The sequence below is a fragment of the Zootoca vivipara genome, chromosome 2 (genome assembly GCF_963506605.1).
Source record: "Zootoca vivipara chromosome 2, rZooViv1.1, whole genome shotgun sequence".
Classification (NCBI taxonomy): Eukaryota; Metazoa; Chordata; class Lepidosauria; order Squamata; family Lacertidae; genus Zootoca; species Zootoca vivipara.
In genome coordinates, this window is record NC_083277.1 from 4,097,955 (window position 1) to 4,233,017 (window position 135,063).

Below are 135,063 nucleotides of genomic sequence, written 5' to 3' on the forward strand. Positions count from 1 at the left end.
ATAAACAAAATCCTTCCAGTAGCACCTTAGAGACCAACTAAGTTTGTCATAGTATGAGCTTTTGTGTGCCTGCACACTTCTTCAGATACACTGAAACAGAAGTCACCAGACCCTTATGTATAGTCAGGGGGTGGGGGTATTGGGTGATTGGCTGATAGGAATGGTAAACCTGTTGATGAATTGGTCCTGCAGGAAAAAGCAAGGGGTGAGGTGCTAAAGAAAGCTTTATCATGTATAATGAGATAAGAATCCAGTGTCCTTATCCAGACCAGGTCTCCATGGTTTTAAGCCTGGTAATGAGTTGCAATTCAGCAACTTCTCTTTCCAGATGTTTCTGAAAATAAAACAGCTGCTTTGAGATCTTGTATAGAATGTCCTGGGAGACTGAAGTGTTCTCCTACTGGTTTCTCTGTCTTGTGATTCCTGATGTCAGATTTATGTCCATTTATCCTTTGGCATAGGGTTTGGCCTGTTTGTCCAATATAGAGAGCTGAAGGGCACCGTTGGCATTTGATGGCATACACAATGTTAGAAGATGAGCAATTGAATAGTCCTGAGATGGTATGTTTTATGTTGTTGGGGCCAGTAATGGTGTTGTCCGGGTGTATGTGGCAGCAAAGTTGGCATCTGGGTTTATTGCAGGCTCTGGTACCAGTGTCCATGTTAAGTCTGGTGGTGGTATTATTGTGGGTGAGGAGTTGTTTAAGATGGGGTGGCTGGCTGTATGCAATGAAAGGTCTTCCTCCCAGAGCTTGAGAAAGAGAGCTGTCATTGTCTAGGAGAGGTTGTAGATTTCTGATGATGCGCTGTACTGTTTTAGCTTGGGAGCTGTATGTGATAACTAGTGGTGTTCTGTTATTTTCTTTTTTGGGTCTGTCTTGCAGAAAGTTCTCTCTAGGTATCAGTCTGGCTCTGTTGATCTGTTGTTTAACTTCATCGGGTGGATATTTTAGTTCTTAAAAGGTTTGCTGTAGATGAGAGTCTTGCTGTAGATGAGAGTCTTAGGTGAGAGTCTCTGTCTGTAGAGTTGGAACAGATGCGTCCCTAACGTAGGGCCTGGCTGTATACAATGGATTTTTTGGTAGACTCCTAGATCCTTTTCACATGTACTGCTCTCAAGCCAGGTGTCTCCCATCCTGTATTTGTGCCTTTCATTTTTTTTGCCCAAGTGTAGGCTTGGATTGGGGGCTTTCTGCCTGCTGAGCAGATGCTCTGTCCCTTGAGCTACAGCCCCTTCCCCTAATGTGGGGTTGGGGGAGGAGGAGGAATGGAGAGAGGCAGCCCTGTCACAGCTCCAGGCTGGCAGAGAGGAAATGAAAGGGATGTTTTTAATGGTGGTGGGAAGAAGATCCTCTTTCCGGCTTGACTCCACTGTCCTCGCATGGTGGGGTTTAGGAGGGGGGCACTTCTCTTTAATGCAAGCGGGAGCTTCACACCTAGGCAGGCTTATCATTCACCAACAATATACCTTGGTCGGAAAATACCTGCAGGGCCTCTGAGGCTCCCTTTGCTTCTTCCTCCCTCCCCAGAACCTGCAGCTTCTGATCTCCTGGGTAGGTTGACAGAGGCTGGTCCTGCAAACCTAGAGAGGATAGAAGGAGGAAGATGGACGGTTAACCTGGTCAGGCTGTCTCCCGCCACCTCTGACTGTTCTCTCCCAGGACCCTCAGAGAGATCTGGTGAGTTCCAGGGAATGGTGATGGGGACCTGGGGAGATGTTGGGGGTGAGGAAACTCCCCTGGCAAGACAACGAGGAAGGCTGCAGGGCAAGAGCTCCGGGTTGGCAGAGATAAAAGGTAGACAGAAAAGGAAATGTTTTTAATGGTGATGTGAAGAAGATTCATTTTCAGGCAGGACTCCTTTCTTCTCTGGTGGGGTTCAGGAGGAAGACACCCCACTTTTACCATGGAAACTGTGAGTGGGAACTCTACACATAAGGAGGCTTCCACAGCCTCCGTATGATCCATTTTCGGGTCACTGCTATGCCTGCCATGCCCTGAAGGCTGGAAGGAAGACCTGCGCTCTGCTGCAAGGCCCATTTCCACCTGGCCTAGAGGGTGGAGCCCAGACTCCCCTTCAACAGCCAAAAGAGGCTCCTGGGAGGCCCCTGGGACATTGCTCGAGCATCTCTTAGGTTGGGGCAAATGGCAAAAATGCTTTATAATGTTTAAAACAGTTCTAGTTTTGGTTCCTCTGCTTTGTTTTCATCGAGTTGGTGTTGGTTAAATGTTTATTTGGCACAGGTAGGTAGCCGTGTTGGTCTGGCGTAAAAATAAACAAAATCCTTCCAGTAGCACCTTAGAGACCAACTAAGTTTGTCATTGGTATGAGCTTTCGTGTGCATGCACACTTCTTCTGATACATTGAAACAGAAGTCACCAGTCCCTTATGTATAGTCAGGGGGTGGGGGTATTGGGTGATTGGCTGATAGGAATGGTAAACCTGTTGATGAATTGGTCCTGCAGGAAAAAGCAAGGGGTGAGGTGCTAAAGAAAGCTTTATCATGTATAATGAGATAAGAATCCAGTGTCCTTATTCAGACCAGGTCTCTCCATGGTTTTAAGCTTGGTAATGAGTTGCAATTCAGCAACTTCTCTTTCCAGTCTGTTTCTGACATTTTTCTGTAATAAGACAGCTACTTTGAGATCTTGTATAGATTGTCCTGGGAGACTGAAGTGTTCTCCTACTGGTTTCTCTGTCTTGTGATTTCTGATGTCAGATTTATGTCCATTTATCCTTTGGCGTAGGGTTTGGCCTGTTTGTCCAATATAGAGAGCTGAAGGGCACCGTTGGCATTTGATGGCATACACAATGTTAGAAGATGAGCAATTGAATAGTCCTGAGATGGTATGTTTTATGTTGTTGGGGCCAGTAATGGTGTTGTCCGGGTGTATGTGGCAGCAAAGTTGGCATCTGGGTTTATTGCAGGCTCTGGTACCAGTGTCCATGTTAAGTCTGGTGGTGGTATTATTGTGGGTGAGGAGTTGTTTAAGATGGGGTGGCTGGCTGTATGCAGTGTTCTGTTATTTTTTGGGGGGGGTCTGTCTTGCAGCAAGTTCTCTCTGGGTATCAGTCTGGCTCTGTTGATCTGTTGTTTAACTTCATCAGGTGGATATTTTAGTTCTAAAAAGGTTTGCTGTAGATCTCTTAGGTGAGAGTCTCTGTAGAGTTGGAACAGATGCGGCCGTAACGTAGGGCCTGGCTGTATATGATGGATTGTTTGGTATGTTTGGGATGGTAGCTAGAAGCATGTAGATATGTTTGTTGGTCAGTTGGTTTTCCGTATAGGGTGGTGCCTATACGCCCATCCTGTATTTTTATAGTAGTGTCCAAAAAGTGTGTTTCTTGCATAGATTGGTTCATTGTTAGGTTGATGGTGGGGTGAAATTCATTGAATGTCTGGTGGAAGGTGTCCAGGGTCTGTTGACCATGTGTCCAGTTAATAAAAAATATTGTCAATGTATCGTAGGTACAAGAGAGGTTTGAGTGGGTAGGAGTTTAGGAAACTCCTAAATCTGTTCTAAATCTGCCATGAAGATGTTGGCATACTGTGGGGCCATGCGGGTGCCCATGGCTGTGCCGCTGATCTGGAGGAACAGGTCATCACCAAATTTGAAGTGGTTGTGGGTAAGGACAAATTGGCAGAGTTTGGTAGCAAAGTCCGCTGTGATTTGTTTATTTGGCGTTAGTGGTTAATTTAATTTGGTATAACTGTAAACCGTTTATTACTGCTGTTATTGTTATTCTAACTGTTATTGTTATTGTTGGTTCCTTTGTTGCCTGTATAGGATATTCTGTTGTTATGTTTGATGTTTTGTTGTGTTTTCATATATGCTGTTAGCCGCACAGGGTGGCTGTGGGAACCCAACCAGATTGTGGGATATAAATTTTATATATATGTCCCATTTGGGCTTCTGCAGGGGCAGGAGAATATCTAGGGCAGAGGAAGCCCTGCAGCTTCTCTGAGGCTCCAGCTTGTTTAGGCTTCTGAGCTCCTCCGGAAGGATGAAAGAGGCTGATCCTCTTTCACCCTCTTTCTGCTAACAACAACACCTTGAAGATCCTGGGCCCCAGGGAAATTAGACTGGCCTTGACTAGAGCCAGGGCCTTTTCGGCCATGGCCCCAGCCTGGTGGAACGCTCTCCCACCAGGATTTGACATGTTACCGCAGGGCCTGCAAGACGGAACTGTTCCGCAAGGCCTTTGTCCAGGATGCCGTTTGACTTACTTTCCTTTGTGTAAAACAAGCCCGAAGGAGGCCCCCAACCCGCTCACAGGTCCTTGTATGATCAGTGGAAACAGTTGGTCCTGGCAAGTATTAACCAATCTCACTTCCAACCTGATAATTGCCACCTGCTTAGATTTTAACTTGTCTGAATTAATTTTAAGATGTATTTTAATTTAGTGATGTCTGTTTTTATGCATCTTGTGTTTTCTTAATGATGTTAGCCACTCTGGGTCTGGCCTCGGCCGGAGAGGGCGGGCTACAAAAGTTGTTGTTGTTGTTCTTATTGTTATTATTATTATTCTCATTATTATTCTCCTGCAGACCTAGCGAGGATGGAAGGGGGAAGATGGACGGTTGACCTGGTCAGGCTGCCTCCCACAACCTTTGAATGTTCCCTCCCAGGATCCTCAGTGGGATCTGGTGAGTTGCAGGGAATGGAGATGGGGACCTGGGGAGATGTTGGGGGTGAGGAAGCCCCCCTGGCAAGAAAACGAGGAAGGTTGCAGGGCAAGAGTTCTGGGTTGTGAAAGATAAAAGGTAGAAAAGGAAAGGAATGTTTTTCACTGCTGGAATGGGTGCAGGATTTTTCTTGGGGGGGGGGGCAGGACTTCTGTTAGGGGGGCAGAACCGGCGTAATTGGACAGATAAGTATTTCTAATGTTTTACTTGGTCTGGGGGCTGCCCCCCCCCCGGCTACACCCATGAATGCAGTGACTTCCATAGTATAATGTCATGTTGGGTCCTGATTCTGACACTGGTTAGTAGTTGAAGTGATTGCCAGATGAGGGACTGAATGGGCAGGTTTTTTCGGTTTGCAGTAGCCAAGCTGCCAGGTCAGCAGTGAGAGACTTGTGGGTCATGGCAGCAGTCCCTCTCTAGCCCAGAAAACCATTTTCCTCAAACCGTGTCCTGCTACCCTATATATGTGGCCTCAGGGGTGGGACGGGTGAGGATGTGACTGCAAAGGATATTATCAGGAGCCTGAAAGTGCAGCGCTGATTGTTCCTTGGCACTTGAGACTGTCTGTCAGTGCAGGTCAGCTGATGGTGGCTAATGGATTGAGGTTGAATCCTGACAAGACAGAAGTACTGCTTTTGGGGGGTAGGGGGCATTTTGGTGTGGAGACTCCCTGGTGCTGAATGGGATAACTGTGCCCTTGAAGAACCAGGTGCACAGCCTGGGAGTCATTTTGGACCCACAGTTGTCCATGGAGGCGCTGGTCAATTCTGTGTCTTGGGCAGCTGTCTACCAGCTCCATCTTTCTTTCTTTCTTTCTTTCTTTCTTTCTTTCTTTCTTTCTTTCTTTCTTTCTTTCTTTCTTTCTTTCTTTCTTTCTTTCCTTCCTTCCTTCCTTCCTTCCTTCCTTCCTTCCTTCCTTCCTTCCACCCTGTGGAACGCCCTCCCATCAGATGTCAAAGAGAAAAACTGCTAGCAGATTTTTAGAAGACATCTGAAGGCAGCCCTGTTTAGAGAGGCTTTTAATGTTTAATCAATTATTTTATTTCATTTTTCTGTTGGAAGCCGCCATATAATATTCTTTCCTTCTTTCCTTCTTCCTTCAATTTCTGAATATATGTTTGTTTAGAGTCATATATTACTTGTTTTCTTTTTGCATATGTATATGATTGATAGACTTTTTTATGTGCCAATGTGAGTAGATAAATAGGTACCGCTATGGCGGGAAGGTAAACAGTGTCTCTGTGCGCTCTGGTATCTGTCACAGTGTTTTGCTGCGCAAGAAGTGGTTTAGTCCTGCTGGCCACATGACGCAGAAAGTTGTCTGCGCAAACACTGGTTCCCTCGGCCTGAAAGTGAGATGAGCACCACAACCCCATAGTCACCTTTGACTGGACTTAACCACCCAGGGGTCCTTGACCTTGACCTTTATATATGCTGTAAACTACCCCGTGTGGCTGGGCAAACCCAGCCAGATGGTTGGAGAATAAATAATAAAATCATCATCATCATATGTTACAGAAAGTCTCACTAGGATTGTGATTTACATTACATTTTTAATTGTGATTTTCCCTTAACTTTAGCAGGTGAAGAACACAACAGTCATCGTTCTTGGGACTCATCAGAAAGAACGAAACATAATGTCAAAGGAAAGACCGTTCAAGATCAACAAGAAACTGGACCACAAGAGAAAAACCAAGAAGAGATTGGGAGGAATAATGGTCTTCTTATGCAGACTGATAACGGCCATCGAATCCCATTCCAGAAGGGGAAGAGAACAAATGATAGCTCGTTATGTGCCAAAACATTGACAGTTAATCTAGCTTGAACTCACACTGCAGAATCCACGCAGAGGAGAAACCAAGTAAATGCTTGGTGTGTGGAAAAAACTTCAGTGACAGCTCAGGCCTAAGATCACATGAAAGAATTCACGCCGGACAGGAATCATACAAATGCTTACAATGTGGAAAGGGTTTCAATGGCCACTCAAACCTTAAAAGACATCACAAAGTCCACTCTGAGGAGAAACCGTATACCTGTTTTGAGTGTGGAAAGAGTTTCAATCACCACTCAAGCCTTAAATCGCATCAACGAATTCACACAGGGGAGAAACCGTATACCTGTTTTGACTGTGGAAAGAGTTTCCGTTGCAGCACAGGTCTTCTAATTCATCGCAGAATTCACACAGGGGAGAAACAGTATAAATGTTTGGAGTGCGGAATGAGCTTCGCTCACAGCTCGAGCCTTACATCTCATCAAAGAATTCACACAGGAGAGAAATCATATAAATGTTCGGAGTGCGGAAGGAGATTTGCTCACCGTGCTAACCTTACTTCACATAAGAGAACCCACACAGGGGAGAAACCATATAAATGCTTGGAATGTGGAAAGAGCTTCAGCCAGAGTCCACACCTTACTTCACATAAGAGAACTCACACTGGTGAGAAGCCGTATAAATGCTTTGAGTGTGGGAAGAGCTTCAGTCAGAGTTCACACCTTACTGTGCATGAGCGAATCCATACAGGAAAAAAACCATATAAATGTGTGACATGTGGAAAGAGCTTTAGTAACTGCACATACCTTGTTTGCCATCGCAGAATCCATACAGGAGAGAAGCCATATAAGTGCTTTGAGTGTGGAAAGAGTTTCAGCCAGGGTACAAGCCTTACATCTCATCAAAAAACTCACAGAGGGGACAAGCAGTATGCATGTCTTGAGTGTGGAAAGAGCTTCAATCACAACTCAAACCTTACATATCATCAAAGAATTCACACAGGGGAGAAACCATATACTTGTTTTGAGTGTGGAATGAACTTCACTAACAGCACAAGCCTTAATTCTCATCAAAGAATTCACACGGGTGAAACCGTATAAATGTTTGGAGTGTGGAAAGAGATTTGCACAGGGATTTAGCCTTATCATAAAAGAACTCACTTGGAATAAACCATATATATGTTTGGAATGTGGGAAAAGATTTGGTCAGATTTCACAACTCATTTTGTATAAGTGAATCAAGATGAAAGAAACATTTAGATGTTTTTAATGAGGATAGCACTTTAATTAGAAGGGCTCACCTTAAGAGCTAGTATGCGGTGTTTGGGCCCAATAGCAGTTCCTCTGTCCAAGATTCTCCTACACATCTGGAAAAAACCTCATTGTCTCTGTGCGATGAACTGCTCCTTCAGAGCAAGTGAGATTAATCCTGTTTAATCTAGCTTCAAAGAGAGAGTGTGATACTATCATAAATTACCGCATAATTATCTCTGTTGACAGAGTGCTGGCAACTGTTTGATAGTCAGCTATTCTCTTTTGTCTAGATTAGTTTTTTATTGTATTATGAAAAGCCTTAATAAAATCCTATTTATTAAAAAGTTATGTAAAAATTATGCTATTTTCTGCCTTTTTTTGACTTTTTTCTTCCTTTGGAATGTTCCTTTAAATTACAGAATTAATCTGATAATTGATCATGTTTGTTTTTGCCTTGGCTGACAGTGAGATAAGCAATGTAGGTTTAAGTGGAAGCCAAGCTGTAGAGGAACAGAGAAAGGCTCTAGTTACAATGAAAACAGGGCAGGATGGAAATTATCCTTCTCTCAGCCACCCTTTCACTGGCTGTCCCATTTACTCTTTCCACCTCCTGCTGGCTCTCCAACGGGACCCTATTTTGGACAGAGGTCACTTGGCAACTGCGCTCCAGGCTCTGGGAACTTCCAGGCTGCGTTACTGCAATGTCTTCTATTTGGAACTTCCCTGAAAGATGACTCAGAAACTTCCATGTGTCCAGATTACTGGCTGGGGTTCCATCTCCCTCTGATATAAATCCTGAGACCTTGTTAAACCACGTGGACCACAGTACAGGGTTGTTGTTGCAAAGGTAACAGGCGAGAAGAGAAACCAGCAAGAAGCGGGAGGTGCAAATGTATCATTTCAGCTTCACAGACCCTGCAGAGACACAAAACTGGTGCCAAGCCCACCCTACTCCATCACAATCGCTTAACTGCAAAATGGCACATTCCTGATATTCCTGCCACGAGTTTAAAGCGAATGGGGAGCAGTTATTTCAGTTGATAGAGTTGAGAGGGGTTTTCGGGAGCGTGAGCGTGTGGGTAGTATTAGTGGATCTTAGAGTGTTCTGAGGAGTTTACTAGAATTATATTATCTAGCCAGTCTTATATGAAACTAAGAATATGATCTAAGAGCTTATACACATGAAACCATTACGCATTTTACATGTCCTCTAGTTTAATAAAGCTTTCTTAAATGTTACGTTAAAAACGAATGTGCCTTGTTATTCCAGTGAAGTATCCTAACTCAAAAGGGTGGTGACTGTAGAGAGGAGGTTAGACTAAACCTGAGGAGCAGGAAAATAGTTTAAAACCTCAAGGTCAAGCCCAGGGAAGACAAGTGCCAGGAAGAAGGTGCCACAAAGTAGCAACAGGCAGCTGAGGTGAACCTTAGGTAAAAGGGAATCCTGACTGTGAGCACAAGGTGGTTCCTGATACACTTGCCGGGAGTTAAAAGGGATACTGAGCCACGTTATTGGGAGAACTGGAACTGTACTTCGATTATTAGCAGACCCCAAACCTAAACAGGCAGTTTATTTGGGAGGAAGAAGGATTAGTGGGTTCTTTGTGAAATAATCAATTTCCTTCAACACTCTGCTAGCTGGTAAAAAGGGAGGCACATTGCATTGGTGGGATCCGCACATGTTAGGTGGGATCATCGCAAGTTTAGTGACAACGCCGGGATTGTCGCAATAATTGGTGGCAACGCCCGGGTTCGTCGCAACAGGCATCCCCAAACTGCGGCCCTCCAGATGTTTTGGCCTACAACTCCCATGATCCCTAGCTAACAGGACCAGTGGTCAGGGATGTTGGGAATTGTAGTGCAAAACATCTGGAGTGCTGAAGTTTGGGGATGCCTGGCTTAGTCTGTGAAAGAAAATATGATGAAGATGATGTATAGATACCATCTTACACTGGTAAAGCTAGCTAAGATTTACCATAAACAAGACAACAAATGTTGGAAATGTAAGAATGTAGAAGGAGCCTTTTACCATATGTGGTGGACATGCCCCCAAGTAAAGAGCTTCTGGGATAAGATTTATAATGAATTGAAGAAAGTGTTGAAAAACATGTTTGTTAAGAAACCAGAAGCTTTTTTCACTTGGGATAATTAGAGAGGAAATACCCAAGAAAGATATTACGGTACATTTTTTCTGTATGCCACAACAGCAGCTAGAATTGTATTAGCAAGTAATTGGAAAACTGAAGATATACTCATGGTGGACGATTGGCAGATGAAGCTGATAGAATTAATGGAACTGTCCGAGCTGACTGGGAGACTCCGGGATCAGGGGGAAGAATCGGTGGAAGAAGATTGGAAGAAATTTAAAGTTTATTTAGAAAAGAATTGCAAGATCAGTAGTTTTTAGCAAAACGGTTGGAAGTAAAAGGAGGCTGTAGAAGAGTGATAGTTAATTTTTTGTGTATTAAGATTTAGTTAAGTGTTATTATTGCATTGAATGTTAAGATTTATTAGAATAGAATTGTATTTTGAGATAAGTACAAGAGATTTCTATTATTGATAAGTCATTAAGAATATTAAGAGTATTAATAGGTTAAGAAATTTTTTAAAAGAAAAAGATTGGAAGTAATATAAAGAAATGCAGTTGGGAGGGAATGGAGGAAGTCGATATAGATTTATGTTAAAAGATTGATTTGATATCTTTTGTTTCTCTGTAGTGTTTGTATTTTGTTGTGTGGTGTAAATTGTGTGTTTTTCTGTGTTGTATGTTTTGTTTTATAAAACCAATAAATATATATTATAAAAAATAAATAAATAAACAAAAACAAAAACAAACAAAATAGTAGCCCAGGTGGAGCAATGGTATGACTCTGTATAGGCAGCTCTCTGTATGCTTGGAACCCCCAGCTATGCTGCAGCAGTTGCTGGTGGTGAGAAATCAATGACATTTTACAGCCAATGGTTCTCCTCTAGCCACATTCAGTGCAAACGCCACCAGGAAATGGACCGTCTACGAGAAAATACCCACAATGGACCCCCAGCCCCCAAGCAGTACAACATTACCAATCTGCTTCGTATCAAAAACCAGGATGAGACTGTGATGTACTGAGAGCGCCCCACGGTTGCCATGCACGACCAACTCAAATCCTGACATTACTTCTGCTGGCTCCTTCCAGTTGTCGTTTCCTTGCTGTAGCAAGAGCTAGCTGAAGACGCTTCCGCAATGGCTTTGGAGGGCTAAAATAAGTTTTTTGAATGAGCCTAGAGGCAACTCAAATAGCGGTCTGAGTTTTGCTTCAGGCTGGGAGAGAGCTGCTGTAAAGATGGGTGCCACGATGAACTTCTTACTATTGTTTATTTCTATGGATCATAGCATTGGGACAGTTGGCATAATTTGATATAAAAAGAGATCCCTGTGATGACCTATTTTGACCCTGGTGCTAATTCTTAGCTTTATTATTATTATTATTATTATTATTATTATTATTATTATTACTACTACTACTACTAGCTGGCCCTGACACGCGTTGCTGTGGGTTAGTCTGTGAAATGGGCCCTCAGAGTCTCCCTTCAGACCCCCCTGTAGGCCCTAAATGGGCCCTCAGAGTCTCCCTTCAGACTCCCCTGTAGGCCCCACTTTGGCTTTGTCTGTGAAATGGGCCCTCAGAGTCCCCCTTCAGACTCCCCTGTAGGCCCCACTTTGGCTTAGTCTCTTAAATGGGCCCTCAAAGTCCCCATTCAGACTCCCCTCTAGGCCCCACTGTGGGTCAGTCTGTGAAATGGGCCCTCAGAGTCCCCCTTCAGACTCCCCTGTAGGCCCTACTTTGGCTTAGTCTGTGAAATGGGCCCTCAGAGTCCCCCTTCAGATTCCTCTGTAGGCCCCACTGGGCTGTTTCCTGTCGGTGGGGAAATCTGCGGAGGGCGGAGATCGTGGATCGGGCGAGATATGAGCGGAGGGCACGGATTGTGGATTGGGTAGTATGGTGAAGGCCAAGACCTATGGGAGGGCTCTCTGGGGAGTGGGGGAATCTCTGGTATATATAGATTATTATCCTTAAAAGTGTTCTGGAAGTTGAGTAAATATTCTCACATCCTCATGCTTAATGTAAAGATCGGCACAGTAATCTTCAAGCAAACTTTATTGCATAGAAGCTACCGCATATACACTCAGGAACCGAATAGCATAACGATTTTTACTAGGGTTACATTCTTTTAACTACCAACTATTTTACAAAAGGTAAACAAAAATGAGCAACAAAAGGTACTTAAAGGAAAAAAATGTTACAGAGGCATAAAGGTATTAGGGAAGTAATAATATCGGCTTACATTTATAAATATTAATAAAATATTAATAATTATTAATAATATATCAATAATTAATATCCTGTTGGGAGCCACCCAGAGTGGCTGGGGAAATCTAGCCAAATGGGTGGGGTATAAATAAATTATTATTATTATTAATCACTCAGCCCAAATACCCCTCCACTCTCCATTGGAATACACTGGCCCCAAACAGTATATAATGGCTTTCAGTGGTTGCCAGCTCGCCATGTCCTCAAATGACCCCCTCTATGGATCTCACCAGCTTTATGCTTCCCTGGACGATGGACCAAGGAATGGGTGGGAGAGGTGCTGTAGCCTTGGTGCCTCAGGTTATTGATGGGGAGATCTCAAGCAAAAGGCACAGCTCTCGGGATCTCGTTTCATTTAAGATTGGTATTCCCTTCTCCTCCCTTACTTGTAGTGTGGGTCTGTTGCCACTCGATCTTCGGGCTTTTTGGCATCAAAAGGGATCCTTTAACTCATTAGATTAAGGTGTCGGTATTTTTTCTTTATTACCCTTGGTGCATAGGATTAAGGGTAAACAAATACAGTACAGTAGTCAGAACAGACACACCTCCTAATTCCAGGAAAATACCCTAATAATGATAATGATGATGATAATAATAATAAAAAAATTATTATTTCCACATGTCAAACTCTTTCCACATGTCAAACAATTAACTGGTTGTTTCCTTTCTGAATAAGTTCATGCACAGTAAGAAGCTCTTTCCACATTTCAAGCATTTACGGCTTCTGTGTGTGGATTTTCTTATGTGAAGTAAGGTGATATCCATGAGCAAAGCTTTTTCCACACTCAGAACAGGTATATGGTTTCTCCCCTGTGTGAATTTTTAGATGCGATGTAAGGCCTGTGCTGTGAACAAAGCTCTTTCCACACTCAAAACATTTATATGGTTGCACCCCTGCGTGAGTTTTTTGATGTGCTGTAAGGCCTGTATCCTGTTTGAAGCTCTTTCCACACTCAAAGCACTTATATGGCTTCTCTCCTGTATGGATTCTGCGATGGCTAACAAGGTATGTGCGGTTACTAAAGCTCTTTCCACACGTCACACATTTATATGGTTTTTCCCCTGTATGGATTCGCTCATGCACAGTAAGGTGTGAACTCTGACTGAAGCTCTTCCCACACTCAAAGCACTTATACGGCTTCTCACCAGTGTGAGTTCTCTTATGTGAAGTAAGGTGTGGACTCTGGCTGAAGCTCTTTCCACATTCCAAGCATTTATATGGTTTCTCCCCTGTGTGGGTTCTCTTATGTGAAGTAAGGTTAGCACGGTGAGCAAATCTCCTTCCACACTCCGAACATTTATATGATTTCTCTCCTGTGTGAATTCTTTGATGAGATGTAAGGCTCGAGCTGTGAGCGAAGCTCATTCCGCACTCCAAACATTTATACGGCTTCTCCCCTGTGTGGATTTTTTGATGAACAAGAAGACCTTGGTTTTGATGGAAGCTCTTTCCACAGTCAAAACAGGTATACGGTTTCTCCCCTGTGTGACTTTTTTGATGATATACAAGGCCTGATCTGTAAGTGAAGCTTTTTCCACAGTCAAAACAGGTATACGGTTTCTCCCCTGTGTGACTTTTTTGATGATATACAAGGCCTGATCTGGAAATGAAGCTTTTTCCACACTCAAAACAAGTATATGGTTTCTCTCCTGTGTGACTTTTTTCATGATCTACAAGGCCTGATCTGTAAATGAAGCTTTTCCCACACTCAAGACAGGTATATGGTTTCTCCCCTCCGTGACTTTTTTGATGTGATTTAAGGCCTGATCTGGAAATGAAGCTTTTTCCACACTCAGAGCAGCTAAGTGATTTCTTCTCGCTGTGGACTTCCTGATGCTGACTAAGATTTGAGTAGTGGCTGAAACTCTTTCCACATTCTAGGCATTCGTAGGATTCCTGTCTTGCATGAATTCTTTTATGTGATTTTAGACCTGAGCTGTCACTGAAGTTCTCTCCACACACCAAGCATTTACACGGTTTCTCCTCTGTGTGGATTCTGCAGGGTGAGTTGAAGCTAGATTTGAATGGTTTGCCACATGAAGGGCTTTCATTTGTGCTCTTCCCCTTGTGATGCTTTTTCTGGATGGGGATTTGATGGCCATTATCAGTCTGCATCAAAAAGCCTTTATTCCTCCCATTTTCTTCCAGGCTTTTCACCTGTGATCTTGTTTCCTCTTGATCTTGGAAGGTCCTTCCTTTGACTTCATGCTTGGTTCTTTCTGATGAGCCCCAAGAACGAGGACTATCCTGTTCATCACCTGCCAAAAATAAGGGAAGATTACAATTAAAAGTGTAATCCAAATTACAATCCTAGTGATACTTTCTGTAACATGATGATGATGATTAATAATAATAATAATAATAATAATAATAATATTCATATCCCACACATCTGGCTGGGTTTCTGCAGTTACTCTGGGCAGCTTACAGCATATTTATAACATTGTAAAACATCAAAAATTACAAACGTCCTGGTACAGAGCTGCCTCCAGATGTCTTCTAAAGGTTATGTTGTTCTTTATCTCCTTGACACCTGAAGGGAGGGCGTTCCATAGGGACAGCGCCGCTCCTGAGAAGGCCTTTTGTCTGGTTCCCTGTAACTTCCCTTCTTGCAGTGAGGAAACCAGCAGAAGACCCTGGGAGCTGGACCTCAGTGTCTGGGGTTGAGCAATGGGGGTGGAGATGCTCCTTCGGGTCTACAGGGCCGAGGCCATTTACCGCTTTAAAGGTCAGCACCAACACTTTGAATTGTGCTCAGAAACGTACTAGGAGCCTTATATCCTATAAGGCCAGTGTTATATGGTCCTGGCAACTGCTCCCAGTCACCAGCTGAGCTGCCACATTCTGGATTAATTGTAGTTTCCGAGTCACCTTCAAAGGTAGCCCCAAGGAGAGCACAATGCAGTAGTCCAAGCAGGGCAGTCTTGAGCAGGTCGGGCGCCCTGGCGCTGAGGCGTGGAGATCGTTTAGGGCTTTAAAGGTCAGCACCAACAGTTTGAATTGCGCTTGGAAACATACTGGGAGTCAAAGCATTGCTGTAGTCCAAGCGGGAGATAAGCAGAGCATGTACCACAATCTGTGTGCAGGCAGGGTTTCAGCCTGTGTACCTGTCATGAATGAGTCAGCCCAGACAGCTCCTAGTGAAGGGAGTAGCCAGGGAGAGGGCTGACTGCCAGACAAGAAGGGCATAGCCCAGCGTCAATTCCCTCACCTTTAGGAATGCCAGCTGATAAGGAGCCAGAGCCCTGCCAACACTCTTGAGAACTGGCAAATACCATAATAAAAAATTCCTTCCAGTAGCACCTTAGAGACCAACTAAGTTTGTCATTAGTATGAGCTTTCGTGTGCATGCACACTTCTTCAGATACACTGAAACAGAAGTCACCAGACCCTTATGTATAGTCAGAGGGTGGGGAGGGGTATTACTCAGAAGGGTAGTGGGAATGGGTGATTGGCTGATAAGATAAGATAAGATATCTTTATTGTCATTGTCCCCTTGCGGGAACAACGAAATTATTCGGTTGCTACATCCACTCCGATAAAGCATTCCGCATAATCCAAAATTATAAAAACCTAATTAAAAACAGTAAATGTAATACAAAATAACAAGTAAAATAAGATGACTTCAAAGTCCAGGCTTTCCATTACCACTTCCATAGGAGTGGTAAACCTGTTGATGACTGTTAACGACTGTTAACAACTGCAATTGGTCTTGCAGGAAAAAGCAAGGGCTGAGGTGCTAAAGAAAGCTTGATCATGTGTAATAAGAATCCAGTGTTCTTATTCAGACCAGGTCTCTGCATGGTTTTAAGCTTGGTAATGAGTTGCAATTCAGCAACTTCTCTTTCCAGTCTGTTTCTGAATTTTTTTGTAATAAAACAGCTACTTTGAGATCTTGTATAGAATGTCCTGGGAGATTGAAGTGTTCTCCTCCTGGTTTCTCTGTCTTGTGATTCCTGATGTCAGATTTATGTCCATTTATCCTTTGGCATAGGGTTTGGCCTGTTTGTCCAATATAGAGAGCTGAAGGGCACCGGTGGCATTTGATGGCATACACAATATTAGAAGATGAGCAATTAAATAGTCCTGAGATGGTATGTTTTATGTTGTTGGGGCCAGTGATGGTGTTGTCCGGGTGTATGAGGCAGCAAAGTTGGCATCTGGGTTTATTGCAGGCTCTGGTACCAGTGTCCATGTTAAGTCTGGTGGTGGTATTATTGTGGGTGAGGAGTTGTTTAAGATTGGGTCAGGCCTCCGCCAGGACCAGTCATTCCAGGAATCACTGTGTGGGCCATGCTACGACTCCTGGGTGGGAACAGCGAGCAAGTGTGCGTGCTCATAGACTCTGGAGCATCGACTGACTTTATAGATGTGAACTTAATGTAGAGGTTGGGGTTAGCCATGCAGAAGCTAGAACCCCGCTTGAATTGAAAACCATAGATGAGTGGCCCTTGTTGTCCGGACGCATCGCAGGAGCCACGATGCCTGTAGGCTTAGAGTTACTGGGATACAGAGAGACAATTGCTTTCCACATCACGAGATTACCCATGTACCCGGTAGTGCTGGGCATGTCGTGGTTGTCCAAGTGCAACATTGTGATTGCTTGGGGAAAGAGATCGATGACATTTGCTGAAAACTGAACAGAGAGCCTGGAGATAGAGAACCTGTATAGACCACAGCAACTCCCCCTCCCCAACCCTTGAGTCTGGCCTGATGCTGCACTGAGTGGGCACAGCTGGGTGAGACCAACTCCACCCTCTTCACGCACCCAGGTTTCAGTGATACAGGCCAGATCAGCCTCCTCATCCATACTCAGATCATGGACGAGGGAGATTTTATTCTGGGCCGACCTGGTGTTCAACAGCCGCAGTTGCAGACCCGAAGGCTGGCTGATATATAACTGCCTGTGCCGTGTGCCTCTTACCCAGCCTGCCCCTCCTCCCACACCATACCTCCCCCTATCCATAACCACTGAAATGGGCCTCCCCCTGCTTCTCCCCTCCCAGGCACACCCCACAAAACGCCCTTATAACACTTAAAAACAGTTTAATCACTAAAAAACAAAAAACAAACAAACCCAATTTATAAGCATAAGCAAAACAGGCTCTCAGCAGTGTGGTATCTTTTATCTCTCACAGCCCAGAGCTCTGGCCCTTTTCTTGCCAGATTGCTTTCCCACTGCCAACATCCCTCCATGTCCCCATCTCCATTCCCTGGAACTCACCAGATCTCTCTGAGGGTCCTGGGAGAGAACGGTCAGAAGTTGTGGGAGGCAGCCTGACTAGGTCCACCGTCCATCTTCCTCCTTCCATCCTTGCTAGGTTTGCAGGATCAGCCTCTTCCATCCTTTCTGAAGAGCTCAGAAGCTGCAGGTTCCTGGGAGGGACGAAGAAGCAAAGGGAGCCTCAGAGCCCCTGCCGGCATTTTGCTGGTGAATGATAACCCAGCCTAGGTGTGGAGCTCCCACTTTCCATGAAAAAGAGGGGCACCTTCCTCCTGGACCCCACCATGCGAGGAAAGTGGAGTCGTGCCTGAAAGAGGATCTTCTTCCCACCACCATTAAAAACATCCCTTTCCCTTTTTGCCAGCCTGGAGCTGCGACTCGGCTGCCTCCCTCTGTTCCTCCTTGTCCTGCATCCCCACTTTAGGGGAAGGGGCTGTAGTTCGGGGGCAGAGCATCTCCTCAGCAGACAGAAATCCCAAGATTCAATCCTAAGGCAGGGATGAGACTCTGTGCCTGAAAACCCCTTGCTAAGGGGGAACAAGGCTATTTGTAGGCAGCTCACTGAGCTTGGAGCCCCCAGTTCTGCTGCATGCGTTCATTATACAGCTAATGGTTCTCCTCTTCCCATCCTTAAAGTCTACCCTCCTTCATCTCTCCCAACACCTTGATACAGAGAGACTGTGCCCTCTTGGGTGCCTTCATCCTGAACCCCAAAGGCATCGAAGAAGAAAAAATAACCCATGCCGTGTACTGTAGTGTTGAAACGAGTTTCCAGCTGATCCTGCCCTCTTTCCCCTTAATTTTTCCAAAACACCAATGCCTCCCTCCTCCTCTTCCGAGTCATCCTGCCCCCTTTCCTTTGGGGGGGGTTCATCCTGCCCCACCGTAAAACTGCCTCTTTCCCCGCCTTGTCTTCTTGCCTTGCTCTCCTCCTGCCCCCCCCTGAATTGGGGGGGGGGCAGCCGAACGCATGCTCCCTCCCGCCGCTGCCTCTTTGCAAAACTGCCTTCTCCAGTAGGGCTTCTCTCCTGCAAATCAGCTGCTCTGATCTGGCACCCCCCCTTTTTTTTACCCCTTTTCCCTACCTTGCAAAAGCACAGTTTTCTGCGCTGCAGAATCTCCTCCCTCGCAGCTTTTTAAATGCAGGAGGATGTGACCAACGGAGGAGGAAGTCCTCCGTCATAATATAATCGCTGCCTTTAACCCTTGAAGAGCCAGTGTCTCTCCCACCCCACCCCCCGAACTGTATGGTGCTGGGAACATTGCGGGTTCTGCCTACGGGACCCCACAAAGCGCCCCCCTCCTTGACAGAGTCCCTTGGAGGGAACACTCGTATAACGAGAGAGAGAGAGAGAGAGAGAGAGAGAGAGAGAGAGAGAGAGAGAGAGAGAGAGAGAGAGAGAGAGAGAATTCCGGGGGCGGGGCATCCGGTTAGGTTGCAACAGATTGTAATGGATTGCTTTGAAATAACTTCAGCAACAGATGGGGGGGGAGAAAACACTCCCAACCGCCCTGTAATTTTGCCAGAACAAAGGTATCAACCCTATTTAATGGGGTCCCCTGAAGCAGAATCCGCAGTGTCCCCAGCACCTTACAGTTTGGGTGGGTGGGGGTGGGGTGGGTGGGGGTTTGGGAGAAATACTGGCTCTTCGAGGGTTAAAGGCTGCGCTGATATTACGACAGAGGATTTCCTGGGGGAGGGAGAGAGTGTCACTTCCTCCTCCCTTTGTCACACGTGCGAGGGAGGAGATTCGGCAGAGCGAAAGACTACATTCTGCAAGGTAGGAAAATGGGGGTGTTTTTAAGGGGGTGGGGGGGCTCCCGTGTCAGAGCAGCTGCTTTGCAGGAGAGAAGCCCCCCGGGATAGGAGCATGCATGGGGTTGCACCCCACAGCTGAGCCCCGAAAGAGCAAAGGGCCCCGAGTCGTGCAAGGGCGGCCCAGGAGGAGAGAGAGCAAGGCAAGAAGGCAAGCCAGCGGGGGGGGGGGGAGAAGCAGTTGTGGGGTGCAGTAGGAAACCCCTCCCCAAAGGAAAGGAGGCAGGATGGCTCGGGGAAGAGGCATGGATGTTTTGGAGAAAGAGAAGTCAATGCTCGGTAAAGAGGGCAGAATTAGGCCAATGGGGGTGCCCTTGGGGCTTGGAGGAGGGGGGACTTTCTGCCTGCTGAGGAGATGCTCTGTCCCTTGAGCTACAGCCCCTTCCCCTAATGTGGGGTTGGGGGAGGAGGAGGAGGAATGGAGGGAGGCAGCCCTGTCACAGCTCCAGGCTGGCAGAGAGGAAAGGAAAGGGATGTTTTTAATGGTGGTGGGAGGAAGATCCTCTTTCAGATCCACTTTCCTGGCATGGTGGGGTTCAGGAGGGGGGCGCTTCTCTTTAATGCAAGTGGGAACTCCACACCTAGGCAGGCTTTTCATTCACCAACAAAATACCTTGGGCGGAAAAATACCTGCAGGGCCTCTGAGGCTCCCTTTGCTTCTTCCTCCCTCCCTCCCAGGAACCTGCAGCTTCTGAGCTCCTCGGGTAGATTGACAGAGGCTGGTCCTGCAAACCTAGCGAGGATGGAAGAAGGAAGATGGACGGTTGACCTGGTCAGGCTGTCTTCCGCCACCTCTGACTGTTCTCTCCCAGGACCCTCAGAGAGATCTGGTGAGTTCTGGGCAATGGAGATGGGGGCATGGAGGGATAGAGAGTGGAAACAAGGAAAATCCCTTCAGGCTCCCTTTGCTTCTGCCTCCCTCCGAGGAACCTGCAGCTTGTCTAAACTTCTGAGTTCTGCAAAATAGTTTCAAAGAGGTGGGATCTGTGATCCTAGAAATGACCTGAGCTGGGGCGCCCCACCTCCAGCACCACCTGAGGCTGGGGGAGGTCAGATGAGTTCCAGGGGGTGGAGGGCATTAATTAATTTATGTCTCTTTTTATGCATATTGTGTTTTTTTAATGATGTTAGCCACTCCGCGTCCGGCCTCGGCCAGAGAGGGTGGGATACAAAAAATATTGTTGTTGTTGTTGTTGTTGTTGTTGTTGTTGCTGTTGTTGTTTTTATTGTTATTATTACAGTGGTACCTCTACTTACGAATGTTTCTACTTACAAATGGAGCTCCGTCCGCCATCTTGGATGAGGTTTTCTACTTACAAATTTTTAGATAGGGTTGCTTCTACTTATGAATTTTTTCTCCCAATGCATTCCTATAGGATTTGACTTTTTTTTCTCCCAATGCATTCCTATAGGTAAGTCGATTTTTTTCGACTTACGAATGTGGGTTCGGAACGCATTAAATTCGTAAGTAGAGGTACCACTGTATTATTATTCTCCTGAGGATGTGACTGCAAAGGATATTATCAGGAGCCTGAAAGTGTAGTGCTGATTGCTCCTTGGCACCTGAGACTGTCTGTCAGTGCAGGTCAGCTGATGGTGGCTAATGGATTGAGGTTGAATCCTGACTCCCTGTGGTGACTCCCTGGTCCTGAACAGGATAAATAGGTACAGCTATGGCGGGAAGGTAAACAGTGTTTCTGTGCGCTCTGGTTTCTGTCACGGTGTTCTGTTGCGCCAGAAGCAATTCAGTCCTGCTGGCCACATGACCCAGAAAGCTGTCTGTGGGCAACGCCGGCTCCCTTGGCCTGAAAGTGAGACGAGCGCCACATCCCCATAGTCACCTTTCCTTGGACTTAACCATCCAGGGCACCTTTACCTTCATAAATGCTGTAAGCTGCCCCGTGTGGCTGGGGAAACGCAGCCAGATGGGTGAGGTATAAATAATAAAATCTTTATCATCATTTGTTACAGAATGTCTCACTAGGATTGTGATTTGCCTTACATTTTTAATTGTGATTTTCCCTTAACTTCAGCAGGTGATGAACAGGACAGTCATCGTACTCTGGTCTCATCAGAACGTAAATCTAGCTTGAACTCACACTGCAGAATCCACGCAGAGGAGAAACCGTGTAAATGCTTGGTGTGTGGAAAGAGCTTCAGTGACAGCTCAGACCTAAAATCACATGAAAGAATTCACGCCGGACAGGAATCATACAAATGCTTACAATGTGGAAAGGGTTTCAATCGCCACTCATACCTTAAAAGACATCACAAAGTCCACTCTGAGGAGAAACCGTATACCTGTTTTGAGTGTGGGAAGAGATTTAGTTGCAACAAATACCTTAGAAAACATCAAAAAATTCACACAGGGGGAAAACCGTATACCTGTTTTGAGTGTGGGAAGAGATTCAGTCGCAACAGAAACCTTACAGAACATCAAAATATTCACACAGGGGAGAAACCGTATACCTGTTTTGACTGTGGAAAGACCTTCCGTCTCAGCGCAAGCCTTACGTCGCATCAAAAAATACACACAGGGGAGAAGCTGTATAAATGTTGTGAGTGCGGAATGAGCTTCGCTCACAGCGCAAGCCTTACGTCTCATCAAAAAATCCACACAGGGGAGAAGCCGTATAAATGTTTGGAGTGCGGAATGAGCTTCCCTCACAGCTCGAGCCTTACATCTCATCAAAAAATTCACACCGGAGAGAAATCATATAGCTGTTTGGAGTGCGGAAGAAACTTTGCCCATCTAATTAGCCTTACTTTACACAAGAGAACCCACACAGGGGAGAAACCATATAAATGCTTGGAATGTGGAAAGAGTTTCCGTCAGAGTGCACACCTTAGTTCACATCGGAGAACTCATACCGGTGAGAAGCCATATAAATGCTCAGAGTGTGGAAAGAGCTTCAGTCAGAGTTCACACCTTACTGTGCATTTGCGATACCATACAGGGGAAAAACCATATAAGTGTGTGACGTGTGGAAAGGGTTTCTGTACTAACACAGAACTTATTTGCCATCGCAGGATCCATACAGGGGAGAAGCCATATAAGTGCTTTGAGTGTGGAAAGAGCTTCAGCCAGGGTATTAGCCTTCGTATACATCAAAAAATCCACAGAGGTGAAAAACCGTATGCATGTTTTGAGTGTGGAAAGAGCTTTGGCCAGAGTTCAAGCCTTAGCGCACATCTGAGAATTCACAGAGGGGAAAAGCCGTATTCTTGTTCTGAATGTGGAAAGACCTTTACTTGCAGCTCTAACCTTCGTTCTCATCATAAAATGCACGCGGGAAAGAAACCATAAAGATGCTTGCAATATAGTGGAAAATTTGGTTTATAACCATTCAAGAATTCATAGAAGCAAGAAGCCACAACAAACTCACACCAAGTTAAAAGTATTCACATTTTTTCTCTGAAAATATAAGAGGGTGTGTCCTAGCCAGCAGCAAAGCTCAAGAACTGTTTCTCTCGTTCTTGGGTGTCTGTAGTGCATCTCAGAAGCCTCCTCAGGCCATTGTGACAGCATTTCAAATCCTGTGAGTCGTTCTGTTCTTTTTTAAAAAGAGGAATTCAAGAAGCTGAGCGAGTCACAGAAATGAACTGGAGGATGTTGACTGTAAGGAACAGCTTTGAATATACAGTAGACGAAAGGAAGGACTAATATTTTCAAACTCTGTATGAAAGTATCTAATCTGGAAAAAGAACATGGACAGGCCCTAACATTCATGTGCTGCTTGTCAACTCCAGCAGGCTTTTGGCTGGTGCTCCAGGAGACAAGATGGCTCCTTCTCAAAGACCCTTAGTCGTTTCCAGTGAACTAGTTCATTAAGTAAAGAAGGTCAGGATTTATTGATTTGTTTTGTAATAGCCGGGTAGTTTAGAAATGTTTATAGTGATTGTGCATTCCCTTTCTTTGTTCCAGCGGTGTCCCACATTCTCCTTGCACTTTGTAGATGGATGACAAAGGAGTAGGAATTACTCTTGTATTATTAAGGGGATCACGGAATCCATAGAATTTCCCGCTTTGCAGATTCAACCAGTCTAACTCTGATCTTCTAAAACGTTAAGGGCTTCTCAAAACTTCAGTTGTTTTCTTTGCTCAACAGAGGGGTCCATAAATAAACTCTTAGAACCACTCCTTCCAACTTAGCCAGGGATATTTCAAGCATACAAATCTTCAGGATAAACTTTGGTAGGAGTAGGAGGCCGCATGCCTGGAGTTCATTACATGCACAGTTAGTGCCAACTAATGTAGATCAACTCAGTCGGCAGCTGTCTATGCAGAGCGTTAAAATATATCAAACACTAATGGATTATCACAGGAAGGAAGGCGGAAATCCAGTTTTCATTTTGGAAATTTTAACCTACTTCTGTTCATATAATCGGATGCCTCTGGTTTTTAGGCCAGGGAAGAATTAAAACAATGCATGGCTCCATTTTGAGAACTGGATTTGGTGTTCATCTCAGAGTGAAGAAAAGTTACTTAAAAGGGTGTGTGTGTGTTAAAATTTTGATTTTGAAATACAGTAGACACTAATAGCTAAAGAAATAAAGGAATTTCTACAATAAGCAATCATTGTGTGCCTGTGCATATTTGGGGACAGGGGGAGGAGGTTGAAGGAAGGACTGGGGGTTTCAAAGAAAATAGCTGCTCTCTTCAGAGCTCAGACAGAAGGATAAGCAACATGGAACGAGGACAACATGGAAAGAGGAGCTGCGTTGAAGTCAGCAGCTTTGCAGGGGTGGATTGGGACCACTGCTGTTTATTTTGGACATTTAATACTTCTCCATTCAGTCAAATGATTTCTACACCAGTCAGATGGTTGGTGCTTTAAGGGAGCCCCTTGATGGCTGTGCAAATCCGCGGTTGTCTTCGTAAGTCGAGGTTTTCGGTTGTCTAAGCGCTGCTATGGTGCATGCACGAAGCGAGATTTCACACTTCTGAGCATGCGCCGACTGCGCGCGCCGGGCGGACTTCCGGAGGCTTCGACTTCGGAAGTCGAATTCTTCGGAAGTCGAAGCCTTCGGATGTCGAGGTATGACTGTATCTCCTTCGCCAAGGAAGCAATTCTCTCTTGCTGTCTGCCAAAATATGGATACAGTATATACCAGGACAATCTGCACTGCCTCTTGGTCTGAGGAATTGTCTGTGGTGTTTTGGCCAGAGAGCAGAGATTGGGTTGAGATCACCAAGCTGCCCTTCAGCTTCCCTCACTGAGCTGAGGGATGTGGTGGTGGTGGAGAACCCTCTCGTGATGGTGTTTGGGGTGGCATCCATGCTGAGGCTGCCTCAAATAGGCCTGTCATTGTGGGACTTCATGGCCTTCTTGACAACCATGGGGCTGTCTCAGGGTCCCAGTGGCTCAACACATGTGGCTGAACCAGGGCTTTTTTTCCAGCTAGAATTCGTGGGAACTCAGTCACGGCTCCTGTCCTCTCAGGTAGGTGCCATTGACATTACTGTATAAGAGAACGCTGAACAAGTGCTCCATTTGTCTTCCTCCCACCAAAAGAGTGGATTGGGCGCCACCTAGAGTGGCTGGAGGAACCCAGGCAGATAGGCGGCATGTAAACAAAAAAATTATGTGTGTATGTATTTATTATTATTATTATTATTTAGATAATATAGGAATGTTTTGTATGCATCCTGAATAATTTCTCAAGAGTTCAGTACTAACCGGTACATCATCATACTGTAATTTTTTAAAAGAAGAATTGGTCAGGATCAGGCCAAAGATAGATGATCCCCTTGTTGCTCCTTCCACGTTCTGAGAAATGAAATTGTTGGAGAAGCGATGGAGGAAATTGTTGGAACGATGAGAGAGAGAGAGAGAGAGAGAGAGAGAGAGGGAGGGAGGAAATCGGGGGGCGGGGCGGCGTCCTGTTAGGCTGCACTAGATTGCAGTGGACTACTTTGAAATAACTTCAGTAACAATTTTTTTTTGGGGGGGTCACCCCCAACCGCCCTGTATTTTCCCAGAAACCACCACCTTATGAGTTTGGGTTGGGGGTGGGTGAGATACTGGCACTTCAAGGGTTAAAGGCAGCGATTATATTACTAGAGAGGACTTCATGGGGGAGAGGGAAATCGTCACTTCCTCCTCCGTTGGTCACATTTGAAAAGCTGTGAGGGAGGAGATTCGACAGAGCGGAAGACTGCGCCTTTGGTAAGGTAGGAGGGGGCTCCCGTGTCGGAGCAGCTGCTTTGCAGGAGAGAAGCCCCCTGGAGAGGGCAGTTTTGCAAAGGGGCAGCGGTGGAAGGGAGCATGCGTGGGGCTGCACCCCCCAATTCAGTCCCGAAAGAGCTGTGGGGAGAGCAAAGGGCCTCGAGCGGTGCAGGGGCGTCCCAGGAGGAGAGCAAGGCAAGAAGGCAAGGCGGGGGCGGGAGAGGCAGTTGTGGGGTGGAGTAGGAACCCCCCCCCCCCAAGGAAAGGAGGCAGGATGGCTCGGAGGAGGAGGAGGGAGGCATGGATGTTTTGGAGAAAGGGGTCAATTCTGGGTAGGGAGGGCAGGATTAGGCCAGTGTGGGTGTTCCCTGGAGCTTGGATCGGGCGCTGTCTGCCTGCTGAGGAGATGCTCTGTCCCTTGAGCTACAGCCCCTTCCCCTAATGTGGGGTTGGGGGAGGAGGAGGGATGGAGGGAGGCAGCCCTGTCACAGCTCCAGGATGGCAGAGAGGAAAGGAAGGGGATATTTTTAAGGGCGGTGGGAGGAAGATCCTCATTCCTGCTTGACTCCACTGTCCTCGCATGGTGGGGTTCAGGAGGGGGGAGGTTCTCTTTTACCAAGAAAATTGTAAGTGGGAGCTCCACACCAAGGCTGGGTTATCATTCACCAGCAAATTGTCTTTGGCAGGAAAATGCCAGCAGGGGCTCTGAGGCTCCCTATCCTTCTTCCTCCCTCCCAGGAACTTGCAGCTTCTGAGCTCCTTGGGGAGGTTGAAAGAGGCTGATCCTGCAAACCTAGCGAGGATGGAAGGAGGAAGATGGACAGTTGACCTGGTTAGGCTGTTTCCCACAACCTCTGACTGTTCTCTCCCAGGACCCTCAGAGAGATCTGGTGAGTTCCAGGCAGTGGAGATGGGGGCATGGAGGGACAGAGAGTGGAAACAAGGAAAATCCCTTCAGGCTCCCTTTGCTTCTGCCTCCTTCTGAGGAACCTTTAGCTTGTCTAAACTTCTGAGTTCTGCAAAATAGTTTCAAAGAGGCGGGATCTATGATCCTAGAAATGACCTGAGTTGGGGCTCCCCACCTCCAGCACCACCTGAGGCTGGGGGAGGTCAGATGAGTTCCAGGCGGTTGGGGGTGGGAAGGAGAAATGGATGGATTAGGGGGGAGGGAATCCCCCCACCCAAGTGCGCAGAAAAGACATGGGGAAGAAAAGGCAAGAAGGTTGCGATGAGCCCCCTCGCCGACGTTGCCAATAGATTATGAGACGAAAGGGTACAGGGGTAAAGCAATCCCCACTCAATTCCTTACGCCTTAAAATAAACCTCTCAATTCTGGGCTTCTCAGTAAAGAGAGTCTAATTCCAGCTTTCATGGCCTGATCTCACAAACACTCAGGGCTATTTGAATGAACAACCTCTTGCCTACAGAACAGGGACTCCCTCAACTCAGATCCCCACTGTATCAGTCTGCCATATCACCCTGGCAAACTTGTGGCACTCTAGGTTTTCACTTCCTGTGTGACTCTAGGACACAAACTATCCCCTTTTCCTTAGGGAGGTTTTGCCCTTTTCTGAGTCTCCACCTCTGTGAGTTTTAATATGCTGCTAGAATAACCAAGACGATACTCTTTGGCACAAAAAGAAGATGAATTTTATTTTCTTGAGAACATAGGTTTTTCTTTTCTTAACGATGCATAGGTTTACAAGCTTAGTTACAGATATACATGAACTCTGTCAAACTTTAACTTCAAGTTCTCCTAAACCTAACCTAAACCACCACAATCCTGGCCCCACAACCTTCTTCTTCCCACTTTGTCACCACACTCCCCCTCTTTCAACTGCCAAAATGGTTATTGCCTCCTTTTTAAACCGGCACCCGTCCTGCCTCCTAAAGATGCACTGTCAGTTAAGCTGGAAGTACATTAACTTTCTAATCCAGGGTGTAATAAATCTTCCATCCTGGGGCTAATCTGTTACAAAGGTCTTGACTGGAAGAAGGCAGGGGAAGAGGACCAATGGGTTTCTGGGTGTCAAAAAAGGGAGAACATGCACAGCAGTCCTTTGCAGATTTACTCATAAGTAAGCTCCACGGAGTTCAATGGGATCTACTTTCAGGTCACTCCTGAGCGTACCATGCAGGGCCGTCTTAAGCGCCCCTGGCACCGTGGTGCGCTGGATCTCTCCGGCGCCCTCCCGCCCCGTTTCCCAGCGCGGTGGGCGGGTGGGCGTAGTGCGCAGCGTGGCTGCCACAGGCGCGGCGGACTGGCCGGCCAGCGGGCGGGCGCAGCTCGCGCCGCCCTCCTGGTGGGCTGGTGCCGTGGTGCCCTGCGCCACCCAGCCTGGCTGTAGGGCCGGCCCTGGTACCATGCCCACCTTAAGAAAAGATAAAGAGACAGATTAATTTGGAATCACAAAAACATATTTAAAACCTGTTGGGGATTGTTGCAGAGGTGATGTTCCATGTGCGCTTCTCCAGGGGCAGGATAATCCCTGCAGGGCCTCTGACGCTCCCTTTGTGTCTTTTTTCTGTCTGAGCTCCTCAGGAAGGATGAAAGAGGCTGATCCTGCAAACCTGGCGAGGACGGAAGGAGGAAGGTGGACGGTTGACCTGGTCAGGCTGTCTCCCACAACCTCTGACTGTTCTCTCCCAGGACCCTCAGAGAGATCTGGTGAGTTCCAGGGAATGGAGATGGGGACCTGGGGAGATGTTGGGGGTGAGGAAACTCCCCTGGCAAGAAAAGGAGGAAGGCTGCAGGGCAAGAGCTCCGGGTTGGCAGAGATAAAAAGTTGAAAGAAAAGAAATGTTTTTAATGGTGATGTGAAGAAGATTCAGTTTCAGGCAGGACTTTCTTCTCTGGTGGGGTTCAGGAGGAAGACACCCCACTTTTACCATGGAAACTGTGAGTGGGAGCTCTTTCGGCCTTGGCCCCAGCCCGGTGGAACACTCTCCCACAAGAGACCAGAGCCCTGTGGGATTTGACATCTTCCCGCAGGGCCTGCAAGACAGAACTGTTCCGCCAGGCCTTTGGCCAGGATGCCGTTTGACTTACTTTCCTTTGTGTAAAACAAGCCCAAAGGAGGCCCCTAACACGCTCACAAGTCCTTGTATGATCAGTGGAAACTGTTGGTCCTGGCAATTATTCACCACTCTCAATTCCAACCTGATAATTGCCACCTGCTTAGATTTTAACTTGTCTGAATTAATTTTAAGATGTATTTTAATTAATTGATGTCTGTTTTTATGCATCTTGTGTTTTTTTTAATGATGTTAGCTACTCTGGGTCTGGCCTCGGCCAGAGACGGCGGGCTACAAAAGTTGTTGTTGTTGTTGTTGTTATTCTCCTGCAGAGCTAGTGAGGATGGAAGGGGGAAGATGGACGGTTGACCTGGTCAGGCTGTCTCCCACAACCTTTGAATGTTCCCTCCCAGGATCCTCAGTGGGATCTGGTGAGTTGCAGGGAATGGAGATGGGGACCTGGGGAGATGTTGGGGGGTGAGGAAGCCCCCCCCCCGGGCAAGGAAATGAGGAAGGTTGCAGGGCCAGAGTTCTGAGCCGTGAGAGATAAAAGGTAGAAAAGGAAAGGAATGTTTTTCAATGCTGGAATGGGTGCAGGATTTTTCGGGGGGGGGCAGGACATTTGTTACAGGGGAGAACCGGCGTAACTGGTCAGATACGTATTTCTAATGTTTTACTTGGTCTGGGGGCTGTCCCCACCCCTCCTTGGCTACACCCATGAATGCAGCGATTTCGATAGTATAACATCGTGTTGGGTCCTGATTCTGACAGTCACTGGTTGCTGCAGCGATTGCCAGATGAGGGACTGAATGGGCAGATTTTTTCGGTTTGCAGTAGCCAAGCTGCCAGGACAGCAGTGAGAGACTCGTGGGTCATGGCTGCAGTCCCTCTCTAGCCCACGAAAACATTTTCCTCAAACCGTGTCCTGAACGGGGTATCTGTGCCCTTGAAGAACCAGGTGCACAGCCTGGGAGTCATTTTGGACCCACAGTTGTCCATAGGGGCACAGGTCAATTGTGTGTCCAGGGCGGCTGTCTACCATCTCCATCTGGGACACAGGCTGAGACCGCACCTGCCCATAGACTGTCTCTCCAGAGTGGTGCATGCTCTAGTTATCTCCCGCTTGGACTACTGACATGCGCTTTACATGGAGCTAACTTTGAAGGTGACCCAGAAACTACAAATAATCCAGAATGCAGCTTTTAGACTGGTGACTGGGAGTGGCCACCAAGACCATATAACACCGGTCCTAAAGGATCTACATTGACCCCCAGTTTCCCCCCGAGCACAATTCAAAGCGTTGGTGCTGACCTTTGAAGCCCTAAATGGTCTTGGCCCAGTATACCTGAAGGGGCGTTTCCGCCCCCATTGCTCAACTCCAGACATTGAGATACAGCTGTGAGGGACTTCTGTACTGGTCCAGTAAAATTCTTGTGCTGTGCAGACCAGAAACAGTTCTCTTTGCAGAGCATTAATCAAGCACAGCGGCTGGATTCTTGTTGCGGTAAAACTTTGTAGCTTTGCAGCAGAAAGGACCCACAGAAGCCCAACTTTCGAAGACAGTTTTATTGCAGACAGATAACAGAAGCACCTTCAGAGCTTTCAGACATGACTGCTCCACACCCCACAGGCAAACAAAACCAACACTTTATATATACTGAGCATCTTAACAACTTAACGACTTAACAAATCACATGACCTTGCTAATTTGCCAGCGTCTTAGGTTTAAAGCCCTAACAAGATACAACTGTGAGGGACTTCTGCTGGTTCCATCATTGCCAGAAGCGAAGTTACAGGGAACCAGGCAGACGGCCTTCCCAGTGGTTGTGCCCTCCCTGTGGAACGCCCTCCCTTCAAAGGAGGTAAAGAACTATGTAACTGTTAGAAGACAGTTTTGGTTACAGATGCTTAAGGCTACAGACTCTGCTAACCCAGAAATAGTACCTCGGGTTAAGAACTTTGCTTCAGGATGAGAAGGGAAATTGTGTGGCGGCGGCAGTGGGAGGCCCTGTTAGCTAAAGTGGTGCCTCAAGTTAAGAACAGTTTTAGGTTAAGAACGGACCTCCGGAACAAATTAAGTTCTTAACCCGAGGTACCATTGTATGCTTTACCATGTTTTATATAAATACGGGACATGGGTGGTGCTGTGGTCTAAACCACTGAGCCTCTACGGCTTGCTGATTGGAAGGTCAGCAGTTCAAATCTCTCCCAGCTCCTGCCAACCTAGCAGTTCGAAAACGCACCAGTGCGAGTAGATAAATAGGTACCGCTGCGGCGGGAAGGTAAAGAGCGTTTCCATGGACTCTGGTTTCTGTCACGGTGTTCTGTTGCGCCAAAAGTGGTTTAATCATGTTGGCCACATGACCCAGAAAGCTGTCTATGGACAAACAGTGGTTCCCTCAGCCTGAAAGCGAGATGAGCACCGCAACCCCATAGTCACCTTTGACTGGACGTAACCATCCAGGGGTCCTTTACCTCTACCTTCATAAATGCTGTAAGCTGCCCCTTGTGGCTGGGGAAACCCAGCCAGATGGGTGGGGAATAACTAATAAAATCATCATCATCATTTGTTACAGAAAGTCTCACTAGGATTGTGATTTGCATTACATTTTTAATTGTGATTTTCCCTTAACTTCAGCAGGTGATGAACAGGACAGTCATCGTACTCTGGTCTCATCAGAAAGTAAATCTAGCTTCAACTCACACTGCATAATCCACACAGAGGAGAAACCATGTAAATGCTTGGTGTGTGGAAAGAGCTTCAGTGACAGCTCAGGCCTAAAATCACATGAAAGAATTCACGCCGGACAGGAATCATACAAATGCTTACAATGTGGAAAGGGTTTCAATCACCACTCAAACCTTAAAAGACATCACAAAGTCCACTCTGAGGAGAAACTGTATGCCTGTTTTGAGTGTGGGAAGAGATTCAGTCGCAACAGAAACCTTACACAACATCATAAAATTCACACAGAGGAGAAACCGTATACCTGTTTTGACTGTGGAAAGACCTTCCGTCACAGCTCAAGCCTTACATGCCATCAAAAAATCCACACAGGGGAGAAGCCATATAAATGTTTGGAGTGCGGAATGAGCTTTGCTCACAGCTTGAGCCTTACATCTCATCTAAGAATTCACACCGGAGAGAAATCATATAAATGTTCAGAGTGTGGAAGGAGCTTTGCTCACAGTGCTAGCCTTACTTCACATAAGAGAACCCACACAGGGGAGAAACCATATAAATGCTTGGATTGTGGAAAGAGCTTCAGCCAGAGTTCACACCTTAGTTCACATAAGAGAACTCACAGTGGTGAGAAGCCGTATAAATGCTTTGAGTGTGGGAAGAGCTTCACTCAGAGTTCACACCTAACTGTGCATGAGCGAATCCACACAGGAAAAAAACCATATAAATGTGTGACATGTGGAAAGAGCTTTAGTAACTGCACATACCTTGTTTGCCATCGCAGAATCCATACAGGAGAGAAGCCATATAAGTGCTTTGAATGTGGAAAGAGCTTCAGCCAGGGTACAAGCCTTAGTATACATCAAAAAATCCACAGAGGTGAAAAACCGTATGAATGTTTTGAGTGTGGAAAGAGCTTCACTCAAAGCGCAACCCTTGCATCTCATCAAAAAACTCACAGAGGGGACAAGCAGTATGCATGTTTTGAGTGTGGGAAGAGCTTCATTCACAGCTCAAGCCTTACATCTCATCAAAGAATTCACACAGGGGAGAAACCATATAAGTGCTTTGAGTGTGGAAAGAGATTTGCACATGGATCTACACTTACTTCTCATAAAAGAACTCACATGGGATAAACTGTATGTATACTTGGAATGTGGAATATATTTGGTCAGATTTCACAACTCATTTTGCATAAGTCAATCAAGAGGAGAAAAATATTTAGATGCTAGTAATGAGGAAAGCACTTTAATTAGGGCACCGATGTTGCTAAACGTCATGGAATTCATACAAGAATTCACATGGGAGAAATAATACACCTGCTGTCACGAGGGTGCAGAATAATAAAAAGTACAAAAATACAGATACTATAGACGTTAATGGATAAAGGAATAAATTCACAATAAACAATCCCTGTGTACCTGTGTGTGAATATGGGGAGAGAGGAAGGAGGGCAGGCAAGTGTATCTGAAGGAAGGCCTCGTGGTCTCAAGGAATCTGCTGATATGACATTCACCATTTACCCAGAAGTTGTTCTGTGGTCCACGTGGTTTAACAAGGTCTCAGGATTTATATCAGAGGGAGATGGAACCCCAGCCAGTAATCTGGACCCATGAACGTTCCTGAGTCGTCTTTCAGGGAAGTTCCAAATAGAAGACATTGCAGTAACTTAGCCTGGGAGTTACCAGAGCCTGGAGTGCAGTTGCCAAGTGACCTCTGTCCAAAATAGGGTCCCGTTGGAGACCCAGCAGCAGGAGGTGGAAAGAGTAAATGGGACAGCCAGTGAAAGGGTGGCTGAGAGAAGGAGAGGTTTTGGAAGGAAGATCTTGGGAGGGAGGCGGCTGAACTGGATTGGAAGGAAATAAGTATATAAATTGGAAATGTTTCTTCAAATCCAAGCACAGATGTGATGGATAATATGACTGACAGGATGTCTCTGAATGCCAGTAGCTGAAGAGGGCGAGGGGGAGCAGAAATGGCCCATTTCTGAGAGAAATCTAGTTTGTGAGGCTCCTGGTAGAGATCAACTGTGACCCTTAGAGAGAGAGATACAGCTTTCTTAGTGGTGTCCCCTCCTCATCTTCTGCGTCTGCTGGGCTGTGAAGTTGCCCATCAACAATGAGCAACTGGATCACAGTCTGATTCAAAGAGACGAGTCTCCTGTCCGCTGCATTATGATGAGACCTACTGTATATTCATCCATTTATTTATATTTCAACCTGAATAATATCACCACAGGGCAATTTACAATATGGTGAAACAAGATAACGTTTTTTTTAAAAAAAATAATGCAAAGCAGCCACATATGGTATAAAATAGAATAGGGAAAAAGAACATCTAAATTAGATAAATTTCCATCTGGCTTGAAAAGCTAGTTGAAAGAAAACTTTCTTCAACTGTTTACACAGGGGTCAGCAAACTTTTTCAGCAGGGGTCAGTCCACTGTCCCTAAGACCTTGTGGGGGGACGACTATATTTTGAGGAAAAAATGAACAAATTCCTATGCCCCACAAATAACCCAGAGATGCATTTTAAATAAAACACACATTCTACTCGTGTAAAAACATGCAGATTCCTGGACCATCCGCGGGCCGGATTTAGAAGGTGATTGGGCCAGATCCGGCCTCTGGGCCTTAGTTTGCCTACCCATGGTTTAACGGAAGCTAAATATATTTTTATTTAAATCATAGTAATGGCTTCTAAATTTGCATCTGTGCTCATAAATTTGCACTAGACAGTACAGAAATAATTATGCGGTAATTTATGGTAGTATCACACTCTCCCTTTGAAGATAGAGAGATTAAACAGGATTAACCTCACTTGCTCTGATTATACAAATTATTTCCAAATTGCTAAAATTTTGTTTAATTACAGTGGTACCTCGGAAGTCGAATGCAATCCGTTCCGGAAGGACATTTTACTTCCAAAACATTTGACTTCCAAGGTGCGGCTTCCAATTGGGTCTTGCAATCGGAAGCCGCTTGTCTTCCCGCTGGACGTTTGGCTTCCGAAAATTGTTTGAAAACTGCAACACTTAATTCTGCGTTTTCATCATTTGGGATCCAAAATGTTTGACTACGGAAGTGTTCAGCTTCATGAATGAATCTTTATTTGCATCAGCCACCGGCCATGGCAATAAAACCAACAGTACGATATACAAAGAATAAAGATAAAAAAGTCAATTATATAAAATACAGTTTGGGGTTTTGAATCAATAGTCAAATCGTGGATCTTATTCTAATTGCCCCAGCTAAAAACCTTGCAACCTTTGCTGTCACCAGCTCATCTTGGCCCCTTCATGGATCAATGCCTTGTCGTGGCGAAGGGGCTTGAATAACTCAGAGAAGCTATGAGCTATGCCATGCAGGGCCACCCAAGATGGACAGGTCATAGTGGAGAGTTTTGACTAAACGTGATCCACCTGGAGAAGGAACTGGCAAGCCACTCCAGTATCCCTGCCAAGAAAACTCCATGGACAAAGACAACAGGCATATAAAAGTTATGACGCTGGAAGATGAGCCCCTCAGGTCGGAAGGCGTCCAACATGCTACTGAGGAAGAGCGGAGGACAAGTACAAGTAGATTCAGAGCTGATGAAGCGGCTGGGCCAAAGCCGAAAGGACGCTCAGTTGCGGATATGCCTGGAAGCGAAAGGAAAGTCCGATGCTGTAAAGAAAAATATTGCATAGGAACCTGGAATGTAAGAACCATGAGTGGAGGTAAGCTGGATGTGGTCAAAAATGAGATGACAAGAATAAATATCGACATCCTGGGCATCAGTGAACTAAAATGGAAGGGAATGGGCGAATTCAGTTTGGGTGACTATCATATCTACTACTGTGGGCAAGAATCCCGTAGTAGAAATGGAGTGGCCCTCATAGTCAACAAAAGAGTGGCAAAAGCTGTAATGGGATGCAATCTCAAAAATGACAGAATGATCTCGATATGAATCCAAGGCAGACCTTTTAACATCACAGTAATCCAAGTTTATGCACCAACTACCGGAGCTGAAGAAAGTGAAATTGACCAATTCTATGAAGACCTACAACAACTTCTAGAAATGACACCAAAGAAGGATGTTCTTCTCATTACAGGGGATTGGAATGCTAAAGTAGGGAATCAAGAGATAAAAGGAACAACTGGCAAGTTTGGCCTTGGAGTTCAAAATGAAGCAGGGCAAAGGCTAATAGAGTTCTGTCAAGAGAACAAGCTGGTCATCACACTCTCTTCCAACAACACAAGAGACGACTCTACACATGGATATCACCAAATGGGCAGCATCGAAATCAGATTGATTATATTCTCTGCAGCCAAAGATGGAGAAGCTCTATACAGTCAGCAAAAACAAGACCTGGAGCTGACTGTAACTCAGATCATCAGCTTCTTATAGCAAAATTCCAGCTTAAACTGAAGAAAGTAGGAAAAACCACTGGGCCAGTAAGATACAATCTGAATCAAATCCCTTATGAATACACAGTGGAAGTGAGGAACAGGTTTAAGGATTTAGATTTGGTGGACAGAGTGCCTGAAGAACTATGGATGGAGGCTCGTAACATTATACAGGAGGCAGCAACGAAAACCATCCCAAGGAAAAGGAAATGCAAGAAAGCAAAATGGCTGTCCAACGAGGCCTTACAAATAGCGGAGGAGAGGAGGCAAGCAAAATGCAAGGGAGATAGGGAAAGATACAGGAAACTGAATGCAGATTTCCAAAAAACAGCAAGGAGAGACAAGAGAGTCTTCTTAAATGAGCAATGCAAAGAAATAGAGGAAAACAATAGAATGGGGAAAACCAGAGATCTGTTCAAGAAAATTGGAGACATGAAAGGAACATTTTGTACAAAGATTACCATAATCAAGGACAAAAGTGGTAAGGACCTAACAGAAGCAGAAGACATCAAGAAGAGGTGGCAAGAATACACAGAGGAATTATACCAGAAAGATATGGAGGTCTCGTACACCCCAGATAGTGTGGTTGCTGACCTTGAGCCAGACATCTTGGAGAGTGAAGTCAAATGGGCCTTAGAAAGCACTGCTAATAACAAGGCCAGTGGAAGTGATGATATTCCAGCTGAACTATTTAAAATTTTAAAAGATGATGCTGTTAAGGTGCTACACCCAATATGCCAGCAAGTTTGGAAAACTCAGCAATGGCCAGAGGATTGGAGAAGATCAGTCTACATCCCAATTCCAAAGAAGGGCAGTGCCAAAGAATGCTCCAACTACCGCACAATTGCACTCATTTCACACGCTAGCAAGGTTATGCTTAAAATTCTACAAGGCAGGCTTAAGCAGTATGTGGACCGAGAACTCCCAGAAGTGCAAGCTGGATTTCGAAAAGGCAGAGGAACCAGAGACCAAATAGCAAACATGCTCTGGATTATGGAGAAAGCTAGAGAGTTCCAGAAAAACGTCTACTTCTGCTTCATTGACTATGCAAAAGCCTTTGACTGTGTCGACCACAACAAACTATGGCAAGTTCTTAAAGAAATGGGAGTGCCTGATCACCTCATCTGTCTCCTGAGAAATCTCTATGTGGGACAAGAAGCTACAGTCAGAACTGGATATGGAACAACTGAGTGGTTCAAAATTGGGAAAGGAGTACGACAAGGTTGTATATTGTCTCCCTGCTTATTTAACTTATATGCAGAATTCATCATGCGAAAGGCTGGACTAGATGAATCCCAAGCCGGAATTAAGATTGCCGGAAGAAATATCAACAACCTCAGATATGCAGATGACACAACCTTGATGGCAGAAAGCGAGGAGGAATTAAAGAACCTTTTAATGAGGGTGAAAGAGGAGAGCGCAAAATATGGTCTGAAGCTCAACATCAAAAAAACCAAGATCATGGCCACTGGTCCCATCACCTCCTGGCAAATAGAAGGGGAAGAAATGGAGGCAGTGAGAGATTTCACCTTCTTGGGCTCCTTGATTACTGCAGATGGTGACAGCAGTCACGAAATTAAAAGACGCCTGCTTCTTGGGAGAAAAGCAATGACAAACCTAGACAGCATCTTAAAAAGCAGAGACATCACCTTGCCGACTAGTTAAAGCTATGGTTTTCCCAGTAGCAATGTATGGAAGTGAGAGCTGGACCATAAAGAAGGCTGATCGCCGAAGAATTGATGCTTTTGAATTATGGTGCTGGAGGAGACTCTTGAGAGTCCCGTGGACTGCAAGAAGATCAAACCTATCCATTCTTAAGGAAATCAGCCCTGAGTGCTCCCTGGAAGGACAGATCGTGAAGCTGAGGCTCCAATACTTTGGCCACCTCATGAGAAGAGAAGAATCCTTGGAAAAGACCCTGATGTTGGGAAAGATTGAGGGCACTAGGAGAAGGGGACGACAGAGGACGAGATGGTTGGACAGTGTTCTCGAAGCTACGAACATGAGTTTGACCAAACTGCGGGAGGCAGTGCAAGACAGGAGTGCCTGGCGTGCTATGGTCCATGGGGTCACGAAGAGTCGGACACGACTAAACGACTAAACAACAACAACAAGCTCATCTTGGTCTGCTGAGAGAAAGGACACTGTGACAGTGGCTGGGCAACCTGGAATGGACAATCAAATAGGAGTGATAACCTCACTCTTCAAATCTTTATAAAGAGTGCAAAGCAGGAGGACATTCGCCCATGGGCGTACCCAGGCTCAAAATGGGGGGGGGGAGCCATGGTTCAGGAGGATGGCTGCTCCAAGTCAGTTCCCCGTTGGCCCGATGCAGTGGTGAATTTTCCACCTAGGTGGCGATGGAGCCCCCTTCTTGCAGCGCCCTCCCCGCATTGGCACCCAGGGCCATCTTAAGCATATCCGATGATCCCTCCGGCGCCTGCCCTTTCCCAGACTTGTTGACCTTTTTTAAGGGGGGGGGGAAACCCCAAGGTTGTTGACCTTTTTATGAAAGGTTCCCCAGAGTTGTTGACCTTTTTTAAGGGAGCCGACACCACGCTTACACTCTTAATCTCAGGGTTGTGGTTCCAAGCCCCATGTTGTGCAAAAGATTCCTGCATTGGAGGGGGTTGGACTAGATGACCCTGGTGGTTCCCTTCCAACTCTGTGAATGGTTCTGTTATAATTACAAACACAAACGTTCTTCATCCACATATTTCTTTTACAGAAAAAAAAGAATGCAAGGGGGGGGGAAAGAACACACAAAACACACACACACAAAAACCAACACATGAAATATTGGACAAAAACAAAGAAAATCTTTAAATGCACATCAATTACACCTCTTTCATTTTGACTTCCAGTTTACCTGTCTGTAGTTTGTAAACTTTGACCTTATTATATCACACAATTCTTAACCTATTTACATCATCTATTCTTTAATTTGTATTGGGTTCAGTTGTATTCTGCTGATTAGATTTTGGATCTCTAGTTATTCACTATATAATCGTCAAAAATCATCCATTCCTTTTTTATTTTCTGTTTTGTCTGCCCTCTAATTCTTCCCGTAAATTTTGCTAGCTGTGCATATTCTTTCATTAAAAGTTGCCACTCAGGTATGCTGGGTGTGTTACAGCTTTTCCAGTTTCTCGCGACTAGTACTCTTGCTGATACTATTCCATACATTAGCAGTGTTCTGTTGGCACTTTTAATGTCCTCTGGAATTATGTTTAGGAGGAACACTTCTGGTTTCTTTTTAAATGTGGTTTTTATAATTTTCTTTAGTTCTTCATAAATCTCACGCCAATATTTACACATCTTTGGACATTTCCACCACATATGTATTTGTGTTCCTATTTCTGCACCACACCTCCAGCACCTATCTGATTGATTCTTGTGCATTTTGGCTAATTTGTCTGGTGTTTGGTACCACCTGTACATCATTTTTAAGATGTTTTCCTTCAGATGTTTTCCTTCATAAATAAGAAGGAAGGTAAAGTATTTAGGGGTTTGGATAACAGCAAAGAGCCTAAACCTATATGAAGATAACTACAAAAAAGCTTGGAACGAAATAAAAAAAGATATGGAGCAGTGGAGTAAATTACACCTATCACTATGGGGTAGAATATCAGTGGTAAAAATGAATATACTTCCAAAGCTAATGTACTTGTTTCAAGTATTACCAATATTGGGGGGAATGAAATGCTTTGCCGAATGGCGAAAAGATATAACTAAATTTATATGGAATAGTAAAAGACCATGTATTAAATACCAGCTTCTTACGGATAAAAAAGAAATAAGAGGTTTCACACTCCCTAACCTGGAGTTATACCACACAGCAGCTGGATTGGTGTGGGTAAAAGAATGGATAACTTTGGAGAATCCAGAACTTCTAAACCTGGAAGGAGTGGAAAACCGTTTTGGATGGCATTCCTATCTGCTACATGAGAAGGTTAAAGTCCATAGGGGTTTCTTAAACCATCTAATAAGAAAATATTTGTATACAATTTGGTCAAAATATAAAGGAATTTTAGAAACAAAGATCCCCCTATGGACATCACCGATAAATATAATAAGTTAAAAAACTAAATATGGATGAAAAGATAGCCACCTACCATGATTTATTGGAAATTAAGCAAAATGAATTAAAATTAAAAGAATATGATGAAATTAAAAAATACCTCTCGGATTGGCTTCAATTTTTCCAAATTAAACAGAGATTTAATGAAGATAAAAAATTGGGAATTGCTAAAGAAAAATCCAAATTTGAAAAAGCATTGCTAAATAAAGATGGAAAACACATTTCACGTGTATATGACCTGTTGCTGGAGTGGGATCTCATAGAAGAGCAAACCAAATCAGTAATGGTGAAATGGGCCCAAGATTTTGGATACAATGTCCTCATGGAGCAGTGGGAAAGGCTGTGGAGAGTGGATTTAAAGTTTACCGCCTGTTATAATCTGAAGGATACTATGATTAAAATACTCAGCAAAGGTGTGCAGAAGAGAGACAGATACATATTATTTCCATCTGAAAAGTTGGTATTGAGGGTTGTCTTCATGCATACAAATAACAAGGAAAGGCAAATGTGAAATAACCAACAGAAACAAAACCATGGTGTGTGCATTTTTATAACAAAATAAATCTACATTAGAGTTGTTTTAGTTGCAGGATACATCCCCCCCCTTTTGTGGTTTTGAGTGATCTATATCCATACCTTTGAATTGATAAACATGTCTTAAGTTTGCTTCAGAATTCACAGCTCCCCAAACCCATTTGGGAAATTTCTTGATACTGATGTTTATGTAGTCACGAGGCGCAGTTTAGATACATTCTGGGGGAGGGGGATTTGTTATCCAATTTCTCTATCTTCTTACTTCAGTTTCCCAGGGCTTTGTTTATTTATTCTTAAAGCGTTCAAAAACAACAACCCTTTTTGCTGTACAAATTTGATGAAATGATGATCTACATGCAGCACTCTGGTGCTCAGTGATGGAGGGGAGAAACACATGTTAACAAAGGGAGGGGGGACACTTCTCAGTTAGCTCATAATGTCCCGTGCTGTTCAATTGGGATTGTAAAGGGTATGGCTGGACCCTAAAGAAGGCTGATCTCCGAAGAATTTATGCTTTTGAATTCTGGTGCTGGAGGAGACTCTTGAAAGTCCCATGGACTGCAAGAAGATCAAACCTATCTGTCACAGTGGCCGGAGTGGACTACTTCAGAGTAACGACGCTACGCAGCTCTGCATTTTATTCTTTTATTGGTGCTGCGTATTTACAGTGCTCAAGTCATTGCTATTTACACGGAGCGATGTTGTCAGTCGGTTTCAGAACCTCCTAATGGCTTTTGGCGCGTCTTTCTCCAACACAAAAGCTTTGGCAGACCCATCCTCTTGCCCCTCCTCTTCCTGCGTAATTCTGGAGTTGGGGGGATGGGTCTTCCCCCCTTACTTGCCCCTTCCTGTCCCACCTGGGACCCTGGCTCCTCTACCTTGCCTGAGCCTCGGACACGACTTCCTGCTTCCCCACTGGAATCGGAACTCTCCCTGCTTTCCCCTTTGCTCGGGGACGGGCTTGAACTCAGGAGGGGAGGGACTTCGCGATATCCCCTGTCCCTCACATCCACCCCCCTCCCAAGCTCTCCTTCACCCCTCCCCAGGCCCCCCCCATGTGTCGGTGACGACTGGAAGCCTAAAAACTCGGTGCTCTCCGAGCCCGTTGGTGTGAACACCTCCCCCCAGTCCTGCGAGCCCCCCCCTTCCGCCTGGGAGGACGGGAATCCCAAAAAGTCCGTGGCGTCAGAGCTGGTGGGGGTAAAAATGTTTTGCCAATCTGCTCCTTCCTCTGACTGGGTGGATCTTGGCGACACCCATACCTCATCCTCTGGTTCCTCAAACTCCGCTTCCCAGCGCCATGGTGAGCTGTTCTCCCGTGCCTCCTCCTCCTCCCCCTCCCTTTCCATGTGCCAGGGCTTGGGTCTGTGGGGAAAGAGGGCGTGAAATTCTTCCACCAAGAATTCCTCCTGTATCTGAGTGGCGGGAACCCATTCATTCTGGGACGGTGGAGCATCCTCCCATGCCATGAGGTACTCCAGGCCCCCCACCCCCCACCTTGAATCCAGGATGGCCGTGGCCTCATTGAGTTGCTCCCTGCTTTCCCTCTCCCCCCCTCCCTCGGGGGTTTGTTCGCTGTCTCTGAGCCTGCTGCTTTCCCTGTACGGCGACAGCAGCGATCTATGAAACACTGGATGCACCCTCATGTCCTCTGGCAGTGCCAGCCTGTATGCCACCGGGTTGACCTGTTGCGTGACCGTGAAGGGGCCCAGCCATTTGGGTGCCAGCTTTTTGCACCTCCCTCTGGTGGGAAGGCCCTCCGAGGACAACCACACCTTGTCCCCCACCCTGATGACCTCCCCTTGTCGCCTGTGGCGATCTGCCCCCTTTTTGTACGCTTCCTTGGCCCTCTCCAAGTGTTCTCTGAGCTGCTGGTGCATCGTCTCCAGTTCCTCTGCCCAATCCTCAGCCTGTGGGCCCTCCTCCTCCTCCTCCCTCTCCCTCTCTGGGAAAGATCTGAGGTCGCGCCCGTAATTGGCCTTAAAGGGCGACACCCCTGTGGAGACGTGCACTGCATTGTTGTAGGCAAATTCTGCTAGTGGCAAGCGATCCACCCAGTCCGTTTGCCGCTGGCTGACGTAGCATCTCAGGTACTGCTGCAGAATGGCGTTGACCCTCTCCGCTTGTCCGTTGGTCTGCGGGTGTCTAGCCGTCGACAAGCTGACCTCCACCTGCAGGAGGTTCATGAGCCGCCGCCAGAACCTGGAAACAAATTGGCGGCCACGATCCGAAATAACCCTTAAAGGTAATCCATGCAGTCTGAAAATGTGATCAACAAACAGTTTGGCTGTCTCTTCTGCCGAGACTGCCCTGGCACACGGTATAAAGTGACACATTTTGGACATGAGGTCCACCACCACCAACACTGCAGTCTTACCCCTGGACGAAGGCAGATCTGTGATGAAGTCCATGGACACCACTTCCCACGGCCTGTGTGGTGTGGCTAAGGGCTCCAGCAACCCTGGTGGCGCTGCTCTGACCACCTTCGCCCGCTGGCAGGTGGTACAGCCCCTTACATAGTCTCGAACATCTTCCCTCACCCCTGGCCACCAGAAGTGTCTCATGACTAGGTGAGTGGTCTTGTCCCTTCCAAAATGCCCCGCTGTAGGGTTGTCGTGCATCTGCTTGAGGACCGTACGTCGAAGCTGGGTGGTGGGTAGGTACAGCGCACCCTTGTAGAAAAGCAGCCCTCTGCGTTCTGCAAAGTCTTTTGCCTGCTCCCTCCCCCCTCTCAGTTCTCTGAAGATGCGGTTGGCAAATTCATCCGCTGCCGTCAGTGCTGTGAGTTCTGCCTCGCTCACCACTGCTGCTCCGCAGGACCATGCCGACGGGGGGAAAATGTGCCTTGGGGCTGGTGGCGCCTCCTCCTCCATGTACTCTGGCTTGCGGGAGAGGGCATCCGCCCTGACATTCTGCTCTCCTGGGATGTAGTGTATGGAGAAGTTGAAGTTCGAGAAGAACTCCGCCCACCGTATCTGCCGCTGGTTGAGCACCCTGGCAGTTCTCCAGAACTCCAGGTTCTTGTGGTCTGTGCACACCTGGATGGGGTGCTTGGCGCCCACCAGGAAGTGTCTCCAGTGCTGGAACGCCGCGTGGATCGCAAGAAGTTCCCGATCAAAAACTGTGTAGTTTCGCTCGGGCTGGGTCAACTTCCTGGAGAAGAAGGCACAGGGTCTCCACTCTCTGTTGGCGTCCAGTTGCAACAAAATGGCGCCCACAGCCTTATCAGAAGCATCTGTTTCAATGCGTAGGGGCGCGTCCTGAACCACGTGGAACAGGTTCTGGTCTGAGGCGAACACCCTCTTGAGGCTTTCGAACGCTGCTTGCGCCTCTGGTGTCCACCTGAACTTCTGCTTGCCTCTCAGGCAGTCAGTGATGGGAGCCGTAACTCGAGAGAAGTTCTTGATGAACTTCCTGTAGAAGTTGGCAAAGCCTAGTAGGCGTTGGGCATCTTTGCGCGTCCTGGGGCTGTGCCAGTCCAGGATGGTCTGCACCTTGTCCTTGTCCATTGCCAGCCCCTTGTCTGACAGCTTGTAGCCCAGGAAGTCCACCTCCTTGGTGTGAAACTTGCACTTCTCCAGCTTCACATACAGGTGGTTCTCCTTCAGGCGCTGTAACACCTCCCTGACGTCCTTCACGTGCTGCACTGGGTCGTTGGAGTAAATAAGGATGTCATCCAGAAAGACCAAGCATTTCCTGAAGAGTAGGGACCCCAGGACGTGGTGCATGAAGGCCTGGAAGCATGCTGAGCCCCCTTGCAACCCGAAGGGCATCACCAGATATTCAAAAGAGCCCAGAGGCGTGAACATCGTGGTTTTCCACTCATCGCCTTCCCGGATCCTGATCAAGTTGTACGCCCCCCTCAGGTCTAGCTTGGTGAAAATCTTGCCTCTGCGTGCCGCTGTCAGGAGATCATCCACTCTGGGCATGGGGAAAGCCACTGGCTCTGTCACCGAATTCAGCCGTCTAAAATCCACCACAAGACGGCGCTGTTGCGTGTCTTTCTTGTCCACCCAGAAGACCGGGCTGCCCCCTGCTGCCTTGCTTTCTCTGATGAACCCCCGCTTGAGGTTCTTGTCGATAAAAGCGCGCAGATCCTCCAGTTCCTGGTCTGACATGGCGTACAGCTTGGCTGGGGGTATAGTTGCCCCAGGCACCAGGTTGATCTGGCAGTCAAAAGGCCTGTGTGGGGGCAGGTGGTCGGACTCCGCTTCACTGAAGACCTCCTGCAGGTCCCAGTATGGTTTGGGTATCGCCTCACCCCCTTTGACGTGCATGGTGGCCACCGTGGCTATCGGAGGCCCCTCCCCTGGTTGGTGCTGCATGCAATGTTCCAGGCAAAAGTCCGATCCAAAAGTGATGCATCTCTGATGCCAACTTATGGAGGGGTCGTGGCGCGCCAGCCAGCTCATGCCCAAAACGATTGGGGGGTCTGAGATGGTGGTGACGTTGAATGCCAGTGTCTCTGAGTGCCTTCCAACCGTCATTCTCATGGGGGGGGTTTGATGAGTGATGGCCCCTCCCAGCAGCTCTCTGCCGTCAATGGTTGCCACGTGCAGAGGAAAATCCAGCTGCAGAAGCTGGATCTGGTGCTCTTCTGCAAAGTTTCTCGAGAAGAAGTTGGCTGAGGCACCACTGTCAATTAGGGCGAGGACCGTCAATGGATAGCCATTTGGGAGCGTGAGCGTCACTTCTAGAACCACTCCTGCTCTGGGAGGGGTGGGCTGGCTCTGCTCCTCTCTGTGCGGGTGGGTGGGCTGGGGCTGTTGTCTGCTGACTGTGCCTGGCTGCCGCCCCTTGTCTCCTGCAGCCAGGCTTTCCCGTTTCCCTGCTGTGGTGCTGCGTCAGTGGGGGAGGGCACAACCGTTCCCGCCTTTCCTTGCCACTCCCTGCGATGTGGGCAGTCTCTGACGAGATGCTGGGGGGAGTTGCAGAGAAAGCAATTCCCACCCCTTCCCTCCTTGCGTCTTGGCGCCGCTGGGGTTTGAAAAGCCCGCGCGCGCGCGCTATCAATCTGCATGGGTTCCTGGTCCTGACTGGCCCCAGGCGTGGCTTGAAAGGGTTGTTGAGGGAGTGGCTTCTCCTGCGACCGTGGGAACCAAGCCCGCTTTGCGCGCGTTGCTTGCTTGTCGCTCCATCTGGATTCCTGCCTCACCCCCACCGCCAGAGCCGCTTTGCTCAGTTGATCCATATTACTGGGCTTTGGACCTCTCGAGAGCTCATCCTTCACCTCCTCATGCAACCCCAAGTAAAACGCCGCTTGCATTGGGGCAGACTCCAGATCCCACCCCAATCTGTGCACCAGCATGGTGAATTTCGCCCAATACGCGCGAACTGTCATATTTCCTTGGCGTAAATTATGAAGTTCCTCCTTAGTCTGGTCCATATGACTATCGGACGAATACATCGTTTTCAAACCTTCTAGAAATAGTTTGACATTCTTCATGCAAGGATTCCTTGTTGCAATTAACGGTCTTAGCCACTCCCTGGCCGCCCCTGTAAGGTGCTCCACAATAAACGCTACTCTGTGCTCATCATCAGGGAACTCATCGTGGTGCAGCTCAAGAGCATACACAATCTCAGTCTCAAAGCCCTGAAACTCCTTCGGGTCTCCATTGAACTTGCTTACTAGGGTCCCGGCTCTCCTTCCTGGCAGCACTTGGACTTGGGGTGCCCCTCCCGCCTTGTTTTTCTCTGCATCCAGCTTGTTTTGGAGGTCTACCGCCACCGCCCTTAAATGCTGCTCTTTTTCCTGGAGCTCTCTCACCTGTTCCGCAAGTTGTAGCCGGTCGTCCTGGACCTTCTTAGTCTCCTCTTTAGCTGCCTTCAATTCTCCCTGCGCCTGCAGCGACAGCTGTTGCAGTTCTAGCTGGGCTTGCTCAGCGATCTGCCGCCACTTCTCCGCCTCTGACACGCTCATCCCGGCAACTCCAAAGTAGCCCAAAAATGATTAGGAGGTTGCTGTCACAGTGGCCGGAGTGGACTACTTCAGAGTAACGACGCTACGCAGCTCTGCATTTTATTCTTTTATTGGTGCTGCGTATTTACAGTGCTCAAGTCATTGCTATTTACACGGAGCGATGTTGTCAGTCGGTTTCAGAACCTCCTAATGGCTTTTGGCGCGTCTTTCTCCAACACAAAAGCTTTGGCAGACCCATCCTCTTGCCCCTCCTCTTCCTGCGTAATTCTGGAGTTGGGGGGATGGGTCTTCCCCCCTTACTTGCCCCTTCCTGTCCCACCTGGGACCCTGGCTCCTCTACCTTGCCTGAGCCTCGGACACGACTTCCTGCTTCCCCACTGGAATCGGAACTCTCCCTGCTTTCCCCTTTGCTCGGGGACGGGCTTGAACTCAGGAGGGGAGGGACTTCGCGATATCCCCTGTCCCTCACACTATCCATTCTGAAGGAAATCAGCCCTGAGTGCTCACTGGAAGGACAGACCGTGAAGCTGAGGCTCCAATACTTGAGAAGAGAAGACTCCCTGGAAAAGACCCTGATGTTGGAAAAGATTGAGGGCACAAGGAGAAGGGGACGACAGAGGACGAGGTGGTTGGACAGTGTTCTCGAAGCTACGAACATGAGTTTGACCAAACTGCGGGAGGCAGTGGAGGACAGGAGTGCCTGGCGTGCTCTGGTCCATAGGGTCACGAAGAGTCGGACACGACTAAACGACAACAACAACAAAAAAGGGTATGTCTTAATGAAGGCAGGTGAGAAGGTGGAAAAAAACTGAGTGTGTTCCTTCTGCATTGAAAGATCACTTAGGAGCTGCAAGAACTTTTGTGTTAGCAGAATGCACAAATTAGGTCTGAAATCATCACACGCACACCAAGATCACAAAGGCCTGACTCTTGGTGCAGCCGAGTCCCTTTCTCTCCCTCATAACCAATTTTGCACCTTGTGTCTTTTTTCTTTTCTTTTTCCTCAAGGTTTGAATTTATGGTGATCTAGTGAAAAGGGACCTAATTTTATTGTCCCCCCCCCTTTTTTTTGCTTAGTGCATAAGGAATGTGGGAGAGAAAGTGTTCCCTACTGCATGCTCTGTTAAAGGAGTAGCTTTGACTAGCCAGTAGCCTGTGCAGTTTTTAAACTCCTGGAACAGTCCCCAGGGTGAGTCACACCATTTAAGATAGAACTTAAGATACGTTAAAAAGCAGTTTAATTGGCATTGGCTACAGTGCAGAACCCCTTCATGGATCAATGCCTTGTCGTGGCGAAGGGGCTTGAATAACTCAGAGAAGCTATGAGCTATGCCATGCAGGGCCACCCAAGATGGACAGGTCATAGTGGAGAGTTTTGACTAAACGTGATCCACCTGGAGAAGGAACTGGCAAGCCACTCCAGTATCCCTGCCAAGAAAACTCCATGGACAAAGACAACAGGCATATAAAAGTTATGACGCTGGAAGATGAGCCCCTCAGGTCGGAAGGCGTCCAACATGCTACTGAGGAAGAGCGGAGGACAAGTACAAGTAGATTCAGAGCTGATGAAGCGGCTGGGCCAAAGCCGAAAGGACACTCAGTTGCGGATATGCCTGGAAGCGAAAGGAAAGTCCGATGCTGTAAAGAAAAATATTGCATAGGAACCTGGAATGTAAGAACCATGAGTGGAGGTAAGCTGGATGTGGTCAAAAATGAGATGACAAGAATAAATATCGACATCCTGGGCATCAGTGAACTAAAATGGAAGGGAATGGGCGAATTCAGTTCGGGTGACTATCATATCTGCTACTGTGGGCAAGAATCCTGTAGCAGAAATGGAGTGGCCCTCATAGTCAACAAAAGAGTGGCAAAAGCTGTAATGGGATGCAATCTCAAAAATGACAGAATGATCTCGATACGAATCCAAGGCAGACCTTTTAACATCACAGTAATCCAAGTTTATGCACCAACTACCGGTGCTGAAGAAAGTGAAATTGACCAATTCTATGAAGACCTACAACAACTTCTAGAAATGACACCAAAGAAGGATGTTCTTCTCATTACAGGGGATTGGAATGCTAAAGTAGGGAATCAAGAGATAAAAGGAACAACTGGCAAGTTTGGCCTTGGAGTTCAAAATGAAGCAGGGCAAAGGCTAATAGAGTTCTGTCAAGAGAACAAGCTGGTCATCACAAACACTCTCTTCCAACAACACAAGAGACGACTCTACACATGGATATCACCAAATGGGCAGCATCGAAATCAGATTGATTATATTCTCTGCAGCCAAAGATGGAGAAGCTCTATACAGTCAGCAAAAACAAGACCTGGAGCTGACTGTAACTCAGATCATCAGCTTCTTATAGCAAAATTCCAGCTTAAACTGAAGAAAGTAGGAAAAACCACTGGGCCAGTAAGATATAATCTGAATCAAATCCCTTATGAATACACAGTGGAAGTGAGGAACAGGTTTAAGGATTTAGATTTGGTGGACAGAGTGCCTGAAGAACTATGGATGGAGGCTCGTAACATTATACAGGAGGCAGCAACGAAAACCATCCCAAGGAAAAGGAAATGCAAGAAAGCAAAATGGCTGTCCAACGAGGCCTTACAAATAGCGGAGGAGAGGAGGCAAGCAAAATGCAAGGGAGATAGGGAAAGATACAGGAAACTGAATGCAGATTTCCAAAAAGCAGCAAGGAGAGACAAGAGGGTCTTCTTAAATGATCAATGCAAAGAAATAGAGGAAAACAATAGAATGGGGAAAACCAGAGATCTGTTCAAGAAAATTGGAGATATGAAAGGAACATTTCGTACAAAGATTACCATAATCAAGGACAAAAGTGGTAAGGACCTAACAGAAGCAGAAGACATCAAGAAGAGGTGGCAAGAATACACAGAGGAATTATACCAGAAAGATATGGAGGTCTCATACACCCCAGGTAGTGTGGTTGCTGACCTTGAGCCAGACATCTTGGAGAGTGAAGTCAAATGGGCCTTAGAAAGCACTGCTAATAACAAGGCCAGTGGAAGTGATGATATTCCAGCTGAACTATTTAAAATTGTAAAAGATGATGCTGTTAAGGTGCTACACCCAATATGCCAGCAAGTTTGGAAAACTCAGCAATGGCCAGAGGATTGGAGAAGATCAGTCTACATCCCAATTCCAAAGAAGGGCAGTGCCAAAGAATGCTCCAACTACCGCACAATTGCGCTCATTTCACACGCTAGCAAGGTTATGCTTAAAATTCTACAAGGCAGGCTTAGGCAGTATGTGGACCGAGAACTCCCAGAAGTGCAAGCTGGATTTCGAAAGGGCAGAGGAACCAGAGACCAAATAGCAAACATGCGCTGGATTATGGAGAAAGCTAGAGAGTTCCAGAAAAACGTCTACTTCTGCTTCATTGACTATGCAAAAGCCTTTGACTGTGTCGACCACAGCAAACTATGGCAAGTTCTTAAAGAAATGGGAGTGCCTGATCACCTCATCTGTCTCCTGAGAAATCTCTATGTGGGACAAGAAGCTACAGTTAGAACTGGATATGGAACAACTGATTGGTTCAAAATTGGGAAAGGAGTACGACAAGGTTGTATATTGTATCCCTGCTTATTTAACTTATATGCAGAATTCATCATGCGAAAGGCTGGACTAGATGAATCCCAAGCCGGAATTAAGATTGCCGGAAGAAATATCAACAACCTCAGATATGCAGATGACACAACCTTGATGGCAGAAAGCGAGGAGGAATTAAAGAACCTTTTAATGAGGGTGAAAGAGGAGAGCGCAAAATATGGTCTGAAGCTCAACATCAAAAAAACCAAGATCATGGCCACTGGTCCCATCACCTCCTGGCAAATAGAAGGGGAAGAAATGGAGGCAGTGAGAGATTTTACTTTCTTGGGCTCCTTGATCACTGCAGATGGTGACAGCAGTCACGAAATTAAAAGACGCCTGCTTCTTGGGAGAAAAGCAATGACAAACCTAGACAGCATCTTAAAAAGCAGAGACATCACTTTGCCGACAAAGGTCCGTATAGTTAAAGCTATGGTTTTCCCAGTAGTGATGTATGGAAGTGAGAGCTGGACCATAAAGAAGGCTGATCGCCGAAGAATTGATGCTTTTGAATTATGGTGCTGGAGGAGACTCTTGAGAGTCCCATGGACTGCAAGAAGATCAAACCTATCCATTCTTAAGGAAATCAGCCCTGAGTGCTCCCTGGAAGGACAGATCGTGAAGCTGAGGCTCCAATACTTTGGCCACCTCATGAGAAGAGAAGAATCCTTGGAAAAGACCCTGATGTTGGGAAAGATTGAGGGCACTAGGAGAAGGGGACAACAGAGGACAAGATGGTTGGACAGTGTTCTCGAAGCTACGAACATGAGTTTGACCAAACTGCGGGAGGCAGTGCAAGACAGGAGTGCCTGGCGTGCTATGATCCATGGGGTCACGAAGAGTCGGACACGACTAAACGACTAAACAACAACAACAGTGCAGAAGTTTCTGGTCTTTAAAAGGCTCGTAAGAACTGTATAAGGGCTCTCCCAACCACACTCACAGATTCCATGAGAAATCCCTCTGAAACACTGGTTGCTAGGCGACGAGAACAATGGGCAATTGATGCTGCAGGCTCAGACAATGATAACTATTAAGAACAATTTAGGTGGTTTGGAAAACTCAGCAATGGCCAGAGGATTGGAGAAGATCAGTCTACATCCCAATTCCAAAGAAGGGCAGTGCCAAAGAATGCTCCAACTACCGCACAATTGCGCTCATTTCACACGCTAGCAAGGTTATGCTTAAAATTCTACAAGGCAGGCTTAGGCAGTATGTGGACCGAGAACTCCCAGAAGTGCAAGCTGGATTTCGAAAAGGCAGAGGAACCAGAGACCAAATAGCAAACATGCGCTGGATTATGGAGAAAGCTAGAGAGTTACAGAAAAACGTCTACTTCTGCTTCATTGACTATGCAAAAGCCTTTGACTGTGTCGACCACAGCAAACTATGGCAAGTTCTTAAAGAAATGGGAGTGCCTGATCACCTCATCTGTCTCCTGAGAAATCTCTATGTGGGACAAGAAGCTACAGTTAGAACTGGATATGGAACAACTGATTGGTTCAAAATTGGGAAAGGAGTACGACAAGGTTGTATATTGTCTCCCTGCTTATTTAACTTATATGCAGAATTCATCATGCGAAAGGCTGGACTAGATGAATCCCAAGAAGGAATTAAGATTGCCGGAAGAAATATCAACAACCTCAGATATGCAGATGACACAACCTTGATGGCAGAAAGCGAGGAGGAATTAAAGAACCTTTTAATGAGGGTGAAAGAGGAGAGCGCAAAATATGGTCTGAAGCTCAACATCAAAAAAACCAAGATCATGGCCACTGGTCCCATCACCTCCTGGCAAATAGAAGGGGAAGAAATGGAGGCAGTGAGAGATTTTACTTTCTTGGGCTCCTTGATCACTGCAGATGGTGACAGCAGTCACGAAATTAAAAGACGCCTGCTTCTTGGGAGAAAAGCAATGACAAACCTAGACAGTATCTTAAAAAGCAGAGACATCACCTTGCCGACAAAGGTCCGTATAGTTAAAGCTATGGTTTTCCCAGTAGTGATGTATGGAAGTGAGAGCTGGACCATAAAGAAGGCTGATCGCCGAAGAATTGATGCTTTTGAATTATGGTGCTGGAGGAGACTCTTGAGAGTCCCATGGACTGCTAGAAGATCAAACCTATCCATTCTTAAGGAAATCAGCCCTGAGTGCTCCCTGGAAGGACAGATCGTGAAGCTGAGGCTCCAATACTTTGGCCACCTCATGAGAAGAGAAGAATCCTTGGAAAAGACCCTGATGTTGGGAAAGATTGAGGGCACTAGGAGAAGGGGACGACAGAGGACAAGATGGTTGGACAGTGTTCTCGAAGCTACGAACATGAGTTTGACCAAACTACGGGAGGCAGTGCAAGACAGGAGTGCCTGGCGTGCTATGGTCCATGGGGTCACGAAGAGTCGGACACGACTAAACGACTAAACAACAACAACAGGTGGCTGGGCAAGAGGACAAGATAAAGTCACAATAAAGCTAACTACTTGCCTCAATGAGCTAGGCTGACCTTCACTGGCCGAAGATGGGGGGGGGGGAAGCCCCACTCCCACAAAGACAACTAGGAAGTAATCAGCAAAGAAAAAAACCTCCGAAACAAGACCCCCCCCACAGGTACAAGCCCTGATCCCCGAACGTTACCACTCCCAGGGAGAAGGAACCTATTCCGCTTCTGTGGACAAGCCAGGAACAGCCGAAAGGGGCAAAGCTCAAGGTAGTCAGCTGAGCGAAGGAGGACTGGAGGCAATAAGGAAGGATGACTCAGGGCTGCCGCAATAGGTGCAGTAGGCAGGGTGTGGCAGCTGGGACGGTTAGGCCAGGAGCCGATAGCCCCCTTGCCAATGTCCGGGCTCCCGGTCACAACTCCTCCCCTTTGAGAGGCTTTGCCAGAGAGACAGCCAGGGAGGGAGCGGGGAGGAGGACGGGGAGCCGCTTTTGCCACGCTTATTTTTAAGCTTATTTTTTGCTTCTAGGGGGGGTTTTCCCCCCACACAAGGCACTTATTTGGATCCTGTGATGGTAAGTAAGTTATGTGCTAGTACAGAAACTCTTTCCACATGTCAAACAATTAACTGGTTGTTTCCTTTATGAATAAGTTCATGCACAGTAAGAAGGTCTTTCCACATTCCAAGCATTTATGGCTTCTCCCGTGTGTGGATTCTCTTATGTGAAGTAAGGTGATGTCCATGAGCAAAGCTTTTTCCACACTCAGAACAGGTATACGGTTTCTCCCCTGTGTGAATTTTTAGATGCGATGTAAGGCTTGTGCTGCGAGTGAAGCTTTTTCCACACTCAAAACAGGTATACGGTTTCTCCCCTGTGTGAGTTTTTTGATGATTTAAAAGCTTGATGTTCGTAGTGAAGCTCTTCCCACACTCAAAACATGCATGTAGTTTCTCCCCACTGTGAATTTTTCGATGCGTACTAAGGCTTGAACTCTGGCTGAAGGTTTTACCACACTCAAAGCACTTATATGGCTTCTCCCCTGTATGGATCCTGCGATGGTAAGTAAGTTCTGTGTTAGTACAGAAACTCTTTCCACACGTCACACACTTATATGGTTTTTCTCCTGTATGGAATCGCACATGCACAGTAAGGTGTGAACTCTGACTGAATCTCTTTCCACACTCCAAACATTCATATGGCTTCTCACCAGTGTGAGTTTTCTTATGTGAACTAAGGTGAGAACTCTGACTGAAGCTCTTTCCACATTCCAAGCATTTATATGGTTTTTCCCCTGTGTGGGTTCTCTTATGTGAAGTAAGGCTAGCACTGTGAGCAAAGTTTCTTCCACACTCTGAACATTTATAAGGTTTTTCTCCTGTGTGAATTCTTTGATGAGATTTAAGTTTTGAGCCTTCAGAGAAGCTCATTCCGCACTCTAAACATTTATACGGCTTCTCCCCTGTGTGGATTTTTTGATGAACAAGAAGACCTTGGTTTTGATGGAAGCTCTTTCCACAGTCAAAACAGGTATATGGTTTCCCCCCTGTGTGACTTTTTTGATGATATACAAGGACTGATCTGTAAGTGAAGCTCTTTCCACAGTCAAAACAGGTATATGGTTTCTCCCCTGTGTGACTTTTTTGATGATATACAAGGCCTGATCTGGAAATGAAGCTTCTTCCACACTCAAAACAGGTATATGGGTCCACCCCGCTGTGGATTTCCTGATGCTGACTAAGGTATGAGTAGTCACTGAAACGCTTTCCACATTCTAGGCATTTGTAGGATTCCTGTCTTGCATGAATTCTTTTATGTGATTTTAGACCTGAGCTGTCACTGAAGTTCTCTCCACACACCAAGCATTTACACGGTGTTTCCTCTGTGTGGATTCTGCAGGGTGAGTTGAAGCTAGATTTGAATGGTTTACCACATGAAGGGCTATCATTTGTGCTCTTCCCCTTGTGATGTTTTTTCTGGATGGGGATTTGATGGCAATTATCAGTCTGCTTTAGAAGGCCTGTATTTCTCCCATTTTCTTCTAGGCTTTTCACCTGTGATCCTGATTCCTCTTGATCTTGAAAGGTCCTTCCTTTGACTTCATGCTTGGTTCTTTCTGATGAGCCCCAAGAACGAGGACTGTCCTGTTCATCACCTGCTAAAATTAAGGGAAGATTACAATTAAAAGTGTAATCCCAATTACAATCCTAGTGATACTTTCTGTAGCATATGATGATGATAATGATGATAAATAATATTCATATCCCGTACATCTGGCTGGTTTCTGCAGTCACTCTGGGCGGCTTACAGCATATTTATAACATCGTAAAACATCAAACATTACAAATGTCCTGGTACAGGGCTGCTGCGACGAAAGACCCTTGTTTCCGTCTTATTTATTCTTCCTCTCACTTATTGCAAGAACTAACAGGGATGGTCTGGGGTAAACCGAGCCTCCCCCCTATTGCTCCTCTTAACCTTTTCCCTCATGCACTCGAGGGTTTTATTCTATTTCCTCTTCTTTTATACAAAATGTTACTTTCTGTAACATGATGATGATTAATAATAATAATATTCATATCCCACACATCTGGCTGGGTTTCTGCAGTCACTCTGGGCGGCTTACAGCATATTTATAACATTGTAAAACATCAAAAATTACAAACGTCCTGGTACAGGGCTGCCTTCTGTCTTCTAAAGGTTATGTTGTTCTTTATCTCCTTGACACCTGAAGGGAGGGCGTTCCATAGGGACAGCGTCGCTCCTGAGAAGGCCTTTTGTCTGGTTCCCTGTAACTTCCCTTCTCGCAGTGAGGGAACCAGCAGAAGACCCTGGGAGCTGGACCTCAGTGTCTGGGGTTGAGCGATGGGGGTGGTGATGCTCCTTTGGGTCTACAGGGCCAAGCCGTTTAGGGCTTTAAAGGTCAGCACCAACCGTTTGAATTGCACTTGGAAACATACTGGGAGTCAAGGTAGTTCCTTTAAGACCCACAGGCCTTACGACTGCAAAATCGACTTGCTACCAGGGGCCCAGTTACCCACCCAGCCGTTTCATGTAGAAGAAGAAGAAGAAGAGTTTGGATTTGATATCCCGCTTTATCACTACCCAAAGGAGTCTCAAAGCAGCTACCATTCTCCTTCCCCCTCCTCCCCCACAACAAACACTCTGTGAGGTGGGTGGGGCTAAGAGACTTCAAAGAAGTGTGACTAGCCCAAGGTCCCCCAGCAGCTGCATGTGGAGGAGCGGAGACGCGAACCCGGTTCCCCAGATTACAAGTCTACCGCTCTTAACCACTACACCACGCTGGCTCTCAATCTACGTTGTAGATGTTAAACAATGTAGGGGATAGGACTGATCCCTGTGGAACCCCACACTGACGGTTCCACGGGGCTGAAAAGCATTCCCTAGGCAACATCCTCTGGGAATGACCATCCAAGTAGGACTGGAACCAGCTCTGTCAGTTCAGGCAGAGAGACTGCTGGGCAGCGAGGCGGGCGGTAAACCAGCAGAATCCCTGATCTGTCCCGATTGCCCAATGCCAGGAACACACTCTCTAGATGTGCCGCTCCTCCAACTGAACAGAGAGCCTGGAGATAGAGAACCTGTATAGACCACAGCAACTCCCCCTCCCCAACCCTTGAGCCTGGCCTGATGCTGCACTGAGTGGGCACAGCTGGGTGAGACCAACTCCACCCTCTTCACCCACCCAGGTTTCAGTGATACAGGCCAGATCAGCCTCCTCATCCATACTCAGATAATGGATGAGGGAGATTTATTCTGGGCCGACCTGGTGTTCAACAGCCGCAGTTGCAGACCCGAGGGCTGGCTGATATATAACCACCTGTGCCGTGTGCCTCTTACCCAGCCTGCCCCTCCTCCCACACCATACCTCCGCCTACCTAGAACCACTGAAATTGGGCCTTCCCCTGCTATTCCTCTCCCAGGCACATCCCACAAAACGCCCTTATAAAAACACTCTCACTTGTGGGGTGCCTCAGGGTTCTGTCCTCTCCCCCATGCTTTTTAACATCTACATGCAGCCGCTGGGAGAGATCATCAGGGAGTTTGGGCTGGGTGTTCATCAGTATGCGGATGATACCCAGCTCTACCTCTCTTTCAAATCAGAACTAGTGAAGGCGGTGAAGGTCCTGTGTGAGTGCCTGGAGGCGGTTGGAGGATGGATGGCGGCTAACAGATTGAGGTTGAATCCCAACAAGACAGAAGTACTGTTCTTGGGGGATAGGAGGCGGGCAGGCGTGGAGGACTCCCTAGTCCTGAATGGGGTAACTGTGACCCGGAAACTACAACTAACCCAGAATGCGGAAGCTAGACTGGTGACTGGGAGCGGCCGCCGAGACCACATAACACCGGTCCTGAAAACCTACATTGGCTCCCAGTACGTTTCCGAGCACAATTCAAAGTGTTGGTGTTGACCTTTAAAGTCCTAAACGGCCTTGGTCCAGTACACCTGAAGGAGCGTCTCCACCCCCATCGTTCTGCCCGGACACTGAGGTCCAGCACCGAGGGCCTTCTGGCGGTTGCCTCGCTACGAGAAGCCAAGTTACAGGGAACCAGGCTGAGGGCCTTCTCAGTAGTGGCACCCACCCTGTGGAATGCCCTCCCACCAGAGGTCAAAGAGAACAACAATTACCAGACCTTTAGAAGGCATCTCAAGGCAGCCCTGTTTAGGGAAGCTTTTAATGTTTGATTTCTGTATTTTAATGTTTTGTTGGAAGCCGCCCAGAGTGGCTGGGGGAACCCGGCCAGATGGCGGGGTATAAATAATAAATTATTATTATTATTATTATTAAAACAGTTAAAAGCTGTTTAATCACTAAAAAAACAAACAAACCCAATTTGAAAGCATAAGCAAAACAGGTTCTCAGCAGTGTGGTATCTTTTATCTCTCACAGCCCAGAGCTCTGGCCCTTTTCTTGCCAGATTGCTTTCCCACTGCCAACATCCCTCCATGTCCCCATCTCCATTTCCTGGAACTAACCAGATCTCTCTGAGGGTCCTGGAAGAGAACAGTCAGAAGTTGTGGGGAGGGATGCAGGAGGCAGCCTGACTAGGTCAACGGTCCATCTTCCTCCTTCCATGCTCGCTCGGTTTGCAGGATCAGCCTCTTCCATCCTTTCTGAAGAGCTCAGAAGCTGTAGGTTCCTGGGAGGGAGGAAGAAGCAAAGGGAACCTCAGAGCCCCTGCCGGGATTTTGCTGGTGAATGATAACCCAGCCTAGGTGTGGAGCTCCCACTTTCCTTGAAAAAGAGGGGCACCTTCCTCCTGGACCCCACCAGGCGAGGAAAGTAGAGTCATGCCTGAAAGAGGATCTTCTTCCCACCTCCGTTAAAAACATCCCTTTCCCTTTTTGCCAGCCTGGGGCTGTGACACGGCTGCCTCCCTCTGTTCCTCCTTGTCCTGCAACGCCACTTTAGGGGACGGGGCTGTAGTTCGAGGGCAGAGCATCTCCTCAGCAGCCAGAAATCCCAAGATTCAGTCCCCAGGCAGGGCTGAGACTCTGCGCCTGAAAACCCCTTGCTCAGGGGGAGCAAGGCTATTTGTAGGCAGCTCACTGCTCTTAGAGCCCCCAGTTCTGCTGCATAAGTTCATTTTACAGCTAATGGTTCTCCTCTTCCCATCCTTAAATTCTTCCCTCCTTCATATCTCCCAACAACATGATACCTTCCGAAGGCTGATTACTATACAGAGAGACTGTGCCCTCTTGGGTGCCTTCCTCCTGAACCCCAAAGGCATGAAGAAAAAAATGATCCATGCCGTGTACTGTAGTGTTGAAATGAGTTTCCAGCTGATCCTGCCCTCTTTACCCTTATTTTTCCAAAACACCAATGCCTCCCTCCTCCTCTTCCGAGTCATCCTGCCTCCTTTCCTTTGGGGGGTTTCATCCTGCCCCACCCTAAAACTGCCTCTTTCCCCGCCTTGTCTTCTTGCCTTGCTCTCTTCCTAGGGCGCCCCTGCACCCCTTAAAGCCTTTTGCACTCATCGCAGCTCTTTCGGGGCTGAATTGGCGGTGCAGCCCCACGGTGCTCCCTCCCTCCCTTTGCAAAACTGCCCTCTCCTGCAAAGGAGCTCCTCTGAGATGGGAGCACCCCCCCCGAAAAAAAAACTCCCTCTTTTCCCTCCCTCGCAGCTTTTCAAATGTGACCAACGGAGGAGGAAGTGACGCTTCCCCCCTCCCCCAGGAAGTCCTCTGTCGTAATATAATCTCTGCCTTTAACCCTTGAAGAGCCAGTGTCTCTCCCACCCCACCCCCCGAACTGTATGGTGCTGGGGACATTGCGGGTTCTGCCTACGGGACCCCACAAAGCGCCCCCCTCCTTGCCAGTGTCCCTGCGCTGATATTACTACAGAGGATTTCCTGGGGGAGGGAGAGAGTGTCACTTCCCTCCTCCCTTTGTCACACGTGCGAGGGAGGAGATTCGGGAGAGCGGAAGACTGCATTTTGCAAGGTAGGAAAAGGGGTTGTTTTGGGGGGGTGGGGGGCTTCCGTGTCAGAGCAGCTGCTTTGCAGGAGAGAAGCCCTCCGGGAGAGGAGCATGCATGGTGTTGCAACCCACAATTGAGCCCCGAAAGAGCAAAGGGCCCCGAGGGCTGCAGGGACGCTCCAGGAGGAGAGCAAGGCAAGAAGGGAGGGGCAGTTGTGGGGTGGAGTAGGAAACCCCCCCCCCCAAAGGAAAGGAGGCAGGATGGCTCGGAGGAGGAGGAGGGAGGCATGGATATTTTGGAGAAAGAGCGGTCGATGCTGGGTAGTGAGGGGGCTTTCTGCCTGCTGAGGAGATGCTCTGTCCCTTGAGCTACAGCCCCTTCCCCTAATGTGGGGTTGGGGGAGGAGGAGGAATAGAGGGAGGCAGCCCTGTCACAGCTCCAGGCTGGCAGAGAGGAAAGGAAAGGGATATTTTTAATGGTGGTGGGAGGAAGAGTCTCTTTCAGATCCACTTTCCTGGCATGGTGGGGGCACTTAGGAGGGGGGCACTTCTCTTTAATACAAGCGGGAGCTCCACACCTAGGCAGGCTTATCATTCGCCAACAACATACCTTGGGCGGAAAAATACCTGCAGGGCCTCTGAGGCCCCCTTTGCTTCTTCGTCCCTCCCACCCAGGAACCTGCAACTTCTGAGCTCCTCGGGTAGGTTGACTGAGGGTGGTCCTGCAAACCTAGAGAGGATGGAAGGAGGAAGATGGACGGTTGACCTAGTCAAGCTGTCTCCCGCTACCTCTGACTGTTCTCTCCCAGGACCCTCAGAGAGATCTGGTGAGTTCCAGGCAGTGGAGATGGGGGCATGGAGGGATAGAGAGTGGAAACAAGGAAAATCCCTTCAGGCTCCCTTTGCTTCTGCCTCCCTCTGAGGAACCTGCAGCTTGTCTAAACCTCTGAGTTCTGCAAAATAGTTTCAAAGAGGCGGGATCTGTGATCCTAGAAATGACCTGAGGCTGGCGCTCCCCACCTCCAGCACCACCTGCGGCTTGGGGAGGTCAGATGAGTTACAGGGGGTTTGGGGGAGGAAGGAGGAGAAATGGATGGATGTGGGGAGGGAACCCCTCCCCCAATTGAGCAGAAAAAACACAGGGGGAAGAAAAGGTAAGAAGGTATTGACTGGAGGAAGGGAGGGGAAGAGGACCAATGTGTTTCCGGGTGTCAGAAGAGGGAGAATATGCACAGCAGTCCATTGCAGATTTACTCATAAGTAAGCTCCACTGAGTTCAATGGGATCTACTTTCAGGTCTCTCCTGAGCGTACTATGCCCACCTTAAGAAAAGATAGAGAAAGAGACAGATTAATTTGGAATCACAAAAACATGTTTAAAACATGTTGGGGATCTTTGCAGAGGGGATGCCCCATTTGAGCTTCTCCAGGGGCAAGAGAATATCTAGGGCAGGAGAATCCCTGCAGGGCCTCTGAGACTCCCTTTGCTTCTTTTTCCGTCCCAGGAAAATGCTTTCTGAGCTCCTCAGCAAGGATAAAAGAGGCTGCTCCCGGAAACCGAGCGAGGATGGAAGGAGGAAGATGGACGGTTGACCTGGTCAGGCTGTCTCCCACAACCTCTGACTGTTCTCTCCCAGGACCCTCAGAGAGATCTGGTGAGTTCCAGGGAATGGAGATGGGGACGTGGGGAGATGTTGGTGGTGAGGAAACTCCCCTGGCAAGAAAAGGAGGAAGGTTACAGGGCAAGAGCTCCGGGTTGGCAGAGATAAAAGGTAGACAGAAAAGGAAATGTTTTATTTGGCTTTAGTGGTTATTTTAATTTGGGTATAACTAAATGGTTTATTACTGCTGCTGCTGTTATTGTTATTGTGTTGGTTTCTTTGTAGCCTGTATAGGATACGTATTCTGTTTTTTAAGTTTGATGTTTTGTTGTGTTTTCATATATGCTGTTAGCCGCACAGGGTGGCTGTGAGAAGCCAACCAGAATGTGGGATATAAATTTTATATATATGCCCCATTTGGGCTTCTGCAGGAGCAGGAGAATATCTAGGCCAGAGGAATCCCTGCAGCTTCTCTGAGGCTCCTTTTACTTCTCCCTCCATGACAAGGAAGCCACAGCTTGTTTAGGCTTCTGAGCTCCTCAGGAAGGATGACAGAAGCTGATCCTCTTTCACCCTCTTTCTGCTAACAACAACACCTTGAAGATCCCGGGCCCCAGGGAAATTAGACTGGCCTTGACTAGAGCCAGGGCCTTTTCGGCCATGGCCCCAGCCTGGTGGAATGCTCTCCCACAAGAGACCAGAGCCCTGCGGGATTTGACATCTTTCCGCAGGGCCTGCAAGACGGAGCTCTTCCGCCAGGCCTTTGGGCAGGATGCCGTTTGACTTACTTTCCTTTGTGTAAAACAAGCCCCAAGGAGGCCCCCAAGCCGCTCACAGGTCTTTGTATGGTTACAGGTAGGTAGCCGTGTTGGTCTAAGTCGGAAGTAAAATAAAAAAATTCCTTCAGTAGCACCTTAAAGACCAACTAAGTTTTTATTTTGGTATGAGCTTTCGTGTGCATGCACACTTCTTCAGATATCTGAAGATATATCTGAAGATGTGTGCATGCACACGAAAGCTCATACCAAAATAAAAACTTAGTTGGTCTTTAAGGTGCTACTGAAGGAATTTTTTTAATTTAGGTACTTGTATGATCAGTGGAAACAGTTGGTCCTGGCAAGTATTAACCACTCTCAATTCCAACCTGATAATTGCCCCCTGCTTAGATTTTAACTTGTCTGAATTAATTTTAAGATGTACGGTATTTTAATTAATTGATGTCTGTTTTTATGCAGGCGGGATACAAAAATTATTGTTGTTGTTGTTTTTATTGTTATTATTCTCCTGCAGACCTAGCGAGGATGGAAGGGGGAAGATGGACGGTTGACCTGGTCAGGCTGTCTCCCACAACCTTTGAATGTTCCCTCCCAGGATCCTCAGTGGGATCTGGTGAGTTGCAGGGAATGGAGATGGGGACCTGGGGAGATGTTGGGGGTGAGGAAGCCCCCCTGGCAAGAAAACAAGGAAGGTTGCAGGGCAAGAGTTCTGGGGTGTGAAAGATAAAAGGTAGAAAAGGAAAGGAATGTTTTTATGTTGGAATGGGTGTAGGATTTTTCTTGGGGGGGCAGGACTTTTGTTAGGGGGGCAGAACCGGCGTAATTGGTCAGTTAAGTATCTCTAATGTTTTACTTGGTCTGGGGGGCTGCCTCCCCCCTCGGCTACGCCCATGAATGGTAGTGTGAAGAAAATTCTTTTTCAGCGATTTCGATAGTATAACGTTGTGTTGGGTCCTGATTCTGACACTCGCTGGTAGCTACAGCGATTGGCAGATGAGGGACTGAATGGGCAGATTTTTTTGGTTTGCAGCAGCCAAGTTGCCAGGTCAGCAGTGAGAGACTTGTGGGTCATGGCAGCAGTCCCTCTCTAGCCCATGAAGCCTGCTGCCATACATATGGATTGAGGTTGAATCCTGACTCCCTGTGGTGACTCCCTGGTCCTGTGCCCTTGGAAGAACCAGGTGCACAGCCTGGGAGTCATTTTGGAGGCGCTGGTCAATTCTGTGTCCAGGGCAGCTGTCTACCAGCTCTATCTTTCTTTCTTTCTTTCTTTCTTTCTTTCTTTCTTTCTTTCTTTCTTTCTTTCTTTCTTCCTTCCTTCCTTCCTTCCTTCCTTCCTTCCTTCCTTCCTTCCTTCCTTCCTTCTTTCTTCCTTCAATTTCTGAATATATGTTTGTGTAGAGTCATATATTACTTGTTTTCTTTTTGTCTATGTATATGATTGTTAGACTTTTTCTTGTTTCTAAATGAAAATAAAATAAAATAAAATGTGCCAGTGCAAGTAGATAAATAGGTAGTGCTATGGTGGGAAGGTAAACAGTGTTTCTGTGCGCTCTGGTTTCTGTCACGGTGTTCTGCTGCGCCAGAAGCGGTTTAGTCCAGCTGGCCACATGACGCAGAAAGCTGTCTGTGGACAAACACTGGTTCCCTCGGCCTGAAAGTGAGACGAGCGCCACATCCCCATAGTCACCTTTGACTATCCAGGGGTCCTTTACCTTTACCTTTATATATGCTGTAAGCTACCCCGTGTGGCTGGGGAAACCCAGCCAGATGGGTGAGGTATAAATAATAAAATCTTCATCATCATTTGTTACAGAATGTCTCACTAAGATTGTGATTTGTATTACATTTTTAATTGTGATTTCCCCTTAACTTTAGCAGGTGATGAACAGGACAGTCATCGTACTCTGGTCTCATCAGAAAGTAAATCTAGCTTGGTGTGTGGAAAGAGCTTCAGTGACAGCTCAGGCCTAAAATCACATGAAAGAATTCATGCTGGACAGGAATCATACAAATGCTTACAATGTGGAAAGGGTTTCAATCACCACTCAAACCTTAAAAGACATCACAAAGTCCACTCTGAGGAGAAACCGTATACCTGTTTTGAGTGTGGAAAGAGATTCAGTTGCAACAGAAACCTTACACGACATCAAAAAATTCACACAGGGGAGAAACCGTATACCTGTTTTGACTGTGGAAAGAGTTTCCGTTACAGCTCAGGTCTTCAAACTCATCAAAAAATCCACACAGGGGAGAAACAGTATAAATGTTTGGAGTGTGGAATGAGCTTCGCGCACAGCTCAAGCCTTACATCTCATCAAAGAATTCACACTGGGGAGAAATCTTATAAATGTTCTGAGTGTGGAAGGAGATTTGCTCACCGTGCTAACCTTACTTCACATAAGAGAACCCACACAGGGGAGAAACCATATAAATGCTTGGAATGTGGAAAGAGCTTCAGCCAGAGTTCACACCTTAGTTCACATAAGAGAACTCACAGTGGTGAGAAGCCGTATAAATGCTTTGAGTGTGGGAAGAGCTTCAGTCAGAGTTCACACCTTACTGTGCATGAGCGAATCCATACAGGGGAAAAACCATATAAGTGTGTGACGTGTGGAAAGAGCTTTAGTAACTGCACATACCTTGTACTCCATCGCAGAATCCATACAGGGGAGAAGCCATACAAGTGCTTAGAGTGTGGAAAGAGCTTCAGCCAGGGTACAAGCCTTCGTATACATCAAAAAATCCACAGAGGTGAAAAACCATATGCATGTTTTGAGTGTGGAAAGAGCTTTGGCCAGAGTTCAAGCCTTAGTGTACATCTGAGAATTCACAGAGGGGAAAAGCCGTATTCTTGTTTTGAGTGTGGAAAGAACTTCACTAACAGCACAAGCCTTACATCTCATCAAAGAATTCACACAGGGGAGAAACCATATAAGTGCTTTGAGTGTGGAAAGAGATTTGCACATGGATCTAAACTTGCTTCTCATAAAAGAACTCACTTGGAATAAACCATATATATGTTTGGAATGTGGGAAAAGATTTGGTCAGATTTCACAACTCATTTTGCATAAGTGAATCAAGAGGAAAGAAATTTGATGTTTTTAATTAGGATAGCACTTTAATTAGAAGGGCTCACCTTAAGAGTTACCGGTAGTATGCGGTGTTTGGGCCCAATAGCAGTTCCTCTGTCAAGATTCTCCTACGCATCTGGAAGAAAGCTCCTTGTCTCTGTGCGATGAACTGCTCCTTCAGAGCAAGTGAGATTAATCCTGTTTAATCTATCTTCAAAGGGAGAGTGTGATACTATCATAAATTACCACATAATTATCTCTGTTGGCAGAGTGCTGGCAACTATTTGATAGCTATTCTCTTTTGTCTAGATTAGTTTTTTATTTTATTGTATTATGAAAAGCCTTAATAAAATCCTATTTATTAAAAAGTTATGTAAAAATTATGCTATTTTTGCCTTTTTTGACTTTTTTCCCTTTGGAATGTTCCTTTAAATTACAGAATTAATCTGATAATTGATCATGTTTGTTTTTGCCTTGGCTGACAGTGAGATAAGCAATGTAGGTTTAAGTGGAAGCCAAGCTGTAGAGCAGGGGTGTCAAACTCAAATTCATCGGGGGCCGCATCAGCAGTTTGGTCACCCTCAAAGGGCCGGTTGTATCTGTAGGACTATGTGTCCACTCTTTATTATCATAAATTATTGTCACTGCATTCAATTATTACTGTTTTTTGTAATAAATAATGTAAATAATAACTAGCTCTGAAAGCAGAAACAGTCAGAATAATGGCAAGTAGATATTCAAATGTACAATTGTACAATTTATTGAAAAATGATTTTTGGTAACTTCACTGGGTGGTGGAGGCTCGCTAGGGCAGTGTTTCTCAACCTTTTTTGGGCAAAGGCACACTTGTTTCATGAAAAAAATCACGAGGCACACCACCATTAGAAAATGTTTAAAAAATTAACTCTGTGCCTATATTGACTATATATAAAGTAATTCTCCCACGGCACACCAGGCAACATCTCGCGGCACACTAGTGTGCCGCGGAACAGTGGTTGAGAAACACTGCGCTAGGGTTTCATGCAGGACCTTTGCAGAGCTACTAGTACCTGGAGATGCTGGGGTCCTTCCGCATGCAGGACAGATGTTCTGCCAGTGAGCCACCACCCTTCACCAAAGGGACTGGCTGAGGTTGACTCACTGGAGCTGCTCTCCTGGTTCCAGGGTTTAAGGGCCAGAAGTATAAAGCAGCATCCTATGTTTCTGAGGAGAGGGAGAGGGAGGGAGGAAGGAAGAAAAGAGGGGAGAGAAAGAAGAATAGGAAATAAGGAAGGGAATAAAGAAGGAAAGAAAAAGAAAGAGGGAGAGAAGACAGAAAGGGAGAAATAAGGAAGGAAGTAGAGGGAAAGAAAGAATAAGAATGAGGGAGAGGAAGAAAGATGGGAAGGACAGAAGGAAGGAAGGAAGGAAGGAAGGAAGAAAAGGGAGCAGGAGAGAGAGGAAGGAAAGAGGTGAGAGAAAGAAGAGTAGGAAAGAAGGAATAAAGACGGAAAGAAAAAGAAAGAGGGAGAGAGGACACAGATGAAGAAGGAAGGAAGGAGAGGGAAAGAAAGAATAAGAACGAGAGAGAGGAAGGAAGGAAGGGAAGGGGGGGGTCGCTGCCTTGATTCAGCGCCAGAAAAGAGCGCGAAGGGACCCAGGGGCAAAAAGCATTTCCCGTGCAGCGTGAGGCAGTGGGTGTCCATTTTAGGAGAAGTGCGTAAAGCCTCAGAGTTGCACGTTCGTGAGGCTGAGCCGCGGCAGGAGGAGGAGGAGGTGAGGCAAGAGGAGGAGGAGGAGGAGGCTTGCCGGGTCGGTGCCTGGCAGCGCCTTGCGGAGAGTCCCGAGCCTCTGGGACGCAGCAGTGTTCTGTAGCACTTTGAATCCTCCTCCTCCACGCGGCGCTGCTGGGTGCTTTGTCTGTGCTTCAGCAGCAGCACCAGCACCAACAGCCGTTTCCAGGCGCCGAGCCGTGGCAGGAGGAGGATTCAAAATGCTACAGAGCACTGCTGCGTCGCAGAGGCTCGGGACTCTCCGTGCAGCGCTGCTCCGGCCGCCTTTCTACCCCCCCCCAGCCCCAGCTGTTTGTCGGCGCTTTGTCAGCGCGGCGCTTCAGCAGCAAGGTCCCGCTGCTGGGTCCCGCTGGCTGGGGCGCTCGGCGGGCCACATGACGAGGTCTGGCAGGCCGGATTTGGCCCCCGGGCCTTGTGTTTGACACCCGTGCTGTAGAGGAACAGAGAAAGGCTCTAGTTACAATGAAAACAGGGCAGGATGGAAATTATCATCTAGTACAAATTTATGAGCACTGATGCAAATTTAGAAGCTGTTACTATGATTTAAATGAAAATATATGTGCTTTAAACCATAGGTCGGCAACGTCCGGCCCACGAAGGCCGTTTATCTGGCCCACAGGCCACCCGTGAACCGAGCTGCCCGCTTGGTAAGTCCCCGCGCGCTGCGTGAAACTGGCCAGCACAGCACAGCGTGGAGACTCGCTGAGCGGCATGGAAATGGCGCCTGCGCAGACGCTGGACATTGCATCTGCGCATGTGCGGCACATGTCCGGCCCATGGTTGATAGTCCGTGTGAATGCCCATGGCCGGAAAATGTTGCAGATGCCTGCTTTAAACCATGGGTAGGCAAACTAAGGCCCAGGGGCCGGATCCGGCCCAATCGCCTTCTAAATCCAGCCTGCGGATGGTCCAGGAATCAGTGTGTTTTTACATGGGTAGAATGGATGAATATACAGTAGGTCTCATCATATATGGTCTGATTCAAAGAGACAAGTCTCCTGTCCGCTGCATTATGATGGGGCGAGAAATGAGCAGAGGGCACGGATTGTGGATTGGGTAGTATGGTGAAGACTATGGGGGGGGGCTCTCTGGGGAGTGGGGGAATCTCTGGGGTAGTTACTTCCGTGGCGGGTGGGGGTCATTGGGGAGCGGGCTACTGTTGGGGTGGGCTGGTCCCTGGCAGAGGTCTGTTCTCTGGGGTGGGCCGTGTCCCAGGCTGGTGGGGTGGGTGGAGAGTGGCCGTTATTTTGCCAGTGGGCGGAATTTGGGGTGTATGTTTGATTTTGTTTGGTGGGGTGGATGGGCAGTGGGCGGGATTTTGGCAGTATGTTGGATGTTGTTTGTTGGATGTCCACTGGAGGGGGCAATTTTTTTGTATACAAATCCAGGTTTCAACCTGTCCTAGGTGTGTGTATGGACAATGTAAGTGGATAGAGACACTCACATGCACTCCCGATCTTGTGGGCAAATTTAAGGACGATCGGTTAAGCGGCTGTGGAGAAAGGTTCGTTGGAACAAACATTATTAATTAATTATTAATTAATTATTATTAAAAGTGTTCTGGAAGTTGAGTAAATATTCTCACATCCTCATGCTTAATGTAAAGATCAGCACAGTAATCTTGTGTTTCAAGCAAACTTTATTGTATAGAAGCTACCGCATATACACTCAGGAACCGAATAACATAACGATTTTTACTAGGGTTACAGCCTTTTAACTACCAACTAGTTTACAAAAGGTAAACAAAAATGAGCAACAGAAGGTACTTAAAGGAAAAAAATGTTACAGAGGCATAAAGGTATTAGGGAAGTAATAATATTGGCTTACATTTATAATTATTAATATTAATAAAATATTAATAATTATTAATAATCTATCAATAATTATTAACATCCTGTTGGGAGCCACCCAGAGTGGCTGTGGAAATCTAGCCAAATGGGTGGGCTATAAATAAATTATTATTTTTATTAATCACTCAGCCCAAATACCCCTCCACTCTCCATTGGAATACACTGGCGCCAAACAGTATATAATGGCTTTCAGTGGTTGCCAGTTCGCCATGTCCTCAAAGGACCCCCTCTATGCTTTTCATGCATCTCAAGGACCAGCTTTATGCTTCCCTGGACGATGGACCAAGGAATGGGTGGGAGAGGTGCTGTAGCCTTGGTGCCGCAGGTTATTGATGGGGAGATCTCAAGCAAAAGGCACAGCTCTTGGGATCTCGTTTCATTTAATATAGGTATTCCCTTCCCCTCCCTTTCTTACTTGTAGTGTGGGTCTGTTGCCAAGTTGTCACGCCAACTCGATCTTCAGGCTTTTGGCATCAAAAGGGATCCTTTAACTCATTAGATTAAGGTGTCCGTATTTTTTCTTTATTACCCTTGGGGCATAGGATTAAGGGTAAACAAATACAGTAGTCAGAACAGACACACCTCCTAATTCCAGAAAAAGACCCTAATAATAATAATAATAATATTTATACCCAACAGGATTAAAAGTGCAAGAAAACATCAAACATTAAAAACTTCCCTGAACAGGGTTGCCTTCAGATGTCTTCTAAAAGTCAGGTACTGTATATTCCTGCGTATAAGACTACTTTTTAACCCAGGAAAATCTTCTCAAAAGTCGGGGGTCGTCTTATACACCGGGTCATATTTTATACGGCTAGTATATCCCAAACCCTCTATTTTAACTGGAAAAGTTGGGGTCGTCTTATACGCCGGAATATACGGTAGTTGTTTATTTCCTTGACATCTGATGGGAGGGCGTTCCACCTCTAAGTAGTGGGTGTTGGTCATGCATGTGGGTTAATCTTTTCTGAATTCCTTGAATACCAGCAAGAAATATAAGCACTTCTAACTTGATATTATTTCATTATGGTATCTCCATTATATACAAGTTTGATGGAATATAAAGTGTCTTTTCATACTCCCAATATTTATGTGATTTCCCCCCTGTATGTATGTGTATATATATATATATATATATATATATATATATATATATATATATATATGTTGAGAAGTAAAATGTGTCCGCCACTTAAACCTTTTCCCACACTCCAACCATTTGTATGGTTTTTCTCCTCTGTGGATTTTCTGATGAGTAAGAAGATGTGAGTTGCAAGTAAACCACCTTCCATATTCAAAACATGCATGCAGTTTCTCCCCGTGATTTTTTTGATGTGTACTAAGGCTGAAGGCTTCCCCACACACAAAGCACTTAAATGGATCCTGTATATTCCTGCGTATAAGACTAGTTTTTAACCCAGGAAAATCTTCTCAAAAGTTGGGGGTCGTATTTCTTATACAGTGAGTATATCCCGTATTTTAACTGGAAAAGTTGGGGGTCGTCTTATACGCCCAGTCGTCTTATACGCTGGAATATACGGTATAGTAAGTTATGTGCTAGTACAGAAACTCTTTCCACATGTCAAACAATTAACTGGTTGTTTCCTTTATGAATAAGTTCATGCACAGTAAGAAGCTCTTTCCACATTCCAAGCATTTATGGCTTCTCCCGTGTGTGGATTCTCTTATGTGAAGTAAGGTGAAGTCCATGAGCAAAGCTTTTTCCACACTCAGAACAGGTATATGGTTTCTCCCCTGTGTGAATTTTTAGATGCGCTGTAAGGTGTGTGCTGCAAGTGAAGCTTTTTCCACACTCAAAACAGGTATACGGTTTCTCCCCTGTGTGAGTTTTTTTGATGTGATGTAAGGCCTGTACCCTGGCTGAAGCTCTTTCCGCACTCAAAGCACTTATATGGCTTCTGCCCTGTATGGATTCTGCGATGGCTAACAAGGTATGTGCGGGTACTAAAGCTCTTTCCACACGTCACACATTTATATGGTTTTTCCCCTGTATGGATTCGCTCATGCACAGTAAGGTGTGATCTCTGAGTGAAGCTCTTCCCACACTCAAAACACTTATACGGCTTCTCACCAGTGTGAGTTCTCTTATGTGAAGTAAGGTGTGGACTCTGGCTGAAGCTCTTTCCACATTCCAAGCATTTATATGGTTTCTCCCCTGTGTGGGTTCTCTTATGTGAAGTAAGGTTAGCACGGTGAGCAAATCTCCTTCCACACTCCGAACATTTATATGATTTCTCTCCTGTGTGAATTCTTTGATGAGATGTAAGGCTCGAGCTGTGAGCGAAGCTCATTCCGCACTCCCAACATTTATACGGCTTCTCCCCTGTGTGGATTTTTTGATGAACAAGAAGACCTTGGTTTTGACGGAAGCTCTTTCCACAGTCAAAACAGGTATACGGTTTCTCCCCTGTGTGAATTTTTTGATGATATACAAGGTTTGAGCTCTTAGTATAGGCCTTTCCACAGTCAAAACAGGTATATGGTTTCTCCCCTGTGTGATTTTTTTGATGATGTACAAGGCCTGGTCTGGAAATGAAGCTTTTTCCACACTCAAAACAGGTATATGGTTTCCCCGTGCTGTGGATTTCCTTATGCTGACTAAGGTATGAGTAGTCACTGAAACTCTTTCCACATTCAAGGCATTCGTAGGATTCCTGTCTTGCATGAATTCTTTTATGTGATTTTAGGCCTGAGCTGTCACTGAAGTTCTCTCCACACACCAAGCATTTACACGGTGTTTCCTCTGTGTGGATTCTGCAGGGTGAGTTGAAGCTAGATTTGAATGGTTTGCCACATGAAGGGCTATCATTTGTGCCCTTCCCCTTGTGATGTTTTTTCTGGACAGGGATTTGATGGCCATTATCAGTCTGCTTTAGAAGGCCTGTATTTCTCCCGTTTTCTTCTAGGCTTTTCACCTGTGATCTTGTTTCCTCTTGATCTTGAAAGGTCCTTCCTTTGACTTCATGCTTGGTTCTTTCTGATGAGCCCCAAGAACGATGACTGTCCTGTTCATCACCTGCTAAAATTAAGGGAAGATTACAATTAAAAGTGTAATCCAAATTACAATCCTAGTGATACTTTCTGTAACATGAATAATAATAATAATAATAATAATAATAATAATAATATTCATATCCCACACACCTGGCTGGGTTTCTGCAGTCACTCTGGGCAGCTTACAGCATATTTATAACATTGTAAAACATCAAAAATTACAAACGTCCTGGTACAGAGCTGCCTTCAGATGTCTTCTAAAAGTTATATTGTTCTTTATCTCCTTGACACCTGAAGGGAGGGCGTTCCATAGGGACAGCGCCGCTCCTTAGAAGGCCTTAAAGCCTCTTGCACTCATCGCAGCTCTTTCGGGGCTGAATTAGGGGTGCAGCCCCACGCATGCTCCCTCCCACCGCTGCCCCTTTGCAAAACTGCCCTCTCCAGTAGGACTTCTCTCCTGCAAAGCAACTGCTCTGAGATGGGAGCCCGCTCCCCTCCCCCCAAAGTATCTCCCTCTTTTCCCTACCTTGCAAAAGGCACAGTCTTCTGCGCTGCAGAATCTCCTCCCTCGCAGCTTTTCAAATGTGACCAACGGAGGAGGAAGTGACACTTTCCCCCTCCCCCAGGAAGTCCTCTGTCATAATATAATCGCTGTCCTTAACCCTTGAAGAGCCAGTGTCTCTCCCACCCTCCCCCGAACTGTATGGTGCTGGGGACATTGCGGATTCTGCCTACGGGACCCCACAAAGCGCCAGAGTCCCTTGGAGGGAACACTCGAATGATAAGAGAGAGAGAGAGAAATTCCGGGGGGGGGGGATCCTGTTAGGCTGTAATATATTGTAATGAATTGCTTTGAAATAAGTACAGCAACAGATGGGGGGGGAGGAATAGCCCGCAACCTGAGTTTTGCCATAACAAAGGTAGCAACCCTATTTAATGGGCTCCCCTGAAGCAGAACCCGCAGTTTCCCCAGCACCTTACAGTCTGGGTGGGGGTGGTGGAGGGGGGGTTTGGGAGAAATACTGGCTCTTCGAGGGTTAAAGGCTGCGCTGATATTACGACAGAGGATTTCCTGGGGGAGGGAGAGAGTGTCACTTCCTCCTCCCTTTGTCACACGTGCGAGGGAGGAGATTCGGCAGAGCGGAAGACTGCATTCTGCAAGGTAGGAAAAAGGGGGGTGTTTTTTGGGGTGGGGTGGGGTCTCCCGTGTCAGAGCAGCTGCTTTGCAGGAGAGAAGCCCTCCGGGAGAGGAGCATGCATGGGGTTGCACCCCACAATTGAGCCCTGAAAGAGCAAAGGGCCCCGAGGGCTGCAGGGACGCACCAGGAGGAGAGCAAGGCAAGAAGGGGTGAGAGAGGCAGTTGTGGGGTGGAGTAGGAAACCCCCCCAAAGGAAAGGAGGCAGGATGGCTCGGAGGAGGAGGAGGAGGAGGGAGGCATGGATGTTTTGGAGAGAAAGGGGTCGATGCTAGGTAGAGAGGGCAGGATTAGGCCACGGGGGATGCCGCTGGGGCTTGAATCTGGGGCATTTCTGCCTGCTTAGGAGATGCTCTGTCCCTTGAGCTACAGCCCCTTCCCCTAATGTGGGATTTTTTTGGGGGGGGAGGAATGGAGGGAGGCAGCCCTGTCACAGCTCCAGGCTGGCAGAGAGGAAAGGAAAGGGATATTTTTAATGGTGGTGGGAGGAAGATCCTCTTTCCGGCTTGACTCCACTGTCCTCGCATGGTGGGGTTTAGGAGGGGGGCACTTCTCTTTAATGCAAGCGGGAGCTTCACACCTAGGCAGGCTTATCATTCACCAACAACATACATTGGGCGGAAAAATACCTGCAGGGCTTCTGAGGCCCCATTTGCTGCTTCTTCCCTCCCAAGAACCTGCAACTTCTGAGCTCCTAGGGGAGGTTGACAGAGGCTGGTCCTGCAAACCTAGAGAGGATGGAAGGAGGAAGATGGACAGTTGACCTGGTCAAGCTGTCTCCCGCCACCTCTGACTGTTCTCTCCCAGGACCCTCAGAGAGATCTGGTGAGTTCCAGGGAATGAAGATGGGGGCATGGAGGGATAGAGAGTGGAAACAAGGAAAATCCCTTCAGGCTCCCTTTGCTTCTGCCTCCCTCCGAGGAACCTGCAGCTTGTCTAAACCTCTGAGTTCTGCAAAATAGTTTCAAAGAGGTGGCATTGCAGCCTTTTTGGGGCTGTTTGCCGGGTCCCTAGTTGCGCCCAGGAAGAAATGGTTTCCAAACGTAGTTTTTATACCTTTTCTGACTCTTTCCCCCCTCCTCTGGAATTTCTTCTAAAACATAGATTCAAATGGAGGGTCAAGGGGCAACGTAAACAGGAATATAGGGACCTGGTGATCTGGACATCCTCATTCACACATCATCTATACATGTCAATTACTGTCGAACCCGTATCTCTGGCTGGTACCGGTGCTCTTGGGTGCCTCCGCCAGTCCCAACAGCTAATGAATCATTCCTTCTGATAAGAGGATCCATGTGCCAGGGATGTCTACCTTTTACACTTCCAGAGATGTTTACATTTGACAAGGCTCCTGTCAAGACTTTACATTCCGAGGCTATTTAGATACTAGGCAGATGGGCAAAGGGGTGATACAGGATGCAAGGGGTTCTTGAAACAATTGGGGCAAAGGTGGCTAGAAACAGTTTGGAATGTGAGTCTGCGCCCTGCTTTAGACTTCAACCTTTTGCCGGGTCCTTTTCTAAGTTTGCACAGGTACCATTTAGGCCCATCAATGTGCGACATTGCGGCAGGGCACAACAGGCCGCTCCCAAACTTCAAAATGCAGTCATCACCCCCTTCAGCATCTGTGATTCTAGAAATGACCTGAGCTGCGGCTCTCCACCTCCAGCACCACCTGAGGCTGGGGGAGGTCAGATGAGTTACAGGGGGTTTGGGGGGGGGAGGAGGAGAAGTGTATGGATGGGGGGGGAGGGAACCCCTCCCCAAGTGAGCAGAAAAGACACGGGGAAGAAAAGGCAAGAAGGTCTTGACTGGAAGAAGGGAGGGGAAGAGGACCAATGTGTTTCTGGGTGTCAGAAGAGGGAGAATATGCACAGCCGTCCATTGCTGATTTACTCATAGGTAAGCTCCACTGAGTTCAAAGGGATCTACTTTCAGGTCACTTCTGAGCGTACCATGCCCACCTTAAGAAAAGATAGAGAAAGAGACAGATTAATTTGGAATCACAAAAACATGTTTAAAACCTGTTGGGGATCTTTGCAGAGGGGATGTCCCATTTGAGCTTCTCCAGGGGCAAGAGAATATCTAGGGCAGGAGAATCCCTGCAGGGCTTCTAAGGCTCCCTTTGCTTCTTTTTCCGTCCCAGGAAAATGCTTTCTGAGCTCCTCAGCAAGGATAAAAGAGGCTGCTCCCGGAAACCGAGCGAGGATGGAAGGAGGAAGATGGACGGTTGACCTGGTCAGGCTGTCTCCCACAACCTCTGACTGTTCTCTCCCAGGACCCTCAGAGAGATCAGGTGAGTTCCAGGGAATGGAGATGGGGACGTGGGGAGATGTTGGGGGTGAGGAAACTCCCCTGGCAAGAAAAGGAGGAAGGTTACAGGGCAAGAGCTCCGGGTTGGCAGAGATAAAAGGTAGACAGAAAAGGAAATGTTTTTAATGGTGATGTGAAGAAGATTCCTTTTCAAGCAGAACTCCTTTCTTCTCTGGTGGGGTTCAGAAGGAAGACACCCCACTTTTACCATGGAAACTGTGAGTGGGAGCTCTACACGTAAGGAGGCTTCCACAGCCTCCTTATGATCTACTTTCAGGTCACTGTTATGCCTGCCATGCCCTGAAGGCTGGAAGGAAGACCTGCGCTCTGCTGCAAGGCCCATTTCCACCTGGCCTAGGGGGTGGAGCACAGATTCACCTTCAACAGCCAAAAGAGGCTCCTGGGAGGCCCCTGGGACATTGCTGGAGCATCTCTTGGGTTGGGGAAAATGGCAAAAATGCTTTATAATGTTTAAAACAGTTCTAGTTTTGGTTCCTCTGTTTTGTTTTCTTTTTTCTTTTTTCTTTTTTAATAATTTTTATTGGTTTTATATAGACAAGACAAACAAAAAATACAATATAAATTCTGTCCCTTCATCCCCTCCCCCCCACAGGCCCACTTCTGCCACCAGCAACACCAGCGGAGGTGGAGAGTCAAAGGGGTCCATTTTAAGGCTAGGTTTGACCTCCCCCCTCTCCTCCCCCCCCAGTCCCTCCCCTGCCACTGAAGGGACGGGGACGGAGGAGCACTGAGGTTTGGTTTACTCCCTGCTTCTCCTTCAACACAACCAACCAACAAACAATAAAACAATAACATATTCTAAATCCTACTTTCTTAATATTGTATTTGTGACTTCCTCGATTCTCTTATTCCTGGTTTTCTTAATTTCTATATCAAATTGTGGCAATTTTCGTATTCTAATTCAAGATCTTACCCTTATAATATTCACTCAATCCTCCTCCTCCTTCATGCTGCACCTCTGCCAGTCCTCTCCTGCCACCAGAGGAACCCGCAAGGCGCAGCACTTCAAAGGATATCCATTTTTGCATCTGGGTTTCCTTCCATTCCCCTCCCCTCCCCTCAGGACACCCCCTGCCACCAGGTGTTCCCAAGTGCAGAGAGGGGGAAGATGGCTCTCTGCCTAGATGCCTATCTAAACAGAAAATATTTAATGCAAATCTTAAATTTTTTCCTAGATCATTCTTCTTTCTCCCTCCAGAAAAACTCAATTTTCATATATATTCATTTCCTAAATCAAAAGCTTAACTTTATACTTTAAAACACTCTCCTTCCCCTCCCCTGATGCCCTTCCCCCGGTTGGATCAACATTTCCTTTTACAGGCCAAGATTTCAGAAATCGTTGTTCAGCTACCAAAAGTCTCTAACTAAAAAGTTTTTACCCCACACCACATCTTTCCCCTTTCCAAGTCCAGGCCTCTAACCCCCCTCCTTCTGCATTTCCCTTTCCACCAACACACATCTCAAAATTTCAGTCCCTCCAGGTTCCTCCATTTCTTGAATCTTCTTTTCACATTGTTGCTCCTTGCTTTCATCTTCTTTTTTTCCAGTTCCTTGTTGTGCAACATCCAGAACTTGTTTTTTACAGTCCCAGTCAGTTTTAGTAAAGTCAGTTTTGATAAAGTCTTCTATTTCTTGTTCCTTAGTCTCACTTTCAAAGTCATTCTCTAAATCCTGTTCTGTTTTGTTTTCATCGAGTTGGTGTTGGCTAAATGTTTATTTGGCGTTAGTGGTTATTTTAATAACCGTTTATTACTGTTGTTATTGTTATTCTAATTGTTATTATTGTTGGTTTCTTTGTTGCCTGTATAGGATATTCTGTTTTTATGTTTGATGTTTTGTTGAGTTTTCATATATGCTGTTAGCCGCACAGGGTGGCTGTGAGAAGCCAACCAGATTGTGGGATATAAATTTTATATATATGCCCCATTTGGGCTTCTGCAGGGGCAGGAGAATATCTAGGGCAGAGGAATTACTTCTCCCTCCCAAGGAACCTGCAGCTTGTTTAGGCTTCTGAGCTCCTCAGGAAGGATGAAAGAGGCTGACCCTCTTTGACCCTCTTCCTGCTGACAACAACACCTTGAAGATCCCGGGCCCCAGGGAAATTAGACTGGCCTTGACTAGAGCCAGGGCCTTTTCGGCCATGGCCCCAGCCTGGTGGAACGCTCTTGCAAAAGAGACCAGAGCCCTGCGGGATTTGACATCTTTCCGCAGGGCCTGCAAGACGGACCTGTTCCGCCAGGCCTTTGGGCAGGAGGCCGTTTGACTTACTTTCCTTTGTGTAAAACAAGCCCCAAGGAGGCCCCCAAGCCGCTCACAGGTCCTTGTATGATTAGTGGAAACAGTTGGTCCTGGCTAGCACCGTCTTAAGCGCCCCTGTCGCCATGGTGCGCCGGATCTCTCCATTTCCCAACGTGGTGGGCGGGTGGGCGCAGCGCTGCTGCGCGGCGGGCGGGCGGGCGGGCAGACACAGCGCAATCTCTCCGGCGCCCTCCCGCCCCATTTCCCAGCGCGGTTGGCAGGTGGGCGCCGCGCGCAGCTGCGCAGTGGACTGGCGGACCGGCCGGCCAGCGGGCGGGCGGGCGCAGCTCGCGGCGCCCTCCTGGCAGGCCGGCGCCATGGTGCCCTGAGCGACCAGGGGTCTACGATGAGCCGGCCCTGGTCCTGGCAAGTATTAACCACTCCCAATTCCAACCTGATAATTGCCCCCTGCTTAGATTTTAACTTGTCTGAATTAATTTTAAGATGTACGGTATTTTAATTAATTGATGTCTGTTTTTATGCATATCATTTTTTTAATGATGTTAGCCACTCTGGGTCTGGCCTCGGCCAGAGAGGGCGGGATACAAAAATTGTTGTTGTTGTTGTTGTTATTCTCCTGCAGACCTAGCGAGGATGGAAGGGGGAAGATGGACGGTTGACCTGGTCAGGCTGTCTCCCACAACATTCGAATGTTCCCTCCCAGGATCCTCAGTGGGATCTGGTGAGTTGCAGGGAATGGAGAGGGGGACCTGGGGAGATGTTGGGGGTGAGGAAGCCCCCCCCTGGCAAGAAAATGAGGAAGGTTGCAGGGCCAGAGTTCTGGGGTGTGAAAGATAAAAGGTAGAAAAGGAAAGGAATTTTTTTCAATGCTGTAATGGGTGTAGGATTTTTCTTGGGGGGGGGGCAGGACTTTTGTTAGGGGGGCAGAACCGGCATAATTGGTCAGTTAAGTATTTCTAATGTTTTTCTTGGTCTGGGGGGCTGCCTCCCCCCTTGGCTACGCCCATGAATGGTGGTGTGAAGAAAATTCATTTTCAGCCAGTTCCATAGTATAACGTTGTGTTGGGTCCTGATTCTGACACTCGCTGGTAGCTGCAGCGATTACCAGATGAGGGACTGAATGGGCAGATTTTTTCGGTTTGCAGCAGCCAAGCTGCCAGGTCAGCAGTGAGAGACTTGTGGGTCATGGCAGCAGTCCCTCTCTAGCCCATATAGCCATCTTTTTCAAACCCTGTCCTGCTGCCCTACATATGTGGCCTCAGGGGTGGGACGGGTGAGGATGTGACTGCAAAGGATATTATCAAGAGCCTGAAAGTGCAGCGCTGATTGTTCTTTGGCACCTGAGACTGTCTGTCAGTGCAGGTCAGCTGATGGTGGCTAATGGATTGAGGTTGAATCCTGACAAGAGAGAAGTACTGCTTTTGTGGGGCAGGGGGCATTTTGGTGTGGAGACTCCCTGGTCCTGAATGGGATATCTGTGCCCTTGAAGAACCAGGTGCACCAGCTCCATCTGGGATGCAGGCTGAGACCCTACCTCCCATAGACTGTCTCCCCAGAGTGGTGTATGCTCTAGTTATCTCCTTCTTGGACTACTGCAATGCGCTCTAGGTGGGTCTACCTTTGAAGGTCACTCAGAAACTACAGTTTATCCAGAATGTGGCAACTAGACTGGTGACTGGGAGTGGCCACCGAGACTATATAACACCGGTCCTAAAGGATCTACGTTGACTCCCAGTATTTTTCCGAGCACAATTCAAAGAGTTGGTGCTGACCTTTAAAACCCTAAATGGCCTTGGCCTAGTATACCTGAAGTGGTGTTTCCGCCCCCATTGCTCAACCCCAGACATTGAGATACAGCTGTGAGGGACTTCTGGTTCCATCATTGCCAGAAGCGAAGTTACAGGGAACCAGGCAGACGGCCTTCCCAGTGGTTGTGCCCTCCCTTCAAAGGAGATAAAGAACTATGTAACTTTTAGAAGACAGTTTTAATGTGTAATGTTTTATATATGCTTTACCTTGTTTTATATATATAGGGGACATGGGTGGTGCTGTGGTCTAAACCGCTGAGCCTGTCCCAGCTCCTGCCAACCTAGCAGTTCGAAAACGCGCCAGTGCAAGTAGATAAATAGGTACCACTATGGCGGGAAGGTAAACAGTGTTTCCATGCACTCTGGTTTTGTCATGGGGTTCTGCTGAGCCAAAAGCGGTTTAGTCATGCTGGCCACATGACGCAGAAAGCTGTCTGTGGACAAACAGTGGTTCCCTCAGCCTGAAAGTGAGATGAGCACCACAACCCCATAGTCACCTTTGACTGGACTTAACCATCCAGGGGTCCTTTTCCTTTTCCTTTACCTTTATATATGCTGTAAGCTGCCCTGTGTGGCTGGGGAAACCCAGCCAGATGGGTGGGGAATAACTAATAAAATCATCATCATCATTTGTTACAGAATGTCTCACTAGGATTGTGATTTGCCTTACATTTTTAATTGTGATTTCCCCTTAACTTCAGCAGGTGATGAACAGGACAGTCATCGTACTCTGGTCTCATCGGAAAGTAAATCTAGCTTCAACGCACACTGCAGAATCTGCACAGAGGAGAAACCATGTAAATGCTTGGTGTGTGGAAAGAACTTCAGTGACAGCTCAGGCCTAAAATCACATGAAAGAATTCACGCCGGACAGGAATCATACAAATGCTTACAATGTGGAAAGAGTTTCAATCACCACTCAAACCTTAAAACACATCACAAAGTCCACTCTCAGGAGAAACCATATGCCTGTTTTGAGTGTGGAAAGACCTTCACGAACAGCTCAGGCCTTACATCCCATCAAAGAATCCACACAGGGGAGAAGCCGTATACCTGTTTTGACTGTGGAAAGACCTTCCGCCACAGGTCAAGCCTTACATCCCATCAAAAAATCCACACGGGAGAAGCCATATAAATGTTTGGAGTGCGGAATGAGCTTTGCTCACAGCTTGAGCCTTACATCTCATCTAAGAATTCACACCGGAGAGAAATCATATAAATGTTCAGAGTGTGGAATGAGCTTCGCTCACAGTGTTAGCCTTACTTCACATAAGAGAACCCACACAGGGGAGAAACCATATAAATGCTTGGAATGTGGAAAGAGCTTCAGTCAGAGTTCTCACCTTAGTTCACATAAGAGAACCCACACAGGGGAGAAACCATATAAATGCTTTGAGTGTGGGAAGAGCTTCAGTCAGAGTTCACACCTTACTGTGCATGAGCGAATCCATACAGGGAAAAAACCATATAAATGTGTGACATGTGGAAAGAGCTTTAGTAACTGCACATACCTTGTTTGCCATCGCAGAATCCATACAGGAGAGAAGCCATATAAGTGCTTTGAGTGTGGAAAGAGCTTCAGCCAGGGTACAAGCCTTCGTATACATCAAAAAATCCACAGAGGTGAAAAACCGTATGAATGTTTTGAGTGTGGAAAGAGCTTTGGCCAGAGTTCAAGCCTTAGTGTACATCTGAGAATTCACAGAGGGGAAAAGCCGTATTCTTGTTTTGAGTGTGGAAAGAACTTCACTAACGGCACAAGCCTTACATCTCATCAAAGAATTCACACAGGGGAGAAACCATATAAGTGCTTTGAGTGTGGAAAGAGATTTGCACATGGATCTAAACTTGCTTCTCATAAAAGAACTCACTTGGAATAAACCATATATATGTTTGGAATGTGGGAAAAGATTTGGTCAGATTTCACAACTCATTTTGCATAAGTGAATCAAGAGGAAAGAAATTTGATGTTTTTAATGAGGATAGCACTTTAATTAGAAGGGCTCACGTTTGCATCTCATCAAAAAATTCACAGAGGGGACAAGCAGTATGCATGTTTTGAGTGTGGAAAGAGCTTCAATCACAGCACAAGCCTTACATCTCATCAAAGAATTCACACAGGGGAGAAACCATATAAGTGCTTTGAGTGTGGAAAGAGATTTGCACATGGATCTACGCTTACTTCTCATAATAGAACTCACATGGGATAAACGATATGTATACTTGGAATGTGGAATCAAATTTGGTCAGATTTCACAACTCATTTTGCATAAGTGAATCAAGAGGAGAAAAATATTTAGATGCTTGTAATGAAGGTACTGCACTTGGGCAAAAAAAATGAAAGGCACAAATACAGGATGGGTGACACCTGGCTTGAGAGCAGTACATGTGAAAAGGATCTAGGAGTCTTGGTAGACCACAAACTTGACATGAGGCAGCAGTGTGATGCAGCAGCTAAAAAAAGCCAATGCAATTCTGGGCTGCATCAATAGGAGTATAGCATCTAGATCTAGGGAAGTAATAGTACCATTGTATTCTGCTCTGGTCAGACCTCACCTGGAGTACTGTGTCCAGTTCTGGGCACCACAGTTCAAGAAGGATACTGACAAGCTGGAACGTGTCCAGAAGAGGGCAACCAAAATGGTCAAAGGCCTGGAAACGATGCCTTATGAGGAACAACTTAGGGAGCTGGGTATGTTTAGCCTGGAGAAGAGAAGGTTAAGGGGTGATATGATAGCCATGTTCAAATATATGAAAGGATGTCATATAGAGGAGGGAGAAATATTGTTTTCTGCTGCTCCAGAGAAGCGGACATGGAGCAATGGATTCAAACTACATTCCACCTAAACATTAGGAAGAACTTCCTGACAGTAAGAGCTGTTCGGCAGTGGAATTTGCTACCAAGGATTGTGGTGGAGTCTTTAAGCAGAGGCTTGACAGGCATCTGTCAATAATGCTTTGATTGTGTTTCCTGCTTCGCAGGGGGTTGGACTGGATGGCCCTTGTGGTCTCTTCCAATTCTATGATTCTATGAGGAAAGTACTTTAATTAGGGCACCGATGTTGCTAAACGTCATGGAATCCATACAAGAATTCACATGGGAGAAATCATACACCTGCTGTCACGAGGGTGCAGAATAATAAAAAGTACAAAAATACAGATACTATAGATGTTAATGAATAAAGGAATAAATTCACAATAAACAATCCCTGTGTACCTGTGTGTGAATATGGGGAGAGAGTAAGGAGGGCAGGCAAGTGTATCTGAAGGAAGGCCTCGTGGTCTCAAGGAATCTGCTGACATGACATTCACCATTTACCCAGAAGTTGTTCTGTGGTCCACGTGGTTTAACAAGGTCTCAGGATTTATATAAGAGGGAGATGGAACCCCAGCCAGTAATCTGGACCCATGAACGTTTCTGAGTCGTCTTTCAGGGAAGTTCCAAATAGAAGACATTGCAGTAACCCAGCCTGGAAATGACCAGAGCCTGGAGCGCAGTTGCCAAGTGACCTCTGTCCAAAATAGGGTCCTGTTGGAGAGCCAGCAGCAGGAGGTGGAAAGAGTAAATGGCACAGCCAGTGAAAGGGTGGCTGAGAGTAGGAGAGGTTTCAGAAGGAAGATCTTGGGAGGGAGGCGGCTGAACTGGATTGGAAGGAAATAAGTATATAAATTGGAAATGTTTCTTCAAATCCAAGCACAGATGTGATGGATAATATGACTGACGGGATGTCTCTGAATGCCAGTAGCTGAAGAGGGCGAGGGGGAGCAGAAATGGCCCATTTCTGAGAGAAATCTAGTTTGTGAGGCTCCTGGTAGAGATCAACTGTGACCCTTAGAGAGAGAGATACAGCTTTCTTAGTGGTGTCCCCTCCTCATCTTCTGCATCTGCTGAGCTTTGACCGGCTGCCGGTCCCGGATTCTGCAGTCCGGGACTTGGAAGGTAAGCATTTTACTGTTTAGCCCAGGCATGGCCAAACTTGGCCCCCTGGATCACCCCTGATGGTGTTAGCTAAGGATGATGGGAGTTGTAGTCCCAAAACATATTGAGGGCCACGTTTGGCCATGCCTGGTTCAGCCAGTGTCCTTCCTCTTAAAAATAGGTTGTCAACACCTCCACACGCTTTTTTTCAGTGGGCGGGGATAAGCTCTAGTTTCCCAATGACATCCGTCAAAACAACAAGGTTCTTCCCACCTTCACTCCTTTCAAACCACACACAGCTTTAAATGTTCCTTTGAATGTCAAAGTACACAGTACAGTGGTACCTCGGTTTATGAACACAATTTGTTCCGGAAGTCTGTTCATAAACTGAAGCGTTCATAAACTGAAGCGAACTTTCCCATTGAAAGTAATGGAAAGTGAATTAATCCGTTCCAGACGGTCCGCGGAGTAAGTGTTCATAAACTGAAGCGAACTTTCCCATTGAAAGTAATGGAAAGTGGATTAATCCGTTCCAGACGGGTCCGCGGAGTACTTAAACTGAAGCGTTCATAAACTGAAGCATGGGTGTAATTGGTTCCGGAAGTCTGTTCATAAACTGAAGCGTTCATAAACTGAAGCAAACTTTCCCATTGAAAGTAATGGAAAGTGGATTAATCCGTTCCAGATGGGTCCGCAGTGTTCATAAACCGAAAATTCATAAACCGAGGTGTTCATAAACCGAGGTTCCACTGTACATCAAACCACCCACGCTTGTATCTCTTTAAACATTTTGTTTGGAGAGGCTTGCCAAATCTTAAACCGTAAACTTAAGGACTTCCATTAACATGCAGCTGGAACATTTGAAGGTTGCAGGAGACAGCCTGACCAAGTCGACTGTCCATCTTCCTCCTTCCATCCCCACTCAGAAGCTGCAGGTTCCTGAGAGCCAGTGTGGTGTAGTGGTTAAGAGCGGTAGACTTGTAATCTGGGGAACCGGGTTCGCGTCTCCGTTCCTCCACATGCAGCTGCTGGGTGACCTTGGGCTAGTCACACTTCTTTGAAGTCTCTCAGCCCCCCCCCACCTCACAGAGTCCTTGTTCTGGGGGAGGAGGGGAAAGGGGAATGTTAGCCGCTTTGAGACTCCTTTGGGTAGTGATAAAGCGGGATATCAAATCCAAACTCTTCTTCTTCTGGGAGGGAGGAATAAGCAAAGGCAGCCTCTTCCCATCCTTAAAAACTTCCCTCCTTTATCCCTCCCAACACCTAGGTTACTTCCTAAGTCTGGTCTCCTATACAGAGAGACTGTGCCCTCCTTGGATGCCTTCCTTCTGAACCCCACCAGACAGGGAAGGCACTGAAGAAAAAAATAACCCATGCCGGGACCTGTCGGTGGCAGGGGGACAGGAACAGAGGAGGAGAAAGCGTTGCTTTCTCCTCCTCCGTTCCTCTCCCGCAGCCGCCGACAGGAAGCAGACATCCCAGGGTTCGGAGAAGCGCTTGCGCAGCGCTTATCCGAACCCTGGGACCTGTCCTTGCTGTCGGCGGCAGGGGGACAGGAACGGAGGAGGAGAAAGCGCTGCTTTCTCCTCCTCCGTTCCTCTCCCGCAGCCGCCGACAGGAAGCAGACATCCCAGAGTTCGGAGAAGCGCTTGCACAGCGCTTCTCTGAACCCTGGGACCTGTCCTTGCTGTCGGCGGCAGGGGGACAGGAACGAAGGAGGAGAAAGCGCTGCTTTCTCCTCCTCCGTTCCTCTCCCGCAGCCGCCGACAGGAAGCAGACATCCCAGGGTTCGGAGAAGCGCTTGCGCAGCGCTTCTCCGAACCCTGGGACCTGTCCTTGCTGTCAGCGGCAGGGGGACAGGAACGAAGGAGGAGAAAGCTCTGCTTTCTCCTCCTCCGTTCCTCTCCCGCAGCCGCCGACAGGAAGCAGACATCCCAGGGTTCGGAGAAGCGCTTGTGCAGCGCTTCTCCGAACCCTGGGACCCGTCCTTGCTGTCGGCGGCAGGGGGACAGGAACGGAGGAGCGCTTTCTCCTTCCTTCCTCTCCCCCAGCCGCCGACAGGAAGGACGCGCGCACTCTCCCCCCCGCCTCCTCCAACCGCCGCTCCTCACGGGCCAGGGAGGGTTGTGAGGAGGCCTTCGCCGGCCTCCACCCTCGCTTCCCTGACGTGCCCTGCAGTGAGGCGGTGTCCGGCGGGAGCGGCGGTTGGAGGAGGCAGAGGGGGGGGAGAGTGCGCGCGGGCAGTCTCTGCTGTCCAATCCCTGTGTCTCTGGGGTACATGCGCAGTACCTCAGGGACACACGGGACAACTGGACGCAGGGACATCTTGGACATTATTATATAGGATAGGACTAGTGGAATTCAGCCCGTTTAAAAACGGGCGCTAGAAGAAGCGGCCTGCCGGGTCGGCACCCAGCAGCGCTGCACGAAGCACCGGGGAACTGGTGGCGGGGAAGGCAGGCAGGCAGACAGGCGCTTGCTCTCTTGCCTGCCTGCATTCCCCACCGCCTGTCACACGAAGATCGGCGGCCACTGCTTGCCGGGGCTTGTCAACCCCGGCAAACAGCGCCCGCCGACCTTCGGCTCTGTCCCCCGATGCTCTACGGCTCGGGGAAGCAGGCAGCTTCCCGGGCTGTTGCCGTCTCCCTGCCTGCTTCCCCAAACCAAAGCGCGTGGGGGACTGAGCCGAATTGCGGCGCGGGGGGGGGGGCTTTTCGCCGTTTGGCTTCCCCCCAGGGGGAGGCAAACAGCGAAAAACCCCGCCGCGCCGCACTTCGGCTCGGGGACTGGCTTGGCGGTGGGGGGAAGACTTTCCGCCACCGCCAAGCCAGTACGCAGCGGGGGCTTTTCGCCGTTTGCCTTCCCCCGAGGGGGAGGCAAACGGCGAAAAACCCCGCCGCGCTGCAATTCGGCTCGAGGACTGGCTTGGCGGTGGCGGGTCTTCCCGCCACCGCCAAGCCAGTCCGCAGCAGGGGCTTTTTGCCGTTTGCCTTCCCCCCAGGGGGAGGCAAACGGCGAAAAGCACCCGCCGCGCCGCACTTCGACTCGGGGACTGGCTTGGCGGCGGCGGGAAAAAGGGGAGGAATTCCTCCCCTTCTTCCCGCTGCCGCCAAGCCAAAGCCGGCTTCCCTCGGCGCCCGCTGCCGCTTCGGCTTCGGGAAGCGCCGTCCCATGCCGGCGGTGTGCGGCAAGGCTGCCGGGGGGAGCGCTTCTCTCCCCCGCCGCCTCACCGCGCACCTCCAGCATGAGACTGGGCTTCGGAGCGGGGGTTGGCGGAGCGGCGGTTGGCTGTTGTCTGACCATGGGCAGAGATAGGCAGAGGGGTTGGGGGGGGGAGAGCGCGCGCGTCCAATCCGTGTCCCTGCTTGTCTCTCCGTCCAATCCCTGTGTCCCTGGCGCACATGCGCAGTACCCCAGGGACACACGGGACAACTTGGACGCAGGGACAACTTGGACTTTATATATATAGATGATTCTACACACTATCACCAAAATGTAATCCCTGAAAAAGTTGTGTGTCGAACTGTACACCCCATGTAATAGTTTATTGCCACAACCAGTTGGGAGGGGCCTAGAGGTCTCCTAACAACTGTCAGCACCCTTAACCAGCAAAACAAGCCCCTGGAACTCTTAGGTGCTTCCATGGGGCTTTGGATATGTGCTGTGAATGTGGCCTAACATATCTGTTCTTTTCTCTGTGTGTCTACCATCACGTGGCCGCCAAACACACGTTGGAAATAGGCGCACATTGATTAAAATGGTGCAGCATAAAACCACAGGTGCAGCCAGCTCTCTGTCCTAGTTTATTCACAACCCTATTCTAAAGAGTTTCTATATGAAGTGGGAGTGGGGAATAAAAGGGGAAAAGCAAGCCCTCGAAGAGTGGAGTAGCCACATTCAGTGCAAACCTCACCAGGAAATGAACAGTCTACAAGAAAACACCCACAATGGACCCCCATCCCAAAGCAACACAGTATTACCAGTCTGCTTTGTGTCAAAAACCAGGGTGAGTCTGTGATATACTGATATCGCCCCACGGTTGCCATGCATGACCAACTCAACTCCTGGCTGGCTCCTTCTGGTTGTCGTTTCCTTGCAGTAGCAAGAGCTGGCTGAAGACACTTACGCAGTGGCCTTGGAGGGCTAAAATAAGTTTTTTTGATGGAGCGTAGAGGCAATTCAAACAGCGGTCTGAGTTTTGCTTAAGGCTGGGAGAGACGCTGTAAAGATGGGGGCCACAATGAACTTCTTACTATGGTTTATTTCTATGGATCATGGCATTGGGACAGTTGGCATAATTTGATATAAAAAGAGATCCCTGTGATGACCTATTTTGACCCTAGTACTAATTCTTAGCTTTATTATTACTTCTTCTTCTTCTTCTTCTTCTTCTTCTTCTTCTTCTTCTTCAACAACGTGTTCTGGAAGTTATGAGTAAATATTCTCACATCCTCATGCTTAATATTCTCACATCCTCATGCTTAATGTAAAGATCAGCACAGTAATCTTGTGTTTCAAGCACACTTTATTCCATAGAAGCTACCGCATATACACGCGGGAACCTAATAAGATAACGATTTTTACTAGGGTTACATCCTTTTAACTACCAACTAGTTTACTAAAGATAAACAAAAATGAGAAACAGAAGGTACTTATAGGAAACAAACAATGTTACAGAGGCATAAAGGTATTAGGGAAGTAATAATATCGGCTTACAATAATAATTATTAATATTAATAATATATTAATAATTATTAATATTCTGTTGGGAGCCACCCAGAGTGGCTGGGAAATCTAGCCAGATGGGTGGGGTATATTATTATTATTATTATTATTATTATTATTATTATTATTATTATTATTATTGATCACTCAGCCCAAATACCCCTCCACTTTCCACTGGAATACACTGGCCCCAAAGAGTATATAATGGTTTTCAGTGGTTGCCAGTTCGCCATGTCCTCAAAGGACCCCCTCTATGCTTCTCATGCTTCCCTGGACGATGGACCAAGGAATGGGTGGGAGAGGTGCTGTAGCCTTGGTGCCACAGGTTATTGATGGGGAGATCTCAAGCAAAAGGCACAGCTCTCGGGATCTCGTTTCATTTAAGATAGGTATTCCCTTCCCCTCCCTTTCTTACTTATAGTGTGGGTCTGTTGCCAAGTTGTCACTCCAACTTGATCTTCAGGCTTTTGGATCCTGTGATGGTAAGTAAATTATGTGCTAGTACAGAAACTCTTTCTACATGTCAAACAATTAACTGGTTGTTTCCTTTATGAATAGGTTCATGCACAGTAAGAAGCTCTTTCCACATTCCAAGCATTTATGGCTTCTCCCGTGTGTGGATTCTCTTATGTGAAGTAAGGTAATATCCACGAGCAAAGCTTTTCCCACACTCAGAACAGGTATATGGTTTCACCCCTGTGTGAGTTTTTTGATGTGATGTAAGGCCTGTATCCTGCTTGAAGCTCTTTCCACACTCAAAGCACTTATATGGCTTCTCTCCTGTATGCATTCTGCGATGGCTAACAAGGTATGTGCGGTTACTAAAGCTCTTTCCACACGTCACACATTTATATGGTTTTTCCCCTGTATGGATTCGCTCATGCACAGTAAGGTGTGATCTCTGAGTGAAGCTCTTCCCACACTCAAAGCATTTATACGGCTTCTCACCAGTGTGAGTTCTCTTATGTGAACTAAGGTGTGAACTCTGGCTGAAGCTCTTTCCACATTCCAAGCATTTATATGGTTTCTCCCCTGTGTGGGTTCTCTTATGTGAAGCAAGGCTAGCACAGTGAGCAAAGCTCCTTCTGCACTGCAAACATTTATACGGCTTCTCCCCTGTGTGGATTCTCTTATGTGAAGTAAGGTTAGCACTGTGAGCGAAGCTCATTCCGCACTCCAAACATTTATACGGCTTCTCCCCTGTGTGGATTTTTTGATGCGATGTAAGGCTTGCCCTGTGATGGAAGGTCTTTCCACAGTCAAAACAGGTATACGGCTTCTCCCCTGTGTGGATTCTTTGATGGGATGTAAGGCCTGAGCTGTTCGTGAAGGTCTTTCCACACTCAAAACAGGTATACGGTTTCTCCCCTGTGTGAATTTTTTTATGATCTAGAAGGCCTGATCTGTAAGTAAAGCTCTTTCCACAGTCAAAACAGGCATATGGTTTCTCCCCTGTGTGACTTTTTTCATGATCTACGAGGCCTGATCTGTAAATGAAGCTTTTTCCACACTCAAAACAGGTATATGGTTTCTCCCCACTGTGGGTTTTTTGATGCTGACTAAGATTTGGACCCAGGTGGCGCTGTGGTTAAACCACTGAGCCTAGGGCTTGCTGATCAGAAGGTCGCCGGTTCGAATCCCTGTGACGGGGTGAGCTCCCGTTGCTTGGTCCCAGCTCCTGCCAACCTAGCAGTTCGAAAGCATGTCAAAATGCAAGTAGATAAATAGGAACCGCTACAGCGGGAAGGTAAACGGTGTTTCCATGTGCTGCTCTGGTTTTCCAGAAGTGGCTTTGTCATGCTGGCCACATGACCTGGAAGCTATACGCCGGCTCCCTCGGCCAATAATGCGAGATGAGCACGCAACCCCAGAGTCGGTCACGACTGGACCTAATGGTCAGGGGTCCCTTTACCTTAAGATTTGAGGACTGGCTGAAACTCTTTCCACATTCTAGGCATTCGTAGGATTCCTGTCTTGCATGAATTCTTTTATGGGATTTTAGACCTGAGCTGTCAATGAAGGTGTTTCCACACACCAAGCATTTACACGGTTTCTCCTCTGTGTGGATTCTGCAGTGTGAGTTGAAGCTACATTTACTTTTGAATGTTTTGCCACATGAAGGGCTATCATTTGTGCTCTTCCTCTTGTGAGTTTTTTTCTGGACGGGGATTTGATGGCCATTATCAGTCTGCATCAAAAGGCCTTTATTCCTCCCATTTTCTTCCAGGCTTTTCACCTGGGATCCTGATTCCTCTTGATCTTGAAAGGTCCTTCCTTTGACTTCATGCTTGGTTCTTTCTGATGAGCCCCAAGAACGAGGACTGTCCTGTTCATCACCTGCTAAAATTAAGGGAAGATTACAATTAAAAGTGTAATCCAAATTACAATCCTAGTGATACTTTCTTTAACATATGAGGATGATGATAATGATGATTAATAATATTCATATCCCGTACATCTGGCTGGGTTTCTGCAGTCACTCTGGGCGGCTTACAGCATATTTATAACATAGTAAAACATCAAACAGGGACCCAGGTGGCACTGTAGGTTAAACCACTGAGCCTAGGGCTTGCTGATCAGAAGGTTGGCGGTTCGAATCCCTGTGACGGGGTGAGCTCACGTTGCTCGGTCCCAGCTCCTGCCAACCTAGCAGTTCGAAAGCACATCAAAATGCAAGTAGATAAATCGGAACCGCTACAGCAGGAAGGTAAACAGCATTTCCGTGTGCTGCTCTGGTTTGCCAGAAGCGGCTTTGTCATGCTGGCCACATGACCTGGAAGCTATACACCGGCTCCCTCGGCCAATAATGCGAGATGAGCGCGCAACTCCAGAGTCGGTCATGACTGGACCTAATGGTCAGGGGTCCCTTTACCTTTACCTAAAACATAAAACATTACAAACATCCTGGTACAGGGCTGCCTTCACATGCCTTCTAAAAGTTATATTGTTCTTTATCTCCTTGACACCTGAAGGGAGGACGTTCCATAGGGACAGCACCACTCCTTAGAAGGCCTTTTGTCCGGTTCTCTGTAACTTCCCTTCTTGCAGTGAGGAAACCAGCAGAAGACCCTGGGTGCTGGACCTCAGGGTCTGGGGTTGAGCGATGGGGGTGGTGATGCTCCTTTGGGTCTACAGGACCAAGCTGTTTAGGGCTTTAAAAGCCAGCACCAACACGTTGAATTGCACTTGGAAACATACTGGGAGTCAATGTAGTTCCTTTAAGACCCACAGGCCTTATGACTGCAAAATCGACTTGCTACCAGGGGCCAAGTTACCCACCCAGCCGTTTCATGTAGAAGAAGAAGAAGAAGAAGAGAAGAAGAATTTGGATTTGATATCCCGCTTTATCACTACCCAAAGGAGTCTCAAAGTGGCTACCATTCTCCTTTCCCTTCCTCCCCCACAACAAACACTCTGTGAGGTGGGCAGGGCTTAGAGACTTCAGAGAAGTGTGACTAGCCCAAGGTCCCCCAGCAGCTGCATGTGGAGGAGCGGAGACGCGAACCCGGTTCCCCAGATTACAAGTCTACCGCTCTTAACCACTTCACCATGCTGGCTCTCAATCTACGTTGTAGATGTTAAACTCTTAAATTGTGATTATAAAATCTTTACAAAATTTTTGGCAGATAGATTAAATAAAATCCTGGAAGAATTAATACACAAGGATCAAGTTGGATTTGTAAAAGGAAGGTCTGCAAAGGATAACATCAGAAACATCGTAAATATTCTGGAATGCCTTGAAAATAGGAGAGACAAGCGGGCAGCCCTCCTATCTATTGATGCGGAGAAGGCTTTCGATAGAGTCTCTTGGACATTTATGATAAAAACAATAGAAAATTTGAATTTGGGAGAACAAATGGAGGAAGCTATAAAAGCTATTTATAAAGTCCAAGAAGCCAGGATATTAATAAATGGAAGACTAACTGGCAGAATAAACATCGAAAGGGGTACCAGGCAAGGCTGCCCCTTGTCACCTATTCTTTTCATATTAACATTGGAAATCTTATTAAAAAATTTAAGAGAAGAGGATAGCATTAAAGGAATAGTAATTGGCAATAAAAAATTCAAAGTAAAGGCTTTTGCAGATGATATAATCATAACTACCGAAGATCCAATCCAAAGCATACCCTCAGCAATTAGGAAGATAAATGAATATGGCAAATTAGCAGGATTGAAAATAAATTATGAGAAAACAAAAATGTTGGTGAAAAAATTGGAAACTAAAGAAAAACAGGAACTTCAAGAAAAAACAGGTTTAAAAATTGACAAAAGATTGAAATATTTGGGTATCCAAACAACAATAAAAGGGATAGATTTGGTACAGGAAAATTATAGAGGAATCTGGAAAAAGATAAAAGCAAATATGGAAGAATGGAGTAAATTGAAATTATCATTAATGGGTCGAATTTCACTAATTAAGATGTGTGTCGTTTCTAAAATGAACTATCTATTTCAAAATTTACCGATTTTAGGGAAAGACAAAATCTTCAACGAATGGAAAAAAGATATTGTGAAATTTATTTGGGAGGGGAAGAGACCGAGGGTAAGATATACAATTATGATAGACCACAGAGATAGGGGAGGCTTCGGACTCCCAGATCTCGAAATCTACCACGACGCGGCTGCTATCGCATGGATCAAAGAGTGGATGGAACTCAAAAACACAGATCTTCTAGATCTGGAGGGCCAAGGGCTGGCTTTCGGCTGGCACCGCTATCTGATGAAAGATAAAATAGAAAAAAAAGAACATTTTTATGTTCAACATAATCAGGAAATCCCTGTACTCAGTGTGGCAGAAATATAAAAGGTTTTTTGAACCAAAGACCCCATGGTGGGTCTCACCTTTAGAATTAGTCGCTGTTAAAAGAACTAATATGGATAGTAATTGGCCCACATATAGATCTTTATTGGAAGAAAAAGAGGGAATTCTAAAATTAAAAGAATATTCTGAAATAAAACATCTCCTGACCACCTGGTTGCAATATTTTGAAATAAATCAAAGACTGCAAATTGATAGGAAATTGGGATTCGATAAGGAAATGTCAAAATTGGAGGAGATATTATTGGTGAATAAGAGTAAATATATAAAAAATTTATATCAGATAATTTTAAAATGGAGGACAGAAGAAGAGATGACAAAGGATTTTATGATTAAGTGGGGTCAAGACTTGGGGAAACCTATCCCAGTACAGAAATGGGAAAATTTATGGAAAAAAGATTTAAACTTTAAGCCCAATTATGATTTAAAGGAGAACATCTTGAAGATGCAGAACAGATGGTATTTGACCCCACTTAAAATGTCTAAAATATACCCAGGGGCCAGTAATCTATGTTGGAGGTGTAAGAAGGAGGTCGGATCATTTATCCACATGTGGTGGAATTGTAGTGTAATTAGAGAGTTTTGGGAAATGCTATACAAGGAATTAAAGAAAATGCTAAAATACTCTTTTAGAAAAAGTCCGGAAATGTTCCTCCTGGGAATGATACCAGAAGACATCCAATCAAATGATAGGTGCGTAGTTAGCTATGCGGTAGCAGCTGCTAGGTTATTAGTCGCAAAAAACTGGAAAACCCCTGGAACACCAAGTAAAGAAGAATGGCAAATAAAACTGTTTAACTATTATAACTTAGTGAAAAACTATGAAGAAATTAGAGGAACGAATTCAGAGGAGACCATTAAAATTTGGAAATAGTTTATTAATTACATTAAGAGTAAACTGGAAAAACCGAACATTATCTCAGATGTCTAACGGTTCTGTCATGAATAATTGATCGATATAATATGTAACTCTTTTAGTGCAGTAGATATATGTATATTTTTCTGTAATTGAATGAATTATGGTATGTAAATAATATGTGGAACACAGGGATAAGCTTAAAACAGGATGAGAAGTGCGGGGTGGGGGGTGGGGTCAAGGGAGGGGCGTGAGGGAGGGGGTAAAGCGGGGTCAATAATGCAATGCGATACCTGGTGCATGTTTTTATTGGTTTTATTGGTTTGTATCTCTGATTTTTTGTGATATCAATAAAGAATTTCTATTAAAAAGAAAAAAAAGAAAAAGAAAAAGACAAAATACAACGTATACATAATAATGAAATTCAGTGATAAATGGATGTTTACCTATAAAAAATAGAATATAGTAAATAAAGCATGAAGGAGAGCAGCATAACAATAAAGAAGGGAAAACTGCAAAAAAAGTTAACTTTTTTAAAAAAACAACAACAACGTAGGGGATAGGATTGAGCCCTGCGGAACCCCACACTGACGGTTCCACGGGGCTGAAAAGCATTCCCTAAGCAACATCCTCTGGGAATGACCATCCAAGTAGGTTATATAGAAGTAGGAACCACCGCAAAGCAGTGCCGCCAAACCCCCCCCCCCCAGTTCGGAGAGTCGCTCCAGAAGGATACCATGGTTGATGGTATCAAAAGCCGCTGAGAGGTTGAGAAGAATTAACACCTTGTCTCTCTCTCTCGACAGAGGTCATCATACAGGGCGACCAAAGCAGTTTCTGTGCCAAAACCTGGCATAAACTTTGATTGAAACAGATCCAGAAAACCAGTTTCTTCCAAAAGCACCTGGATCTGGTCTGCGACCACTCGCTCCAGAACCTTGCCCAGGAAAGGGAGATTAGCCGGTAATATGTTAGGTTTTCTGAATGCAGGGAATGTTTCTTAAGGAGTAGTTTTACCACTGCCTCCTTCATACAGGCAGGGGCCACACCCTCTTGTAAAGAGGCATTGATCACCTCCCTGGCCCAGCCAGCTTTTTAAACCCTGCTGGTTTTCATCAGCCAAGAGGGGCAAGGGTCTAGAGCGCAAATGGTCGCCCTGACTGATCCGATCACCTTGTCCACATCCTTGAGCCTTACCAACTGAAACTCATCCAACACAACAGAACAAGACTTTGCTCTGGACACCCCATGAGATTCATCTGCTGTAACAGCAGAATCAACGTGTTGGCGGATACAAACAATTTTATCCTCAAAATGCTTTGCAAGCTAGTGGGGTGCCACAGGGTTCTGTCTTGGGCCCAGTCTTATTCAACATCTTTATCAATGACTTGGATGATGGGCTTGAGGGCACCCTGAGCAAGTTTGCAGATGACACCAAATTGGGAGGGGGGGCTAATACCCCAGAGGACAGAATCTCACTTCAAAATGACCTTAACAGATTAGAGAACTGGGCCAAAGCAAACAAGATGAATTTTAACAAGGAGAAACGTAAAGTACTACACTTGGGCAAAAAAAAAATGAAAGGCACAAATACAGGATGGGTGACACCTGGCTTGAGAGCAGTACATGTGAAAAGGATCTAGGAGTCTTGGTAGACCATAAACTTGACATGAGTCAACAGTGTGATGGTGCAGCAGCTAAAAAAGCCAATGCAATTCTGGGCTGCATCAATAGGAGTATAGCATCTAGAAGGAGGGGAGGCAAGTAATAGTACCACTGTATTCTGCTCTGGTAAGACCTCACCTGGAATACTGTGTCCAGTTCTGGGCACCACAGTTCAAGGATACTGACAAGCTGGAACGTGTCCAGAAGAGGGCAACCAAAATGGTCAAAGGCCTGGAAACAATGCCTTAGGGAGCTGGGTATGTTTAGCCTGGAGAAGAGAAGGTTAAGGGGTGATATGATAGCCATGTTCAAATATATGAAAGGATGTCATATGGAGGAGGGAGAAAGATTGTTTTCTGCTGCTCCAGAGAAGCGGACACGGAGCAATGGATTCAAACTTCAAGAAAGAAGATTCCACCTAAACATTAGGAAGAACTTCCTGACAGTAAGAGCTGTTCGGCAGTGGAATTTGCTACCAAGGAGTGTGGTGGAGTCTCCTTCTTTGGAGGTCTTTAAGCAGAGGCTTGACAGGCATCTGTCAAGAATGCTTTGATGGTGTTTCCTGCTTGGCAGGGGGTTGGACTGGATGGCCCTTGTGGTCCCTTCCAACTCTATGATTCTAAGTCACAGCGAGCTACCATTGGTTCTACCACCTCCATTGGACCAGCCTGCAAAAAGGCCACATACAACCTAGAAAAGCTCTGCCGGACGACATGATGAGGATGCCTTCTTTGCTGCCTTCACTGCCACTAGCTGGACTCAATAGTGAGCCCTTACCAGCGTTCAGTTGCATACATTCAGATCTTTCATCCACTTGCGTTCAAGCCGTCTCCCAGCTTGTTTCCTCGCCCTAAGCTCTGGAGTATACTAGGGGGCCAAAGGGGCTCCATAAAGTGGGAGAAGGCGCTCGGGCGTGATTGTGTCAAAAGCCCATGTCAACTCCTTACTGGAATCAAATCACCCTCTTCCTGCTCAATCGAGAAAACAAGGTCTAAAGTGTGGCTTGCCATGTGGGAGTGACATGTTGGGACAGCCCCATGGTTGGCATGGCAGCCATGAAGTCCTGAGCCGCCCCAGAGCCAGCTGCTTTGGCATGGATGTTGAAGTTTCCCAGAACTAGCAGTCTGGGAGTCCCTAACACTGCCTCTGAGACCAGCTCTGTCAGCTCAGGCAGGGAGACTGCTGGGTAGCGAGGCGGGTGGTAAACCAGCAGAATCCCTAATCTGTCCCGATTGCCCAATGCCAGGAACACACTCTCTAGATGTGCTGCTCCTCCAACTGGATAGAGAGCCTGGAGATAGAGAATCTCTACAGACCACAGCAACTCATCCTCCCCAACCCTTGAGCCTGGCCTGATGCTGCACTGAGTGGGTACAGCTGGGTGAGACCAACTCCACCCTCTTCACCCACCCAGGTTTCAGTGATACAGGCCAGATCAGCCTCCTCATCCATACTCAGATCATGGACGAGGGAGATTTCATTCTGGGCCGACCTGGTGTTCAACAGCTGCAGTCACAGACCCGAGGGCTGGCTGATACATAACTACCTAAGCCGTGTGCCTCTTACCCAGCCTGCCCCACCTCACACACCATACCTCCGCCTACCCAGAACCACTGAGATTGGGCCTCCCCCTGCTCCTGCCCTCCCAGGCACATCCCGCAAAACGCCCTTATAACTGTTAAAAACAGTTTAATCACTAAAAAACAAACAAACCCAATTTAAAAGATTATAAAAAACAGGGTCTCTACAGTGTGGTATCTTTTATCTCTCACAGCCCAGAGCTCTGGCCCTTTTCTTGCCAGATTGCTTTCCCACTGCCAACATCCCTCCATGTCCCCATCTCCATTCCCTGGAACTCACCAGATCTCTCTGAGGGTCCTGGAAGAGAACGGTCAGAGGTTGTGGGGAGGGATGCAGGAGGCAGCCTGACTAGGTCAACGGTCCATCTTCCTCCTTCCATCCTCACTAGGTTTGCAGGATCAGCCTCTTCCATCCTTCTGGAGGAGCTCAGAAACTGCAGGTTCCTGGGAGGGAGGAAGAAGCAAAGGGAACCTCAGAGCCCCTGCCGGCATTTTGCGGGTGAATGATAACCCAGCCTAGGTGGGGAGCTCCCACTTTCCTTGAAAAAGAGGGACACCTTCCTCCTGGACCCCACCATGCAAGGAAAGTGGAGTCGTGCCTGAAAGAGGATCTTCTTCCCACCACCATTAAAAACATCCCTTTCTTTTTTTTGCCAGCCTGGAGCTGTGACATGGCTGCCTTCCTCTGTTCCTCCTCATCCTGCAACCCCACTTTAGGGGAAGGGGCTTTAGTTCGAGGGCAGAGCATCTCCTCAGCAGCCAGAAATCCCAAGATTCAGTCCACAGGCAGGGATGAGACTCTGCGCCTGAAAACCCCTTGCTCAGGGGGAGCAAGGCTATTTGTAGGCAGCTCACTGAGCTTGGAGCCCCCAGTTCTGCTGCATCAGTTCATTTTACAGCTAATGGTTCTCCTCTTCCCATACTTAAAGTCTTCCCTCCTTCATATCTCCCAACAACGTGATACCTTCCTAAGGCTGATTACTATACAGCAGGCACGTCCAACAGGTAGATTGTGATCTACCAGTAGATCACTGGATGTCTGTGGTACATCACTGGCACCCCTAAAAAAGGTCACCCGAAAGTTTCCACCTCCCTAAAAAAAGCTGAACTATGACCTGAAGCCCTAAACAGAAATGGGCCTCCCTCCCTCCTAAAAGAAGCTCACCAGGTTTGACCTAAACCCCCCAAAACAGGGCTTCCCTTAAAAAAAACTCAACAGCTTTGACCTGAACCCCCCAAAAGGGGGTAGATCACTCCTAGTTTTTAACTTTGTGAGTAGATCAGAGTGGAAGAAGGTAAAACGCGGATCTACACGGATCCTCATGGATCCTCCACTTTTTTAAAAACAACTCCAACAAATCCAGTGTCATATCACATCTGGAAGCCATGACTACCGACTGGACTATAAAAAACGTGGATCCAAAACTTTGCTGCCCTGCAGCACCACAAAAACGTGGTTCCGAGGCACGGATCCTCATGAATTCATATGATTTTTATATAGAAACAAAATAAAACCACCATGATACTCTAGACCACATCTTAGTCTATAGGCACCACCAAAAAAATCACGCACCCACTGTTTCGTGTGGTCTCAATGGCACAAAAACGTGGTTTTGAAGCACGGATCCTCATGGAACCCCATGCTTTTTGCATGGGACCCCCCCTAATTCACCCTCAAATCACATATCATGGCCAGGGGTACAGCCTGCACCACAAAAATCAAGGATCCACAGCTTCCTGGCGACACCGTGGCCCAAAAACGTGGTTTTGAAGCACGGATCCTTGCGAATCTTCACCTATTTGCATGGGACCCGCCCAAATTCACCCTCAAATCACATATCATGGCCAGGGGTACAGCCTGCACCACAAAAATCAAGGATCCACAACTTCCCGGCGACACCGTGGCCCAAAAACGTGGCTTTGAAGCACGGATCCTCACGGATCCTCGCGAATCTTCACCTATTTGCATGGAGCCCCCCCCAATTTCACCCTCAAATCACATATCATGCCCAGGGATACAGCCTGCACCACAGAAAACAAGGATTCACAGCGTCCTGGCGACACCGTGGCCCAAAAACGTGGCTTTGAAGCACGGATCCTCAAGAATCTTCACCTTTTTGCATGCCCCCCCCAAATCTCCATCAAATAACATATCATGCCCAGGGGTACAGCCTGCAACACAAAAATCAAGGATCCACAGCGTCCTGGCGACACTGTGGCCGAAAAACGTGGTTTTGAAGCACGGATCCTTGCGAATCTTCACCTATTTGCATGGGACCCGCCCAAATTCACCCTCAAATCACATATCATGCCCAGGGGTACAGCCTGCACCACAAAAATCAAGGATCCACAACTTCCCGGCGACACCGTGGCCCAAAAACGTGGCTTTGAAGCACGGATCCTCAAGAATCTTCACCTTTTTGCATGGCCCCCCCCCAAATCTCCATCAAATAACATATCATGCCCAGGGGTACAGCCTGCAACCCAAAAATCAAGGATCCACAGCGTCCTGGCGACACTGTGGCCGAATAACGTGGTTTTGAAGCACGGATCCTCAAGAATCTTCACCTATTTGCATGGGACCCGCCCAAATTCACCCTCAAATCACATATCATGCCCAGGGGTACAGCCTGCACCACAAAAATCAAGGATCCACAACTTCCCGGCGACACCGTGGCCCAAAAACGTGGCTTTGAAGCACGGATCCTCACGGATCCTTGCGAATCTTCACCTATTTGCATGGAGCCACCCCAATTTCACCCTCAAATCACATATCATGCCCAGGGATACAGCCTGCACCACAGAAAACAAGGATTCACAGCGTCCTGGCGACACCGTGGCCCAAAAACGTGGCTTTGAAGCACGGATCCTCAAGAATCTTCACCTTTTTGCATGCCCCCCCCAAATCTCCATCAAATAACATATCATGCCCAGGGGTACAGCCTGCAACACAAAAATCAAGGATCCACAGCGTCCTGGCGACACTGTGGCCGAATAACGTGGTTTTGAAGCACGGATCCTCAAGAATCTTCACCTATTTGCATGGGACCCGCCCAAATTCACCCTCAAATCACATATCATGGCCAGGGGTACAGCCTGCACCACAAAAATCAAGGATCCACAACTTCCCGGCGACACCGTGGCCCAAAAACGTGGCTTTGAAGCACGGATCCTCACGGATCCTCGCGAATCTTCACCTATTTGCATGGAGCCCCCCCAAATACACCCTCAAATCACATATCATGCCCAGGGGTACAGCCTGCACCACAAAAAACCAAGGATTCACAGCGTCCTGGCGACACCGTGGCCCAAAAACGTGGCTTTGAAGCACGGATCCTCAAGAATCTTCACCTTTTTGCATGCCCCCCCCCAAATCTCCCTCAAATAACATATCATGCCCAGGGGTACAGCCTGCAACACAAAAATCAAGGATCCACAGCGTCCTGGCGACACCGTGGCCCAAAAACGTGGTTTTGAAGCACGGATCCTTGCGAATCTTCACCTATTTGCATGGGACCCACCCAAATTCACCCTCAAATCACATATCATGGCCAGGGGTACAGCCTGCACCACAAAAATCAAGGATCCACAACTTCCCGGCGACACCGTGGCCCAAAAACGTGGCTTTGAAGCACGGATCCTCACGGATCCTCGCGAATCTTCACCTATTTGCATGGAGCCCCCCCAAATACACCCTCAAATCACATATCATGCCCAGGGGTACAGCCTGCACCACAAAAATCAAGGATCCACAGCGTCCTGGCGACACCGTGGCCCAAAAACGTGGTTTTGAAGCACGGATCCTCAAGAATCTTCACCTTTTTGCATGGCACCCCCCCCAAATCTCCATCAAATAACATATCATGCCCAGGGGTACAGCCTGCAACACAAAAATCAAGGATCCACAGCGTCCTGGCGACACTGTGTCCGAAAAACGTGGTTTTGAAGCACGGATCCTTGCGAATCTTCACCTATTTGCATGGGACCCGCCCAAATTCACCCTCAAATCACATATCATGCCCAGGGGTACAGCCTGCACCACAAAAATCAAGGATCCACAACTTCCCGGCGACACCGTGGCCCAAAAACGTGGCTTTGAAGCACGGATCCTCACGGATCCTCGCGAATCTTCACCTATTTGCATGGAGCCCCCCCAATTTCACCCTCAAATCACATATCATGCCCAGGGATACAGCCTGCACCACAGAAAACAAGGATTCACAGCGTCCTGGCGACACCGTGGCCCAAAAACGTGGTTTTGAAGCACGGATCCTCAAGAATCTTCACCTTTTTGCATGCCCCCCCCCAAATCTCCATCAAATAACATATCATGCCCAGGGGTACAGCCTGCAACCCAAAAATCAAGGATCCACAGCGTCCTGGCGACACTGTGGCCGAATAACGTGGTTTTGAAGCACGGATCCTCAAGAATCTTCACCTATTTGCATGGGACCCGCCCAAATTCACCCTCAAATCACATATCATGCCCAGGGGTACAGCCTGCACCACAGAAATCAAGGATTCACAGTGTCCTGGCGACACCGTGGCCCAAAAATGTGGTTTTGAAACACGGATCCTCGCGAATCTTCACCTATTTACATGGGACCCGCCCAAATTCACCCTCAAATCACATATCATGCCCAGGGGTACAGCCTGCACCACAAAAACCAAGGATCCACAGCTTCCCGGCGACACCGTGGCCCAAAAACGTGGTTTTGAAGCACGGATCCTCAAGAATCTTCACCTATTTGCATGGGACCCGCCCAAATTCACCCTCAAATCACATATCATGGCCAGGGGTACAGCCTGCACCACAGAAATAAAGGATTCACAGCATCCTGGCGACACCGTGGCCCAAAAACGTGGTTTTGAAGCACGGATCCTTGCGAATCTTCACCTATTTGCATGTGACCTGCCCAAATTCACCCTCAAATCACATATCATGCCCAGGGGTACAGCCTGCACCACAAAAATCAAGGATCCACAGCATCCTGGCGACACCGTGGCCCAAAAACGTGGTTGTGAAGCACGGATCCTCACGAATCTTCACCTATTTGCATGGGGGCCCCCCAAATTCAGCCTCAAATCTCATATCATGCCCAGGGCACAGCCTGCAACACAAAAATCAAGGATCCACAGCTTCCTGGTGATACCAGGGCGCAAAAACATGAACGGCAGAAGATGAAAATATTGACAGATCAAGTATGGATGTTGGTGATCTGACACTAAGTAAAAGCAAACCGAAAGATGTGCCATGGTCAGATCACTACCTGGTGCAACTTGACTTCTCCACGACTCTTCCCCTCTCCAGGGAGGTGGGACCAATTCGGACTTGGGGGTTATGTTTCTGCGGTTTTTAGAAACAGAGGCTGGGCATTTTTGACGGAGCATACTGGGCAAGTATTTTTTGTACGTCTGCAACGCAGCTAAGAATTTGTTCGTAGGCAGATAGATTTCTCTGCTATCTTTCTTTCTCACAAAGCTGTGTTATCGATAATTAGCCAATTACGGGCTATTAATCTCAACAGCCGATTCCCTGGTGGCCCGCTGGAATGTCGAGTTCACCAGGGCTGTTGACTGTTTGGCTCTGAAGCGCCCTCTACAATTGCATGGAGCCTGGACAGCCCCGTGGTTCTCCATGGATCTGAGGGCAATGAAACAATCGTTGAGATGGCTAGAGCGCCGGTGGCGGATAACTCATTCTGAAGCTGACCAGACATGGGTTAGAGCTCAATGTCAAGCCTACCAAGTGGCGGTAGCGACCGCGAAGAAGACTTTCTTCACCGCCTCTATTGCATCTGCGGAAAACAGCAGCAGGAGACTTTTCAGGTGGTTCGCAGTTTAGTGAAACCACCTGCTCCATCGGGGCCCAGTACGGGCCCCATGATCTCCTGCAATGATTTTGCAAAGTTTTTTTGCAGATAAAGTCGCTCAGATTCGGGAAGAGGTAAACTCCACTGTCGGAGCAGGACTGGGGCGGGGGAGCGCTGGAGGTCTGTCTAGTCCAGTTGCGTGGGATCAATTCCAATCTGTTACCTCCAAGGATGTGGACAGGCTGCTTGGACGAGTGAAACCAGCCACCTGTCTCCTTGATCCTTGCCCATCCTGGCTTATAAAAGCTTTGCGGGTTGGTGAATGCTTCTCTCTGTGAGGCAGCCTTCCGAGACCCGCTGAAAGAGGCGGTTATTAAAACGCTTCTTAAAAAAACATCTTTAGATGCGGCCAATATGGCCAACTATCGCCCAGTCTCAAATCTTCCATTCTTGGGCAAGGCGATTGAGCGAGTGGTTGCTGAACAATTCCAGGCACACCTGGAAGAAGCGGACCATTTGGTTCCCTTCCAGTCTGGATTCAGGCCTCATCATGGGACTGAAACTGCCTTGGTTGCACTGGTTGATGATCTCCAGCGGGCTAGGGACAAAGGTGAGAGCTGTTTCCTACTTCTGCTGGATCTCTCAGTGGCTTTTGACACCATCAACCATAACATACTTCTGGACCGTCTAGAGGGGTTGGGAGCTGGGGGCACTGTCATACAGTGGTTCCGCTCCTTCCTCCTGGGCCGTGTTCAGAGAGTGGGGGTGGGGAATGAGTGTTTGGACCCCTGGGCTCTCACTTGTGGGGTGCCTCAGGGCTCTGTCCTCTCCCCCATGCTTTTTAACATCTACATGCAGCCGCTGGGAGAGATCATCAGGGGGTTTGGGCTGGGTGTTCATCAGTATGCGGATGATACCCAGCTCTACCTCTCTTTCAAATCAGAACCAGTGATGGCAGTGAAGGTCCTGTGTGAGTGCCTGGAGGCGGTTGGAGGATGGATGGTGGCTAACAGATTGAGGTTGAATCCTGACAAGACAGAAGTACTGTTTGTGGGGGACAGGAGGTGGGCAGGTGTGGAGGACTCCCTGGTCCTGAATGGGGTAACTGTGCCCCTGAAGGACCAGGTGCGCAGCCTGGGAGTCATTTTGGACTCACAGCTGTCCATGGAGGCACAGGTCAATTCTGTGTCCAGGGCAGCTGTCTATCAGCTCCATCTGGTACGCAGGCTGAAACCCTACCTGCCTGCAGACTGTCTCGCCAGAGTGGTACATGCTCTAGTTATCTCCCGCTTGGACTACTGCAATGTGCTCTACGTGGGGCTACCTATGAAGGTGACCCGGAAACTACAACTAATCCAGAATGCGGCAACTAGACTGGTGACTGGGAGCGGCCGCTGAGACCACATAACACTGGTCTTGATAGATCTACATTGGCTCCCAGTACATTCCCGAGCACAATTCAAAGTGTTGGTGCTGACTTTTTAAGCCCTAAATTGCCTCGGTCCAGTATACCTGAAGGAGTGTCTCCACCCCCATGGTTCTGCCCAGACTTTGAGGTCCAGTACCGAGGGCCTTCTGGCAGTTCCCTCGTTGCGAGAAGCCAAGGTGCAGGGAACCAGGCAGAGGGCCTTCTCGGTGGTGGCGCCCACCCTGTGGAACGCCCTCCCATCAGATGTCAAAGAGAAAAACAGCTACCAGAAGACATCTGAAGGCAGCCCTGTTTAGGGAGGCTTTTAATGTTTAATTGATTGTTTTATTTCATTTTTCTGTTGGAAGCCGCCCAGAGTGGCTGGGGAAACCCAGCCAGATGGGCGGGGTATAAATAATAAATTATTAATTATATTATTATTATTATTATTATTATTATTATTATTAATATTAATATTTACAGTGGTACCTCACAAGACGAATGCCTCGCGCAACAAAAAACCCGCAAGACGAAAGCGTTTTGCTTTGCACGAGGGACTCGCAAGACAACGAGGTTTTCTATGACCGCCGCTTCATCTTGCGAAGCGCAGCCATAGAAAGGCTCTGTTGATCTGTTGTTTAACTTCATCAGGTGGATAGTTCTAAAAAGGTTTGCTGTAGATCTCTTAGGTGAGATTCTCTGTCTGTAGAGTTGGAACAGATACGGTTGTAACGTAGGGCCTGGCTGTATACGATGGATTGTTTGGTATGTTTGGGATGGTAGCTAGAAGCATGTAGATATGTTTGTCGGTCATCCTGTATTACACCACCTTATACAGGTGGATATCACCAAATGGGCAGCATCAAAATCAGATTGATTATATTCTCTGCAGCCAAAGATGGAGAAGCTCTATACAGTCAGCGAAAACAAGACCTGGAGCTGACTGTAACTCAGATCATCAGCTTCTTATAGCAAAATTCCAGCTTAAACTGAAGAAAGTAGGAAAAACCACTGGGTCAGTAAGATACAATCTAAATCAAATCCCTTATGAATACACAGTGGAAGTGAGGAACAGGTTTAAGGAGTTAGATATGGTGGACAGAGTGCCTGAAGAACTATGGATGGAGGCTCGTAACATTAAACAGGAGGCAGCAACGAAAACCATCCCAAGGAAAAGGAAATGCAAGAAAGCAAAATGGCTGTCCAACGAGGCCTTACAAATAGTGGAGGAGAGGAGGCAAGCAAAATGCAAGGGAGATAGGGAAAGATACGGGAAACTGAATGCAGATTTCCAAAAAAATAGCAAGGAGAGACAAGAGGGTCTTCTTAAACGAGCAATGCAAAGAAATAGAGGAAAACAATAGAATGGGGAAAACCAGAGATCTGTTCAAGAAATTTGGAGATATGAAAGGAACATTTCGTACAAAGATTACCATAATTACCATAATAAAGGACAAAAGTGGTAAGGACCTAACAGAAGCAGAAGACATCAAGAAGAGGTGGCAAGAATACACAGAGGAATTATACCAGAAAGATATGGAGATCTCGTACACCCCAGGTAGTGTGGTTGCTGATCTGGAGCCAGACATCTTGGAGAGTGAAGTCAAATGGGCCTTAGAAAGCACTGCTAATAACAAGGCCAGTGGAAGTGATGATATTCCAGCTGAACTATTTAAAATTTTAAAAGATGATGCTGTTAAGGTGCTACACCCAATATGCCAGCAAGTTTGGAAAACTCAGCAATGGCCAGAGGATTGGAGAAGATCAGTCTACATCCCAATTCCAAAGAAGGGCAGTGCCAAAGAATGCTCCAACTACCGCACAATTGCGCTCATTTCACACGCTAGCAAGGTTATGCTTAAAATTCTACAAGGCAGGCTTAAGCAGTATGTGGACCGAGAACTCCCAGAAGTGCAAGCTGGATTTCGAAAGGGCAGAGGAACCAGAGACCAAATAGCAAACATGCACTGGATTATGGAGAAAGCTAGAGAGTTCCAGAAAAAGTCTACTTCTGCTTCATTGACTATGCAAAAGCCTTTGACTGTGTCGACCACAGCAAACTATGGCAAGTTCTTAAAGAAATGGGAGTGCCTGATCACCTCATCTGTCTCCTGAGAAATCTCTATGTGGGACAAGAAGCTACAGTTAGAACTGGATATGGAACAACTGAGTGGTTCAAAATTGGGAAAGGAGTACGACAAGGTTGTATATTGTCTCCCTGCTTATTTAACTTATATGCAGAATTCATCATGCGAAAGGCTGGACTAGATGAATCCCAAGCCGGAATTAAGATTGCCAGAAGAAATATCAACAAACTTAGATATGCAGATGACACAACCTTGATGGCAGAAAGTTAGGAAGAATTAAAGAACCTTTTAATGAGGGTGAAAGAGGAGAGCGCAAAATATGGTCTGAAGCTCAACATCAAAAAAACCAAGATCATGGCCACTGGTCCCATCACCTCCTGGCAAATAGAAGGGGAAGAAATGGAGGCAGTGAGAGATTTTACTTTCTTGGGCTCCTTAATCACTGCAGATGGTGACAGCACTCACGATATTAAAAGACGCCTGCTTCTTGGGAGAAAAGCAATGACAAACCTAGAAGCATCATAAAAAGCAGAGACATCACCTTGCCTACAAAGGTCCTGTGAGGGGGAAAGGGTACAGAGGTCCCCCCCCCATCCTGAGGAATAGCTCTTCCACCAGCAGTAGCGTCAGCGGGGAGGGGAAGAGTCCAGTGAGGAAGGAGGAAGGAGGAGACGGGGCTCTAGCAGCAGCGGAGAGCCCCTGCTGCACATGGGACAGGAAGAGAGAGAGGGGGAAGAGGGGGAGAAGGAAAACATGGAAAATAGACCCTTTTCCCCTCCGGTTATGGACTTACGCAGAAGGAAACGTGGGAGGAGATATGGGGTGCCCCGACTCTTATGTTGGAAGAGGACGCGGAGTGCGCCATTCCAGGGTTCTGGGTCAGACTGAGTAGATGTATCCTGTATAGCTCTAGCACTGTAAATAGCCTGCAATTAATAAAAGCATGAAAAGGCAAAGGACTGGAGAGTCATTACTCTAGAGTAGTCGCAACCCATTGCCTGTGACAGGTCCGTATAGTTAAAGCTATGGTTTTCCCAGTAGTGATGTATGGAAGTGAGAGCTGAACCATAAAGAAGGCTGATCGCCGAAGAATTGATGCTTTTGAATTATGGTGCTGGAGGAGACTCTTGAGAGTCCCATGGGCTGCAAGAAGATCAAACCTATCCATTCTGAAGGAAGTCAGCCGTCAGTGCTCACTGGAAGGACAGATCGTGAAGCTGAGGCTCCAATACTTTGGCCACCTCATGAGAAGAGAAGAATCCTTGGAAAAGACCCTGATGTTGGGAAAGATTGAGGGCACTAGGAGAAGGGGACGACAGAGGACGAGATGGTTGGACAGTGTTCTCGAAGCTACGAACATGAGTTTGACCAAACTGCGGGAGGCAGTGCAAGACAGGAGTGCCTGGCATGCTCTGGTCCATGGGGTCACGAAGAGTCGGACACGACTAAATGACTAAACAACAACAAAGGTACCCCTGACAGTTAGGTCCAGTCGTGGACAACTCTGGGGTTGCACTCTCATCTCGCTCTATAGGCTGAGAGAGCCTGCGTTTGTCTGGACAGCTTCCTGGTCATGTGGCCAGCATGACTAACATGGGCGTAGGCAGGGGGCAGGAGGGGGCAGTTGCCCCCCCTAGAAGCAGGGCCGCTGGCCAGCCTGCCCCGCTGCCCGCCCAGTGCCATCTCCCTTCTCCCTGGCTGGCTGTGGGGCGGGTGGAGGAAAAGCCCCACAGCCGTGCAAAGCGGTTGCCTGGCTTTCCCTCTGCCCGCCCCACAGCCAGCCAGGGAGAAGGGAGACGTCCCTTCTAGCAAACCACACAAAGCGGTTGCCTGGCTTTCCCTCCGCCCGCCCCACAGCCAGCCAGGGAGAAGGGAGACGTCCCTTCTAGCCGGCTGGCTGTGGGGCGGGCGGAGGGAAAGCCAGGCAACCGCTTTGCGCAGCTCTGGGGCTTCCCCTCCACCCGCCCCGGTGCCCCCTCACCCCTGCCAATCACGGAGGGGGAGGAGGGAGTCGGAGCAGCCCAATTTCGGGCTGATCCTGGCGCCCCCTCGCCCTTGCTGGTCGAGGAGGGGGTCGGAGCAACCCGAAATCGGGCTGCTCTGATCCCCTCCTCCCCCTCCGCGATCGCCGGGGCGGGTGGAGGGAAACCTGGCTTTCCCTCCACCCGCCCCACAGCCAGCAAGGGAGAAGGGAGACATCCCTTCTCCCTGGCTGGCTGTAGGGCGGGTGGAGGGACAGCCCCAGAGCCACGCAAAGCGGTTGCCTGGCTTTCCCTCCGCCCGCCCCACAGCCAGCAAGGGAGAAGGGAGCTTTCCTTGCCCCACTGTGGCCCCTCCCCCTCCCCTTGGCCCTGCCCCTTGGCACCGCCCCTTGCCCCCCTAATTTTCATCCTGGCTACGCCCCTGATGACTAAGCCGCTTCTGGCAAACCAGAGCAGCACATGGAAACACCATTTACCTTCCCTGTCTCATAGTCTGTTGGTGATCTGTTTTTTAGGAGTCCAACTTCTCAGCAGCCTGCACTGAATCAGATGCTGGAGCTACTGTTATATTTTCCTTCAGTCTGAGGAACTTTCTTCCCGATCTACTCTTCTGCCTTTTATTTCGCTTCAACTGTGTGAGCTGCAACCGGTGAGGCTTCCCTGGTTCTGGTGGCATGCCAATAGATTTTTTTGGCAGCTATAATATGGTAGCAAGTCCTGGATGATGGGCAAGAGCAGTTCTCTTTGGGGAAAAGGCAGACAACATAATGCTTTTCTTTACTAACCCTTACCACAAATACACCAAACTGTGGACAAACATCTATTAAATTGTTCATTACCATGAAGGATCATGGTACCATTTGACAAACTGATGGTGCCTTCTCATAGCTTTCATCTTTCTTAGGCCACAGAAGTTATCCATGATTTGTGATGGATCACAAGCTATATGAGGAAAGACTGTATCTTCTGGTTATTTCAGGGCCGGCTCTAGGTAGACTCCCGGTGGTGCGGTGTGCCAGGGCGCCGGGCTGGTAGGTGGGGCTGTGCGCGACAAAGCTGCGCGGAAACCATGCTGCGCCCTGCGAGGGCGGGAGCGCCGGCGCGATGACCTGCTCGAGACTGCCCTGGGTGATCTTGAGTGTCTGAAAAACTGAGACCGCAAATGAAACTTTCCAGTGTTACACAGTCCACGCAAAGTTTCTCTCCAGTAAAATTTTTGCATTGCATGTAAGGATAACACCATTGCTTCCACCGTCAATTCTTTCCATTGTCAAAGTCTTTTTAGAACTGCATGAAAACTCTCAGAGACATTTGTGGTAATTCCACTTTTTTCATTATATATGTCCAGTCTCTTTAGAATCCAGGCCCCAGCTTGCTTTATTATTGTTTGGTGCAGGTCTGCCTTAAAGTAGTCTAAGAACGCTTTGCTCCAATTTGTACTGAGTTTATCAAATTTGAATCTGTAGTCTTCCTCAGAATTTGACCTGAGAAGATCAAAAAAGTCAGCAAGGTATAGCTTGGTATCTTCTGAACTGGCCCCATGTTTTTTTCAACCAAAACATGATGTCTCTGCGGATGTGATTCCAGCATACCGCTCTGTGGCTCTTGAGCGAAAGATGCTCCAAAGCATTTTAAATTCCTTTTTCTCTGTCAGACACTATGACAACTTTATCTGAATTGAGCAATGGACACTGTTTTGAAAGGTTTCAAAAAATCTCCTGTGATTGTCCTCTCGCCTGCTGTCATGTATCATGAACATTACAGGAATCAGTGGTGATTCAGCGAAAAGCCTCTCCCCCATGCTTTTCAACATCTACATGAAGCTGCTGGGAGAGATCATCAGGGGGTTTGGGCTGGGTGTTCATCATAGAATCATAGAGTTGGAAGAGACCACAAGGGCCATCCAGTCCAACCTCCTGCCAAGCAGGAAACACCATCAAAGCATTCTTGACACATGCCTGTCAAGCCTCCGCTTAAAGACCTCCAAAGAAGGAGACTCCACCACACTCCTTGGCAGCAAATTCCACTGCCGAACAGCTCTTACTGTCAGGAAGTTATTCCTAATGTTTAGGTGGAATCTTCTTTATTGAAGTTTGAATCCATTGCTCCATGTCCGCTTCTCTAGAGCAGCAGAAAACAACCTTTCTCCCTCCTCTATATGACATCCTTTTATTTATTTGGACATGGCTATCAAATCACCCCTTAACCTTCTCTTCTCCAGGCTAAACATACCCAGCTCCCTAAGCCGTTCCTCATAAGGCATCGTTTCCAGGCCTTTGACCATTTTTGGTTGCCCTCCTCTGGACATGTTCCAGCTTGTCAGTATCCTTCTTGAACTGTGGTGCCCAGAACTGGACACAGTTCTCCAGGTGAGGTCTGACCAGAGCATGAGTATGCAGATGATACCCAGCTCTACCTTTCTTTCAAATCAGAACCAGTGAAGGCGGTGAAGGTCCTGTGTGAGTGCTTGGAGGCAGTTGGAGGATGGATGGTGGCTAACAGATTGAGGTTGAATCCTGACAAGACAGAAGTACTGTGTTGGGGGGACAGGAGGCGGGCAGGTGTGGAGGACTCCCTGGTCCTGAATGGGGCAACTGTGCCCCTGAAGGACCAGGGGCGCAGTCTGGGAATCATTTTGGACCCACAGCTGTCCATGGAGGCTCAGGTTAATTCTGTGTCCAGGGCAGCTGTCTACCAGCTCCATCTGGTACGCAGGCTGAGACCCTACCTGCCTGCAGACTGCCTCACCAGAGTGGTGCATGCTCTAGTTATCTCTCGCTTGGAATACTGCAATGCACTCTATGTGGGGCTACCTTTGAAGGTGACCCGGAAACTACAACTAATCCAGAATGTGGCAGCTAGACTAAGGGGCGTCTTTCCCCTTGGGCTGAGTGGCACCTGGGCCATGTTGCCTGCCCAGCAGGGGCGCATTGAGGAGGCACATGGAACCACCCGCGTGTCCGCTTCCTCCGCTTCGCTCCTTTCCCGGTGGCGGTGGTGGTGGCGGAGCTGCCTCCGTCAAGGGGCTGTGCCCCCACCTGCTCAGCCCAGCCCAGCTGCCCAACGCTGCACGCTCCTTGGGGTGCAGATTGCCGTGCCTCCGACAAAGCCACCTCAAAGGCGGGGAGGGGCACCTGGAACCATAGTTTTTGGTCAGTTTTTTTAAAATTCTGGTACATCGCTCATGCAAAGAAAAGATCCTGCACTGCGTGTCTCAGGCCTGATCGATCAACTTTGGCAGACGCAGTAAGGCTGTTGTTTAAAGAGAAAGTACCATAAACAGAGAAGCAACTCCACACGAGGCAGGCTTTGGAAGGTGAAATAGCAAAAGGTTTATTTGGTAACGCTCTGTCGGAATGCCACTTGATTCGCAAGGACACGTCAATTGCAGCATTTTCATTTTAAACCGTTCTCTCAAAGTGAGGCTCCACTTTTCCAAATGCCCCTGCGAGGCAGGGACAACCACCCACCCACCCACCAGCCTGGGAAAACCAAGACTATGGACCACAGCATGTTCTGGTCAGGACCCGCCTGTCAGAGCCAGTGTCATATGCCATTGGTTTGCGTGGGTGTCGAGGACATACCCATCCACCCGCAGCCCTTGTATGCAAGAAAATGAATCATGTGATATAGAAAAATATGGGGGAGAAATATCCACTGTGCAAAGCACAACCTGCCCGCATCCTTCACTTCCCTAACTTTGCCTATGGGGGCCACCATTTTCAAGGGTTGCCCAACTGGGCCATTGAGCAGAGATGAGTCGGAAGGCACGGTGGTCTCTGTTTCGAAACATAGAATTGTAGAATTGGAGGGGACTATTAGAGTCATCTAATCCAACCCGGAATCTTGCCCAACATGAGGCTCGAACCCATGACCCTGAGATTAAGGGTCTCATGCTCTACCAACTGAGCTATCCAGCAACAGAGGCTGTAATTTTGGAGCTGGCAGTCCATCAGTCTTGATTACCTATGCCAGTTTCCCCCAACTTGGTGCCCTCCAGACTCCAGCTCCCATCTTCTTCCCAAAGTTCAGGGATGGTGGGAGTTGCAATCCCAAACATCTGGAAGGCAACGAGGTTGAGGAAAGCTGTACTTGAAGGGAGGCCAGCACTGTTTGTGTGAATCTGGTCATTATAATGAAGACAACGCCCTCAGCAGCAAGGCACCCACCAAACCAAAATAACAACATTTATTTATTGTGACATTGGCACTCGGCTGTCAAGGAACCATTTTGTTAGCACCAATGTGGTGAACCTTTAGCCCGCCAGACATTGATGAACCACAACTACCATCAGCCCCACCCAGCAAGCAGAGCCAGCGACCAGGGATGATGGGATGATGGGAGTTGTAGTGCAGTAACATGAGGAGGTTCCCCATACCTGAGTTCAGGGATGTTCTTGGTGGATTTCATCATTTTATTAAGGGGTGTCCTTGTGGGGTTTTCTCTTGCTTGCTGTTCTTTGATCCCTTGACTACCTTGTCAGTCCTTGAGAGTGTTCCTGCCCTTTTAAGAGTTCTATGGAAGGAAGTTTTCTTTTTCTGGGATACGTGAGACTTTTCCCAGAAGAGTGCTATACTCATGGAAGAAGTTACAGTGGTACCTCGGTTTATGAACACAATTGGTTCCGGAAGTCTGTTCATAAACTGAAGCATTCATAAACTGAAGCGAACTTTCCCATCGAAAGTAATGGAAAGTGAATCAATCAGTTCCAGATTGGTCTGCGGCATTCGTAAACTGAAAATTCGTAAACCGAGGTTCCACTGTACACCTAATGGCCTGGCTTCTTCCATGTCCATCGTCAAGGGACAGCAGCTCTTTCTCAAGTTCTGGTCCTATGGATGGGATTTATACCTACCCCTCCATCTCTGTCCAGCTTTCCTTCAACTGACACCAACTCCTGACAAATCATTGAAAATCCACATGCAGGTTTGTCCTTTGGTAACTCGATTCATACACTAAATATTGGCTGATAATCAAGAGGAAGGCAAAACGGACGTGCTCGCCTATGGACAAATGGCATGGCTTTGAACTGGGATTTAATGTGACTTCAGAACTCAGCCAGAACCATTTTTTTCAGTGTCAGGGTTTGACCCTGGGACATGTGAAGGAATGAGGAATGAGAGTTTCTTTGTGCATGGACAGAGTGCTGAACGGCTACAACCAGCCTCTGCACATCTGAGCTGAAAGGGAACGGCTTTTGGGAGAGGCATGTATAGGTGCGCTTAAACCGAAAGAGGTCGCTTTAGAAATTCAGCACCATTTCTTACATGTTCATAATAAGTAGAACTTAAAAATATATGTATCTTGATTTTAGGAAAAGGTGGTTTTAAGTGCTCAGGCTCACAATGTAAAGAAAAAGAAAATAACACTTGCAACTGTAAGTATCTTATTTTTCCTTATTTTAATAATTTCAATGGGGGGTGTGACCAAAAAAATCCGCACCGGGTACCACCTGACCTTGCTGGGTCGACAACTCTGGGAAACAGAGGGGGTGGGGGGCTGGAGGGATCTTTGCACTACAGCACTGGATATGCTTAAGACAGCCCTGGCTAAACGGGTGACTGGGAGTGGCCATTGAGACCACGGACCACCGGTCTTGAAAGACCTACATTGGCTGTGCCCCTGGGCATTATAAGTGATTTGACAGCTGTAGCGCGGCAAAAAAGGCAAAGAAGATCAGCTGTCAGCCTTCTTGCCGAGCTACAGCTGGTTCCCCTTTGCGTTATGCTGGTCTCCGCTGGTTGCCCCTCACCGCTCACGGCAACTGGCAGAGACCAGCGGAACACAAAGGAGAACCCGCTGACAGCTGATCTTCGCCTTCTTCCTGCGCTACAGCTGGTTCCCCTTTTTTTGCCACTTGCCGCCGCTTCGTCTTTCTATGGCTGCGCTTCGCAAGATGAAGCGGCGTTCATAGAAAACCTCGTTTTCATGCGAGTCCCTCATGCAAAGCAAAAAAATTTCGTCTTGCGAGTTTTTTGTTGCACGGGGCATTTGTCTTGCGAGTACCACTGTACTTAAAATAATAATAATAATAATAATAATAATAATAATAATAATAATTTATTATTTATACCCCGCCTATCTGGCTGGGTTTCCCCAGCCACTCTAGGCGGCTTCCAACAGAAAAATGAAATAAAACAATCAATTAAACATTAAAAGCCTCCCTAAACTCCTTCAGATGTCTTCTGGTAGCTGTTTTTCTCTTTGACATCTGATGGGGGGGCGTTCCACAGGGTGGGCGCCACCACCGAGAAGGCCCTCTGCCTGGTTCCCTGCAACTTGGCTTCTTGCAACGAGGGAACCGCCAGAAGGCCCTCGGTACTGGACCTCAGTGTCCGGGCAGAACGATTACCCCATTCAGGACCAGGGAGTCCTCCACACCTGCCCGCCTCCTGTCCCCCACAACCAGTACTTCTGTGTTGTCAGGATTCAACCTCAATCTGTTAGCCGCCATCCATCCTCCAACCGCCTCCAAGCACTCACACAGGACCTTCACCGCCTTCACTGGTTCTGATTTGAAAGAGAGGTAGAGCTGGGTATCATCCGCATACTGATGAACACCCAGCCCAAACCCCCTGATGATCTCTCCCAGCGGCTGCATGTAGATGTTAAAAAGCATGGGGGAGAGGACAGAGCCCTGAGGGACCCCACAAGTGAGAGCCCAGGGGTCCAAACACTCATCCCCCACCACCACTCTCTGAACACGGCCCAGGAGGAAGGAGCGGAACCACTGTATGACAGTGCCCCCAGCTCCCAACCTCTCTAGACAGTCCAGAAGGATGTTATGGTTGATGGTGTCAAAAGCCACTGAGAGATCCAGCAGAACTAGGAAACAGCTCTCACCTTTGTCCTTAGGCCGCCGGAGATCATCAACCAGTGCGACCAAGGCAGTTTCAGTCCCATGATGAGGCCTGAATCCCGACTGGAAGGGATCCAAATGGTCTGCTTCTTCCAGGTGTGCCTGGAATTGTTCAGCAACCACTCGCTCAATCACCTTGCCCAAGAATGGAAGATTTGAGACTGGGCGATAGTTGGCCATATTGGCCGCATCTAAAGATGGTTTTTTAAGAAGCGGTTTAATAACCGCCTCTTTCAGCGGGTCTGGGAAGGCTGCCTCACAGAGAAAAGCATTCACCAACCCGCAAAGCCCATCGCCCAGCCCTTCCCGGCTAGCTTTTATAAGCCAGGATGGGCAAGGATCAAGGAAACAGGTGGTTGGTTTCACTCGTCCAAGCAGCCTGTCCACATCCTCGGAGGTAACAGAATGGAATTGATCCCACGCAACTGGACTAGACAGTCCAGTGCAGGAGATCATGGGGCCCGTACTGGGCCCCGATGGAGCAGGTGGTTCCACTAAACTGCAAACCACCTGAAAAAGTCTCCTGCTGCTGTTTTCTGCAGGTGTAATAGAGGCGGTGAAGAAAGTCTTGTTCGCCGTCGCTACCGCCACTTGCTAGGCTCGACATTGAGCTTTAACCTGTGTCCGGTCAGCTTTAGAATGAGTTATCCGCCACCGGCGCTCTAACCGTCTCAACGTTTGTTTCATTGCCCTCAGATCCATGGAGAACCACGGGGCTGTCCATGCTCCATGCAATTGGAGAGGGCGCTTCGGAGCCAAACAGTCAATAGCCCTACATTCCATCGGGCCACCAGGGAATCGGCTGAAAGGCCATCAACATGGGATAAAACATCCCCTACCGGTACCACTCTCTGGAAACCATTTGGATCCATTAAGTGGCGGGGGTGGACCATCCAAATTGGTCCACCTCCATAGAGAGGGGAAGAGTTGTGGAGAAGTCCAGTTGCACCAGGTAGTGATCTGACTGTGATGTATGTGACTTTAAGTGTGGAATCTTATTATGTGCACCTGAATCCTATTAACTGGGATACAGGTATTTTAGTGGTAACCTGTTCCCCACCCATTCACTCGTCTTGTGCTTTTCCTCCCTTGCCGGGTGGATGTTGTTGCTGTGTGTTATTCTTCAATAAACCATGTCTACAGCTCAGTAAAGACTGTCTTAGCAGTGGTGCCTCCTCATTGCTGAGGTCCAAGGTTTCCCGGAGACATTACATGTGACCAATGACCATGGCACTTCTTTAGTTTCGCTTTTACTTAGTGTCAGATCACCAACATCCATACCGTGTTTCTCACATTTTAAGACGTGCCTATAAAATAAGCCATGACACGATTTTCTCAAGGCAATAAAATATAAGGCATCCCCCCAAAATAAGACATGCTGGGGTACCGGTACTATACTGTGCTGGGAGCAGGTCCAGGTGGCACTTCCGTAAGGAACAGGAAAAGGAAGATGCCAGTCCTTGCCGGAAGCGGATGCGCAACGTGCGCCGCGTGCTCAGATGCAGCGGGAGCCGGCAGAAGCTGCAGCACGCCCCGCGCTGAGCCCCGACCCAGCAGGACCCTGCGTGACCCGCAGCGTGCCCCACGCCAAATCCTGACCCAGCGGGACCCGGCAAGAACAGCAGCACGCGCTTTGCCGAGCCCCGACTGAGTGGGAGCCGGCAAAGCGCGTGCTGCTGTTTCTGCCGGCTCCTGCTGGGTCGGGGCGCGACCCTTGCCAGGTCCCGCTGGGTCAGGAGCCGATGGAGCGGGAGCCAGCAAAGGCAGCAGCAAGCGCTTTGCCGAGCCCCGACGGAGCGGGAGCCTGCAAAGGCAGCAGTGCATGCTTTGCCGAGCTCCAACCCGGTGGCGGGACGTGGCAAGAGCTGCAGCACGCGCCGCGCCCCGACCCCGGGGGCGGGACCTGGCAAAAGCCACAGCGTGCACCACTTGGAGCCTCGACCCAGCAGGACCCAGCAGCGTGCCCTGCTGAAGCACCAACAAAGCACCCAGCAGTGCAGCTGCAGCAGCAACAGCAGCAAGTTCCGGGCGCCAAGCCGCAGCAGGAAGAGGAGGTAATTTTTTAAAATAAGACACCCCAAAAATAAGCCATAGGCTTATTTTCTTCAGTAAAATAAATTTAAGGCAGTGTCTTAAAATGTGAGAAACAAGGTACTTAATCTGTCAATATTTTCATCTTCTGCCATTCACGTTTTTTAACCTTGGTGTCGCCAGAAAGCTGCGGATCCTTGATTTTTGTAGTGCAGGCTGTGCCCCTGGGCATGATATGTGATTTGAGGGTGAATTTGGGGGGGCCCCATGCAAAAAGGTGAAGATTCGTGAGGATCCGTGAGGATCCGTGCTTCAAAGCCACGTTTTTGGGCCACGGTGTCGCCAGGACGCTGTGAATCCTTGATTTCTGTGGTGCAGGCTGTACCCCTGGGCATGATATGTGATTTGAGGGTGAATTTGGGCGGGTCCCATGCAAATAGGTGAAGATTCGCAAGGATCCGTGCTTCAAAGCCAGGTTTTTGGGCCACGGTGTCGCCGGGAAGCTGTGGATCCTTGATTTTTGTGGTGCAGGCTGTACCCCTGGTCATGATATGTGATTTGAGGGTGAATTTGGGAAGGCCCCATGCAAAAAGGTGAAGATTCGTGAGGATCCGTGCTTCAAAACCACGTTTTTGGGCCACGGTGTCGCCAGGAAGCTGTGGATCCTTGATTTTTGTGGTGCAGGCTGTACCCCTGGCCATGATATGTGATTTGAGGGTGAATTTGGGGGGGCTCCATGCGAATAGGTGAAGATTTGCGAGGATCCGTGCTTCAAAGCCAGGTTTTTGGGCCACGGTGTCGCCAGGACGCTGTGGATCCTTGATTTTTGTGGTGCAGGCTATACCCCTGGGCATGATATGTGATTTGAGGGTGAATTTGGGGGGGGGGCTTCATGCAAATAGGTGAAGATTCGCGAGGATCCGTGAGGATCCGTGCTTCAAAGCCACGTTTTTGGGCCACGGTGTCGCCGGGAAGCTGTTGATCCTTGATTTTTGTGGTGCAGGCTGTACCCCTGGCCATGATATGTGATTTGAGGGTGAATTTGGGGGGGCATGCAAAAAGGTTAGTATCCGTGAGGATCCGTGCTTCAAAACCACGTTTCTGGGCCACGGTGTCGCCGGGAAGTTGTGGATCCTTGATTTTTGTGGTGCAGGCTGTACCCCTGGGCATGATATGTGATTTGAGGGTGAATTTGGGCGGGTCCCATGCAAATAGGTGAAGATTCGTGAGGATCCGTGCTTCAAAGCCAGGTTTTTGGGCCACGGTGTCGCCAGGACGCTGTGGATCCTTGATTTTTGTGGTGCAGGCTGTACCCCTGGCCATGATATGTGATTTGAGGGTGAATCTGGGGGGGCTCCATGCGAATAGGTGAAGATTCGCGAGGATCCGTGAGGATCCGTGCTTCAAAGCCACGTTTTTGGGCCACGGTGTCGCCGGGAAGTTGTGGATCCTTGATTTTTGTGGTGCAGGCTGTACCCCTGGCCATGATATGTGATTTGAGGGTGAATTTGGGGGGGCTCCATGCAAATTGGTGAAGATTCGCGAGGATCCGTGCTTCAAAACCACGTTTTTGGGCCACGGTGTCGCCAGGAAGCTGTGGATCCTTGATTTTTGTGGTGCAGGCTGTACCCCTGGCCATGATATGTGATTTGAGGGTGAATTTGGTGGGGCCCCATGCAAAAAGGTGAAGATTCGTGAGGATCCGTGCTTCAAAACCACGTTTTTGGGCCACGGTGTCGCCAGGACGCTGTGGATCCTTGATTTTTGTGGTGCAGGCTGTACCCCTGGCCATGATATGTGATTTGAGGGTGAATTTGGGGGGGCATGCAAAAAGGTTAGTATCCGTGAGGATCCGTGCTTCAAAACCACGTTTTTGAGCCACGGTGTCGCCAGGAAGCTGTGGAACCTTGATTTTTGTGGTGCAGGCTGTGCCCCTGGTCATGATATGTGATTTGAGGGTGAATTTTGGGGGGGGGCCATGCAAAAAGGTGAAGATTCGTGAGGATCCGTGCTTCAAAACCACGTTTTTGGGCCACGGTGTCGCCAGGAAGCTGTGGATCCTTGATTTTTGTGGTGCAGGCTGTGCCCCTGGGCATGATATGTGATTTGACAGTGAGTTCGCGGTGGCCCAATGCAGAAATCATGAGGATCCATGAGGATCCGTGGTTTTTAACCACGTTTTTGTGTCATTGTGGCAGCACAAAACAGTGGATGCATGATTTTTTTGGTGCTGCCTACAGACTAAGACATACTCTACAATATCATGGTGTTGTTTTTTTATTTGAATGAAAAAATCATATGAATTCATGAGGATCCGTTTAAAATCATCTGGATCCGCGTTTTACCCTGACCCGATCAGAGTCTCTTGGGAGGTGGCCACCCCTGCTATACAGAGAGACTGTGCCCTCTTGGGTGCCTTCATCCTGAACCCCAAAGGCATCGAAGAAGGAAAAATATTCCATGCCTTGTACTGTAGTGTTGAAATGAGTTTCCAGCTGATCCTGCCCTCTCTACCCTTATTTGTCCAAAACACCAATGCCTCCCTCCTCCTCTTCCGAGTCATCCTGCCTCCTTTTCCTTTGGGGGGTTTCATCCTGCCCCACCCTAAAACTGCCTCTTCCCCCGCCATGTCTTCTTGCCTTGCTCTCCTCCTGCCCCCCCTGCCCCCCTTAAAGCCTCTTGCACTCATCGCAGCTCTTAGGGGGCTGAATTGGGGGTGCAACCCCACGCATGCTCCCTCCCGCCGCTGCCCCTTTGCAAAACTGCCCTATCCAGTAGGGCTTCTCTCCTGCAAAGCAGCTGCTCTGATCTGGGGACCCCCCCCCAAAAAAAACAATCTACCCCTTTTCCCTACCTTGCAAAAGCACAGTTTTCTGCGCTGCAGAATCTCCTCCCTCGCAGCTTTTTAAATGCAGGAGGATGTGACCAACGGAGGAGGAAGTCCTCCGTCATAATATAATCGCTGCCTTTAACCCTTGAAGAGCCAGTGTCTCTCCCACCCCCACCCGAACTGTATGGCGCTGGGAACATTGCGGGTTCAGCCTACGGGACCCCACAAAGCGCCCCCCTCCTTGCCAGAGAGTCCCTTGGAGGGAACACTCTCTTCTTTTTCTTCCTGCATTTTCAGGGCGGGGGGGATTTGCATTCTGCAGAGGGTCCGCTCCAAGGTTAAAGGACGACAGCTCTTGCATAGTGGTTAGAGTGCCTCTCTTGATATTCAGGTGGGACATTTCATAGCCCTGAAATGTTAACAGCAGAATGCAAAAGAATTCTTTCTCATCCCTGGTAAAGAAAAATAAGCACCCCATCCCAGACGTTCCAAGGCTGTTTTCTACAATTTCAAAACTATAGTGCTGGAAAAACCACCCCAAAAGCCATGTCCACCTCGCAAGGTTACATAGAAGATAAAGGGGGGGGGCACAGACAAACCCTATAAGGATGTGCAGTTTTGGTCGCAGCTTAACCCACCTCACAGGGTTATTGTTGCAAAGGTAACAGGCGAGAAGAGAAGCCAGCAAGAAGCGGGAGGTGCAAATATATCATTTAAGCTTCACAGACCCTGCAGAGACACAAAACTGGATCCCTGCTCCATCACGATCGCTTAACTGCAAAATTGCACAGTCCTCATATTCTACAGGGGGGAAAAACGCTGAAGAAGTAAAAACATATACAGTTGACTTGCAGGGAAGGAAGGCAGAGAGTTTAAAAGCTCTTTTTGGACAGGGTCCCTCCCCTCCCTCCTGTGTGTTTGTGTGTGAGCACCCTGTTGCAACAGCTTTAATAAAGATCAGGCTTACTCGCTGCTTTGCTTCTCAATATTCTCTGGTTAGCCTCTTATTTTCTCCTACCGAAGGAGAACCTAAAAAGAAGACTCTATATGGGTTCTTGGGTATCCCATAAGGGAAAGGGAGCATTTTATAGCAGTATAACAACAAACAACAACAACAACAACAACAAAACAACAACGTATTATTATTATTATTATTATTATTATTATTATTATTATTATTATTATTACTTATACCCCACACATTTTGCTGGTCCACTCTGACCTTTCATTGACACTTCCTCCCATTAGTTCCAGCATGTAATGGATCATCATAAATACGGTAGATGTGTGTCCTGTCCTTTTGCTTTGTAGACGAAAGAGATCTAGGATGCACACTCTAACTTTAGGTTCACCATCCGTCACTTCAGCACGTGTCAGACCAAAGACTGAGGGTTTCAGGCCCTCAGTGATGGAAATTCTTGCAAAGCAGTGTCATGTAACCTCTCGAAATTCTGGCAGATCTTATGTAAATAGGAGAAACCTCATGGAAAAAAGGAACAAAAATACACAACATACCGTGCAATAAAACGACAACACCCAATACCTCTTCTTCCTCAGTTTATAAGACAATAGAGTGTTTAATTACCTAAAGGCCTAGATGAAGAGGAATTTTATTGCCAGATGCCTAAAGATATGTAACGAAGGCGCCAGGCAGGTCACCTTAGGGAGAGCATTCCACCAGTGGAATCAAGTGGGAATCAGGCTATGATGAAACCATGCATGTTGAACATTAAGCTTAAAAGCTGTGGGGTTGCTGGAGTCCTTCTGCATTCATTTTCATTATTTATGATTTATGCAAAATGAAGAGAGATTGAACTTCAAGGAGCTACCGTATATTCTACAGACAACTACATAGCTAGCATTACTGTTGTGCTCACCATCAACTGTCAAAACAGAATACAGTGGTACCTTGGTTCTCAAATGGCTTGGCTCCCGAACAAATCAGCTCCCGAACGCCGAAAACCCGGAAGTAAGTGTTCCAGTTTGTGAACATTTTTTCGGAAGCCAAACGTCTGATGTGGCTTCCGCAGCTTCCGATTGAGTGCAGGAAGCTCCTGCAGCCAATCGGAAGCTGCACCTTCATTTTTGAATGGTTCCGGGATTTGAACCGGAATTCAAATTCAGTTTGATGACCAAGGTACCACTGTACTTTAAGAATTAGATGCCATCTTTACTTTTTGTCATCAGATGCTCCTTTGTATTCAGATCAGGCCTGAGTACAATAATATAGCACTTGGGGAGGAAGATGCAGCCCAGAAGCCCAGCACTGGAGGCCAACATAGAGAAGACCTGCACGGCTACCATGTATTTCCCCTTTGTGCTCAGATAGGTGGGTACAAAGGACACCCAAACACTGCAGAAGACCAGCATGCTGAAGGTGATCAGCTTGGCTTCATTGAAGGACCCTGGAAGCTTTCTAGCTTGGAAAGCCACCGTGAAGCAGATGGCTGCCAGGAAGCCCATGTAGCCAAGGGAACCATAAAACATGCCCACAGACCCTTCATTGCATTGCAGGATGATCTGCCCAGGTTGGGACCTCATGTCTGAGTCTGAGAATGGGGGAGAGATTCCCAACCAGATGGCACAGATGATCACTTGGACACTGGAACAGCAAATGACAATGGAGTTGGCCAGACTTTTCCCCAGCCATCTCCTCACCTTGTTCCCTGGCTTTGTGGCCAGGAAGGCCAGAACCACAGTGATGGTTTTTGCCAAAACAGAAGAGACGGCAACCGAGAAGATGATGCTGAAGGTTGTTTGTCGGAGAAGGCAAGTCACTTTCCTTGGCCTCCCAATAAAGAGGAAGGAGGAGAGAAAGGAAAGCAGAAGGGAGAAGAGGAGTATATAGGAGAGGTCCCGGTTGTTGGCTTTCACTATGGGAGTCTCCTTGTATTTAACGAGGCTTCCTAACACAATGCCTGTTGTTAAAGACAAGAATACGGTAACAGAAGTTAAGATGATCCCCAATTTTTCTTTATAAGCCAGGAAGGTGATAATCTTGGGGACACATTGATCTTTGTCCTTGTTTGGATGCTGATCTTCTGGGCATTTGGTGCAATGGTCTGCATCTGAAGGGGGAAAGAGTGGCTTCAGCATAATATATATCCAAACAAGATCTCAAAGTAGCTGTCTTATTACAGAAAAAATCAGAAACAGACTGGAAAGAGAAGTTCCTGAATTGCAACTCATTACCAAGCTTAAAACCATGGAGAAACCTGGTCTGAATAAAGACACTGGATTCTTATCTCATTATACATGATAAAGCTTTCTTTAGCTACCTCACCCCTTGCTTTTTCCTGCAAGACCAATTGCCGTTATTAACAGTTGTTAACAGTCATCAACAGGTTTACCACTCCTATCAGCCAACCACCCATTCCCACCACCCTTCTGAGTAATACCCCTCCCCACCCTCTCACTATATTCAAGGGTCTGGTGACTTCTGTTTCAGTGTACAGTGGTAACTCTACTTACAAATAACTCTAATTACGAATTTTTCTACTTACAAATGGAGCTCTGTCCGCCATCTTGGATGTGGTTTAGATAGGATTTTTTCTACTTACGAATTTTTAGATAGGGTTGCTTCGACTTACGAATTTTTTTCTCCCAATGCATTCCTATGGGATTCAACTTACAATTTTTTTGACTTACAAATGTGTGTTCGGAACACATTAAATTCGTAAATAGAGGTACCACTGTATCTGAGGAAGTGTGCATGCACACGAAAGCTCATACCTATGACAAACTTAGTTGGTCTCTAAGGTGCTACTGGAAGGATTTTTTTTATTTTGTTTTGACTACGTCAGACCAACACGGCTACCTACCTGTAACCAAACAATCTGTTCAATTACTTTTTTGGGGGGGGGCAAAGATTCTTGTGGGGGAGATGGCACCTGTTTATTAGGGAAGGGGAGGCAAGATTCTTTATACAGTGGTACCTCTACTTACGAATTTAATGCGTTCCGAACGCACATTTGTAAGTCGAAAAATTTGTAAGTCGAATCCCATAGGAATGCAATGGGAGAAAAAATTCGTAAGTAGAAGCAACCCTATCTAAAAATTCGTAAGTAGAAAAAATCCTATCTAAACCGCATTCAAGATGGCAGAAGGAGCTCCATTCGTAAGTAGAAACATTCGTAAGTAGAGTTATTCGTACCGTGTTTCTCATATTATAAGACACGTCTTATATTAATTTTTTCCTCAAAAAAACACACCATGGCTTATTTTCAAGGGATGTCTTATTTTTTAATAAAGTATGGTAAAGCAAACTACATTTATTCAGTTATACCGGTAAATATTGTACTTTTGCACCAAGCAAAAGCACACTGAGGGGGAGCAATTGCATGCAATTAAAGCTTGCATTAAACATGCATAAAGTGAACGGTTTCTGAGATCAAAAGCAGCAGAACAGAGCCCAAACAAGCATGATAAAAGCATGCTTTTCACAAACTTTTCCTGCATTGCATGCATACCGTGCAAGCTCAATGTTTTTAGCCCAACAAGAGTTCAGTGCACTTACAGAACAGGCTTTGAAGAGCTGCACCTCTTGCTGGGTCGGAGCTTCGCACGGCTTCAGTTGCAGTCAGAGGGCTTGAAGCACAGTGCGCTGAGGCTCCAGCCAGGTCCCAGGGCTTTGCCGCAGCTCCTGAGGTACGTGTCCAGCCGGGTCCCGGGGGTTAGCGCGCGCCTTTGAGGGTCCCAGGGGTTAGTGTGTGCGCGCTGAAGCTCCAGCCGGGTCCCAGGGCTTCGCCCGCGGCTCCTCCTATGCGTCCAGCCGGGTCCCGGGGGTTAGCGCGCGCTGAAGCTCCAGCCAGGTCCCAGGGCTTTGCCGCGGCTCCTGCAAGCTGCCGCGGCTTCAGCTGTGCGTCCAGCCGGGTCCCGGGGGTTAGCATGCGTGCGCTGAAGCTCCAGCCGGGTCCCAGGGCTTTGCAGCGGCTCCTGCAAGCTGCCGCGGCTCCAGTTCTGCGTCCAGCCGGGTCCCGGGGGTTAGCGCGCGTGTGCTGACGCGCCAGCCGGGTCCCAGGGCTTTGCCGCGGCTCCCGGGGGTTAGCGTGCACGCTCTGAGGCTCTTGCCGGGTCCCAGGGCTTCACACAGGGGACACCGAGGCTCCTGCTGCGTCCCGCGGCTTCGCCTCTCGTTCGGTCGGGGCTTTGCGATAGTGCTTATTTTCGGGGTATGTCTTATTTTTCGCCAACCCTTTGAAATCCTGTCATGGCTTATTTTTTGGGATGACTTAAAATATGAGAAACACGGTAAGTAGAGGTACCACTGTAAATGCTCAGACGTGTTTTTAGAATCTTCACAGAAAGTCTCTCTGAATGATTCTTCACCCTATTTATATTCTCCTAAGGAATTTCCTATCCTTTCACTCACCTTCCTCAGTGGAGATCATCCCTTCTGCACATGGAGCACAAGTATAGCAGCAATGTGGTTGTCCTTCTTGAACCACCTTGGTATATCCCGGCAGACAGCTTTTGCTACACCTGGAGAGAGGCACAGTCTAACCATGCAGAGAAGAAGGTTCATCAAGGGTGAAGTGTTAGGAGCATCTGTGCCTAAGGAGTACTGAAGGGGATCTCACTGAGCCCATGTGCCTTTTTTCCAGGGAAGCACTTTTGATGCAAAACAGCATGGAAAGGAAACCTCTTTGGTGTGTCTGCTTGCTTGTTTCAACATTTATACCTATCATTTCTAAAGAAACTTATGCTCAAGGCAATGGACAGAATAGGCAAAAACAATGGCAGAATAATAGCTAAAACAGAATGCAGCAATGAAACACACTGATAAAGAGCAGTGATTAAATAGACCATCACCTGACAAGGCTAACTTAAAAAATGTCTCCTGAATTATTATTATTTACATTTTTTTCCTAAGAGTTCTGGGTCCTGGGAAAGAACACTACATTGTGGTAAAGAGCCTTTATCCCTTCTACCACTGTATTAATACTGTGACTATTGTTACTAGTAATATTAACACCACCTTTCTCCCAATTAACTAAAAAGAAAAGTATTGTATCCACCCCTAAAAACAAAAACAACCTTGTGTGCTATGCTAGGCAGAGATACTGTAACTAGCCCAAGGTCACCCAGTGAGGTTCGTTTTGGCTGAGCAGAGATTTGGAATATGATTTCCCAAGTACTACCCCCTACACAATTTTTGGCATCAGAGGTCAGAACCCAAGTAAAGTCTACATTATACTTGTGAGCCACTGGGCCCATAACCTGTTATACTGGGTCCACAACCTGTTCCTGATATCATGTCACACCTTAACCAGTGTGGTCAGCAGATTACCTGCACCTCCAGCAGCATCATAGCTGCTAAGTCTCCCGTTTTCCCCGGGAAATCCCCGTTTTTCCAGCTGTTCCTAGCTGAAAAAAACGGATTTTTTTTTGTTTCCCCCCGGTTTATTCTGGTGTGGCAGCTATTTTGGAACTGGGCCAAGCATGCTCAGAAGTGACTTTTGATGCTGCTCTGCCCAGTTCCAAAATGGCTGCAGTGCGACTTCTAGCGCGGCGGCCATTTTGGAACTGGGCAAAGCAGCATCAAAAGTCACTTCTGAGCATGCTCCACCCAGTTCCAAAATGGCGGCAGCGCTATTCTGGTCTGCTATTTCCGGCCCGGTCCCTTATTTCTCTGACAGCAACTTGGCAGGTATGAGCAGCATATTCCAGCAGAACATCAGAGTATGCTTGCTCTCCAGTTGTCAGCCTTTTTCAGAGTGCATGGTTAAGAAAATTCATTGCCCATATAGTTCAGTTCAAAGTGTAAAGTATTTAAAGACAAGTATAAACATGCCAACCTAGCAGTTTGAAAGCACATCAAAGTTCAAGTAGATAAATAGGTACCACTAAAGCAGGAAGGTAAACAGCATTTCCGTGTGCTGCTCTGGTTTGCCAGAAGCGGCTTTGTCATGCTGGCCACATGACCCGGAAGTTGTAGGCTGGCTCTTTCGGCCAATAACACGAGATGAGCGCCGCAACCCCAGAGTCAGCCACGACTGCACCTCATGGTCAGGGGTCCCTTTACCTTTACCTATAAACACGGTTTCTAAATAAACTTAAGAGATTCTGGTGCATCACAAACTATGAAGAGCTGTTCCCAGCACAGCACATTATTCAATGGAATATTTTTGAAAAGGATTTTAGTTGAAGTTCCATATAAAGTAAAAGGTAAAGGACCCCTGACAGTTAAGTCCAGTCGCGAATGACTGTGGGGTTGCGGCGCTCATCTCGCTTTACTGGCTGAGGGAGCTGGCGTTTGTCTGCAGACAGTTTTCCCGGGTCATGTGGCCAGCATGACTAAGACGCTTCTGGCAAACCAGAACAGCACATGGAAACGCCGTTTACCTTCCCACCGGAACAGTACCTATTTATCTGCTTGTACTTTGACGTGCTTTCAAACTGCTAGGTGGGCAGGAGCTGGGACCGAGCAACAGGAGCTCACCCCGTCGCAGGGATTTGAACCGCCGACCTTCTGATTGGCAAGCCCTAGGCTCAGTGGTTTAGACCACAGCGCCACCCGTGTCCCCTCCCGCGTCCATATAAAGTACTAAGTACTAATTGGATTTTAATATTTGTCATGTGACATAAGGAGTCTCATACCTTGTTAAACTGTTGGGGCCAGACAATGACTTCTGCACTAATGATAAACTTTATGTCAGGGGAGGCTCCCCTCTCTATGCTCCCAATTTTCCCTCTAACACGAGACTTATTGGGGAACATAATCCAGTTCTCAATATTGTAGTTGCCTGGCAGCTCTCCATTCTCATCCAAATATAGCCTGCCCATTGAAGTATTCAGAAATGGGATTTCTCTTAAAAAAAGGTGGAGCTGAAATGGAAAGGATATAGCAGCATTAAGGAAATATAAAACTATACTGACTACCTCAGCATTGCTCACTTTGAGCTGTTACGAATTGGGGCCAGGGGTGGACTTTGGTCTTCCCAATTTCAGTAGCACCCTGTGCAAGCCCAAAATTTGGTGCCCCTCACTTCTCACCTTCCATTCTGCATGTGCAGTTTAGTTGTGATGGCCTATAGCACACTCCTTGGCTCAGTGCCCAGCACAGGGCGAACCAGTTACATTGCCCCCAAATCTGCCTCTGATAGCTCAACTAAACTGCATGCCTTTTTCAGGAATTCTATTTACTTACCGGTACTTACCGGGGAACCCAGGTGGCGCTGTGGGTTAAACCACAGAGTCTAGGGCTTGCTGATCAGAAGGTCGGCAGTTCGAATCCCTGCAACGGGGTGAGCTCCCATTGCTCGGTCCCAGCTCCTGCCCACCTAGCAGTTCGAAAGCACATCAAAGTGCAAGTAGATAAATAGGGACTGCTCCAGCGGGAAGGTAAACGGCGTTTCCGTGCGCTGCTCTGGTTCGCCAGAAGCAGCTTAGTCATGCTGGCCACATGACCCGGAAGCTGTCTGCGGACAAACGCTGGCTCCCTCGGCCTACAGAGTGAGATGAGCGCCGCAACCCCAGAGTCGGACACGACTGGACCTGATGGTCAGGGGCCCCTTTACCTTTACCTTACTTACTTACTTCCTAACTTAAAAAACCCATTTATAGACCACATTTTATATAAAATCACAAATCTTTTTACGCAGTAAGTTCATTACACAAAAGAAAGGTTAGATCTTTATATAATACATTTAGCATTTAGATATATTTTGTATTTTTTGTATCTGCTTGAACATATGATCTCCAGAGCCAGCCCATCCCCCACACACTCTGGATAACCCTGATGTTCTCCAGATCCCCAGCGGGGGACTGTGAGGGATAAACACCCAATGCCTGAGCCAAAGTCTCCCTACATCTGAAACATAATAAAGATGTGGCCAATTTTAATCCCATAGCACGTTGCCTTGAGTCATTATTCCACTCGGGGGCCGCCCAGGGTTTGGGGCACTCCGCCTGTCCATGCAATATAAATTTCCTTGGGCATGGTGGAGAAAGCATTACACTGGGAAAAGAGTTCCCATATAAGCATAATGAGCAATTATTATTTTTTACCTCTACCAAGAGCCTCAAGAATTGGATTTGCCTCAGAAATAGGTCTCATTTGTACCGTAAATTTGATATCACATTTGGGTCAATGTAGTGCCATTTGCAGAAAGGGAGAGAAAATACCTGCCATGGCTGTAGCCTTTGATGTTCCAACCTGTCTCCTCCACCAGCCACCAACATCCACTTTGATGTAGCTGAATAGGCAGCATTTAAGGCATGTGCCACAGCTTGGACATTGAAATAAGTGATGTAGCTGTCTTGAGACAGGGCTCTCTCCAGCTCCTCTTGGGGCAGCGTCTCCAGTTTCTTGTTCTCTGTGCATCTTCTCCAACCTTTCACAGACATCACATGTTTCGAATATGAACAATGAAATGCTTTCTGCCAGAAGTGATGTAGAATATATGAAGATGGCTTATAGTAGTCACGCTTAGTCCTTTCCCCCATCTTCATTATGAAGGACAAAGACCCGTGGATGTGCTGGAATAAATCAGGAGGATAAGATAAAAACACATTGATGTCCTTTAAACCTATTGTGATCCAGACCTTTGGCCCAATTTGTCCCCCAAGTGCTTCTTGTAGCGTCATGATTGGAACCCACCCCATGCGAGTATTTTCATAGTAAACAAATACACCCAGTTGTCTCCATAGGACAAACGGTTCATTCAAACTGAACATTCGATACGGATTCTTTTCTGGAATTCTTTTTGATAGAGCAATGCAAATCCCATTGCTGATCATCGGAGGTGTCAAGCCACTTATAAATCTTTCTGCGTCATCATTCTCTGGAGCTAAGAGGCCAATCCATGTCCATCTGAAATGCAGGAGCAACTTGATAATACCCAAGTATTGACTTTCTTCTTTGGGGACCATTCGGTACAGAAAAGGGAACTGAGTTTTATCATCAAGAACTTGAGGAACCAACCCATAACTGATCTAGCAAGGAAAGGAAAAGATTGGTGTTTTGTTTTGCTTCCAGGATAAGGACAAGATATTTATTAACCTGAAATGATTAATATCTAACAACATTTCTGCTGGCTGTGACTAACTGGAGTTATTCCACAAAATCTGGATGATGCTAGGTTGGTGAAGGCTGGATTTTTTTTGGGGGGGGGGGAAAGAGCCCTGAATTTTTCCATACTTTTCTCACTTTTTGATGTTCTTTCTTCCCATTCCCTTCATACCTGTGGGATTTTGTAGATGCCTGACATGGCAGAAATCTCTTTTGAGAGTACAGAATTGGCCCCCTCCAGAACAGCTAGAAGGTTATTCCAATTCCTGCAATTATAGTTGGGAATGTTCCTCCCGCCACTTGCAACCAGGTCTAGCATGGCATCAGAAGTAATCCTTGCATCAAAATAGTTCTCATAGAGATTGTAGCCCAGGGTGATGTTGGGTAAGAACTGGGGGTTGTGGTTTATCTCCTGGATGGTGAACAAGAACGACAAGATGTGCCAGTGAAACCGAGATGATGGACTGCAAAAATTAAAGCAATTAAAAACTGTCAAGCAGCTTATCAGCATTTAATGAAAAGAAAATTTCACATCTAAGGGGCTTTTTAGGCAACATGGATCTCGTAATTGCTGTCCCCAAAATAATTGTCTTCATGTTGGTGTGAGAGGGACATATCCTTTTTGTAAGATGAAAACTCATGGACCACTTTAGAATAAAAATGGAGAAATTCATGCTTCCTTGCAGCAGAGGAAAAGTACACGTCTTGAAAAAAGAAAATTAATAACTTTAAATCATGAAATTTATACAGAGGCTGCAGTTTATTCCTTGGTCTTCGTTGTTTCAAAGGGCTGTTTCATAAGTTCCACTTTGTTAAAACAGATAACTTTGTCCATACTCTAGAAGGGGAATAAGGCTGCAACCCCAAATCCATATACTTGGTAGGAAGCTCTATTCAATCAATTGGACTTAGGACTCATTCATACTTCTGTTTATCCCCTGTCTAGAAAGCATGGGACTAAGAGATTTTCTGCTGACCCGTGTTTTCTAGGCATTACTTTGAGCTGTTTATGGTTTATCCCACTGCTTCCCTCAGGAAAGCCCTCTGTTTACCGCTGAATCACAACAAACGTCAATCTGCAAAACAAACAAACAAACAAACAAACACCAATTGATGTTTGTTCTGATCCAACAGTAAACAGTAGGCGTTCCTGGGGGGGAAGTAGATGGTGAAGTGCGGTCTTTTTTCCAGGAGGAACTTGCTAGAACTCACTTCTGGCACCTCTCACCTCTGCCATTCTAAGAGGAAGAGAAAGGCATTCTTGGTGAATTCTTGGAAAAATAGCACTGGATAAAGGTGGACAAGCCCTTGCTTTTCAGTAGACATAGTCAGCATTGTGCTGTAAGTCAGCTTGGCAGTCGAGCCCTTCAGTGAAACAAACCACCAGGAGGCTAGAAAGACTTCTTGTGCCCCTTCCTTCAGTCTCCCTTGTATGACTGAAATTAGCTGAGGGGCAGAGCAGCGAGGGGAAGTTTTAGGCATGTGGGCAGGGCCGGTGCTAGGGTTTTTTTGTGCCCTAGGCAAGATAACCTTCTAGCGCCCCCCCATTAATTAAAAAAATAAATAAAAAAAAAAAAGGAAAAATAAAAATATAGAAAAAATAAAAATAAAATATAGAAAAAATAAAAATAAAATATAGAAAAAAATAAAAAATAAAAAATAGAAAAAATTAAAAAAGTAGAAAATAAAATAAAATAAAAAACAGCTGAGAGGCGCAGTGAGGTGGCCCCAGGCTCGCGCTCCCCGCGCACCTCTGGAGCACCTGAGCCGCTCAACAGGTGACACAGTGGAGGTGGCCCCAGGCAGCACCGGGGTGGGGGCGGCGTCAGGCAGGCTGGCCAGCGCTCCCTCCATTTTGATGCCCTAGGCAGCTGCCTAGTTCGCCTAAATGGACGCGCCGGCCCTGGATGTGGGTTGATGCCCAAAGCCAGTCTAGGTCCCTAGATGCATTGCATTTGCTTAAGCTTGTGATTGTGTATCTTATTTTGGACCTGGGGATTGGGAATTCTTGTATAGAACCTAGTTGGGGAAAAAATATTTCTTCAAACTAACATTGCATCCAGCTATAAAGGAGAGACCTGAAGAAGGGGAGCTACCCTGCCAGTCATTTTTATTCTGAGGGAACTGTTCTCTCATCTGTTAGTCCCAGGTCTGTCCTTAGAAAATAAGAACAAAATAAGAGCTTCCTTGATAAGGTCAAGGGAGCTGTGCAGCCCAGAATCCTGTTCCCAGAGTGGCCAAACAAATGTGTGAATTCTTATGAGGAACGGCTTAGGGAGCTGGGTATGTTTAGCTGGAGAAGAGAAGGTTAAGGGGTGATATGATAGCCATGTTCATATATATAAAAGGATGTCATATAGAGGAGGGAGAAAGGTTGTTTTCTGCTGCTCCAGAGAAGCAGACACAGAGCAATGGATTGAAACTACAAGAAAGAAGATTCCACCTGAACATTAGGAAGAACTTCCTGACAGTAAGAGCTGTTCGGCACTGGAATTTGCTGCCAAGGAGTGTGGTGGAGTCTCCTTCTTTGGAGGTCTTTAAGTGGAGGCTTGACAGCCATCTGTCAGGGATGGTGTTTCCTGCTTGGCAGGGGGCTGGACTGTATGACCCTTGTGGCATCTTCCAACTCTATAATTCTATGATTCCCCTAAATCTGCCTCTGCAGCATGGTCAATGTTCAAGGATAATAAGATATTATCCTCCAACAATATCTGGATTGCTACAGCTTCCCCTTTCCAGGCTATTTTCTTGGTAAACAGGAAACATGGGAGGCAGAGAAGCATAACACCCACCTGCACATAATTACTTACACATCAAACCTGGCGAATGGAGGCTGGGAAAAATTGTATGGATGCTGTTCAGAGAAATATTTTGGAGATATGATCCCACTGATGAGGAAGTCTCCAGGCCGGTAATAATTGTGTGCTTCATTTTCTTCCCTGATCAGATTCAAGGGGCATTTTGTCCTTAGGTCCCCAAAGACTCCATGGGGCATTAGCAGAAGAAGTAGCAACAGCAGCAGCAGAAGCAGGGATCTCATTCTGGCTCTGCTTCCTACACGTTTCTTGTGAGTGGATCCTCTCACCTCCTGAACCAGCTAATCAGAAGAAGACAGAACGTCTTGCAAGACCAAAGCTGCACCACCAATAAGGGTGTTCAGCTATGGCTTCAGAGCCATATCCCATATCCCACATCCCTTCTGTCCGTTCTCACTCAGTGTGTCTCTGACACAGGAGATGTTCTGTATATCGTATTTCCAAGGCACAGTAAGTAACATCACACTGATCTTGATTCTAATGTTTAGACAGTTTCCCAAAATGTCTCTTGAGCTTTGGCAAGAATGAGGATAGATCACTATGATTTCATAATGATAAGGGGAATAAGGTTCACCTCTGTAATACACTGGCTTGAGGAGCAGGTGCAGAGGTGTAGAAAAACATGTCTGCAAGAAAGCACAGATGTTTATCCAAAATTTGACATGAGTTGAAGGCTGGGGGGAGTTGGCCTGGACTTTGATGATGGGAATCTGGACATTCTGATGGAGGATACCAAAGGTCCACCTAATTTGGTATTCGGCTTCCCACAGTAGCCCAGACTCCTAGATCCTTTTTACACAGATCCTTTTTACTAGATCCTTCTCGGTAGTGGCACCCACCCTGTGGAACGCCCTCCCACCAGATGTCAAAATAAAAATAAAAATAACTACCAGACTTTTAGAGGGCATCTGAAGGCAGCCCTGTTTAGGGAAGCTTTTAATCTTTAAGAAATTAGTATATTCTAATATTTCTGTTGGAAGCCGCCTGGAGGGGCTGGGGAAACCCAGCCAGATGGGTGGGGTATAAATAAATTATTATTATTATTATTATTATTACACATACACCTGGCAAGCCAGGTGTCCCCCATCTTATATTTGTAACCTTACATTTGTCCCTATTGAAATTCATTTTGCTAGTTTGGGCCTAGTTCTCCAATCTGTTAAGGTCATCTTGAATCCCAATTCTGTCTTCTGCGGCATTAGCTACCCTTGCCCTACTCTTAAATTCCTGGATCATATCTCCTGTGTCTTGGGTCTGCAGATGAGGTTCTACCAATAATTTGCAGAAAAATGAATTCTTCCTTGCGTACAAGTATTAACCAATCTTTATTATTACCATCACAGATCAGCCACTAAGTTACAATATAATTTGCAATTTTCAGGCCAGGAGAAGAACATAAGGAATTAAAATCAGAGCAAAAGACAAGGATATAGGTGGGCATTGTTACACCTTCACATTCAATTTATAGTTAGAACAGATTACTGATTGCTAGTATGGTTGTAAAGAGATTTAACCATTCAATTCCCAGTTATCCATTATGATGCATGTAATTTAGCCACTCGTGGGTGAAGTCTGACAAAAGGAGGGAGGAATAAAAATTATCATATCTGTCTAGGAATTTTGTTCAGATGGGTGTAATATATAAGGAGTGAATTCCTTCATAGTATGAATAGTATACTGTTGTACTATGTGCTCAACCATTTCCACACCCAATTAACAAGATCTGGCATGTTGGTTAAAGAGTGTGTGTGAACATCTCCCATCCAAAGAGCACATGGAAAGGCGTCAAAATGGGCCAAAGTCAAATTCTAAAGCTTAATCTGCTGGAAGAAAGCTTTTGCTACAATTTCCCTGAGTCATACAGCGTAAAAGGATAATCTGCCTCAGATGAGGATTAGCAGCATAAAAGCCAACGTGGCTAATCAGGTATCTAGTGGGAATCAGGGAGTGACAAAACAGTTATTATACATTCATTTTCATAATTCATAATTCATGCAAAACAAAGAGAGCTATATGGAGCTATAATCTGAAGACTACAGGTTCACAGTGCTACTCATTGTCAACCTGGAATGTTTCAAGCTTTAGATGTCATCTTAAATTTCTCTTGTCAGATGCTGCTTTGTATTCAGATCAGGCCTAAGTCCAATAATGTAGCACTTGGGAACAAAGAAGCAGTCCAGAAGCCCAGCACTGGAGGCCAAGATAGAGAAAACCTGCACAGCTACCATGTACTTCCCCTTGGTGCTCAGGTAGGTGGGCCGAAAGACACCCAAACACTGCAGAAGACCAGCATGCTGAAGGTGATCAGCTTGGCTTTGTTGAAGGACCCAGGTAGCTTCTTGGCCAGGAAAGCCACCATGAAGGAGATGGCAGCCAGGAAGCCCATGTATCCGAGGGCAATGTAAAACACGGCAACAGTTCCTGCATTACATTTCAAGGTTATCTCTCCAGGCTGGAAGTGCATTTCAGAGACTGGGAATGGGGGAGCGATGCCCAGCCAGATAGTACAGATGACAACTTGGACACTGGAGCAGGCAATGACAATGAAATTGGCCAGACTCTACCCCAGCCATCTCCTCACAGTGATGGCTTTGGCCAGCACAGAAGAGACAGCAAATGAAAATATGATGCTGAAGGCTGTTTGTTGGAGAAGGCAGGTCCCTTTCCTTGGCCAGCCGATGAACAGGAAGGAGGACAAAAAAGAAAGCAGGAGGGAGAGAGGATGTAGGAGAGGTTCCGGTTGTTGGCTTTCACTATGGGAGTTTCCTTGTATGGGTGGCGCTGTGGGTTAAACCATAGAGGCTAGGGCTTGCTGATCAGAAGGTTGGCGGTTTGAATCCGTGACGGGGTGAGCTCCTGTTGCTCGGTCCTAGCTCCTGCCAACCTAGCAGTTCGAAAGCACCTCAAAGTGCAAGTAGATAAATAGGTACCACTACAGCGGGAAGGTAAACGGCGTTTCCATGTGCTGCTCTGGTTCACCAGAAGCGGCTTTGTCATGCTGGCCACATGACTTGGAAGCTGTACGCCGGCTCCCTTGGCCAATAATGCGAGATGAGCGCCGCAACCCCAGAGTCGGTCACAACTGGACCTAATGGTCAGGGGTCCCTTTACCCTTTACTTTTACTAACACAATGCCTGTTGTTAAAGATAAAGAAAGGGCAGTGGAAACTAAGATGATACCCAAATGTTCTTTATAAAGCTAGGAAAGTGATAAACTTGGGGACACATCAATCTCTCTTTTGCTTGGATGCTGATCTTCTCTGGGCAACATTCTGCATCTAAGGAAGAGAAAAAGAGTATCAGGGTATTATTTGGTTTTCAAAAAGATGTTGAAGTGGTTGAGGTCAAGGAGTAAGACAGTTGAATAAGGAAAGTATGTGGGGAGGGGGGAAGCTTGTTCAATTGCTTATTGAAGATTTACATTTGTATCCTGCCTTTCTTCTGAGGAGATAGTGGTTTTCCTCAGTTTTTATTACCAAAACAACCTTGTGCTGTAGGACAAAGCTTTGATGCAGTGACTTCCCCACAGAGGTGTGTCTGTCCAGCAACTTCACCATACTTTTTTTTTTGCCTAAGAATAAAGACACACCTA

General features: G+C 47.2%; 7 protein-coding genes and 1 pseudogene across 10 annotated transcripts; 3 read left to right on the forward strand and 5 right to left on the reverse strand.

Annotated features, from left to right (window-relative positions):
- Window positions 1-6,502: 6,502 nt before the first annotated feature.
- On the forward strand, window positions 6,503-23,894 carry LOC118084270 (zinc finger protein 91-like; the record flags this gene model as incomplete). The annotated part of the gene is made up of 2 exons (XM_060269418.1): window positions 6,503-7,544; window positions 21,222-23,894. Coding segments are annotated over 2 exons (2,232 nt in total), but the record flags the coding sequence as incomplete, so codon positions are not given.
- Window positions 11,845-18,471, reverse strand: LOC118081249 (zinc finger protein 883-like). Its single transcript, XM_035107636.2, has 3 exons — window positions 18,374-18,471; window positions 17,289-17,440; window positions 11,845-14,322 (listed from the first exon to the last, which is right to left on the reverse strand). Exons 1-3 carry the CDS (start codon window positions 18,469-18,471, stop codon window positions 12,779-12,781), a joined length of 1,794 nt encoding a protein of 597 aa, XP_034963527.2. The 3' UTR covers window positions 11,845-12,778.
- Window positions 23,895-25,195: 1,301 nt separating the features above from the next.
- Window positions 25,196-32,382, forward strand: LOC118081408 (zinc finger protein 501-like). 4 transcript variants are annotated; one of them, XM_060269256.1, is made up of 5 exons: window positions 25,196-25,279; window positions 26,013-26,164; window positions 27,817-27,942; window positions 28,622-28,720; window positions 30,928-32,382. In XM_060269256.1, exons 2-5 carry the CDS (start codon window positions 26,077-26,079, stop codon window positions 32,106-32,108), a joined length of 1,494 nt encoding a protein of 497 aa, XP_060125239.1. In that variant the 5' UTR covers window positions 25,196-25,279; window positions 26,013-26,076; the 3' UTR covers window positions 32,109-32,382. The 4 variants fall into 4 exon arrangements, with proteins under 4 accessions (XP_060125239.1, XP_060125227.1, XP_060125232.1 ...); XM_060269244.1 differs by having other exon boundaries at window positions 25,204-25,274; XM_060269249.1 differs by having other exon boundaries at window positions 25,205-25,274; window positions 30,931-32,382.
- Window positions 32,383-51,349: 18,967 nt separating this feature from the next.
- LOC118081229 (zinc finger protein OZF-like) lies at window positions 51,350-71,089 on the reverse strand. Its single transcript, XM_060269300.1, has 3 exons — window positions 70,999-71,089; window positions 56,942-57,105; window positions 51,350-54,100 (listed from the first exon to the last, which is right to left on the reverse strand). The coding sequence occupies exons 2-3, from the start codon at window positions 57,072-57,074 to the stop codon at window positions 52,635-52,637; spliced, it is 1,599 nt and encodes a 532-aa protein (XP_060125283.1). The 5' UTR covers window positions 57,075-57,105; window positions 70,999-71,089; the 3' UTR covers window positions 51,350-52,634.
- LOC118081302 (zinc finger protein 420) lies at window positions 58,430-80,056 on the forward strand. Its single transcript, XM_060269427.1, has 6 exons — window positions 58,430-59,212; window positions 59,890-60,039; window positions 61,276-61,374; window positions 62,640-63,749; window positions 79,005-79,155; window positions 79,238-80,056. Exons 1-6 carry the CDS (start codon window positions 58,906-58,908, stop codon window positions 79,947-79,949), a joined length of 2,529 nt encoding a protein of 842 aa, XP_060125410.1. The 5' UTR covers window positions 58,430-58,905; the 3' UTR covers window positions 79,950-80,056.
- On the reverse strand, window positions 68,638-118,714 carry LOC118081406 (zinc finger protein OZF-like; annotated as a pseudogene).
- Window positions 86,861-88,907, reverse strand: LOC132591775 (zinc finger protein 239-like). The gene is made up of 2 exons (XM_060272197.1): window positions 88,626-88,907; window positions 86,861-88,055 (listed from the first exon to the last, which is right to left on the reverse strand). Exons 1-2 carry the CDS (start codon window positions 88,905-88,907, stop codon window positions 87,312-87,314), a joined length of 1,026 nt encoding a protein of 341 aa, XP_060128180.1. The 3' UTR covers window positions 86,861-87,311.
- On the reverse strand, window positions 112,679-121,653 carry LOC132591799 (vomeronasal type-2 receptor 26-like). Its single transcript, XM_060272233.1, has 3 exons — window positions 121,650-121,653; window positions 121,008-121,561; window positions 112,679-112,687 (listed from the first exon to the last, which is right to left on the reverse strand). The coding sequence occupies exons 1-3, from the start codon at window positions 121,651-121,653 to the stop codon at window positions 112,679-112,681; spliced, it is 567 nt and encodes a 188-aa protein (XP_060128216.1).
- Window positions 121,654-135,063: the final 13,410 nt, after the last annotated feature.

What these genes read in the sequence shown, in the direction of transcription:
- LOC118081249 (XM_035107636.2), bottom strand. Translation starts at nt 18,471, where the DNA reads ATGACGGAGGACTTCCTCCTCCGTTGGTCACATCCTCCTGCATTTAAA. An exon ending in GAAAACTGTGCTTTTGCAAG is followed by an intron (nt 17,441 to 18,373) that starts GTAGGGAAAAGG and finishes CGTCCCTCCCAG; the next exon opens with GAACCTGCAGCTTCTGAGCT. An exon ending in AGGACCCTCAGAGAGATCTG is followed by an intron (nt 14,323 to 17,288) that starts GTGAGTTCCAGG and finishes TATTTTTGGCAG; the next exon opens with GTGATGAACAGGATAGTCCT.
- LOC118081408 (XM_060269256.1), top strand. Translation starts at nt 26,077, where the DNA reads ATGGAAGGAGGAAGATGGACAGTTGACCTGGTTAGGCTGTTTCCCACA. An exon ending in AGGACCCTCAGAGAGATCTG is followed by an intron (nt 26,165 to 27,816) that starts GTGAGTTCCAGG and finishes TGAGCTCCTCAG; the next exon opens with GAAGGATGAAAGAGGCTGAT. An exon ending in AGGATCCTCAGTGGGATCTG is followed by an intron (nt 28,721 to 30,927) that starts GTGAGTTGCAGG and finishes CCTTAACTTCAG; the next exon opens with CAGGTGATGAACAGGACAGT.
- LOC118081229 (XM_060269300.1), bottom strand. Translation starts at nt 57,074, where the DNA reads ATGGAAGAGGCTGATCCTGCAAACCGAGCGAGCATGGAAGGAGGAAGA. An exon ending in AGGACCCTCAGAGAGATCTG is followed by an intron (nt 54,101 to 56,941) that starts GTTAGTTCCAGG and finishes CCTTAATTTTAG; the next exon opens with CAGGTGATGAACAGGACAGT.
- LOC118081302 (XM_060269427.1), top strand. Translation starts at nt 58,906, where the DNA reads ATGGTGGGGGCACTTAGGAGGGGGGCACTTCTCTTTAATACAAGCGGG. An exon ending in AGGACCCTCAGAGAGATCTG is followed by an intron (nt 59,213 to 59,889) that starts GTGAGTTCCAGG and finishes TTTCCGTCCCAG; the next exon opens with GAAAATGCTTTCTGAGCTCC. An exon ending in AGGACCCTCAGAGAGATCTG is followed by an intron (nt 60,040 to 61,275) that starts GTGAGTTCCAGG and finishes ATTCTCCTGCAG; the next exon opens with ACCTAGCGAGGATGGAAGGG.
- LOC132591775 (XM_060272197.1), bottom strand. Translation starts at nt 88,907, where the DNA reads ATGCAGACTGATAATGGCCATCAAATCCCCGTCCAGAAAAAAACTCAC. An exon ending in GCCAGTCCTCAAATCTTAAG is followed by an intron (nt 88,056 to 88,625) that starts GTAAAGGGACCC and finishes ACCTGTTTTGAG; the next exon opens with TGTGGAAAGACCTTCACGAA.